Source organism: Hemicordylus capensis, chromosome 3 (genome assembly GCF_027244095.1).
Source record: "Hemicordylus capensis ecotype Gifberg chromosome 3, rHemCap1.1.pri, whole genome shotgun sequence".
Classification (NCBI taxonomy): Eukaryota; Metazoa; Chordata; class Lepidosauria; order Squamata; family Cordylidae; genus Hemicordylus; species Hemicordylus capensis.
In genome coordinates this window covers 199,648,647-199,792,825 of record NC_069659.1, presented here as the reverse complement: position 1 = coordinate 199,792,825, position 144,179 = coordinate 199,648,647, and the positions used below count along the sequence as shown (strand labels likewise).

The 144,179-nt window shown below is 46.2% G+C and overlaps 3 protein-coding genes across 5 annotated transcripts; all 3 read left to right on the top strand.

The window, feature by feature from the left end:
- Nucleotides 1-46,064: 46,064 nt before the first annotated feature.
- Nucleotides 46,065-54,063, top strand: LOC128350541 (dual specificity protein phosphatase 26-like). The gene is made up of 4 exons (XM_053308950.1): nt 46,065-46,075; nt 46,695-46,766; nt 50,090-50,307; nt 53,225-54,063. Exons 1-4 carry the CDS (start codon nt 46,065-46,067, stop codon nt 53,434-53,436), a joined length of 513 nt encoding a protein of 170 aa, XP_053164925.1. The 3' UTR covers nt 53,437-54,063.
- Nucleotides 54,064-71,392: 17,329 nt separating this feature from the next.
- Nucleotides 71,393-82,671, top strand: LOC128352302 (dual specificity protein phosphatase 13-like). Its single transcript, XM_053312764.1, has 4 exons — nt 71,393-71,506; nt 74,917-75,122; nt 75,250-75,470; nt 80,366-82,671. The coding sequence occupies exons 2-4, from the start codon at nt 74,965-74,967 to the stop codon at nt 80,575-80,577; spliced, it is 591 nt and encodes a 196-aa protein (XP_053168739.1). The 5' UTR covers nt 71,393-71,506; nt 74,917-74,964; the 3' UTR covers nt 80,578-82,671.
- Nucleotides 82,672-88,030: 5,359 nt separating this feature from the next.
- On the top strand, nt 88,031-143,911 carry LOC128352301 (dual specificity protein phosphatase 13-like). 3 transcript variants are annotated; one of them, XM_053312762.1, is made up of 5 exons: nt 88,033-88,206; nt 119,667-119,744; nt 135,197-135,388; nt 138,998-139,218; nt 143,575-143,911. In XM_053312762.1, the coding sequence occupies exons 1-5, from the start codon at nt 88,091-88,093 to the stop codon at nt 143,793-143,795; spliced, it is 828 nt and encodes a 275-aa protein (XP_053168737.1). In that variant the 5' UTR covers nt 88,033-88,090; the 3' UTR covers nt 143,796-143,911. The 3 variants fall into 3 exon arrangements, with proteins under 3 accessions (XP_053168738.1, XP_053168737.1, XP_053168736.1); XM_053312761.1 differs by lacking the exon at nt 88,033-88,206 and adding an exon at nt 88,863-89,222; XM_053312763.1 differs by lacking the exon at nt 119,667-119,744 and having other exon boundaries at nt 88,031-88,206.
- The last annotated feature ends 268 nt before the right edge of the window (nt 143,912-144,179 follow it).

Sequence of the window (144,179 nt, the reverse complement as noted above, 5' to 3'; positions counted from 1 at the left end):
GAATCTACTCTGAGAAGAACAGCTCTGATACAACAAACCCCCGTGCCCCATGGGTTTTGGGTTAAGGGGTGGTTGGAACCCTATGTGCACTACACCACCACTCGCTCGGAGCAACCCTGGTGCCCCCCAAGTGGAGTTATGGGGCTGCTGAAATTCCCCATCATTCCCAATGGGGGGAGAGCTTAAAGATGCACAAACTTCAGAAATTCTTTTAAAAATCACCCCTTTCACCAATTTCTTTGAAATCTGGGTGGTAGCAGGCACCCACTGGGACACTACCACCTGACCCACTCTTCTGCCCCCTCTGACACTGTCAAGAGTCAGCGCCCACCTCCCACGGGTTCTTCCCCATCTCCTCTGATCTAGTTTCTGATTCATCCATGACTGGGGCTTGGGAGGGCACACAGCTCCGGAGACTGGCTCGGAACGTGTCTGCCCCCCCGCCCCCACCGCCCTAATCTGTTAGGAATTTTTCCCATACATTACCTGCCCGGCTTCCATGGCTTGGAGGATTCTTGTTGGGAAGCTCCTGAGCCCGCACCATCCTTCAGGCCAGTTGTTTTCAGTGCCCTGTAGCGAGAAGGTTGACCACAGGGCAATGAGTGCCCCATTCAAACCTGCATTACCTCATTTTGTAACAACTTCTACAAGAAATCCAAGGTCCTGATCTTCTTGCCAGAATCTTGCTCCGCTGCATGAGGCAGTGTTCTTCCGCGGCAGGCCCCATCCGTTCTAGGTGCCTTTGAAGCCCTAGCCCCGTGTGCAGCTTCAGCCCAAGCCAAATACCGGGCACCGTCCGGCAGGTGCCATGTGGGGATGACCATTCCCAAGGTGCAGTGCTGCCATCTGGGCAGGCCCGGGGGCGGGAGCATCTTAAGGTCAACGGAGCACTCTTGAGCCCTGCATCATCACCTTGGAAGGCCTGCCGAGAGTGCTGGGCAGTGCAACCCTTCCCAGAGAGCTCTCCAGAGAGGGCTCCATTTCTCTGAAAGGGCCGTCCCGGCACTGAGGAGAGCGCAGGACTGTGCAGAGGTCGGCACAGTGGGGAATGGCTCTCGCGCTGAAGGGTTACTGTCAAAAGGGCCCCCGCTTGGGAAAGTGTCAAGATCACTGCTCTGAGGTCTCGATCCCTTCTCGGACTCTGGAGGCATTTCCTCCGACTTGGGTCATATGCTGTGCTGGGTGGCCGGACCCTGTCAGTGTCTGTCCCCACCTCCCACAGGTTCCTTTCCCTCTTCTCTGATCTAGTTTCTGATCCATACATGACTGGGGCTTGGGAGGGCTCACAGATCCAGAGAGGGACTGGGAGCTTGTCCCACCCAGCTGATGGCCAAGAGAGCAGCTAGCGTGCCCTCTGTTGAAGCTCTGCTGGTCCTTCCCCCTCTTCTGTAAGCAGTAGGATGGGTTTCTCAAACAATACCTGAATGTCTTCTGTGACTGGCAGCGACCCAGGATCACAGTTGCGATCAGATGTCCCCAGTCCCTTCATGCTCCAAGGCTCTTGGTTTGGCTGCAGAAAGATTCAGCACAGGCTTGGTATCCAGAGGGCTGGGAATGCATTTTCTCTGGTGGTGGCTGACATCCAGAGCAGCAGCAGAGCGCTGCTGGAAGGATGCAGCACACGTGTGAAAATATGGCACTAGCCAGAAACCCTAACTAGCCAGCCAGAGACCTAAGGCTGCAGAGGTCTTGTCAACATTGCTTAAGCAACAACTAACCTGCTCTGGTGTCCCCTCCCAGTTCAACTGTCCCTGTCCGGGGCTATCCAAGGTCCTGATCTTCTTGTCAAAATTTTCTTCCCCCTTAGAGCTGCCTGCGACAGTGTTCTTCAGTGCCCCATCAACCCTATGCACCTTTAAAGCCCTAAGCCTGTCAAATTGTGGATTGGGCCTGTGTGCAGCTTCAGCCCAAGCCAAATACCTTGCACAGTCCCCCTTGAACCATGTTGGGATGACCATTCCCAAGATGCAGTGTTGCCATCTGTGCACTTTGAGGGTGGGGGCTCCCTTCAGGCAGAAGGTGCCCTCCTGAGCCAAAGCACCACCTCGGAAGGCCTGCAGAGAGTGCTGGGAAGTGCAATTCCTCCCAGAGAGCTCTCCAGAGAGGGCTCCATCCCTCTGAAAGGGCCCTCCCAGCACTGAGAAAAGAGTAAAACTATGCAGAGGTCAGCACAGGTGGAAACGGCTCTCATGCCATTTCGGCCCAATAGACCCCCATTGGAAAAGAATCAAGATTATGGCTCCTCTGAGGTCTGGATCCCTTCTGGAACCTGGAAGTCTTTCCCTCCTACTTGGGTAATCTGCTGGGTAGGAGGACACGGTCTGAGTTGGCACACGCCTCCCATGGGTTCCTCTCCCTCTTCTCTGATCTAGTTTTTGATTTATTCAGGACTGGGGCTTGGGAGGGCGCACCGCTCCGGAGACTGGCTGGCAGCTTGTCCTACCCAGTCAATGGCCATGAGAACAGCTCTTTAGTGTGCTGTCTGGTGAAGCTCTGCTGGTCCTCCCTATCTTCTGTTAATAAATACTAGCATTTTCCAGACATCACCTACATGGCTTCCATCACCTTCATGGTTTCCATAATTCTCTTATGGAAGTTTCCTGGCCCATAGAATCTTGCCATAGGGTTTTTTGCAAGGAATTCCTATGGCAAGAAGGTTAACAACGTGCCCATTAGTGGCCCACTCAAACCTTCATTTCCTACCTTCATGTCCACTTCTAAAAGCAAGCCAGAAAAGAACACAGACCTACTTCTCCTACTTGGGTTATTTGCTGGGTAGACCATATGCTGGGTAGGATGAGCTCAGACTGAGGAGTAGCTCAGCCTGAAATGTCTAAAGGTCTCCGTCTTTCAGTGTCTGCACCTGCCTCCCACACAGGGGCGTGATTACCATTAGGCAAGGGGAGACAGTCTTCTCAGGGCCACACTGCCATTGAGGGGACCCCCAGAGGCACATCACATGACTCCCTGCCCGCCCGTGTTGCACCCCCTATGAATTAGGTTGATTCTCTTGGATATCGGCAGTAGCAGAGAGTAAAAAAACCTAGATTCAAAGTGAACTAGATCTTCACCGTATTCATAATGGGGATGTGAGTGTGAGTGCACTATATCTTGTGAAGTGTGTTTGTGTGTGTATATCAGCAAAGGACCCATTTTGAAATTTTGTCTCTGGGCCCACTCCAACCTTGCTATGCCCCTGTTCCCACGGATTCCTTTCCCTCTGCATTGATGGAGTTTTTGATCCAACATTACCTGTGTGGCTTCCAGCGCTTCAAGGATCCTACAGGCCGAACTGCGGAGCTCCCTTAGACCCTCCGTGGCCACAAACTGTCTCCACTTTTAAAAGGAATCTAGAAAACAACACAGACCCAACTCTGAAATCTCAGCTACATCCCCAGAATACTGCCCTGATGGTCCCTATCACTGGCCAAAGAGTGAGGAGTACCTCAACCAGAACAGGATTCCACGGAGGGGGAATATTTGGACCACCTGAAGCTAGAGGGACCCTGCCAGATGCAGCAGTGACTCTCTCTGTAGCATCCTTCTGCTGCTCTTCTTTCCGTGTCCTGGAAGAGTCGTGATGCCCAGCAGTGGGAGGAGGAAGAGGGGCAGGGGAAGCAGAGATCACTACCCAGGAACTGTCTGACTCCCAGCTAGGAAGTCCCCTCAGCTCAGACGGACCCACTTCACCCGAACCCCATGCACAAGTGGATCCAGCACTCCCTCCATGGACCAAGGATGCAGCACACCCCGTGGGCTCCTACCCCCCGTTTCTCCTCCATAGGGAGCGTAAGACATACCTGGACAGATTCTGGCCGACACGTCCATTCTCGGCGAGGTTCTGGGGTGCGCCGAGGCTCTTGAACCTGCAACAGAAAAGTTCAGGTCAGGTTTTGTACCCAGAGGGCTGAAGATGCATTTCCTCAGAGGACAGCTGACATCCAGAGCAGCAGCAGAACACTGTTGGAAGGATTCTGCATCCGCGCAAAACTGTTGCACTAGCCAGCCACTCTAATTGGTCAGCAAATGATCCAAGCCTGCAGTGGGCTTATCAACATTGCTGAGGCAACATCTACCTTGCTCCGGGCTCTCCCTCCACTTCAATTGTCCCTGCCTGGTGTTGTCCATGGTCCTGATCCTCCTGCAAGAATCTTGCTCACCCTCCAAGCTGCCTGAGGCAATGTCCTCACAGCTTAGACCCAGATAGCCCCACTTGACAGAAACCCCGGCACAAGTGGAATGGGTGGCAGATCTCTCACCCCCTCCTTAGTCCGAGGATGCAGGCCCTCCCTGGGGTCCCGACCCCCCTTCCTCTTACGTAGGGAATGTACAGGAATGACTTGCGTCATACATACGGGTTTTGGTCTCAGCCTGTGATGGGGAGGTTTTCGAATAAAACCTCCCATTCCTGGAGGAAGCTGAGGCTCTGGGACCTGCAACAGAAAGGTTGAGCAAAGGGTCAGTACCCGGAGGTCCAAAAATGCATTTCTTTAGATGGTGGCTGAAATCCAGAGTGGCAGGAGAGCGCTGCTGGAAGGAGGCTGCCCAAGTGCAAAACCGTTGCACTAGACAGCCACCTCAGACGGAGACGGCTCCACTTCACTGGAACCCTTTACACAAGTGGGATGGGAGAAAAATCTAGCACTCCCTCCATGTCCCAAGGATGGAGCCCCCATCTCGGGTTCCTGCCCCCATTCTTAGTCCATAGGGAACATAAGGCTTGCATTAAACTTACGTGGACAGGTCCTGGCTGCTCGCTCTGAATCTCACATTCAATGTGAAACATCACAGCTGCTCGTATGAAGCACGGTTTTCTGAACTGCAACAAAAAGGATCAGCAGAGGCTCAGTCCCAGAAGGGCCAGAAACACGTTTGCTCAGAGGGTGGTGGCTTCCATCCAGAGCAGCAGCAGTGCGCTGGTGGAAGGAGGTTGCAGAAGTCCAAAACGGAGGCACTAGCCAGCCACCCTAACTAGCCAGCCAAAGATCCAATCCTGCACTGGGCTTGTCAACATTGCTGAAGCAACATCTACCCTGCTCTGGTCTCCCCCACCAGCTCAAGGGTCCCTGTCTGGAGCTTTACAAGGTCCTGAATTTCCTGCCAGAATCTCTCTCCCACTCCGAGTAGTGTTCTTCAGCGGCAGGCCCATTTAGCCTAAGTGACTGTCCAGTCCTGACTGTGACAACTTGTTCATTGGGCCTGTGTGCAGCTTCGGACAAAGCGGAATACTCTACACAGTCCTCTTGGCTGCATCTGGGGATGAACTTCCTGACGGTACAGTGCTGGCATCTGGACCGGGCTGGGGGTGGGTGGGGATGCTCCCTGAAGGGAAAAAGGACCCCTTTGTTCCCTGCACCATCTTGTTAGGCCTGCAGAGAGTACTGGGAAGTGCAGCCCTCCACAGAGAGCTCTTCAGAGAGGGCTCCATCTCTCGGAAAGGGCCCTCCCAACACTGAGGAAAGAGTAAAACTGTGCAGAGGTCAGAACCGTGGGAAATGGCGCTCAGGCTGAAGGGTTTCTGCCCAAATGCCCCCAACTTGGAAATGTGTCGAGGTCACTGCTCTGAGGTCTGGGTTCCTCCTTGCACTCTTGCCTGCACCCTGACCCCTGAGACTGCTGCAACTCCACCCTGGCCAACGACCCAGCAGGGAAGAGGATCCTCTTGGAACCTTTCCCCCACCCCCTTGCTTTAACTATGCCAGTGGCCTCCCCATTGGCCACAACTGCCTTTTCCAAAATTGCACCAGCAATACAACTCAACTGCAGTTGCTTTCTGCTCATGCATGGATGAGACCAAGCCGACGAGTATTCCGTGTTGTGTCTTGACCAAACCCCACGGAAAAGGGTGCTCAAAGAAGGGCAACCTTGTTTTCCAAACCCCTTTGCTTAAGGGGTTGGGTGGTCTTCCACTCTAGGCTGGACGATGCCATACAAGATGCTCCTCACCTCCTTCCGAGCAAGCTCCCCCAGATGCTCCAGCTGCCACAGGGGGTCTGGCTTCATACGCTCCTATGGACCAAGGAAAGAAAGACAGCTCTTATTTCCTGGCACCTCAGCCTCGACCATCCCAGTTCCCCTTGGGCCCCTACTCCATGGGAGAAGCGCTGCTGAGCGTGCAGAAGGCCCCAGGTTCCTAGGAGCTCTATTGCACCAATCCCCACCACTAGCATCCCCACAGCCTTGACTGACAGCAGCACTTCTCTCTGGTCGAGTGCTGTAGACCTGCTGCCAGCCCACCACTCCGCTCAAGCCTCACTTCCAGCCCTTGGAATCAGATGGAAAGGAGAGCGAGAGCTGGGGACACAGCGACATAGCCAGCTGCCTTCTACCGAGTCTGACCAGTGGTGCATCTAGCTCCGTATTGCCGACACAGTCTGGCAGTGGCCGCTCTCCAAGCTTCTTTCCCAGCCATAGCCGGAGATGACAGGGATGGAACCTGGGAGCTTCTGCATGCAAAGTAGATGCTCCAGCACTGAACTACGGCCCCATCCCCTTGGGGTCCTCGGCATGGTGATGGCATCACACCCAGCTCCCTGGATGGCAGCCAGAGGCCACACCTCAGCATCCTCTGCACAGCTTGAACACCCTGGGAAATATCCTATGGATGCCACCTGCTGAGTGGTCAGAGAGAAATCTCTCTCCCTCTCTCCCAGGACTAGAACCAGAGGTTCTCCCATGAAACGGACTGCCAGGAAATTTAGGACCGACCCAAGGAAGGACCTTTTCACACAGTGCCTCTCAACACCAGTTGCAGGGGAGCAACAGCAGGAGGGGGGCAGCTTCCCAAGACATCTGGTGGGCCTCTGTGGGAAACAGGGTGCTGAACCGGATGGGCCTTGGGCCTGATCCAGCAAGGTTCTTGGATCCCCTAAGCCCATCTCAGATTCCCTCTCACACTGTCTCTTGCAGCAAAGCCAGTAGACCGGCTTCTTTTCCCTTGGACCTGGCCCATTTAGCATTAGCCCCTTCCACTCTTTGCCCATACTCCTTTTCCAAGACCCTGAGGACTTCTCTTCGAGATCAATCCACTTGGCATCCAAAGGAGGAAATGCTGTCCTCATGGCTGACTCTCTTCCCCCTCACTAGGTAGATGCATGTCTGGGTCAGGACAACCATCCCTATGAAACCCCCCATTCTTAAAGATCTGTCACTGTTTGGGAAACAGGATGCTGGGCTTGCTAGACCTTGCTAGAAAGAGAGGCAGAAGTCACACAGCTCCTCCCTGGGGGCAGCCAGAAAGATGAGGAGAGAGCCTGCAAGCAAGATGGAGAGGAGGGGTGAGGCTGCTAAAGCACACCTTTGCTCGGTGGCCACTCCCTGACTGTCCTTTAGCTCCCGCCCTCCCTTCATCCGCAGGGCCCACTTGGCACCAGGTGAGCCTTCCTACCTTCCTCAGCAGGGAACCCCAAATAGGTTTGCAGACATAGGCCACAACCAAGAAGATGGGCCTTTCAATGGCCACAGCCAGTGCCTTGAGGCAGAAGGCCATCTCAGCGTCTGGTCAGTAAGGCTGAAGTTGGCCAACTGTCCTCTGGAGCATCTTTTGCCATGGACGCCGGAACTTCCAGCTCTGTTCTATTAGGGGGATGGGCACCGGCCAGGTAGAGACAGCTGGGAGGGGGGAGACGCTGACTGGGGGAGCAGAGACTGTGGACTGGGGTGCTGGAACTGGGGTAGGAAAGCTACTCTGGGAGCCTTGGGGTGCCTGAAGAAGAGGCATCGTGAGGAAGAAAGAGAGACCACTCCATCTCTCATGGGTGTGTGTATGTGTGTGTGTTTGCATTTGAAACAGTTGTGGAGCCTGAGGGCTGAGCCCCATCCTTTTTCACCTTTCGGCAACCTGTCACAGTTTTCAGGCACTTCATATGCTTGCACTGAAATCAGACTAAGGAAATGCATGGCATGGACTGGCTTTGTGTGATCGATATGGGTGCCGAATGCAGCTTGTCTTGGCACAGAGTTGGGTGAAATTAACAAAGAGTGTCCCACCTTTGGGGAAGCCCAGAGGACCCACAGGCCTACCAGTTGCCCTCCGGGCAAACCACTGCCAGTCAGGGTGGCCAACTGCTTTTCTCAGCCACGCTCCTGTGTCTTTAAGAGCAGCCCTGACACACCATAAATTCAGAATGGTGATGCTTTCCCAGTTTAGGGGACAGGCCGCCACCAAGGAGGTTTCTGCTAAAACGTCTTGAGAGCTAATGATGACCACACACACAAAAAACGCCACAGTTGGTGCAATTTAATGAGGAGCTGGAAATGGAAAACTGACCCAGGTTAGGGTAGCTGTCACTGGAGGCAGGGGCTTCCCTGGGGGTGGCGGCGCTGGTCCTGGGAGGGGTGGCAGCTGCTGACCTGGCGTCCGCTGCAAACCCTGGATTAAAGTGGAGGAAGAGAGGCGTGAGGAGGGCTCCTCTTGTGCTCTGGAAGGTGAAAGGAAGACATGGGGGGCCCAACCCCTGCCCCACTGATCTACCTGCTGACCCCAATAGGTACAGGTGAAACTCGGAAAATTAGAATATCGTGCCAAAGTCCATTAATTTCAGTAATGCAAATTAAAAGGTGAAACTGATATATGAGACAGACGCATTACATGCAAAGCCAGATAAGTCAAGCCTTAATTTGTTATAATTGTGATGATCATGGCATACAGCTCATGAAAACCCCAAATCCACAATCTCAGAAAATTAGAATATTACATGGAACCAAGAAGACAAGGATTGAAGAATAGAACAATATCGGACCTCTGAAAAGTATACAGTGTACTGTGCTTGATTGGCCAGAAAACTCGCCTGACCTGACCCCATAGAGAATCTATGGGGCATTGCCAAGAGAAGGATGAGAGACATGAGACCAAACAATGCAAAAGAGCTGAAGGCCATTAATGAAGCATCCTGGTCTTCCATAACACCTCAGCAGTGCCACAGGCTGATAGCATCCATGCCACGCCGCATTGAGGCAGTAATTGCTGCAAAAGGGGCCCAAACCAAGTACTGAATACATAAGCATGCTTATACTTTTCAGAGGTCCGATATTGTTCTATTCTACAATCCATGTCTTCTTGGTTCCATGTAATATTCTAATTTTCTGGGACTGTGGATTTGGGGTTTTCATGAGCTGTACGCCATGATCATCACCATTATAACAAATTAAGGCTTGACTTATCTCGCTTTGCATGTAATGCGTCTGTCTCATATATCAGTTTCACCTTTTAATTTGCATTACTGAAATTAATGGACTTTTGCACGATATTCTAATTTTCCGAGTTTCACCTGTATATACCTCTTTTCAACAAAAGGTGTCTAAGTGGATTGCACAGAGAATTATAAAAAATAAAGAAGGATCCCAGTGCCCAAAGGGCTCACAATCCAAAAAGAAACAGGAGGTAGACACCAGCAGCCGCCACTGGAGGGATGCTGTGCGGGGGATGGATACGGCCAGTTGCTCTCTGCTGGGATATGCGACCGCTGCGGCCCAACTCACTGTGCATCGCTTGCATCATGCAATTGCTCTGCAGCCAGAGGGGACAGTGTAGTTTCCTCTGGGCTGGTGGGGCTAGCTAGGAGTTTCTCTTCTCCTTCCTGTTCCTGGGCTCTGTTTCCTGTGTGTGAGTCGGTCGGTTCTATTCTGATCTCCCCAAGTGCCTCTTTGGTTGTTCTCCCAAGGAAAGTGAGCTTAAGCCTTTCTCTGGGGCTTGTTCTGGAAACCAGGCAGACAGCTCACTTTCTTGCTGCTGCAACACTCTACCCCTGCTCAGGAAGGAGAACCACCCATTGGGAAAGGCCCCTCCCTCTTTCCCATCCTGGTAAAAAGCCGAGGGGGGTGGGGGGAGATGGCCCGTCTCCTGCAGTCAGGTTTCCCCCACTCGCCTTCCTGCGGTCTCCCTGGGGATGACCGTGGCACCGATCCTGCTCGCCATGCAGCTGCCTGCTCTTCTGCAGCATGTGGGTGGCACTCCCAGGCCTGGAGTGGCATCCTACATTTCGTGGCTGTCAGTTTCAGGGGAGGCCCCCCGGGTTCGAGTATGGTAAGAGAGGGAGGGAAATGTCTCTCCGTCCGCTCCTTCCACACCATGCATGGAGGATTGAAATGAATGGGCTGAAGAGAGGGATGAGTAACTTGTCTCTCTGCTTCCAGTGATGCTCAGTGGTGAACCTCATGATGTCATAATGTAGCCTGTCGCCTGTCTGGTGTCACAGTGGAGGGTGGGATTTGTAGGCAAAGCTCATCCCTGGCAACTCCCTTGTGGCGGTAGCTGGAATTCCACCATGATGATAGAAAACCTAGCAATCTGGAGATTAGGTTTCCCCATTTCTCACCTTCCCTGAAAGACTGATGTGTTATTGGTCAATGCAGTTTTGATCCTCCAGTTACAGATCAGACGTTGAAGCTTTCAGGCGTGGAAATGAGAGAAGTGGCCAAGCCTGGACCCAAGGGCTCACCGGCCACAACGTAGGAAAGAGGGCCCATTCAAAATCTTGGCCAGCTTCAGGAAGCTGGTGAGTAAATCAGAAGCACACCCCACTGAGAACCAAGAGAACTGGGATAACTTTTCCCTGCGCTCAGACTCATTGCTGAGGCCTGTGGGCTGTCTCATGCATGCCCAGGGGGTCTTGGCCTGCGTGCTGTTGGAATTGGGGGTGGGCAGGTGGACATTGGACCCTCCCCTTTACTGCTACGTGGCCACCCCCATCTCCCACCGGGGCCAGGAAAACCCATGGCTCCGTCACGGATGGTGTGTCTTCTCTGCAGAAGGGGCCAGCGTCCTTCCCGGGCATTGTCCGTGAAAGGGTTTCAGGAAGCAGGCCCCAGAAGGACTTGGCTTGGCCTGAGAGCCACTGCCAGACAGAGCAGTCAGTGCTGTGCTTGCGGAACCAATGGCCAGCAGAAAGATCACCCATGCCTTGGGAGAGGCACTTCTGGGAGTGAACTCAGACAGGTGTTCATATCCCAGAGGAGGAAGTGGTCTTCTTATGGGGCTTGTCCAAGCAGTGGTCAACTTCAGGATCTAGAGAGGAACCTAGGAAGCTGCCTCATCCCGATTCATCCGTCAAGCTGCTCGGACGGGCAGTGGCTCTCGAAGGTTGCAGGCAGGAGTCTCTCCGAACCCTGGGTGGAGGAGATGCTGCCGCCATTTATTTTCTATAGATATTATTTTGTTTTTAAAAAATTGCTTTAAACCACCATGAATACCTCCCCACCCTTTTCCAGACTGTTCTAGTATTATGAATCAAAAGGAGTCATTTTGGTGCTATTTATTTATGTATGTATTTATTTATCTATTATATTTCTATACTGCCTGATATGTACATCTCTAGGTGGTGTAAAAAATTCAACACAATATTTAAAAATCAGCACAGGTGAAAATACACAAAACAATCAAAGCAGTAGCATAAAACAGAAATAAAAGCAGTAGCATAAAACAAATTATTAAAAGAATTGTATGTACATTTCATGTACTTCTCTCCAAATGTGCATGGTGACCCTGAAATCCTTAATCCCTACTACCAGTTCCCAGTACCTATTCTGGGAAGCAGAGTTTCAGGGAGGTCCCAGGTTCGATCCCTGGAAATGGGCAGAATCCTGTCCAGTCTTGCTCAGGGATCCAAGAGGGCGTATGTGCCATTTGGAAGGCAGGACAGAGTTGCATGAGGGGGCATCAGAAGAGGAGGGGGCAGCTTCCAATCCGAAGATGAGGGCAGAGGCGTCTCTTCAGGCAGTTAAGAGGGATCTTGACCCACCCCCACATTTTCCCTTCACACAGCCCTGGACTCAATGGGACACAGCAGGAGCCAGCAATAAGGAAAGAAAGAAGTGTGTGTGTGTGGGGGGGGTTGTCTAAAGCAGAGCCCAGGGGGCCTTGGCCTGGGGGTTGTTGGAATTGGGGGTGGGCAGGCACAGATTGGTGTCCCCCCGTCTGTCCTCTCCCAGTACCAGCTGCAAAGCACCATGTCTACCTCGTGAGCAGCCCCTGCCCCCACTGTCTCTGCCCCTCGCCATCATTGCAGCCTCCCCCTGCACTACCAATGATGTGGCAAGCACTTCCGCTCCAGTAATGGTGAGCCTCGACTAGCAGCAGCGACTCCTTTCCCCATGGGGCCATCCCCAAGCATCCGATGGACACCAGGCTGGAAACTGAGGCTGCTGCTTAGCGTCGTCTCCCACCCACTCTCTTCGTCAACCCATGTGGGCCCTCGAAGGTAGACCTCAGAAGGGCCTTGGCGCTCGTGAAAGTGGGGAGGGGTTGGCGGCCCCCCCCCCGTTGTTCTGGAGTCCAGAGCACAGAAGGAGCCCTCGGCATGCCTGTCTTCTTCTTCTTTAATCCAGGGGACTCTGCAGAGGCCAGTTCTGCCGCCGCCACCCAGACTGGGACCAGCAGGACCAGCCCACTACAGCCTCTGCCTCCAGTGACAGCTCCAGCCCCGCCCGGCACAGTGGCCGCACCCATTAGCACCTACGATGTGGTAAGCACCCAACCTCCAGCGCTGTTTCACCTAGACTGGAAGTAGAGCCTCATCTCCCCCCTGCCCCGTCCCGCAAAGGACCCTTGCAGGCTTTGAATGTGGCCTATGGGGCGGGGAAAGAGAACGCTCCACCCCTTGTGCTACTTGCAGGCTTCACAAGGAGGGTGGGCAGAGAAACCCTTCTGCAGAAGCAGTTGCGGAGGCTCAAAGGTATTGAAATCCAGCCTAGAAAAGCCCATTGCTAGAGGCAGCAACGCAGGCAAGATACTGATGTGTTTTAGAAAACCAAAGTAACTCCATTTTACTTAGAATACCTCACTCTAACTTCAAGTAACCCCAGCCCAGCTCAGGCCAGCCCAAGGACACGGCCTCACATGATTATCTCTCTCCACTTAATTGTATCTAAAGAAACTTGGTTCTCACCGTTCTTTGCTGACAGTTAAAGAAAACAGGATGTAACCAAATAAGGGGTGATCACCAGATGAACAATGAATCTTTCGCATGCGTACTAGATACTTAGTCCACCATTTTGTTGCCAAGTATACTATGTCTAGGGTGTCAACATCATTCAGATTGTCTGCATAAATGTAAGATGCACCTATAACCAATTTGTATTTCAATGCAGAGCAATAGCCATTGATTTACCTTGCTGGCTGCAGCAGCAAATAAAATGGCCTTTAATTGATCCCCACTGAGTCTGTTTGATTGGCTAAAAGGCGGACCCAGGGACGAATCGGTATTCACATCAATTTGGTGCCGTGACAGTCGGATGTGACTCTGGGTGGACAGTCTGACCCGTCACGGGACAGTGAGATCCAGCGCGCCCCACAGCTTTTGTCTGTGGAGGATTCTCATGGGCCCGGGATGCACCAGTCGTCACAACGCGCCACATCTGGGAATCGAGGCAAGAGTGAATGAAAGTGTGAACAGAGAGAGTGAGTGAGTAAGAGAGTGAAATCCAAAGACGTCTTTTGGTTCTCCTCAGCCCAAGAGGGGCAAAGGGGGGGGGAAGCCCAGGGAGGGGCAATTTTCAGCCCGAAAAAAGGGGGGAAATCCTACAGCCGAAGAAGGGCTGCCCACGCAGGGGCAAATTAAGCCAAAATCCTGAGGGGGGGGGGCAATTTAAGCCAAAAAGTCCAAGCAGGGGCGGTTTAATCTTTCAGCTCGAGAAGGGGGAAAGAGAGAGAGAGAGAGAAGAAAAACAAACAAACAAAAAACAACAACCCCACAGCCGAAGTAGGGCTGCCTGGGAAGGAAATAAACAGCCTAAGCCGGAGCAATTCAAAGGGGGGGGGGCTATGGGTAGCAGAAATAGCAAGTACACAAAATCTGAACGGATTTCATGTACACCTTTGGAGTGTGTGTTGAAAAATTGGGTGATTATCATGGGAGCAAAGAGTGCTCTTAGAAAACATGTTTTGAAATGCCTTTGTATGAAAGTTTGGCCACTATGAACTCGAGTCAGAGGCCTCCTGACTCCGAAAATAACACCCTTTTGCACTTGCCTCTGTTTTAGAAGTGTTAAGGAAGGAAGAATGATTGTCTTTTGCAAAAATCATTTCTCTCTCTGTGTTCTGTTTCCAAGTTGCTTCCAAGCTTTGCCCGTGTGTTGCAAACAGTCTGCAAACAGTCTCTGCCACTGTCCTGTTGTAACCAAGCCAAAAGATAACACTGTTCTAGCTGCAAAAGTTTCTCTGAACAAAAGGCTGCTTTTGTTCTCTTTTTCTTCTTTTCTATCTCTCTTCAACTACTTCAGTTGGAAAAGAGGAAAGAAAATGGAATTTTGAAGGAATGCATATGGGAATTGCAGACAAAAGAAGAAAAAAAACCTAGAAGGAAATACGTAAAAGGATTTTGGTTGGAGGTTGTTAACAACAACAAAAAGAAAAATGCTTGAAAAGCACCAGTAAGTTATAAGATTGTGATGTGGAAAGGTAATATAGAATTACAGGTTGTTTTTATGGATGGCTGTGATAAGTTTGTTCTATTTAAGATACTTTCTTAACTGAGTTTATGGCTAACAGATTGAAAATGTTATAAAATTCCTTGTGACTCATATGGAGTTTTCTTTGTTTAGTCCTTTGTTCTGTGAAATACACAAGACAATCCTGTGTGTGTGTGTGTGTGTGTGTGTGTGTGTGTGTGTGTGCGTGTTTCTGAGAGGGACCCCAAAGCTCTGGTTCTGTATAGGAATTCAACCCACATCAATTTTATAGCTCATTTCTGTGAAGATGAGGTTTCTGTTGTATTTATTCTGTTTATTCTGTTGTATTTGTGAATGTATTTATACTAGTGACATGTTTGTGTTTTTTTCCTTTCTGTAAACTGTTCCAGACCAAACTTGCTCTGACATTGAATTCCAAAATTCACAGTTATTATATTAATTGAACATAAAATTGGTCATGGCCTGAGCAACACAGGGAACTTTCAGCGGTCAGCTGGCCAACTGAGGGCTGAATCTTCCCACCTCTGCAAAAGTGCTGCTTATGGCTAAATGCATTAGGCATGAGAGCAAGCTCTATTTCATTCATTCTTATATCAAGTTAATTGTGATATTTCTGCCACTACCGAGTCTCATAAGCCTGTATATGTTATGTTTACTGATTTCCTTGAGATGGTCTCTTACCATTTTCCGTGAGCTCAAAACTCTAAACCGGAAGTTTCCCTTTCAAATTCTTGCTCACAACTGAGCTGATCCCTGATGAACAAGGATAACTCCGCCCATTTCCAGATGGGAGGGGGAAAGAGGTTCTCTGTAAAGCAGTTTGTGTTCCAGCCAGATTAATTGTGGGTGAGAAGGAAAAATGGATTTTAAGATAAATGAGCCTAATTGTATTACTGTCATGTTTTTGCAAAATCTATGCAATATTTCTGCTAGCTGAATTTGATGTAAACTGAGAACTAATGATCAAATGGTCTAAGGTTCAAAAAATTTTTTTTAATTTGTCTCACCACCAGCCCTGCTTTGCCTTCACAGCAGCTGAATCTTAAAATCCCAGACATGAGATTTGATGAAAGGAATTTTGTTTTGCCAATCCTGCAAGTGGCAAGGAGTTCCAAAGCACCGGTTTGCAATTCAGCTTGGAAATTTCCCAGCTAAAAGGGATTAGTCTGGGGCAGTAGATGGCTGACTCCCTCACACATGACCGAATATCATGTGACTTTGGTGGGGAATTCTGGGGTTTCCATGGCTATTCTTAATCCAGCTACTTTACTTCCTTTTGAGACTACAGAAGACCAAGAACATGATTGCTTGCAAGCTGTGGACTGCATCTATGCCAAGCCGTCCTGATCTTAAAGATCAACCTCTCCAAAATGCAGACATTGATTTGTACACAGATGGAGGCAGCTTCATGTAAGATGGACAACGGAAGCTGGCGATGGAGAAGTGACTGACCATGCTCTTTCTCCAGGTATCTCAGTCAGCACAGCTTGCAGAGCTCATCACCTTCAAGGTAATTTTTACACAACTCATGGGGCCACTTGGAAAGAAAGAAGATTTTTAACAGTGGGAAACAAGGAAGTAAAATATGGGACACAGATATCAGAACTCTAGAATGCTGTTACACTACTAGAAGAGGTTGCAGTCATCCATAGCAGAGGTCACCAGAGGGAAATGACCCAGTGACAAAGGGTAATTGGATGGCAGATGCTGCAGTTAAAACCGCTGCTCCTTCCATTCCTGTTTCCAAGCAACTTTGATTCCTGTGCTAACTATCTTGGCACAACCCACCCCCCCCACATATTCAGGAAAAGGACATTGACTTTGCACCACAGCAGGGGGCGCATTTAGAAGAGGATGGCTGGTAAAGAACAGCAGATGGATGTGGAATTCTTGCAGAACCAATCCTTTGGTTTTTCCTAGTCAATACAAAGACACTTTTGTGCCTCTTGGATGTACCCTTTTGCAGAACATGTGGCAACAGCCTGTGTAATTTGTGTAGTAAACAATCCTACTTTAGCAAGGTATAGTAGTATCTCACTGGACATACCAAGTCAGGTAATGCCCAAGCTGTGGGTAAACAGAGGGCAGGGATTGACTGTGGGCTATCTTTTTCCTTGTCTCGAGAGGTTGTTTTCACTTTACAGAAATGGCAAACCCAAACTTGAATCCATCAGTGACTGGTTAATTATGAGGCTAAAGATGGAGAACGGGGACACCACAACTATCTACACGTTACTGACGATGAAGTCAGTTATACTGGATGGAGATTGATTGCCCTGACAAAGGACTGTAAGTATGATTGTCAGCCAGCGTGGTGCAGTGGTTAGAGTGCTGGAACAGGACCGGGAAAACCCGAGTCCAAATCCTCATTCAGCCAAGACACTTGCTGGGCGACACAGAGCCTACAACTCAAATGATTTGGCCTGCCTCACAGGGTTGTTGTAAAGAGGAAGAACAGGATGCAGAAGAGAATGTGAGATGCCACATGGAAACTGGACTTTGTTAGCAGTGACTGTGATTGACCTGAAAGGCTTGAATGCCTCCTCTAAACCCCAAACTCACAAGGGAGGTGAAAGATGTGAATGCCTTTTTCTTTTTGACTTTATTGCCTTGCTTTTGCCCAGGATTGCTGTTTTGTTCTCGTGATCAGAAACCAGCCTACAACACAAGCCAGCCAGCCTCCAAGAAGCACCGGCTCCCACACACAGCCTCACGCCTGGCCACCAAGCCTCAAATGAAGACATCATCCCCTGTTCTGATCTTCAGGGAAAGGGGGGCCCAAGGCAAACAGGGAAACAAAAATATAAATTGGGGGGGGGGGGGGGAATTGCCAAAAGACCAAATTGAATTAGCCTCAGGTTTTGTCCATCCTTTGTATTATTTGCCTTGAAAACTTGACTATTCCTTTTGTGCTAATGGTTGGCACCCAGAGACTTAGTCTCAGGATGCTGTCCCTACATGGGGGGGAGGGAATTGGCAACTCACTTGCCTGTCTTTCTCTCAAGTAAACAGCTTTGCAACCAACAGTGCCTTGAATTGTCTTTCCAAGAAGGATTGGTCCTCCCCAGATGGAAGGAATACCTGGATCCATCGCCAGAATGTGATCCCAAGGGAGTCTCCATCAACAGTGACCCAGGAAAACTAACCAGCAGCAGCAGCAGCTACCCGGGGGCAGTCCCTATCTGCATTTCCAATCCAACCCAATGGTGACAGAACGTCCATCTACTACCCTGTCCTGTGTTCGAGGAAGAAGGCCTAATGCACAGTTCATCTTCCTGCTCCTAAGTGCTGTAGGAGAGGAATAGACAACAAAGCAAGCCAATTTGTTCACTTTTCTCTGGAGTCAGACATGCAACAGCACTTCCCCAAGCTGTAAAGCCCTGGAACCATCCTACCTGGGTAAGATACCTTGTCAAAGACACTATTTCAAATTCTGCCAAAGACACAATTTCAGGTTGCCCACAAGGGGAGGGAGTCAAGGCTCCCAAACACATGAACATTTGAGCTTGTCTGTGGACACTAGCCAAACAAGCCAAAACAACTCGGATCAGGATAGCCAAAATCCTGCAACGTTTTACAAGAGCATTTGGTTTTCAACTGAAGGACTAAAATATATTTTTCCTTACCAAGGACTTTTAGATTTTGAATTCTAAAGCTCTCCATGGCTTCCTTTTTGGCCATGACAGACTTTAGAGGACACTAAGGGGGGTGGGAGTTGATGATTTGCACCACTTTCTTATATTACTTTCTTGTAGTGACTATGTGCTATCATTATGTTGAAAACCTTGCTATCTCCTGTGCTGTAAGATCATGGACCTCACATGCTTGCTCTCCAGTCATTTCCTTATTTGTTTCACTTATATATTGTGCCAATCATCTCATTGTTTCAACCAGAGCATTTACCTGCAAGTCTGCACCTATCCCCAAGTTACTGATCCCTTTGTGATCTAAGACATTAAGCTGGCCCAAGCTTTACCTGCAATTTTATAGGCACTTGTATTAATCAGTGTGATTATACATGACTTGTCATCGCTATCGCTTTCCACAAACTGATAATCCATTAATCACCAGAAGCACCTGGTTCCACAATGCAAGACTGTTATTGATACTTTATTTGGGATAAAGATGGTTTAAAATCATGTTGCTTGCTCTAAGTTGTATAATCTTTATTTGTACACTTTGCTGCTATGTGTAAAACTTTTTATCTATATCAAATCATGCCAGATATGGGTCGTTAAGGATGTGTGTGTGATGTATAGAATTATATAATTATGTTTGTAGCTCTAGAATATTGTATGCAATGTGCCTGCCATAGCACATACCATTTCTGTAAAAACTATGCTTAATGCATCACAAATGTTTAAGGCATCCCAAAACCACATGTGTCCCAAACCCTTTAGCCACACGAAACACAGAGTTCCATCTAAGAGTTTGTGTTAAAAAGGAGCTATTATTAATATTTCCAAACAGTTAGAACTTTCATCTAACTAATATGGAGAGCCTATGGATTTATAGGCACAGAAGATAATTCTAGTTATAGCATGTGTTTTCTTTGTATTGATAATCAACATGTTGCTGCTTATAATGCATTCCAGCTTTAATCCAAATGTTGATGAGAACCTTTAAACCTTGCCACAATGTAAGACCCATACATATAGCTGTACCTTTACAAACCTTATTTAAGGCATCCTGAAGATTCAGGATGATGCAGTGTTTAAGGGGGGAATTGATGTGTTTTAGAAAACCAAAGTAACTCCATTTTACTTAGAATACCTCACTCTAACTTCAAGTAACCCCAGCCCAGCTCAGGCCAGCTCAAGGACACGGCCTCACATGATTATCTCTCTCCACTAAATTGTATCTAAAGAAACTTGGTTCTCACCGTTTTTTGCTGACAGTTAAAGAAAACAGGATGTAACCAAATAAGGGGTGATCACCAGATGAACAATGAATCTTTTGCATGCGTACTAGATACTTAGTCCACCATTTTGTTGCCAAGTATACTATGTCTAGGGTGTCAACATCATTCAGATTGTCTGTATAAATGTAAGATGCACGTATAACCAATTTGTATTTCAATGCAGAGCAATAGCCATTGATTTACCTTGCTGGCTGCAGCAGCAAATAAAATGGCCTCTAATTGATCCCCACTGAGTCTGTTTGATTGGCTAAAAGGCGGACCCAGGGACGAATCGGTATTCACATCAATACCATGAGGGCAACCACCGCAGATTCCAGTTCAGGATTCTCCATAACAAGCAAATCGACAATCAAATCAAGCTCTCTGGACCTACTGCTGCTTTAAATACTGTGACCAGATTGCAGCAGAAGGTATTTTTCACAGCGCTTAGGTCAAACGCATCTCCGTTATAGCAACAGCATATCAACACAAGTAGGAATAGACGTAAACAAACATAACAGTCGGTTTGCACAAGTAAAGACTTGGATATATAAGAAGAAGAACTATATGTAACAATATATCCCAGGCATGAGCATGTCTTGAGAAATGAAGAAGGTTTCACATCAATCCTAGACTTGGGACAAACTCAGTTTCTCACTCTTTTTGCTTCACAGCCACAAAGACCACCTCGGAGGGCATTGATCGACCACCTCCTCAGGCTGATCCTTTCTGTGCAAGTAAAGCAGGTTTCATTCTGGAAAGACTTGTGTGCTTGCCCAGGCTCAAAGGTATTGAAATCCAGCCCAGAATACCTGTTGCCACTGGTAGAAACACAGACAAGTTACCATTACGGCAACCACCACCGATTACAGTTCAGGATTCTCCGTCATAACCAAACAGACCATCCAATACTGCAACAACTCTGTATCAGCTGAACAAAGTGCATTTCTGCCCTAGTCAACCTTGATTAAGAAGCAGAAGGGAAAACCCTCCTGCAGAAGCACATCCTCTCTGGACCTTCTGCTGCTTGAGATCTTGGGAGCAGATCACAGCTGGAGGAGTTTCCACAATGCTTAGTCCAAATGCAGTTGCACTGTAGCAACAGAGCAATACAAGTAGGAATAGAAAATAACAAACAAATCAAGCAAATAACTGCGGCCAACTTCTCCTCAGTCTGACCCTGCAAAGGAGAGAGGAGGAAAGGAATAATTCCCTGCAGCTGGATCAATCTTCACGGCCTTCCTACCACACCCTCACTCCCGAGGAAGCTTTTTTGTTTGGTGTTGTAAGCACTGCCACTGCAGGTCATGGAGCAATTCATACACTCTGAGTAAGACAGGTCTCTCTTTTCAAGACATTACAGAAATAGCTTGGGAAAGAACATGACTGATAGGTTGATCGAATATTCACCCATGCATTTAATAGATGGGATAAGATCATTCTCCAGAATGTTCTCTTCAGCTCTAATCAATGCATTGGTCAGTATTCTTTTCTAAGTCGGAACTTGTGATCCTTTCAGGGCAGCCTTTCAAAATCGTGATCAAATGGGTCGGCTAGTGGGGTAGTGTATGCAGGCACCGTGAGTAAAGGGTGCACCTTGAAGTATAGCTCAGCCCCCAGATGCTGCTGCAGGCCTGTGTTAAGGGCCCTATTCAAGAAGCCAACACTTGTGTGCGCCTTGTGAAGTTTCAATGGATAACACACCACAGAGCTGTCCTCATGGCTATTAATTGGTGGGACAAGCTCCCAGCCTCTTTCAGGAGCTCTGCACCCTCCCAAGCGCCAATCACATACCAGTCAAAAACCTCATCAGAGAAGAGGGAAAGGAATGCATGGGAGGCGTGTGCAGACTCTGACAGTGTCATCCTACTTTCCCAGAGCATAGGAGCAAAGTTGGAGGAAATGCCTTCAGAGTATCAGGAGGAATCCAGACCTCAGAGCAGTGACCTTGACTCTGTTCCAAGCAGGGGCCATTGGGGCAGAAACCCTTCAGCCTGAGAACCATTCCCCACTGTGCTGACCTCGGCATGGCCCGGCTCTTTTCTCAGTGCCGGCAGGGCCCTTTCAGAGAGAAGGAGCCCTCTTAGAAGAGCTCTCTGGGAAGGCTGAAGTTCCAGCATGCCTGCCAACATAGAACAGGGGCTCAAGGGGGTTCCTTTTTCCTTAGGGGAGCACACACACATATAAACACTGCGGCCTGTGCAGATGGCAGCACTGCACAGTGGGTATGGTCATCCACACATATGGGTCCAGGGCGACTGTGCAGAGTTTTTGGCTTGGGCTGAAGCTGCGCACAGGCCCAGCAAATAATTTGTCAGGGTTAGGGCTAGACAATCACATAAGGTGAAGGAGGCCTGCTGCTGAAGAACACTGCTTCAGGCAGCTCTGAGGGGAGCAAGATTCGGGCAGGAAGATCAGGACCTTGGATAGCTCCAGACAGGAACAGTCCAACTGGTGGGGGACACCAGAGCAGGGTAGACGTTGCTTCAGAAATGTCGAGAAGCCCACTGCCGGCTTCCATCTCTTGCTGGCTAGTTAGAGTGGCCGGCTAGCACAACAGTTGTGCCCTTTTGCCGCATCTTTCCACCAGTGCTCTCCTGCTGCTCGGAATGTCAGCCACCATCTGAGGAAATGCATTTCCAGCCCTCTGGGTATCAAGCCTGTGCCGAAACTGTCTCTTGCAGGTGGAAGAGCCCTGGCTTACTGAGTGTCTGTCACAGGGTGACTATTAATTTAAATGTGCACAATGGCGAAAAGAAAAACCTGCCCATCACATGAGGAGACCTCTCAGCGTACGTTCTAATAAATCTTATCTTCCTAACAGAAGATGAAGGGGGGCCGGAACCCGAGGGAGGGACAGTGCATCTGGCACTGTCCATCTAGCATCAGTTGGTTCGCATGTCTTCCCGCCCTGGAAGCCTTTCCAGTCTGAGGTGATCCTCTGCCTTAGGCCAGATCTAGGGAAGGTCAGTGCAGTAGTCCCATGATCATTCCTGTGATGTAGCTGAGATTTCAGAAGTGGGTCTGTGTCCTTTTCTTGATTTCTTTTAGAAGTTGAGAAAAAGTCAAGATGGCACAGGGGCTCAAGGGGATTCCTTATCCCTTAAAAGAGCACACACACACCCCGGTCCTGCACAGAGAGCAGCACTGTGAGACCAGACCAGACGGAGAGACCAGAGCAGGGTAGAGGTTGCCTCAGCAATGTGGACGAGCCCACTGCAGGCTTAGATGTCTTGCTGGCTAGTTAGGGTGGCTGTCTAGCAGAACAGTTTTGCGTTTGTGCAGCATCTTTCCAGCAGCGCTCTGCTGCTGCTCCGGATGGCAGCCACAGTCTGAGATCATGCTTCTTCATACCTCCGGGCACCGAGCCTGTGCTGAACCTTTCTGTTGCAGGTCCAAGAGCCTTGGCTCGCTCCAGGACTGGGTGGAATTCTCCCTGAGCGTGAGCGCTGGCTACAAGAATTTCCCTGTGGCATGATGAGACCTATGCTCATACGTACACAACAGTTTTGCCATATACTGAGTGGCAGTATACCATTAGTCCACCTAGCTCAGTATGGTCTACACAGAGTGGCAGCGGCTTCTCCAAAGTTGATTGCTCAGCATCATTCTTATAGCACTCTGTGGTTCGGGATGTCAGCCACCATCTGCGGAAATGCATTTTTGGTCCTCGGGGTAGTGAGCCTGTGCTGAACCTTTCTGCCTCAGATCCAAGAGCCTCAGCTCACCCCAAGACTGCGTAGATCTTGCCATGGGAGTGAGCATCACCTAAGGAATCTGAACATCTCATGCCAACACCTATCCATATGCATTTTATGCAAGGCTTAAGTCTCCTATAGAAGAGGAATGGGGGTTGGAACCGAGGGGTGGACTGCATTCTCGGGCCATGTAGGGAGTGCTAGATCTTTCCCCATTGCACTTGTGCAAGGGGGTTCTGGTAGAGTTTCTGTGAAGGTTCAATAGACAACACACTACAGAGCTGTACTCATCATGGCCATTAGCTTGGTAGGACAAGCTCCCAGCCAGTCTCAGGAGCTGTGCGCCCTCCCACTATGGAGTCACGTATGCATCAAAAATTAGATCTGAGAAGAGGGAAATGAACCCGGGGGAGGTGGGCACAGACTCTGGCAGGGCCATGCTACCCAGCACACTCAGCCAGCAAATAACCCAGATCAGAGGAAATGCCTTTAAAGCCTGTGTCCGCCTCCCACGGGACCCTCCCCTCCAACGACCCAGCCCTCAACTCACACACTAGTTGGGGAACACCAAAAACATGCACAACCCCACAAGGAGAACAGGATTCCTGTACCATTCAGTCTCTGATTTGGACTGTGAAAACAGCAGTCCTGAGAGAACGTTGAGTATTCCCATGATGGAGCTGAGATTTCAGAAGTGGGTCTGTGTCCTTTTCTTGATGTCTTTGACCCAAAGTGCAGAAAGGCAGGATTGCATAGGCCACTACTTGACCTGTTGTCATTAACCTTCTCACCATGGGTATTTGCAAAAAACTCCACCGAAGAATGGGGCAGACAAAACAGCTCATCCCACAGAATACTGCAAGCCATAGAGGTAGTGTTTGGGAAATGATGCCGAAATGATGCCGATCGCGGAGCTGGGGAGGACCAGCTGAGCTTCAAGAGAGCTGTTCTCATGGCCATCAACTGGGTCGGACAAGATCTCAGCCAGTCCCAAGCCCCAGTCACGTAGGAATCATCAGAGAAGAGGGGGAGACACCCGTGGGAGGCAGGCACAGACTCCGCAAGTTTCACCCTACTCAGCCAAACTTCACTAACAGCTTGCATATAAGATCCAAGAAGTGCTCGGCATTTGAGTTATTAATCTCTCAAATTCTGCCAAATCTCTGAGAATACAATCTTGCTTTTGTATTTCCTTCTGTGCTATGCTCTTGATTGGTGAATCTTGAAACCAGCCTCCACTGCAAACTCCAGCCCTTTCCACAACCAAGGCTGAACGGACCCGACCCTACTTTGTGGTAAGCACCCTCCCTTTCCAGGGAATCCTGGGCTCTCTACTCCTGTGGGATGGCGCTTGGAATTCACCCCCCCATATCCCCCTATTTCTCCAGCAGAAACCCTGTTTCCGGGTTTCAAGGGTTGTTGCAGTGGTGGTGGTGGTGGTGGTGGTGGTGGTGAGAACAACAACGATGAATTAGATGTGTAAACCTGACTCTGACTTGGCTGGCAAATGGCTCTTTTGTTCCACCAGGAGACAGACCCTAACCACCCCAATCTGTCCTGTGGGCCAAACCAGAGAGCAGTGCTCTTGCAGCAGGTGGGCCGAGAAAAAGTCCTGAGGCGCTTGCGCAAGCTGGCACAAACACACCACCTCCACCCTGTGGGAAGAACTGCCCCTCCAGCACGGGTGAGCCTAGACTGGGTAGAGTAGTAGCAACTTCTCTTTTACAAGCCAACGTGTCCATCCTCATGTTCCACCATGGCCTGGGAAGCTCACGGCTCCCTGGTAGATCCCAGTAGACCCTCTTCACACCTTTCTTCCTGCCCTTGTATCCATCCAGGAGAATGTATCTCCAGTTTGTATATTAGACCCAAGAAGTGCTCAGCACTTGAGTTATGAATCTTTCAAATTCTGCCAAATCTCTGAGAATATCACCTTGCTTTTGTTTTTCCTTCTGTACTGTGCTCTTGATTGGTGAATCTTGAAACCAGCCTCCACTGCAAAGTGTCACTTTTGTGTGTTCCACCAGGGTCCCAAAACCCAACATGTCTGCCTTACCTGTGGCCTTGACCCCACAACTGCATTCCCTAAAAAGGAAGGAAGGTTTGAGACATTGGAACGCTTTCGGAAGCGGAATTAGGTGAGGAAATCAGAATCGCGCGGGCCCCAAACGGAGTACTAAGTTCTCTGGGAAAAACTTTTCCCTGCGCTCTGCCTCTTTGCTGAAGCGTGTGGGTATCTAAGGCAGGCCCCAGTAGGGACTTGGCACTCTGGATAGTGGGGAGGAGGTGAGAGCTGGTCTGGTGGGCGCCTCAGGGACATCTTGCCCCCTTGGAAGAGGACAGCAGTTCCTTCCAAGCAGAAGTGCAGATTACTCCATTTTCAAAGTCTGCATGCCTTGGTGAAGACCAGGGAGTAATTGTGGAGGAAGCGCCTCTTGGGAAGTGTCGCCTCGGTGTGCAGCAGCTGTGAAAAAGACAATTTCCATGCAAAGGATCACCAGGAAGGGGACTGAGAACAGAGCTGCTAATATCATCACCCCTTGAGACATCCACATTTGGAGTCATACTCTGTACAGTTCTGGTCACCATATCTCTCAGAGGACATTCCGGAGGTATGAAAGGTGCAGAAGAGGAAACCGAGAGGATCAGAGGGCTGGAGCACCTCCCGTTTGGACACAGTGTATCATGAATCTAGGGAATTCTCTGCCACGGGATGCGGTGCTGGCCACCAGCTTGGAGGGCTTTAAAGGGGACTCTGGCCATTTCACAGAGGACAGGCCTATCCATGGCCACTAGTCTGGACAGCTGTAGGCCACCTCCAGGCTCAGAGGCATGATGCCCCTGAGTAGCAGTTGCAGGGGAGCCATGGCAGGGGAGGGGGCAGGCCTTCACCTCTGGCCTGGGGGCTTCCCAGAGGCAGCAGATGGCCAGTGTGGGAAACATGAGGCAAGACAGGATAGCATGTCTTTCCTGAAGGATCTCCTCTGAAAAAGGGCAGGGTCAGGGAAGACCTCCTCCTTGTGCAGCCATTAAAACTTATCTTCACTCATGAATCCTTTGTCTGGGATGACATCCTCATGTCGCTCTCTTTTCTACCTTTAGAAGAAGAGCAGGAAGAGGAAAAGGCCATATGATCCAGGAGAAGGCCCAAGGTAACTTTGTTTGAAGCGCAGGAGAGGCCGGGTACGTTCCAAGGAGATCAGGGGAGAGTCCTCCGAGAAGTGTGTTGTGTGCTGCCTTCAGCTCTTCCGCCACACTCACCTCCTCTGGAAGCAACTCTTTGGATCAGTGGACCGTGGCTGTGCTTCCCATGAGAGCTTTCCTGATGTGTAAATCTCCACCTTGAAAGGAAGACTGGGGTGGGGTGGGGGATCTGAAGCACAGCCGGAGCTTTGGTCCTCCCAGACCAGGACTGGCATCAACGACTAGCAGCAGCTCTGCAGGGTCACAGGCAGAAAAATTAACTTGGCCCGGGGCAGAAATCTCTTGTGGGGTCCTCCGCGATGCATCAAGATGGTTCATGCCCTCCGGCATCCGGATGAGTCTCCCTTTCTGGCCTAGGGTTCTGGCGTGGCTTCTCCCTGATCCACCTTTTGTCCACAAGGGGGAAACGTTCTCAGATGGGGGAGCATTTGTTCACCTGAGCAGAGCCCACCCTGCGCCATGGGAAGGGGTACAGGTTGGTCAGCTCCATGGAGATGTGGGAACTAGGCCTGAGGCCGGGCCTGAAAGCCATGGGGCTGGGATCGGTGCTTTCCTGGATCTGAACGGGCGGAAGCCTGCAGAGCAAACCCTGGCCAGCCGCAGGGCCTGATTCCTTTCCTCCTCTCTCTTTTGCACGATCAAACGGAGGAGAAGCTGGCCATAGTGACACTTGTACTTCACTTAACTATTTTCATTATATTATTTAGTATTATTTGCTTAATTTATGATTGCATAGGAATGAGATATATATAAACTTGTGCGAACCTACTCTTTGTGTATGTATTTGTGTTCTTACTTGTATTGATTTGCTGCTGCTAAAATGCAAATGCATTTGACCACCTCAGCCCTGTGGAAACACCTCCTGCTGGGGTCTCTTCCCCATATTTAAGGCACCTGTAGGTCCAGAGCAATTGCTCCTGTGGAAGGCTTTTTCCTTGTATTTCTTCATCCTAGTTGGCCATCAGTCTCTTTTAGAATCTCTTTAGCGTTTCCCTCAGAGGTTGACAAGCTGCCTTGATGACGATCTTCTTTGATGCCCCTTATCGCGGGCTTGTCTGTTGGAAAACTGAAGAGCAGATCTGAGTCGTGCAGAAATGGACTTGGCCCTGCTGATACAGAACTGTTGCCTGGGATATGTTATTACATCTATTTCTTCTTCGTATATAGCCAAGTCTTAACTGGTACAAACCTACTGTTTGTTCCTTTGTTTACATCTACTCCTACTTGTATCGATATGCTGTTGCTATAATGGAACTGCATCTGACCTGACCACTATTCATTATTGTTGTTGTTGATGTTCTTGAATACAATCCATGACTAAAAAAACATTTCCTTCCAGTATCTGTCTCATAGGAACATAGGAAGCTGCCATATACTGAGTCAGACCATTGGTCCATCTAGCTCAGGATTGTCTACACAGACTGGCAGCGGCTTCTCCAAGGTTGCAGGCAGAAATCTCTCTCAGCCCTATCTTGGAGAAGCCAGGGAGGGAACTTGATACCTTCTGCTCTTCCCAGAGCGGCTCCATCCCCTGAGGGGAATCTCTTGCAGTGCTCACACTTCTAGTCTCCCTTTCATATGCATTCAGGGCGGACCCTGCTTAGCTTAGGGGACAAGTCATGCTTGCTACCACAAGACCAGCTTTCCTCTCCTCTCTCCTTTGAGGCTGATTGTACAATATGTCACCAAGGCCATAAAAAACATTCTTCCAGGGGACTGACACCATGCAGCCCTTCTGGTTTGGAGTTGGGGGGAGCTTTCTTCCACCCTGGCTACTGTTTGAAAATGCCAAACAGCTTTTTAGCACTTCGCCCCTTGCACGCCCACACTGGAGCACTTTGGCATCAGATGCTTTTCTTCCCCTCTTCTCTTTTCAGGGCCAAAACAAAGACCCCCAAATCTCAGCACCCAGTCTTTGGCAGAGTCAGGCTCAGGTGCATTATCTCCTTCAGAAAAGGTCCCAACTGTCACATTGAGAAGCCCTGAAAAGCAGTGCAGAGGAGGCAGGCAGGGCTGTCCCTGGCTGGGCTGTGGGGCTGTAGGGCTGTGGGGCTGTAGGAGCGAGTGGGACCTGGCTGGGCTGTGGGGCTGTAGGCTGTGGGGCTGTAGGAGCGATTGGGACCTTCTTCTCTAGCTTTGCTAGGCCCCGGAGAAAGGCAGTTTTCAGAAGCCCCTATGAGGAAGCAAGATTCGACGCTTTAAAAATTCATGCCAGCCAATCTTAACAATGCATAGACAACCCACTACTCTGTTGCCCTGCTAAAAAGCAGGATTTCCACCTCCTTGTTCTCCTGCAGCCAATACTGAGAGCCCGAGCGGTGGCATAGTGAGAGTTCTGGGGGAGACCAGGGGAGACCTGGGTTCAAATCCTCCTCTACTCAGCCCTAATGCTCACCGGGTGATCTTTGGCCAGATAGTCAGTCTCTCTCATCCTAACCTACCTCACAGGATTGTTGCCAGAATAGAAGTGGGGAGGCAGAACCGTGCACACCATCCTGACGGAAGGGCAGGATATCAGTGGCATGACAAAATACATGCCTGTGGACATCCCAGATACCTATTTATGTTCAGTATTAGCCACATTGCGACCTCCAATGGAAGTATCGCTTGGGTGGTCAGTGCCAAAACAGAAGGTAAAGTCACCTACTTGCAATCAATTTAGGCGAAATACAGTATATGTCCCCCAATTGGGATTTCAAACTAGACAGCAGATTGGCAGACACACCAACATTCCGTCTCGCCCAGCACCGCCCAGCTCTGACTGGCAGCAGTTTCTCTTTCTGAAAGCACTGACTCTTGGTTCTTTTCCCTAGTTCCCTTTTCTTGATCTAAAATTGCTTCTCGAGCTTCGATGAGCCCTGTGGGGCATAGAAATATCGTTTCAGCAGCAGCAGTATTACATATCTGTTTCGGAAAGAGAGGCAATGCTCCTCATGGAGGCACAACTGGGACACCTGTGGGCAAGGTGGATTCAAGATAACCAGCAGATACGTCTAACCAAACTATGAAGGAAAAGAAGCCAGATGGGGGCTACTCCTCCAAACTGCCCCAATGTAACTCGCTGGAGCGGAATGTTCATGGACTCTAGGCAATTGACAGGCAACTAGCTGGGCAGAGCTCATGGGGCTCAGTGGCAAAGAGGGGAACAGTGGGCTGTAACTGAAAGAGCAGGCAATGTCTCGGCTTGCAGAATACTCCCTCACAGCACTCACAACCCCTTCTGCTTCTGAGGGGAAAGGGGGTCTCAAACTTCCTCCTTGCACAGCCTCAAGGCATACCAGGGATATGCTGCAACCTTTTTTTGCGGACCTATACTTACAAGAATCGATTCGGCATAACAAGTGCTTCCAGAAACCGGGGCCCATCCATGCTTGCTGTGTGAGATGGGTGTGGCACAATATTGACCCGGAAGGAGGAAGGGGCGGAGCTCAGGGGAAGATTACCGCTTGGGTCGGCTGGAAAAGACTCCTGCCTGAAATCTTGGAGAGCTGCTGCCAGTCAGGATGGAAAAGACTGAGCTGGAAGGACCACTGGTCTGATAGGGCCACTTCCTAGGGATGAGTAGACAGGTCCAAGCCTGGAGAAACCCTGTTTGCTGAGAAGGGTGAAGGAGTTGTTGTCTAGACTGAGGGAGAGAAACACAATGCCTCCTCTACACCCATCTGCCCAGTGTCATCACTCCTACCCAACCTGCATTTCAAGTTGAAGAGAGTTCCAGGAATCACCACCACCAGGTGGCTATTTCACCACCTGCTGGAATAGCCAGACAGATGTTCCCAATGGCATCCCATTGAAAGGTGGTAGATAAGTGTTTGTAGTCATAGCACTGTCGAATTAAGGCTTTGGTGCTTCCAGAGGAGGGCCACGTAGAGGCTTTGAATCCCTGCAGTCACGGCTGGGTCTATTCCAAGTGTCTCACGTGCTCACTGCATACAGTCTGGGAATCTAGCATGCATTGGGCTTTCTGCATCTCAGCAGAAAGAATGAAACGTGAAGGTCCAAAGCTACCTTTGTCGCTTGAGACCCTTAAGCAGTTCAAGCTGATTTTCCAGTTCCTGTCCCAAAACTGCACCCAGATGGTAATTAAGAGCCACTTACAGTTCCTTTCCCAGAGGCGGTTCCTGGACCATCCAAATCTGCGTATCCTGCCACCTGAAGAAAAGTGTAATTACTACATTATATTTATGTAAATCAATAAAATTTATTTTTAGTGAGTTAATGAACTTAATTTATACCTATGTCAACCGCTTTGGGAACTTGAGAGGCGGTATATAAAGATTCATCAGCTTTGTAGAATTACTACACGCAAAAGAGAAGCCCTTATTAAAAGCTATGGGGGGGGGGAGAGAGAGAAGAGAAGAAAGCTGGAAAATGGCCCATTATGGCTAGGAAGAGACCGTTTCCTCTACCTATGGAGTCTGGCAAGATCTTCCAGTCAGAACCACTATCAACCCAATGAATCACTGAAGTTTTGGAAAGCATGACTTGCTTTCTTTCTCAAAGGTTCTCCAACTGGGTCCCCATATGCTCTTGGACTACAACTCCCATCATCACCCCTGAAGGCCACTGTGGCAGGGGATGGTGGAAGTTGAATTCAAATGACCTCTGGCAACCCAGGCTGGAGAACTCCTGCTCTAAGACAAGCAAAGCCAACTGGATTCCCACGCTGAAGCTCCCTAGGCTGATGGGTTCTGCAGGAGACCAGCATGGACAGAGCTGGATGTGCTAAGCCCTGTTTTAATGGGCTCCATGTTTTGAGACTTCACATGCTTTTTAGTCTAAATAGAAGGTTTGAAGTAACGGCCAAAGAAGAGTTCCCTTGGAACCTTCAGACTTGCAGGAGGGAGCAACCAGGATTTCCAGACAGAATAGAAGGTCACGGCATTGCTGACCGACAACACGATGGGAGAGATCAACTCTTTGGTACCCAAGCTGTCACTCTTCTAGAGAGGCAACCCATCATTTTCCAGGCAAGGACACACACAGTTCTAGACTGGATGGCACAGCAGCAGATAGGCCACATCATGCCACAACAATCAGGTCTGCAGCGAGGTTGCAAAGCTGGCAACCAGAAAAGACTAAAAAGACTAAACAGGCATGTGTCTCGATGGGATGGGTGGGAAAGTGATGTCCTTTCCCTGCAGCGCCCCCATGTCCTGGGATCCTGGAATAGACACGTGGCCAATCTGCCCAAGTCAGTCCATGAACCCCACCCCTAGAGCTTACTGTGCAGGGAGGGAGAGGAACGTCACCCCCCATTTACGCTCGTGGGTTTCAGACGCTCCGGACTCATTCCAATTACTGAATGCCATGACCAGGGGCAAGATGTACTCTGAGTCTGCCGAGGATCTTGCCTCACATACTCAGCAGTTTCTCTTTTCAAGCGATTGCAGCCGCAAGGGGTGTGTAGTGGGCTGTCCTTAGGTTCAGCTTGTCAAATCCCTGCAAAACCCAAAGCAAACCAAAATCAACACCAATCTTGCAACCACCATGAAACAGATTCTCTTCAACAATGACACCGACCCATTAGACAAGGACTCCAAAAACCAACCAGCCAATAAGCAAATCCAAAAGTGCTCCTGCGCTTGGTTGCAGGCCTGGGCCAATTGCTTGGGGCCAGAACTACCACAGACCTCTCATCCCAGATCTCCCTCTCTCTCGGCAAGGTTTTGTTTCATGAAAGCTTGCCAGATCAAGCTTTTGAAAACGATGCACGAGTTACAAGTTGCTCGGTCCCTTCTGAGAGCTCAGTGGGGCTGGCAGTTTCTGCTCTCAGCTAACGGCAGCAACATCTCCCCGAGAGAAGAGAAGAGCAGACTTGCTAGATCAGACCCAAGACCTCTCGAGTCCAGCCTCCCGTTCCCCACAGTACCGCACCAGTGGAGCCCTCTGGGAAGCTCACCACCAGGAGATGACAGCATGCCTCCTCTCCTGCTGTTGCTCCCCTGGAGCTCTGAAAAGAACCCTTTTCACCCCAGAGGGAACGAGTTTCAAAGTTGTTTATCGCCAGCACAATTAAATACATACATCAAAGCTCGTTTCAATGGAACTTTGAAAACTATTTCTAATTGGAAGATTTGGGTTTCTTTTTGTAAAATGGTGCGCAGCTAGAATGCAGTACATTTCATCGTGACCATTCCTAGGAAGAGATGAGTTGCACTTCTCTTCCCCTTGAGAAGCAGAGGCCACTGCCATGTGTCCAGCTGAGCCCCTCTGGATTCGGGCTTGAGAAGGAATTCTTTCGAGTCCTACAGTGTCCTGGGGGAAATGGAAAAGATGGAGGATTCACGAGGATTGGCTAGAGAAAGGACGCCAGCAGCTGCTCTTGCAGGAATCCACTTGGCTCAGAACAAGCTGCCTCTCCCAAGCAAAACTGCAAAGATGCTGCCTGACCAATTCTTCACGGATGCTTTCCAGGGCCGTTCTGGGGACCATCGTTCTGAGCCAATTCAGGGGTTCTGCAGCAGCCCACCAAGTGAAACAGCACACGATGCTCCTTCTTTCCCTTCACTGGAGGCTTCCCTAACTTGGGTCTCCCAAGTTGTCATGGACTCCCATCATACAAATCCTGGGCTGCCCCGGCTGGGAATCCCCACTCAGCTCATCAGGAAAACGGGCAGTCACAGCATGCTGTCCTGCAGGGGTCCGAGGACTGGGAGGGCTGCCAGGGGGTCCTCTTGCCCCGAGGTTGCCCCTCCCCAGGCTGCAGCCAGCTGGGTGCTGAAGCTCTGCATCCCCTTCTTCTCCTTCTCCCCAGCCTCGCACCCAGCACTCCCCTTGACATGGACCGGACAAGACTTCCATGAGACGGCTTCTTGGCAACTTGGGAGGGGACAGAAATAGCCACGAGCCACTGACTGGAGTCGCCCCCACCGCACCCCCTGTTGTGTTTTTAGGAGAGCACGCACACACTCTTAGAAGGTGACAGTTGTGCGATGGGCTCCTCCAATCCTTGACTTGCATCCAGATTCAGTTCCTCATCATCTGTCTCATTGAAATGGGACATTTAAACCTGGCCCATTAATTTCAATGAGAGTACTCATGAGTAAAGTCTGGATATCAGTCAGTGACTGGCGTCTCCTGTCTCATAACTGCCACATTTACGATCCACACACACACACTCAGTTGCTGCTATGGGGTACCTGAGCTGAAGGTTTGCCATGGGATGGGTACACTTCTTGTACAGGGTTGGGACCCCTGCTTGATAGAACTGTACAGAACATGATTCGGCGCATGGTGGCGCAGTGATAAAACTGCCGCCCTGTAACCAGAAGGTTACAAGTTCGATCCTGACCAGGGGCTCAAGGTTGACTCAGCCTTCCATCCTTCCGAGGTCGGTAAAATGAGTACCCAGAATGTTGGGGGCAATATGCTAAATCATTGTAAACCGCTTAGAGAGCTTTGGCTATAGAGCGGTATATAAATGTAAGTGCTATTGCTATTGCTATTGCTATGTCACTGAATGCTCACTCTTGTTTGGGCAGGAGGAAGGGAAGTGGGGTCTGTCTATCGCAATTAGAATTGCCTTGAGATCATTCACCTTACCGAGGATAATTTGTTCAGTGCTGTGTTGTGCCCCCAATGCCTCCTCCTTATGGTTAGGATCTGGTTTCACCTCAATTGCCGCTCCTGCTTGGCTGCATCTCTTGAGTTTTGGCTTCAATTGATCTTTCCCCCAATTGGTTTGGCAGCAGAAACACTGTCTGGGAGACTCATTTCCAACCTGCCGGGAAAATGATCCATCTCTGGGTGTCCCTCTCAATACTCGTTATCTCTGGGATACCAGAAAGCCAAGATGAATATATGGGACAGTGACCTGCAAAGAGACCTGAGCTTGGCCCCAATGCTTTGGAATTCTTTGGAGAATTCTGCCCCCAGCAGCTTTACTCCTGTCCTGCTAGAGATTTTGCGCATCTCACTGCCTTGCCTCATCGGAGAGCCTTCTTCAGGCTGGCCTGCTACAAGAATGGGCAACCCTGGAGGGAAGATTGCGGGACATCCCTGACCCTGTGCACACATCTGTGTGTCTCCGGGATTCAGCTATGAGCTCTGGCACTGTAAACACTCTCCTTATCCCACCGATTATAACCAATTATTATCATCCGGGTGGACCAGGTGAGTTTGACTTTACCTGTTGTGATCATCCTCATCAGACTGCGGGGCTCCTCCTTCCCCTGCTCTTCTGCTAGGGACAGAAAGAATCGTGGGCAGCTGCTCATCTCAGTGACCAGCACAAGAGGAGGAAGTGGGTCCCCTCTGCAGCCCCCCCCCCACCAGGGGATGGATGAGGCCTCTCCTGAGGTCTGTGGCGCCCGGTATCCTGAGTCCTTTCCCTGCCGGTCTCTGCCCTGCCCTCCAGGCTCTCCACTCAGGCAAGGACCCAACAGGCAGCAGCAGCCCCACAGCCGGGCTCGGCTGAACGGAGGGAGCGGGAGGGCGACGGTGCACAGACCGAGGAGGGTTCGCAGCCCCAGAGCACGTGGGGGAGGCCGCCAGTGGGGCACCCATCATGGGCTGCAGAGCTCTTTTCCTGCTGGCTTTGGCTGCTGCTTGCTGCTGAGCCCCCCTCCTCCAGGCAGCTGTCCGGCAGGTGGGGCGGGGCGAGCAGGGAGGCTGAAGCGGGATCGCTCCGTCCTCCTCCCTCCGCCCAGCTTCTTTGCTGCTGCTGCCGCTGCTCACCTCGCAGGGGGGTGGCCGAGTGGGCTGGGCTGGGCGTCGAGGAGGGAGGGAGCCCGGAACAGCCAGCCCCGCCTTCTCCCCACTGCCCCGCCCTCTCTTGGCTGCTCCTCCGCCCCACCTGGCAGAGGGGGAAGAAAAAGAGCAGCCTCCGCACCGGCCCTCCCCAGAGAGAGGCGGGCCGAGCGGGAGTCTCCCTGGGGTCTCCCCAGGGGCGTAAGTAGGTTGGAGTGGGCCCTGAGACAAGATTCTTAAATGGCCCCCCCCCGCCGAGAAATTTAATAATAATAATAATAATAATAATAATAATAATAATAATAATAATAATAATTTGATTTCTATACCTCCCTTCCAAAAATGGCTCAGGGCGGTTTACAAAGAGAAAAAGGTGCCTCTTTGCCCAGTAAGCAGGGGGCTTTTATTCTCACATTTCTGTCCTCATTCCAAACATACAAAAAACAGATGTACAAAATTGAGCAAATGAGAAGAGAAGAATTATATGGGAGTAAAACCTTTTTTAAAAGGAGTCAGGAAGCGCATCTTTGGAGGCTCAAATGGATACCTTTCAGGCACAACTATTTCCAAGTCAAAAATTCCTTTTTCATATGGTGTATTTGCAAAACCAAGGATTTGAGCTTGAAGTTCATCTAAGCGACTTCCAGTCTGCCAGCAAGTAATACCCGGTGGTGGCTCTGTGGACAGCAGATGCAGCTCCCTTTTCAATCGTGAAGCTCTCTGCATTGTGCTCCCTTTTCGAAGTAGAACTCTAAGAGCGGAGCCGAATGTGCTCAGGGGCGTAGCAAGGTTGGAGTGGGCCCTGAGAAGAGATTTTAAAATGCCCCCCCCCCCCCAGTCCAGGGCCTCCACACACCCCAGGCTTCCAAGGATTTAAGTCTGATATTTCAAAATAAGTATGCTGCCAAGAAATACATTTCACTGAATACACACACACTTCACAATATATAGTGATAGACATTGAATACTATATATTTGTGCTACTTTTAATGCCTAGAACACACTAGAAACACTAATGATTAAAATGGGCCCCTTGCTGCAGATTAGCAAAGGAGACTTTCAACCATGCAGGGTGAGCCTATGTCTGTTTTCTCAGAATTCGGAACCAATTCAGTCAAGTTTGATTCCAGGAGGTTTTTCACAAGAGGCTTTTAAAGCCCTTTAACACACATCTCCTCTGGAATGGAGGTGCTGCATTCCCATGTTGGCCAGATTGACCCTAAGGGGGGAAAACATAAAAGCACAACACATGCGTCACAGTTCTCACTCATGTCTCAGTTCTCACTCAGACCTGGGTTGCAAAACAACTTGGACATAAGTGTATTTATGAATGAATGAATTAATGAATGAATGAATACATACATAAATTTGTTCCAGAAGTTTTTGTAATTTCCTGCCATGAAACAAGCCACTTATCGGGCTTTTTAGAGGGTTTTTTGAAGCCAGCACATTTCCCAATCAGTTTTCAATGAAATATCCAGAGACTTCTCCGTCTCCCCACCCCCCATCCAAGCCCCATGGCAAGCAGATCCCTCCCTGGAGGGGGTGGGGGGAACCACAGAAAGGAATTCATCTTCTACCTGGCCAAGGCTGAGCTGTCTGGCCTGGGAAGAGGGTCTGCTGCAGAAAACTGGGGTGGCCCCTCTGACGGCCAGCCTTCTTCCTGGGGCTGGCCAGCCTACTCGAATCCAGGCTTCACGGAGGCCTACACGGAGGCCTCCCTGCAAGCCCCGCCCACCCGCCCATCCGCTGAGAGGCGCCCGGGAGAAAAGCAGCTTGCCTGCTGCTTGGATGGCCGAGCAGGAGGACCAGCAGGAGAGGGGGCCAAGAGGGCAAGGGGCTGAAGGGTCTGGGGGCTGGGCAGGGGGCCATGGGGAGTCAGGTGAGGGGTCTCTGGGGGGCCCCTCCAGGCAGTGGGGCCCCCAGACGACTGCCTCCCCCTGCCTCATGGTAGTGACGCCCCTGCATCAGGCATGTCTACTTGTGCAAATTGTTGAGAAATCAGGATAATTAAAGCTGTCTGCAAAAAGAGCATTTTGTGTTCTGCAGAAGCAAAAGTATATACTCTATCAAATGTGCCTGAGTTATACCCTGATCTATCTCCCATTCTGTCAGATTTATTATATCCCTGGCAACACATTGGCAGACTCAAGAATTCCTCCCCCCACACCGCCCCATATCTATTTTCTTTCATATATATTGCACAAATTATTATCTTATCCACTAAGGCCAGGAATGGTAGGGCCAGTTTGTACTAGGGGAAGCCAGAGTATGGTGAGGGGGACATTTTGTGAGCATTTTCTGTCCCTGCCCCCACAAGCCATGCTCTCTTTTTAGTAATCTTCTGGAGGGCTCCCTCCAGTTAATTTATATTATTTTATTCAAAGTCCTTTTCAAGTGTTCTAAACCCTAGATGACAAATGTAAGTGGACCAGCTAGCTACACATCCCGGCATCAATATGCTCTGTGGTCACATCGGCCTGTGTTCTTAATTATAGCATTTGTTTGAGGAGAGCAATATTGAACTCAGGGCACTTCCTCCACATGATTTGGAACCCTGGGTGTTCCAGGGTTTTAAATGGCATGGTGGAAGTGACCCCCTCCCCCACATACAATCTTCACTGCCCTCCTCAAACACTGAACCTGGGGATGTTGGGAGTGTGCCTATGGAGTGCCTTGGTATTGGGAACAGGTCTAATTGGTGCACTTCCATTACCTCTACAATTTACCGAGATGTTGAACAACTGCACAGGGCTCATGTCTGACTCCCTGGGGCTTCACACCTATAAACACTTAATAGAAACTAAGTTTAGTTGTTACCACAATTTCCAGGCGTTTGCTCCACACACTCATAATGGCAAGCATTTTTAATATCCACACTGCCTCACAATGATGGTTTGTCCTGTAGTGATGTGCACGGAACCGTGGAGGTGCCTCTTTAAGGGTGGGGGAGGGTGCACTTACCCCTCCTGCCACTTTCCCCCCGCTAGCGCTCTGTTTTTAGTGAAATCCATGGGGCGGTAGCGTACCTCCCTGCTGCCCCTTCCCCCGTTCTTGGCTGGAAGTGGCCAGAAGTATCACCTGTGCGTGTGCCTGAGGTACACTGCCGCCCCATGGATTTCACTAAAAATGGAGCGCCGGTAGGGGGAAAGAGGTGGGGGGGGAAGTGCACCCTCCCCTGCCTTTAAAGAGGCACCCCCGCCAGCGTCTAACCTTCGAGCCAACGCCGCCTTCGAACCGGTTAGGAGGCCTTTAGAATGGCCTCCGGACCGGTTCGTGCACATGCCTATTTTCCTGGCATGTATGGGTAATGATGAATGAGTTGCAATCCTCCCCATCTCTGACTATTTTTTAAAAAATCTCAAGACCCATCTCTTCACCCAAGCTTTTTAGCTTTTTAAATTTGTAGGTTTTAATTTTATACTGATTTTAAATTGTTATTTTGTTTTAACCTTTTATATGTATTTGAATTGTTCATATCATTGTTAATCGCTCAGAGACGAAAGTTTGGGTGGTCTATAAATTTGATAGATAGATAGATAGATAGATAGATAGATAGATAGATAGATAGATAGACAGATAGTGTTCAGCTTGCTAAATAAATCATTTCAGCTCCTCTGATATCTGCTGCCACTGCCTATTCTCTGAACAAAGAGTTATATCCTCAAGTTGAACCTTTTTATTTATGTGCCAGTGGACTATTAAATTAATGTGAGTATTTAAAAGGATTGATAGCTATCGGGGAAATCACGTCAGTCAAATCTTGAACAATGCCAATAGGAACAAATAACTTCCTATATCTGATGAAATAGGCTCTTCTCTATGACAGCTCCTGCCGCAATATATTTGTTAGCCTTAAGGTGTTTTCTTACAGGGTATTTTCTAGTTTACGCACTGTAACAGTTTCGTTACACGTTCACTAAATGCCCCTCCATTTTGCCCATGTTACGACATCAATGTCAATACGTTGTCAGCAGGTTACCGTTCATATTTCCCATGCTCTGTTTCAGATTTAATTGTTTTGTAATTACCCTTTAACATGGCAAAAATGTTGCAGGACAGGATTAGAAATGAGCACGAAAGTAGCTGGTTTTTTTCCGTTGTAGGGAGGCTTGTCACATTATTTATGATTGCAGCGTGTTGCAGTGTGGACAGTTATTTTCATAATATATTTATTTATTTATTTATTTATTATTATTTTATTTTGGGGTGGGGGAAGGGAGGGGGTGGGCACAGGTGGTGGGGGTAGTGGGCAAGAGGCTCCCTTCCACCCAGGGGCATAGCAAGGTTGGAGTGGGCCCAGAGACAAGATTTTAAAATGCCCCCCCCAAAAGCTCAGCTCATGAAGTAAAGAAATCTTAAATGAGGCTGAATAGTGGTAACAAAAAGCATAGTAAAATTTATCTAGACCTAGATCTATCTACATACATACATACACACAACACCTATGTGCTACAATAGAACACCATCCTAAATTATTTTTTAAAAGGTTTTGTAAACTGGACAATGCACGTCATTTAATGGTACTAGAGAAAGACATGCTGTTCTGGTAGCTCCAGGTCTCCAGGAAAGGGGCGGAAGAGAGGTATCCTGCTGCCCCAATTACTAATGAGAATACGCGCACCAGAGGGGGGAAAGTGGCGGGAGGGGTAAGTAAACCTTCCCCCACCCTTAAAGGAACCCCCAACCCAATCCATCTGAACCCCGAACTGCCCATGTCCAGACCAGTCCGGAGGCCTGTAGAATGGCCTCCGGACTGGTCCGGGCACGTCACTACACGACTGCCAGTCCCAGAGGAGCCACTGCTCTTGCCCGTGTGGGGTGGGGGACACAGAGACCGGACCCGCTCCCGGGAAGCCTGTTCCCCCCGCTCCGCATCTTCAGATTGCCCGCTCCATGTGAAGACCCCGCTCCGCTCCACGTCTGAAGACCCCGCTCCGTGTCTTCAGATTGCTTGCCCTCACTGGAGGAGCACTCACTTCCCCTCCACATCCTCCCTCTCCACCACTGAATTTTTTTTTTTTTTAAGCTATCTTTGCGTTCCTTGTGCAAGCCTGCAGTGTTTTGAAACAGCACTTCCCCCTGCTGGTGAATTTGCACAAGTGCACTGAGAAAATAAATAAATAAACAAACAAACAAACAAATAAATAAGAAATAAAATAAAGAAATAAAATAAAATAATTTCACTCACTTCAGTGATCCCCCTCTCTCTCTGCAACTCCACTGGCCCAGAATGGAGGAGGAGGATGCATTCCAGAGGTGGAACATGGAAGCTCCCTGCCTGGAAAAACTTCTGCAGAGACCGGCAATATAGACCGGCAAAACCTTGTCACATTGCATATAATACTGCCTGAGAATCGCTGCACTCGCGGTTTCAAACTGCTGCCTCATTCCATTACACTTTGCAACACTTTAAGCGTTGCAAATCTCATAGTCAGGAAAACACCCAGGACTCTTGATTGTGTTTGCTACATAAAACAAGATCTCCTTTTAGAAATAAGTAATTTATCTATCCACTGTGTGAAACAAGATGCTGAACTAGATAGGCCTTGGGCCTGATCCAGCAGCTGTTCTTACTTCTTAACCCAAAGCCAATTTAGATCAATGGAATCTCTCCAGTTTTCCAATAGGCATTAGGTCAGATCTTTCTTGAGTAAACTTATTCCAGCATCGAGACTGTACCATATGCTTCAGGAACCACTGGAATGCTTAGAAGTGTAGTATTTATACAGCATGTTCCCTGGAAATGTTTTCTGAGTCAATGACAATGGAGGCTTCTTTGCTTCTAAATGAAACAACAAATACCAATTATTCAGGGAGTTCTTCAAGATTTTAATGAAGTCCCTGGGCTTTCAGTTAATTATCAGAAGTCAGAATTGATCTGTATTAATATAAGCCCAAAAGCTAAAGAAAAGATTAAGTGTATGTTGGGCTTATTTAAATTATCTCCAACAATTAATTATTTGGGTGTTAAAATTTCTAAGAAATTATCTGATTTAAACAAACTGAATTATATTCTGGTTGTTAAATATATTGAAGGTAAGATCTGTAAATGGGATAATGGTCATCTATCCTGGTTAGGTCGTGTTGCCATAACCAAGACATTCCTTTTACCAAAATTGTTTTACTTGTTCCAAGTTCTTCCTACTTATCTATCATAGTCTACAATTAATAGGTGGCAGAAAATATTTTTAACGTTTGTAAATGGCAATAATAGATCTAGACTTTTAAATAATGTTTTATATATTAAAACTAAAGAGTGGGTATTGGGTGTTCCTAATATTAGGATTTATTATGAGGTATCTCAAATGAGAAATGTTGTAGGACTCACGGTTAATTCAGAACCTAAATCATGGTATGATCTTGAATTTGTAAGAAATAATTAAATTCAATGCTATTTCTTCATAGCAACATTTTTAATATGTTAAGAATGGTTAAGAATATTACTAATCCTTTTTAAAAGGTTACTTTGATTATTTGGAAGAAATGGCAATCCTGCTTATCGTATCTTAATTCCCATCCTACACCAATGGCATCCCATCCCAAATTTATAGAAACTAGCAGGGTAGGCGCAGAGCATCTGTGCATCTGGCCAGCCCACCCACCGCCGCTGTCCCCGCACCCCCCTCCTGCCGGCGTGCCCGGCTTTCTGGCTGACTGGCCACTTACCCCGCCTGCTTCTGCCCTCACCCCTGTGCTTTCTGGTGAGCCGGTCAGCTCACTTCCTTTCCCTGCCACCCCACGCTTTCTGGCTTGCAGGCTGGCCGGAAAGCCAGCCCACCACCTCCTCATGCCTCCTCCTCCCGGTGGCTAGGCCTGCTCCTGGCAGCTGGGCCGGCCCGCTGCCTCCATCATCTCCTCATCTCTGGTGGCCAGCCTGGCCTGCCGCTGCTGCTATTGTCTCCCTGTCCCCGTTGCTATCTCCCAGGCAGCTGTTCTCATGAGAGCTGCCACACATGGGATTAGCGATGGGTACACCTAGGATAAATAAATATATAGATACCATATGAGTAAACTTAAGACACTTGATCAAATGAAACAACTAGTTGTTGAGTTAAGTTGTTTGTGGTTTCAGTTACAACTGAAATTTTTTCTTTTTTCATGCCAGTGGTACCCATGGCCAGTAGAGACATGACCGAATTTGCGACGTTGGTGCTAGAAAGTTATTATGAAGTAAAAGGCAGCTAGTTCTGGCTCCCTCGCGGATTACTGGCTCCATCACGGAACAAGTTAGGGCAGTGGGGATCGGGGGCATCCCAGCCTCCAGAAGTCCCAGAATGCCCCATGCAAGTGTGCAGGGCATTCTGGGGAGCACCCTGATGCCAGGAGGCTTGTTGTTGCCTCCTTGTTGTGGGTCTCTATTTGAGTCGGCACGGCAAGCAGCCAACTCCCTTAGCCCGGTTTCTGTGGGTTGTGAGAATAGCCTCACAATCAGGTAAATAGGGTTAGCGGAGTGTAACCTCATTTAAGAGGGGCAATTATGCGGGTTTGCTGCCGGGAGACATGCAGACCCATTGCAGCACATGACCCACAGAAACCAGGCTGGGCTCTCTTAGCCCAGGTTCTGTGGGTTGTGAGAATAGCCTCATAATCTAATTGTTGGAATAATAATTGTAAGGAGAAGGGGACATATTACCATTTATGATGGACATGCCCAAGAGTTAGGATTTTCTAGGAAACTGTCTTTTTAGAGATGGCAAAAATCACCACCCAGGAGATTCGGCCAGATTCTTTTTTGGCCTTGTTAGATATTTTTACAGGAGAACAAGAGTTATTGAAATCTAAATATTTATTATCTTATATGTTAATAGCAGCCAGATTGATTATAGCTAAAAATCGGAAAGAGTGTTATCTTTGAAGGGCTGGGATAATAAACTTTGGTGTATATACAGCAACAGCTGAAAAACTAACCTACTCTTTAAATATTCAAAAAGGTATAATTCCATTTGTATCTTTTTTCATGATTTGGCATGATTTATTATGATTCTTGAATTATAACAAGCTGCTCTATTAAGTTGTTCTACTTTCCTTTCACTATCCCTACAACTGGACTAAATTTGGTCCAAATGGGTTAGGCGGTTCACAAGTTAGCTCACTTGCACCTCAAATGTTCACGTGACTGCCATCTTGAATCATGGTGGATGACATCATTACAAATTATGCCCTTTAACTGTCCCCGTGTGTCCCTAAAGCTATTGAAAATTTGGTTCAAAACAGTTAGGCGGATCACCAGTTAGTCCAATTTCGCATCAAATGTTCAGGTGAGAATCATGAATTGGGGTGGATGAAATCATCACAGACCATGCAACTGAGGTGTCCCTGTGTGTCACTCACTACAACTGTACCAGATTTGATACAAATAGGTTAGACGGTCCACAAATTAGCCCACTTGCCCTTCAAATGGTTATTCGTCCATCATCTTGAATCAGGGTGGGTGACATCATCACAAACTATCCCATTGAGGTGTCTCTATGTGTCCCTACAGCTGTAGCAAATTTGGTTCAAATCAATTACGCGGTTCACAAGTTAGCCCACTGGAGCCTCAAACATTTATGCGTCCACCTTCTTGAATAGAGGGGCGGATGACATCATCACAAACCATTCATTCATTCATTCATTCATTCATTTGCTTTATATACCGCCCTTCCAAAATGGCTCAGGGCAGTTTACAACAGAATAAAAACAAAACAATTAAAATCAAAACTATAAAAACAAAATAAAACCAGTTAAACATTCAAACAGCTAAAAACCCTGGAAAACCAGGGCAACCATTTAAAACAATTTAAAACAGTTTACAGCAGTTTAAAAACCATGGAAGGCCAGGCCAAACAGATAGGTTTTAAGGGCACTCCTGAAAGACAGTAATGAACGCAAATTATGGATTTCTGCTGGGAGTACATTCCATAGCCCAGGAGCAGCTGCAGAGAAGGCCTGCCTCTGAGTTGCCACAAGACGAACCAGTGGTAACTGGAGACAGACCTCCTCAGTTGACCTTAATGGTGGGGATCATACAGAAGGAGGCGCTCTCTAAGATAACTTGGACCTAAACCATTCAGGGCTTTAAAGGTAAGCACTTTGTATTTTGCCGAGAAACATATCTGCAGCCAGTGTAACTGTTTCAAGACAGGCATAATATGGTCTCCCCGGGTTGCCCCAGAGACCAATCTGGCTGCCGCATTCTGAACTAACTGAAGTTTCCAGACTACGTACAAAGGCAGCCCCACGTAGAGCCCATTGCAATAGTCAAACCGGGAGGTTACCAGCTGATGCACCACTGTTTTGAGGTCATCCTCTTCAAGGAATGGGCGCAGCTGTTGAATCAGCTGGAGCTGATAGAAAGCACTCCTGGCCATGGCCTCCACCTGAGATACCAGGGTGAGGCCTGGGTCCAGGAGTACTCCCAAGCTGCACACCTGCTCCTTCTCTTGGCGTGTAACCCCATCCAGCACAGGAAGATCTAACTCACCCCTCAGATTCTGAGCCCCCACAATGAGCACCTCCATCTTGCTTGGATTCAGCTTCAATTTGTTATCCCTCATCCAGCCCATTACTGCCTGTAGGCAGGCATTTAGAGAATGAGTGCTATTTCCTGAAGATGAAAAGGAGAAGTAGAGAAGTAGAAGAACTATGCCACTGAGGTACCCCTATGTGCTCCTACAACTGTACCCAATTTGGTTCATATCGGTCCAGGTATGGCGAAGTTGATGGGATACACACACACACGGATGGATACACACACGGACACACACATGGAATGCCGGGTGATCTCATAAGCTACTGGAGCTTTCCCATACTGCAGGCTTTGCCGTTGGTTTAATGAGAAGCTTTACTATGGGTTCGAAGTTGCCCCTCAAAACCAACAAAAAAGTGGATTTTTTAACCTGATATAAATTGGGCTACACTCTAATACACAATTTAAAAAACCACAAATTGTGTGTGAAGTGCTCTCCAATAGCTCACAGGGACTTTGGGGTAAATTTGGCTGATATGTGAATGCACCCCCTCCATTTCAGAGAAGATGTGAACTAAAATCCAGGTGTGAAAAATGCCCTGGAGAGTAGGATAAGAATTATGGAAGTAAGGGATCAATTCAGTTTACTCAAGTTTGGAGAGATGTATTTGTTTAAGAATGATTTCGATGTTGTAGATGGTCAGTTATCAAATGCTCTGCTTTTATTTCTTTGGATGCCCTTCCCCCACATTCTTCTTTGAATTGTAATATTGCATTGTATGTGTTTTTAATTTTTAATTTAATAATTTAAAATTTAAAATTTATTTTAAAATATAACTTTATTTGAAGTTAAAAACAAACAAATTTAAACCGCAGTTTTATTACTGCAACTTGTTTTTATCCCACAGACACAGAAGATGTGGTGTAAAATCAGCTTGTTACAAAGAGGCCCTATTTCAGAATTTCAAAGGAAGGGGTGGTGACTATCCCTGTGATGTGTGTGCATGCACAGCCCTTCACATCCCAACAAAATGATTATTAAATCTGTATGCAAACATTATCCAGCAGCCTTCTGCTCAGAATTTGAAAGCAGTGCCAAGCAAAGCTAAAGCAGCAGTTCACAACAGGACACAAATAATGTCCTGTGCTAATGATGCCACATGGTGAAATTCAAGTCAGCTGAACTGATTCTCCATACTGGAGCTTAACCAAGAGCTTATCCAGATAATCTGTTCAAAGTGTGCCCCCTATTGCATTAGCCTTTCAGGAAAGTCCTGCAAATCCTTATTCAAAGGCAATAGTATAATATAATATCCAAAAGGCACAGATTTGTCAGAATCCCACTTATATTTTTTAAAAAGTCACTAAGGCTGTTCACACGTGCACCCTAACACAGGTTAGGGAAGCCCAGCCTGGGTTAGGTTGTGCATGAGAACCACCAGGATCAATCCCAATCCCGGCAGGGCAGCGCCATCTAACCCAGCTTTTAAACCCAGCTCTTAACCAGGGTTAAGAGCACGAGTGAGCTCTTCACCCAGGCTCTGGGGTCGTGTGGTTGCTAGGGCTACAGCAGACACGGAGATGGGCACCTAGAGTGCCCTTCTCCTGGGGTAATCCCCTAAATCATAGTGCATGTCGCATGGTGTACTGTGGGATATCCAGAGGATGGGACGCATTGTCCTGGCCTCCAGAGCTCTGCACTGTGCCACGAAGTATGGATAGTCTGTGAGTGCAGTCCATGCTCCCAGCAACAGTCAAGTGCTTGTTGAGGGTTAAGATTAGGGGTGTGCACGAAACCGCGGAGCTGCGGTCCGGCACTGGGGTGGGGGGTTCCATTAAGGGCGGGGGGGCTTTACTTACCCCTCCCGCGCTTTCCACACTCTGCCGCCGTATTTACTGTAAAAATTGCTCCTCCGATGGCTCCTCCTCCGATGGCTGCTCCATTTAAAAAAAATGGCTGCCCCCTTGAAGCCCCGGCCCCCTGCTGCTGCTGTCCGCTTGAAGCCCCCTCCCGCCTCCTTAAATCTCGCCCGGGCCCCGAGATGACTCTTCAGAAGCGGGCGGCGGGGAGATGTCCTCCCGCCCCCTTCCCTGCCGGGCTCAGGCTGCAAAAGTCTTTAGGAAGGCTTCTGCGCATGCGCGCGCAGAAGCCTTCCTAAAGTCTTTTGCAGCCTGAGCCCGGCAGGGAAGGGGGCGGGAGGACATCTCCCCGCCGCCCGCTTCTGAAGAGTCATCTCGGGGCCCGGGCGAGATTTAAGGAGGCGGGAGGGGGCTTCAAGAGGGCAGCAGCAGCAGGGGGGCGGGGCTTCAAGGGGGCAGCCATTTTTTTTAAACGGAGCAGCCGTCGGAGGAGGAGCCATCGGAGGAGCAATTTTTACAGTAAATACGGCGGCAGAGTGTGGAAAGCGCGGGAGGGGTAAGTAAAGCCCCCCCGCCCTTAATGGAACCCCTCAAACTACCCTTCCGAACCAAAACCACCCCGTGACCGGACCGGTCTGGAGGCCTTTAGAATGGCCTCCGAACCGGTCTGTGCACATTCCTAGTTAAGATGAGTTCACCCAGTCTGTCCCTCCCCCATCCGCCTGCCTGCTGCCCCGCCCACCCAGTCGTGTGAACAACCACATTATTTTCTAATAGTAGAGCAATATAGCATGACAATTGTTCTAGTAGTGAAAGAACCCTTAATAATGGTGGGCTTATACAGCTTTATTTGCTGAATAATGTGGGCTAATGGCACCAGATCTTTTTGAGCTGGTATGGCAGTGTTTTAGGGATTCATATCTGTTGTGTAAATATGTATGGGAAGTATAAGATAAAATGGCTTCTACTTTTATGGTTACTGATGCTGGTTGGCCATCCTGTGTTAGACCGACAGCTTGCTAATATCCAAAGGACTGGCTGATATTTCAGCAATTAGAGCTAATGTCCAGAGATATTCTCCTGACAGCTGAGAATCCCAAACCAACTTGCTTCGGCCCTTCAGCTAATGGGAGGGATCAGAGAAAACAATCTGGGATCAGTTTGCTATTTTAATCTGGAGAAAAGGGAGCTGTGCATTTAGCTGGAGTTAACTAAATAAAGGTGCAGCTTTGGGACCGCAATTGCTGTTCTCAGGAAGCCAATGCTGGATTCGTCCCTTAGCAAACAAAGGGTGCAGCCTGACTGCTGGAATTTGAATGAGTAGGCAAGATGGGGCCAGCAGAGAGAGGGGGTGGAACTTCCTCTCACTAATCGATAAAACCTCCTTTCTCTGCCAGCACAAGAGAGATATTGTCATAGCTCCTACCAGATCCAGAGCGGGGAGGGGGGAGTTCACTGGGGCGAATCCTTTACTGCAGGAGATTCACAGTAGGCTCACTGTGAGATTCACTTTATTTTAAATGTGGGACAAACCACTCTTTCCACATAAGATTCCGGGGTGGTGGTGGTGGTGGTTAAAGTGGCAAAATCCTCCATAGAAGGGCTGAGCAGTCCTAGGCCTCCAAAGGCGTGTGACTAAGGCAGACCCAAAATGAAGAGTAGCACACTTCACCAAAAAAGGTTTATTATTAGATTAAAAGAAAAACAAATATGCAATAAGAACAACTGACTCTTCATAAAACAGACTGTAAGAGAGAAGTTTCATTAACCTGGCAATGCAGATTCAAGCAATACAATAAAGGAAAATAACTCCCCTTACGCGTCTAACTGAACTGGTTGCTATCTTATTACTCACAGGCAGGGATCTTCCTGCTTTCTCCAGCCTCCCTGGCTATGGCCTTCCATTTCCCCAGCAGCTTCTCAGCCAGCTGCTTCCTCAGGGCACTTCTGGGTGCTTTCCTGACTGCAGGAGAAGGTGGTGTAAAATCCCACAGCCTAATGATTTGAAGCTGTCGTTGGATTTAACACTACTTCCTCCCAGAGAAAGAGAGATTGAGGAGAGGAGGGGGTGGGAGACTGACAGCTTTCCCTCACCTCCTCTCCTGTGGTGAATTTGTACATGGCCAACTTTCTTGCTTCTCTCTTCCCTTGACTAATGGGCTCGCTGTCCACCATGCCTCCCCACTGCAGCTGGGCATGGGTGGGGAGGTGCCCCCTCACCTTGGTCTTCCTACAGTCACGTCACTGGGTGGACCCCTCTGAAACCTGCCCCCCCCACACACATTTGTGTAGGATTCAGCACCACAATTTGTGTAAGAGCACTGGGTTAGGGTAAAAAAAAATGGTGAAAAATAGTCTGCCTCTGTACAATCCTATGCACTCTTACTTGTGAGGAAGCCCATTCAACTTAATGGTTTACTTCTGAGTAAACCCAGGAAGCCCAAATATTGTTTTCAAAACTTAAAAAAACAGCTACTTTTTTGTAACAGGCATACGATGTTTTAAACCTGAAATGTCAAGATAAGATCTGAATACAGGCTGTGGCTGTGCAAACAGCACCTTGCTGTTCCCGTATGCAAGACACTGTCAAAACCCAGATCATACAAACACACACCAAACCTATATGTTGTGAAGCTATTTTAAGTCACCATCTGGAACAAACCAACAGAAAAAGCTTTTTCTTCTCCTGCTGGTGTGTATATGCAGTTCCCTCAGAACTGGTCCTTTTGTTTTGATTTTCCCGGGCTTTCCCCCTTATTAGTAAAGGCCCACAACCCCAGAAGTGGTTCTGAGGCCTAGTCCTCCCTCAAATCCTTCCCATCACTACAGATATAGAGATTGCACTTGTAATAGGAAAGGTGAAGGCCTAGTGGGCAGAGAAAAGCCTCAGCGAAGGCTTAGACTCCCAGCTGCCCTGTTTTCTTTTTTTGAAGGCGAGAGAGGTTAAGAGAGGTGAGCTGAAACCAGCACCTGCCTTTCAAGCTCTGAAGTTATGCTTTCTGTCTTGTGAACCTCTCATTCATGCTCTCTAAAGCAGCAGAGGACACGCACTGCTGCTAAACCAAGGTCCTTATGACTGCCAGTGGGGCCCCACAGTGTCCAGCCCCTCAGTTCCATTGAGGGGGATTCTGATCTTGGCCGCCTCTGCTTCATGCGGTGTGCCATTGGCATGTAACTAATATGTTAACAAAATAAATATTATAAAAGCACTATCAGACTCCATCCAGTGTAGTCTCAACCAAACGAAACTAAACTCTGTAGCAGGCAGGGATGCCAACTGTCCTACATTGCGCGGGCTGTCCCTATTTCCCGGGGAGAAATGCTCGTCCCGTTCAGGACTCAATTTCTCCCACTTTTTGGCTTTCTCTTCTTCTTTTACTTAAACAAAAAACAACTTTGAATGCATATGCCTGAAATAGGCTTGGCCTGCCTCATTTGGGAGGTAGGCAGGCCGAGTGAGGGGCTCTTTCACCATCTCTCCCGCCTGCCTCCAGCACACCCACCCCACCCTGACTTCGACTGTCATAGTTTGGGAGGCAGGCAGAGCTCCCCACACCGCCACCACTGCGCAGTGACAGCCACCACCAGTAAGCACGCCCACCCAGCAGCTGGCTCCAGAGGACCTGGCTGCACCCTTTCCACCTAGCACCAAGTCCCGCCCCAGGTGGCCCTGCCCCCAAGACTCCCCCCGACTCCCCCCGTGTCCCGAGTTCGGGTAACGTAATGTTGGCAACCCTATTAGCAGGGCCCCTGGGACGTCTCACTGCTTGGGAAAGGAGGGGATGTTCATTTACTTACGCCCCATTAAGATAGCCGTGAAATTCGGTTACACTGCACTCTTTCACTGACCTACCCACTTTCATTTCTCTTTCCTGTTAGTGTGGTTGCACACAACAAGGAAGAACTGAGGAAATGTGGCATCACCCATGTACTGAATGCAGCACATGCTGCCTGGGGAAGCAAAGGAAGCCAAGACTTCTATGGCAAGGAAATCCATTACTACGGAATAGCAGCAGAAGACTCCACAGACTTTGACCTTAGCATACATTTTCATCCTGCTTCAAAATATATCCATGAAGTACTAAGTGCACCAAATGGTGAGTGCTTGTCCAGATGGAAACACTGCACGGAAGACACAGTTTCACTCATTCATCTATGGGGAGAGGTGCTTGCAGACATGACAGCCTGACAATTCTGCCCTGAGTCTCTGAAAAGCTGTTGTCTGTGCAGAGCTTCAACCTTATCACTCAAACCCTTGACCAGTAGACCTCAATGATAGGACAAAATTAATCATAACCTGAAACAACCTATGGAGCAGAGCTCCCAAATAAGCAGCCTGCAGTGGTGATGCGATCTGGGAGTTTCCAAACGTAAAGGCCCACCAATTCTGGCCCTGGCCCCCTTTGAAATTCCAGAGGGCAAGTCAGGATTCTCTCGACACCAGACAGGAAAGCAGCAACCATTGTCACAGGAGGAAGAAGACTTAATATATTGGTAGCCTAGTAGCATTAGAAGCTAGGAAAAGAGCAGAACTTGATGGGATGGAGAGGAGGCGTAAAGGGGGCATAAAGATGTGTGTATGTGCTTGCATGCCTGGGAAAGAAAAGGGCAATACGTGGGTCAGATATGCATACAGGCCCTTAGTTATAGTTCAGCATGGGGGATTGGATCTGTGACCATTGTCTGAGCTGCCAACACTTGTGAATTTCCCAACTTGAAATTCTAACTTTGCGTGCATACAGACATACCTGAAAATGGGAGTTGCTGCATTTTCCTCCACATCGTTATGCCACCAGCCCCTGCTTTCATAATGTAATTAATACATGGCTTCAGCTACTTGAATACTGATACTGTACATCAGGTGGGCTTTCTGGCATTTCCCTCCTTTTAAAGGCGCAGCGTGAATGATCATACAGTTGAATTTTGGTTCTTTGTCTTGTGCTTTTTAAAAACCAACTTTTTAAAGTTGCTGGAGGATGAGGGTGGGGTGGGAATTGACCGTGTGAGATCCCTGTGCCAGCTAGCCAGGGATCCCTGTGCCAGCTAGGACCAAACAAGAAGAACCAGTCCCCTGCACCAAATTCAGTCCTAAAGGTAAGATTGTTTATTATTTATTTATTTATTTATTCAATTCTTATACTGCCCTTCCAAAAATGGCTCAGGGCGTATAGTTTGGTTGTACAAAATGCAGTGAACACCATGGCTGGCTCAAGGCTAACCCTAATCCACCCGGGTTCCCCCCCACTGCCATTGCCTGCCCGCCCTCCTGGCTGCAACCTCCGCCACAGTGGAATGTTGTGGAGGTGGTGGGCAGGCAGCAAGGAGCACATGGCTCCCCTTCTCATCACTGCCACCTCCACCTGCTGCTTTGCAGTGGCGAGTAGGATGGGTGAGAGAGCAGGTATTCCCCATTGCCCACCTGCCCGCCATGCTGCTGCAAAAGCATGGGCAGGGGTAGAGGTTGTGGGGAAGGGTCAATGGGTGGCCAATGCTGGGTTTCACATGACCCAGGCTGTCATCCCTGCCTACTTTGTGCCCTAAGCGGGCGCTGAGCTCCCTTAGCAGGTGGGCTGGCCAGCCCTGGTGAACACACTTCCTCAATGGACCCACTGCTCAAATTAATATATACGTTGATATGTATCCTTTGCTTCTTCTCTAGCCAGTTCACTATTCCTAGTTTCTTGTTACCAAGGAACAACCAGAGTTGCCATCTCATTGCCCAGAGATGATGATGTTCTAAAGATGAGCACCAATAGCTGAAAAGAGATAATGAAATTCATTGTCTTGGCAAATGTGTCCAGAATCCAGCCCCTTGGAATGCTTTTCTTTTCTTACACATCACTCGGGGGGGGGGGGTAGAGCCCCCTTTTAGCAGAAAAAAATGTCAGTACAATCAATTTCTACAAAATAAGCACATCTGCATAAATACTAAGCTGTATAATTTTCTTTGGGAAACAGACATGCGACAAAATGGCAGATGCGGTTCAACGTTAACAAGTATAAAGTGATGCATATTGGGGCAAAAAGTCCCAACTTCTCATATACTTTGATGGGGTCTGAGCTGTCAGTGACTGACCAGGAGAGAAATATTGTGGGGGGTGGGGCAGGCGGGGTGGACAGCTCACTGTATATGTCGACTCAGTGTGTGGCAGCTGTAGAAATGGCAAATTCCATGCTAGGGATCATTAGGAAGGGGATTGAAAATAAAAATGCTAATATTATAATACCCTTATACAAATCTATGGTGTGGCCACATTTGGAGTACTGCGTACAGTTCTGGGCACCATATCTTAAGATGGACACTGTAGAACTGGGAAAAGTGCAAAAGAGGGCAACCAAGATGATCAAGGGGCTGGAGCATCTTCCTTATGAGGCAAGGCTACAGCATCTGTGGCTCTTTAGTTTGGAAAAGAGGCAACTATGGGCAGACATGATAGAAGAGTATAAAATTATGCATGGAGCAGAGATTGGGGACAGAGATAATTTTTTCTCCCTCTCTCAAGCACTAGAACCAGGGGTAATCCCATGAAACTGAATGCCAGGAAATTTAGGACCAACAAAAGAAAGTACTGTACTTTTTCACCCAGCACATTATTAATCTATGGAGTTCTCTGCTGCAAGGTGTGATGACAGTCACCAGATGGCTTTAGAGCAGCTTAGACAAATTCATGGAGGACAGGTCTATCAAAGGCTATGAGCTTGAGGGTTATAGGCCACCTCCAACCTCAGAGGTAGAATGCCTCTGAATACCAATTGCAGAAGAGCAACAGCAAGAGAGAGGGCCCACCTCTTGCCTGTGGGCTTCTCAGAGGCATCTGGTGAGCCACTATGTGAAACAGGACGCTGGACTAGATAGGCCTTGGGCCTGATCCTGCAGGGCTGATCTTATGTTCTGATGACCTTTTTTGCAGGGCTGTTCTTATGGTCTTAACACCCAAATGCCCCATTGCAACTTTCTTTGACAGGTTGGAATGGCTCAATGTTCATACTATATTTTATATCATTTTTATTTAGGAAAGATCCTGGTTCACTGCATTCTAGGGAAAAGCAGATCAGCCACCCTGGTCCTAGCATACCTCATGATCTGCCATAACTTCTCATTGGCTGATGCAATTGAAAGGGTCCTCCAGCATCGGGCCATCTCTCCAAACAGAGGATTCCTGAAACAGCTGCAAGACCTAGATCTGGAGCTACGATACAAGATCAACCTGTGTCAACTTCTGTAATGTCAAGAAAGTCAAGTTGGTCTAGTAAAAATTAATCTGCCTATTTACCTTTCACTTTCTCTACACTGGACTGAATTTCGTTCAAATCAAGGTCCACAAGTTAGGTCTCTTGTACCTCAAATGTTCACATGTCCACCATCTTGGATCGGGGTAGATGACATCATTACAAACTACACCATTGAGGTGTCCCTGTGTGTCACTCACTACAACTGTACCAAATTTGGTTCAAATAAGTTAGACAGTCCTCAAGTTAGTGCACTTGCACCTCAAGAGTTCACATGTCTGCCATCTTGAATTGAGATGGATGACATCACAAACTATGTAGTTGAGGTATCCCTGTGTGTCCCTATAGCTGTAGCAAATTTGGTTCAAATCGGTTAAGCGGTTCACAAGTTAGTCCACTTATTTTTATTGAAACAGGATGCTGCACTAGATGGGCCTTGAGACTGATCCAGCAGGGCTGTTCTTATGTTCTTATTTATTTATTTATTTAACATATTTGTATACCACCCAAAATGCAAGTCTCTGGGCAGTTTACAACAATACAATAAAACAACAAATTAAAAGGTTAAACCATTACAACAATTTAAATTTTTTTTTAAGTGTTAAAACTATTAAAAACCATTAAACTATTAAAACAGTATTAAAAGCCTGGGTGAACAAATGTGTCTTGACTGCCTTTTTAAAAGTTGTAAGAGATGGGGAAGCTCTTGTTTCAGCAGGGAGCATGTTCTAAAGTTTTGGGGCAGCAATGGAGAAGGCCCGTCCCCGTGTAGCCACCAGACGAGCCGGTGGCAACTGCACATGAACTTCTCTTGATGATCTCAATGGGTGGTGTGGTTCATAGCGAAGAAGACGTTCTCTTTAATACCCAGGGCCCAAGCTGTTTCGGGCTTTATAGACTACAACCAAGACCCTGTATTTTGCCCAGAAACCTATCGGCAACCAGTGTAGATCTTTTAAGATAGGAGTGGTATGGTCTCTCCGAGATGACCCAGAGACCAACCTGGCTGCTGCATTCTGGACCAACTGCAGTTTCTAGACTACATACAAAGGCAGCCCCACATACAGCGCATTGCACAAGTCACATCTGGAGGTGACCAGCAGATGTTCTACTGTTCTGAGATCATTTATCTCAAGAAATGGATGCAGCTGGAATATCAGCCAAAGCTGATAAAAGGCACCTCTGGCCACTACCTCAACCAGGGACACCAGGGAGAAGTTTGTGTCAAGAAGCACCCCCAGACTGTGTACCTGTTCCTTCTGGGGAAGTGTGACCACATCCAGAACTGGCAGATCAAAATCATCTCCTGAGTTCCAACCCCACACAATTAGTAGCTCCATCGTATCTGGATTCAGTCTCAGCTTGTTATCTTTCATCCAGCCCATCACTGCCTCCAGGCAGGCATCTAGAGAGGTTATGCAAACCATGACACAATATCCTTAATTTCACATGCTAGCAAAATAATGCTTAGGCTCATCCAACGCAGATTAGAGCCCTACATGGAAAGGGAAATGCTGGATGTTCAAGCCGGTTTCAGAAAAGACCGAGGAACAAGAGACATCATTGCTGCTGCACATTGGATAATTGAGAAAGCCAAAGAATACCAAAAAGAAGTCAATATGTCCTTTATTGACTACAGAAAAGCTTTTTATTGTGTCAACCATGTCAAGCTGTGGAATATACTTAGGAAAATGGGCATCCCAGAACATTGCATTGTTCTCATGAGAAACCTATACACAGGACAGAACATGGTGAAATAGACTGGTTCCAGATCGGCAAAGGAGCAAGACAAGGCTGTATACTTTCTCCCTCTTTATTCAATTTATATGCTGAACATATACTGAGAGAATCTGGATTGGAAGAAAATGAGTGTGGTTTTAAAGTTGGAGGAAGAAACATCTGTAACCTGTGCTACGCTGATGACACCACTCTGATATCTGAGAATGTGGATGATCTGCAAGCTCTAGTAATGAAAGTCAAGGAGCACAGTGAAAAAATGGGACGACAACTAAATGTAAAGAAGACTAAACTAATGACAACGGGTACAGCAACCAGCCTCAGAATTGACAATAAAGGCACTGAAGTGGTGGATAGCTTCTGCCTTTTAGGATTGACCGTCAACAGTAAAGGATCCAGCAGTCAAGAAATATGCTGCAGACTAGCACTTGGTAGGGTTGCAATGAAGGCCTTGGAATGGATATTTAGATGCCATGACATGTCTATACCTACAATGATTAGAATCATTTGGACAATGATTTTTCCCATGACACTCTATGGATGTGCAAGCTGGACTCTGAAGAAGCAAGATAGAAAAAGCACTGACACTTTTGAACTTTGGTGCTGGAGAAGACTTTTGAGGATACCATGGACAGCCAGGAAAACAAACAAATGGATCGTAGAACAAATCAATCTAGAATTTTCACTTGAAGCAAAAATGACCAGGCTCAAACTATCATACTTCGGACACATTATGTGAAGATCCAGCTCGCTTGAGAAGTCCATAATGCTGGGAAAAGTTGAAGAAAAGAGAAGAAGAGGATGACCAGCAGCAAGGTGGATGGGCTAGAGAGTATTACAGCAATGAATGCACCACTGAGAGACCTTAAAGGACAAGTTAAAGACCAATCATCCTGGAGAGAATCTATCTATGTGGTCACTAAGAATCGCCACCGACTTGATGGCACTTAAGCAAGCAATCAATCAATCAAAAATATCTTCTCCTGATGATGATGGCATGGAGAAAAAGATGCGTGTGTCATCAGCATACTGATAACACCCTGCACCAAATCTCCTGATGATCTCTCCCAGCAGTTTCATTTAGATGTTAAACAACATCGGAGACAATATGTAGCCCTGAGGGACATCATACCGAAGTTCAGATTTTGAAGTCCCGAGGGACACCATCTTGAATCTGCCTGTGAGGTAGGAGTGGGACCACTGCAAAGCAGTGTCTCTCACCCCCAACCCCCTCAGATGTTCCAGTTGAATACTATCATCAATAGAATCGAAAGCTGCCAAGAGGTCCAAAAGGACCAACAGAGTCACACTTCCCCTGTCAATTCTCAATTGGAGATCATTCATCAGGCTGACCAAGGCAGTCTCCACCCCATAGTCCACCTGAAAGCCAGTCTGAAACAGGTCTAGACAATCAGTTTCATCCAAGACTGCCTGGAGTTGGGAGGCCACCACCCTCTCAGTTACCTTGCCCAATCACGGAAGGTTGGAGACAGGCCTATAGTTGCTTAACTCTGAGGGATCCAATGCAGGCTTCTTCAAAAGAGGTCTAATAATTGCCTCCTTAAGGCAAGGAGGCATCCTGCCCTCCCTCAGAGAAGCATTTATGATCTCTACTAGGCCTTCTACAACAACTTCCCTGCCAGATAGCATAATCCATGTCAGGCAAGGTTCAAGAGAATGGGTGGTAGGCCACACTGCTCCAATCTCCACTTGCACCTCAAAAGTTTACGTATCTGCCATCTTGAATCAGGGTGGGCATCTTCACAAACTACACGAATGAGGTATCCCTGTGTGTTACTCACTACAAATGCACTTAATTTGGTTCAACTCAGTTAGACAGTCCACAAGTTAGCCCACTTGCACCTCAAACAGTCACTCGTCTACCATCTTGAACTGGAGAGGATGACATAATCACAAACTATACTGTTGAGGTGTCTCTGTGTGTCCCTACAACTGTACCTGGTTTGGTTCATATTGGTCCAGGTATTGTGAAGTTGAGGTGGGGGCAACACACATGGGCACACACAATGCAGGGTGATCTAATAAGCCTATTGGAAAGTAGGCTAAAAAATGACCAACTGGCGACAGCTGCTAGAGGGAGAGTTTAATCGTGCTGCAGTCCCAGCATCACTATTAAGACTGAGACTAAGCTTTTTCTCAATGGGAATTTCAAAGGCTTCTTTTAGAAACTACATGAAAAGTCCTTGAAAATCTAGAATGTTGGAGAGGTCGAGATTTGTGAACAATCTGTTGTATTGAGAGATTTGTGAATTTTCTGTATTTCTTTTAGGCTGATTGAGTTGGTTAATTATAAGATTTAACAACAATAAGAATGTATTTTAATAGCACTTTAGGAGTGCTCAGAAAGCTGTATGTATAACAGTACAGTAATCCTTACTACAATCTTGTAAGATAAGTTATTGTTATTGATGATCTCTAAATGGATGTAAAATTTAAGATCACATTTGCAAAAACATTTGTCATTAACTGTCACCTTGCATTTCATTTGCCAGAGTTTGTATTCCCTTCTGTTATCTTCATTTGGACAGGCCTTCCAATTTCAAAAAGAAGTCTTCTTCCCTTTTATAGCTTCCTTGACATTACCTGATATCCATCCTGGCATCATCCTGGACTTAGTGGTACCTTATCTCCTTTTGGGTATACAATCTAACTGGGCAGAATAATCAATAAGTAAAAACAGAATCATCCAGTAATATAAAAGAGCCAGCGTGGTGTAGTGGTTAGAGTGCTGGACTAGGATCGGGGAGATCCGAGTTCAAATCCCCATTCAACCATGAAACTAGCTGGGTGACTCTGGGCCAGTCACTTCTCTCTCAGCCTAACCTACTTCACAGAGTTGTTGTGAAAAAGAAACTCAAGTATGTAGTACTCTGGGCTCCTTGGAGGAAGAGTGGGATATAAATGTAAAATAACAATAATAATAATAATACCCCCAGTGAGGGGGGTGGCATGGTTGTGGGGCTTGTGTGCTCTGAGGAAGGTGAGAGCTATGCCAGAGGTCCAACCATACTGGACAGGTCTCACCAGAGGAGCCAGACAAAGAGTGCCTCTCCCATCAACAATATGGTGAGACGTAACTTTAATAAATCTATACCGGAACGGTCGTCGCCTGGGTCAACAAGGACCGCGCCAGGTGCTATAGTCCCTGGACATCTGGTGGCAAGTGGGCAACAGGACTCAGGATCTTCAGTTGAGCAACCAGGGCTGAAGACAGCAAAGTTACTGGAAGAAACGTCGCTTAACCGAAAAAAATATACGAAAAATGCCAACAAGGAAATAATGATCTGCTATTACAAGTCTAGTCCAACTAGAAGAGGTTATTTAAAAAGAATGTACCAAATTTGGAAAGAGAAGCATCCAGATACAGAAATAACAGAACAAAGGCTAGCAGACCAGAGAAGATACATACTAAGAAATAAAGTATTCACAGGAGTTGAGCTGGAAGAACTGCAAAGAGCAACACAGGCTCAAGCTATGGAAGAAGATTTACCACCAATTGAAGAAGTTGCTCAGGCGCAGGTGGAGGAGGTGTTGGAAATTGAGGATGCCACTGTTACTGAACTGTTTCAAAATCAAAACCAGGCAACCACCCCTTTGCCTTCACCTCAAAAACCCAAATGCCATTTAACAGAAAAGCAACAAGAACTAAAGCAAAAAATAACTGAGCACATGAACCAAACAACCACCAGGATTCGACTTCCAGCTCTAAAAACAGTTGCCAAAAAACAACTAGCTCAGGCATTAAAAGATGTCAGTCCTGCACTTGCAGAGATAACAACCAAGAATTTGCAAGAAACAAACCAACTAATGTACAGTGCAGCAACAATAACAACACAAGAGCTCGGATATAAGATCAGTGGACCTGTAAAAAAAGAAAGCAGTACATCACCTAAATGGAAGATTAGATTAGAAAATAAAATCTCTAGGCTTAGATCAGATGCTAGTAAATTGAAAGATATGAAAGACAAGAAGCTGAAGAATGAAAACACCAAACAGTATCTGATCCAAAAATACCACCTAGATTCAAGGAAAATCAGAGAAGTCCTAGAAATAATAAAGCAGCATATAACAGCAGTGTCAAAGAAGATTAGCAGATACGAAGCCAGAATTACACAACACAGGCAGAATCTCCAATTCCAGTTGAATCAGAGACGTTTCTACCAAAGCATAGAAGGAGAAACTGCAAGAAACCTAGAAACACCAAATAAAGAAGAAACAGTGCAATTCTGGGGAAAATTATGGGACAATCCAATAGATTATAATAAAAATGCAGGCTGGATGAAAGAGGTCAAAAAATGTAACCAAGAAATGCAAGATCTAATAATAACACCAGAATTAATAAGTGAAAGAGCAAAGAAAATTAAAAATTGGACTGCGCCAGGCAACGATGAACTGCATGGCTTTTGGCTTAAACACCTAACAAGCCTTCATAAACAACTATCAAAACAGTTCAATCACATTTTGCAAGGAGGTGATATTGAACAATGGCTAACAACTGGGAAAACTCATCTTTTCACCCAGCAAAAGGTGCAGTTCCAAGTAATTATAGATGTTATTATTATAATTATTATAACCTGCCTGCCAACCATGTTCAAATTACTAACTGGAATAATAGCAGATGAAGTCATGCAACACTTATTAACTAACAAACAGCTTCCAGTTGAACAGAAAGGAAATTGCCTGAACACCAGAGGCACAACAGACCAGCTGCTGATTGACAAAATGATTTTAGAAAATTGCAAGAGAAGAAAAACCAATCTAAGTGTTGCATGGATTGACAACAAGAAAGCCTTTGATTCATTGCCTCACACATGGATACTAAAATGTTTAGAAACAACTGGTGTCAGCAAAAACATTCAGATATTTATTTAAAAAGCAATGAGCATGTGGAGTACACAGTTAACAATCAATGGTGAGACACTTGGACAGGTTAGTATTAGAAGAGGCATTTTCCAAGGGGATTCACTATCCCCTCTGTTATTTGTAATCGCCATGACCCCACTTTCACAAATACTAAACAAAACAGGCCTCGGATACCAAACATCTAAAACATCAAGTCAAAGCAACCATCTGCTGTACATGGACGATCTGAAGTTGTATGGAAAGTCCCAGTCAGAAATCGAATCACTGCTAAGCACTGTCCGTATATTCAGTAGCGATATAGCAATGGAGTTTGGACTAGACAAGTGTGCTGCATTAACAATGAACAGAGGAAAAACAAGAAAAACAGAAGGAATAGAACTGCCCAATGGAAGCCACATCAAGAACCTGGAAGAGAAAGAACATTACAAATACTTGGGCATTCTCCAGGCTGATAACTTCGCACACACTGAAGTTAAAAGAAAAATTGGAAGTGAATACATCAGGAGAGTTAGAAAAATCCTAAAGTCCAAACTCAATGACGGGAACACCATACAAGCCATAAACACCTGGGCTATACCTGTTATCAGATACACTGCAGGAATAATAGACTTGACCCAGGCAGAGCTAGAGACACTGGATCGTAAGACCAGGAAAATCATGACCATCAATCATGCTCTGCACCCCCACAGTGATGTCGATAGGCTATACCTCCCTCGCAGCTCAGGTGGAAGAGGAATGCTGCAAGTCCATCAAACAGTAGAGGAGGAGAAAAGAGGCCTTGAAGAATATATCAAGGACAGTGAAGAAGATGCACTTCAAATGGTCAATAACGCGAAACTATTCAACACCAATGAAAGAAAGCAGGCCTACAAGAAAGTCAAGAACCGAGCAGAAAAATGGAGAAATAAGCCCCTGCATGGTCAATATTTGCACAATATAAGTGGAAAATCAGACATCACCAAGACCTGGCAATGGCTTAAGAATGGCAACTTGAAGAAAGAAACAGAGGCTTTAATACTGGCTGCGCAAGAACAGGCACTAAGAACAAATACAATAAGAGCAAAAGTAGAAAAGTCAACCACAAACAGCAAGTGCCGCCTTTGTAAAGAAGCAGATGAAACAGTGGACCACCTAATCAGCTGTTGTAAAAAGATCGCACAGACTGACTACAAACAAAGGCATGACAAGGTAGCAGGGATGATACACTGGAACATCTGCAAAAAAGACAAGCTACCTGTAGCCAAAAATTGGTGGGACCATAAAATTGAAAAAGTGGTAGAAAATGAAGATGTAAAAATATTATGGGACTTCCGACAACAAACAGACAAACATCTGCCACACAATACACCAGATATCACTGTAGTCGAGAAGAAAGAAAAACAAGTCAAAATAATCGACATAGCAATACCAGGGGATAGCAGTATAGAAGAAAAAGAAATAGAAAAAATCACAAAATACAAAGATCTACAAATTGAAATTGAAAGGCTGTGGCAGAAAAAGACCAAAATAACCCCAGTGGTAATTGGCGCCCTGGCTGCAGTTCCAAAAGACCTTGAAGAGCACCTCAACACCATAGGGGCCACAGAAATCACCATCAGCCAATTACAAAAAGCAGCTTTACTGGGAACAGCCTATATTCTGCGACGATATCTATAACAATTGACAATAAAATTCAGCCATCCCAGGTCCTTGGGAAGGACTCGATGTCTGGATAAAACAAACCAGTCAATAACACCTGTCTGACTGTGTAAACAAGAAATAATAATAATAAACATTGTGTGATGGGGTTTGCTGCTGCTGCATTTTGCATCTTGTCCAAAGCAAATGGTCCACAGAACACAAAGGTCTTCACAGCAAAATGGCCAACCAGAATGGCAAAGGCCAGTTGGTCACAATGCAACTACTTCAAGCATCTGTGTTGTCTGTGCTTGACTAGCCTGTTCTTACTAGAAAAGCCTGATTCCTTACCCATTTTGAAATCCCTACACCTTCACCCACCCCTATTCTTTCTTGAAGAATTTGTCAATATATTCATCCAAAACCTGGCTCATATTTTTAAAAACTGATCTGCTTGGGTAAATTAGGTTTGGTTTGGAGATCAAAAGGCATTTTTAGTCATTCTGAATTAAGTATGTTTTACTCCTAACCTGCCAAACATACATTAGAAAGGGCAAAAAATAACTTGTTTGTCACATCAATGTGTAACCCTCCTTTCTTTGGATCACACACAGCAATAAATTCTTGTCTGGAGGGCTTCCCTCTTGATAGTTGTCTAGGGTGATTCACATATTCTCATTCAGCAAATATTAGTCGTTGTTGTTTTAACAAACAACTGATAAAAGGCAACGATTCCCCTTTGACGAGGATAAGAGAGGGTGTCAGGCTGGCTGCAATCAAACATCATGATGGTTAGAGTACACCTTAGGTACGGTCTGAGTAATGCTCAAGGCAGAGAACAGGAGTTTACCGATGTCTGACGCACATCAGTGCCAGCTTTAAGGATGGCTTGAAATGGATCTACAACAAACCCCTTGCTTTTCTCTCTCTCCCCTGTAATCAGTTTTTAAGCTACAGCGGATGACTTTAAAAAGCATGATCAGACGGATGAACTACTTATACACCTAGGCTATAAACTGGATTATTTGTGTCATCCATCGTACAGAAGATTTGCTTTATAAACTAATCAGAAATTAATTATGTATGGCGATTCTGCTAGCAGCTCTCTTAAGAAAAATGAACTCTTAGACAGATCTGTTGGTTTCTAGGACCAGGGCAGGGTCTGAATTGTATACTCTCTCCCCTCGCTCAGCAGAAGGGAGAGTTGCAAATGGGTGTGAACCTTTAAGTTCTCACTGCTCAGAGAGACTACTCCTGCTCCAAGGCAGCCAAACATATTTTATTGTATTAGGTTGAAGGCACAGGCCAGCATCAGCACCAGGTTGCAGGAGCCCCTGGGGCAAAGCCCTGTACTGGGCCCTTCAGATTTGCTAGGAGGGACCCCTTACCCCACCCACCCAACCCCCAGAGAACAGGGAGGGAAGACTAGGAAGATTAGCTGGCAGCATTGCAGTCATCTACAGCATCTTCCCCTCTCACCATCAGAGAGTAGGAAGAGCAGGAGCTGCCACTATGTCCTTTCCCCCTCCCCATTTGCTGATGGGGACTGGGGAAGGTAGGAAAAGGAAGAACTGCCAAGAGATTCACACCATAGCTCCTCCCATCCTCCCCATCAACCAATGGGAGTTAACCTAGAAGCCTGCAGTGATGCATGAGACCTTGAGAAATGCTTTGATTTGCTGATTGTGGGTGCAACACACAAGGCTGCAGTGGTGCCAAACTGTCATTGACTCATGTCACTGCTGCCACCAGATACTGAGGCTATTCCCATGATCACTGGAAAGCAGGCTAAGGGACCTTAGCCCACTTACCAGGGATCGTGGGAACCACCGGGCTCGCAGGCGAGCCCGGTGCTCTCAAGGCAGCTAGCCCGCCTAATTCCCCTTCTCCTTAAATGAGGTTAACAGAGCAAGTGCTCCATTAACCTCATTGTTTTGCTCATGTGTTGCCATGGTGCATGGCGACACAGAAGTAGACCCTCAACTGGGAGGCTGCAGCCAGCCTCCCTGGCTCGGGGGGTATCTCCAGGATGCCCCACACTTTCACGTGGGGCATCCTGGGACTTCTGGGGGCCACATGGTCCCTGATCCCTGCAGCCCCCACCAGCTCCGTGACGGAGCCAGCAGTTGTGTGGGCAGCCTCTCCAGCCACCCAGGACTGCACTCTGATCATCTGCGGGGAGAGGGGGCTTAGCCCGCTCTCCCCGCAGACCCGACAGAAGCTCTTCTCATGGATCATGAGAAGAGCTTCATTGAGATACATGCTGGAAGTTCAGGGGTCAGCCAGATGAGTCCTCTGATGCCCTTGGTTGGTGCCCAACCTGGCTGACCTCTGGCATGCCTCTTTACAGGGTCAACCAGAAATTAGAATTGTGCTACTATGTATGGCCCACTGTCTCACTAAAGCTCTGAACAAGTGTATATCAAATTGAATCATGTATCTTTTGAAGACACAGCCAATTATTCGTGTGTGTGTGTGTGTGTGTGTGTGTGTGTAATAATGCAACATTATTTAATAGCAGTCAGGGATACGCACAAAACGGGAACACCCGGTTCAGCTCAAATCAAATCAGACTCGAGCTGAACCAGGCATGGTGCGTCTTTGTGCACACTCGAATTGGGCTCCGCTCAGTTTGAACCGAGCCCAGTTCGGATAGGCTCGAAGCTCTGCTGGTAAAAGGGGAATCCACCAGGACTGCAGTGGCGGCCTCAGGGGTGGTGGTAGGGGCCCTCCCCACTCCTGCCAGAGCAGGGCCATTTGGGGCCTCTGTGCGTGTGTGGAGGTCAATAAAACGGCCTCCATGCATGCACAGTGGCAACACAAATGTCCCCCAAGGCTGCCACAGCCGCCGCTGGTGGCACCTTTAAGGTAAAAAATCCCTTCCCGCCGCAACTCGCTTTAGCTAAGCCCCTTGTCCTTGCCCCGTACTGGTAAAGGGGAATCCTTACCAGAGTCCCCTTTACCAGTCAATTTCAAGCCGGCTCGAGTCAAACCACTTTGAGCCAAGCAGCTCAAAGGCGAGCTGGCTTGAATCCCCCTCTTCAGAGAGGCATTTTAAAATACGGGTTTAATTGGTTTCCTACTTTAACCAATTGTAGCCTGTCTTATAGCTCTTAATTTTGCTGCTGCCTGGTTGTTATATTTGTGGTTATTTTTTATCATGTTTTATTGTTGTTTCTTTTATTGTAAGCCACCCAGAGCAGCAGTGTGCTGGAGGGGTGGAATAGAAATGTTTTAAATAAATCAATATGCACAGTCTGTATTTATAGATGTCAGAAGCACTGGCCCATTCATATGTTCAGTTAGCATGTCAGCAGTCAATGACCCAGGCAATGACCAGTGGTATGCTAACAGGAGTCATAATAAGGTCAGCAGCACTCATAATAAGTGCTTTTGACTAGCTGACCAGGTGCATGTGGAAAGATTACAGAGGCATGGACTTTCCTCATGGCCCATATCCTGCCCAGTCTGGTGGGCGGGGGGCACACCATGTAAAGATTGTGGATGGAAGATTGCTGCTTTTAACAGCAACTGTCCTGTGATCAGCATCATATCTAGCTGTGCTCGGATTTTCCAGCTATGAATCCTAGAAGTGGAGCACTGAGAGACACCACCCAAGATGTACTGTGGAGTGTGCCAGTTGCTTCTGGAACATATCCCAGGGGAAAATGGCTAGTGTGTGAACACACCCTCATTTGCTATCTTTCTGGTCTGTTAAGGGGCGATGACCTCTGTGTCAGGATAAGGGAGCATGTGATGGGCATCACGGATATCTAGGGAGGGCAACAGGGACTTCTGACTTGGGGAAGGGAGGAGCTTAATGGATGCAATATGGTGGGAACCAAGTTCTCCTGTGCAAACCCCACTAAAATGCATAAGAGGAGCTCTTGCACAGCTCCCATTCATTTCAACGGGGCTTGCATGGAAGAACTTTTCACTGGGCTGCTGGGCTCTACATTTGCATTTTTGGAATGTTCAGATATTGGCAGGCATTGCCTCTGTTACACAGTATCATCCGCTGCAAGCCAATGCTAGTGATGGCATTATAAACATCTCTGCTCTCCATTACCATGTCACAGAGTAGATGAAAAGTTTCAAGACCACTACAGAATAAGTGCTCTGGTGTGCTTTTTACTGCCTCTGTAATCAGCCATTGCCTAGAGGGAAATTATCCTCTTTATTCTTAAGACTATAGAATCCTTTAACATTCATCAAAACCAAAGCGTGTCCTTGATAATGTGTTGAGAAGATGCTTATCTGCTGCAGCCGTCTTCCTGAGTGCATTATTTCAGGCTAGAAAACTCAGCTCATAATTTACTTCTTGTGCCTATTATTGTTCTCACCAGCAGGACTTTTCCATTATGGGGAGGGTTGGGCTTATCTCCTGAAAGATTCCTCTCCAAATGCCTCTTTGAAAAGTCCTCATTAGTCCGAGCTAGTGGCCAGGAGCCATAGGCAGCTATGCATGAACAGGTCCCAGAAGAACTGGGATTGAATGGAGTGCTGAGGCAATCTACAGAAAGGTCAATTGATTATAGGCAGCATTGATTATTGGGTGGCCAAGACATCCGTGCAAAGAGAGGCAGCTGGAACAAGGATACAGACAAAATTACAAACAGGCAGGCAGAGGAGCAGACAGGCTGATACACTGTAAAACCTGAAAAAGGCCAAATCCCACCCACCCCCACCCCCATAACAGTCTCCACTACTTTTAAAAAATGCCACAAGAAGTTGAATTTGGAGTGCAGGCATGTTAAGTGGAGGGCATGCTCAATCTCTCCCCCCCCCCGTCATTGTATTCAATAATTGCCCCCCACATCAGTGTTCCCTCTAACAGGGATTCCCAGATGTTGTTGACTACAACTCCCATAATCCCCAGCCAAAGGCCATTGTAGCTGGGAGTTGTAGTCAACAACATCTGGGAATCCCTGTTAGAGGGAATACTGCCCCAGATGCTTTTTCCCCTATCCATGGAGGTGGGGGGGACAGGTACCCACCTTTTTCCCCTTGAGGGCAGAGAAATTTAGTTGGTGGGGGGGAGACGACTTTAAGCAGAAAAGTGCCCCAAGGGAAAAGGATTAAGTAGCCCATCTTCCTTTTCCCCACTGGAGCCAACCCAGCTCCCACCTCACAAGTTGGGTGGTGTCATAACCCAGCCATGCCTGGACCCCAGGGAGGAGGTGGTTCTGTTTCCTCCAGGAGTCTCTAGCACCAACTAAGATCCAGCAGTAAATGCAGCCTTTGAAGGACAGCTGGAGTTTGCCTCTCTCCTGGATGTTCCTCTTGAGGAGCCTTGGATCTCACGGGAGCCTTGGATCTCAGGGGATCTCAAGTCATCCAAGACACAACTCATCTGGACCCCTGGACCTGCTCCAGACTGTTCTTCATCACCTGAGGACCCAAGAACACCAGCACCAGATCAGGGCTAACGTCCAGAGAGGATGGTCCATCTGGCTGCCACGGTGTTCCTTCCCATGAGCCTACTCAGGAGGAGGGTAAAGGAAACACTGACACAGGCCCTGGATTGGGACACCGCTAAGTCCAGGAAGAGGTCCTGGACCTCATAAGGTCCTCAGGTTCATAAGGTCTTCATAAGGTCCTCAGGTTCAGCAAAGCAGGTGGAGCAACTCTGCACTGAGAACTCTTCCATAGCCTGCTCCCAGGTCTCTGCCTCAATTTCCTGCATTTGCTTCCCTCTCCATTGCTCTGCTCCTGCCTACGTTCTTGCTTTCAAGTCCCAGCCTGCCATTCTGCATCATTCCTACCTCCTGTCCTCGCTCTCCAAACCAGTTCCACATCTTGAACTGTGCACAACCCACTTTGCATCCTTTGACCTGTAGGTCTTGTCAGGGTCCCACCATATTATCATCATCATCACCACTGTCAAACAACATAATGAAACATGGAAATTTATCAAGTCCCCCCCCCCCATCATTTACCTGCTTGCAAATATATGCTCGATTTCTGTGCATTAAGGGCTCAGAGGAAGAGTAAATTTTTTAAAAGGTCACAATCCAAACCCAGCTCAGATAGTGTCGTGTTTGCTAATGCAACCGGATAAAAGGTCAGTGGTGAACTGCAGACCCCCATGAGACACAAATGTGAAGGTCCCTCACATTTTTAAGCAATCCATCCTCCACTGTAGCTGCACAAGTGAGCAGATGTATTAAAAAAAATGTTCTAGATAAATGTTTGCTAGCCAGTATAGATATGAAGACTCCCATGTTCAGTGTGGTCAAAAATATCCTTCCCACTTGGTGGTGCTTCAGCTGGCTGCTGTAACATTTAAAAGGTTCTTACATGGTGAGCCCAGTTTGTAAAGGCAAAAGGTTTTTACAGCCTGAAAAGAAATCTGAGTGCATCACGCCAATTAGAAGAATATATTAAAATGCCTATCTGAACATTTTAAAAGGAATGGTTATAATTTTCAAAGGTCTGCTTATGTTACCTACATATGATAACAGGGAGTGGGGGAGGGGCATGATAATGTACACTGTACTATTGATGTTTGATGTTAACAATTTGTGAAAAGTCTGATTATGTAATCATGACCTTCCTGAGGATTAACAATAGACCTAGTTTCTCTGTCTTCTTATTTCCTATGTGGTCACACAGCAACACCTAGTGGTTGAAATAGGAAATTTCAGTAGTTGCCCTGTAAAGTAAAATAAGGTACTTTCAGACAGTAGTTTGTGTGTTTGAGGGGGAGGGATTTTACAGGGTGAACATACAAACAGCCCTGCTGGATCAGGCCCAAGGCCTATCTAATCCAGCATCCTGTTTCACACAGTGGCCCACCAGATGCCTCTGGGAAGCCCACAGGCAAGCAGTGAGGGCATACCCTCTTTCCTGCTGTTGCATCACCACAACCAGTGGCAAAGAATTCCATAGATTAGGTATACACTGTGTGAAAAAGTACTTCCTTTTGTTGTTCCTAAATTTCCCAGCCTTCAGTTTCATGGGATGACCCATGAAATGTTCTAGTGGTGTGTGTGTGTGTGTGTGTGTGTGTGTGTGTGTGTGTGTGTGAGAGAGAGAGAGAGAGAGAGAGAGAGAGAGAGAGAGAGAGAGAGAGATCTGTCTACTCTCTCTACTGCATGCATAATTTTATATACTTCTATTATGTCTCACTGTAGTTTCATTTTTTCCAAATGAAAAAGCTCCAGATGTTGTAGACTTGCCTCATAAGGAAGGTTCTCCAGCCCCCTGACCATCTTGGTTACCCTCTTCTGCACCTTTTCCAGTCCTACAATGTCCTTCCTAAGATACGGTGACCAGAACTGTACTCAGTATGAGTACTCCAGTTGTGGATGCACCATAGATTTGTAGAAGGGCATTGCAATAGTAGCATTTTTATTTTCAATCCCCTTCCTAATGATCCCTAGCATGGAACTGGCCTTTTTTGCAGCTGCCGCACACTGAGATGACACTTTCAATGAGCTGTCCACCATGACCCCAAGATCCCTCTCCTGGTCAGTCACCGACAGCTCGGATCCCATCAGCATATACTTGAAGTTGGGGTGGTGTTTTTTTTTTGCCTCAATACACTTGCTTAAATATGACCATATGACTTTGCCCACTTCCCATGTGGTACTTGCATTATTCCTGCACGCTTGTTGGTTCTTGTGGTTGGTTTTGCTAACATATTCAGGTACGAAAACACTAATGGAACAACTTGCATGATAAAGAAAAGTGTAGACAGACAAGTTACAGTGTAACTTGCCTGGGAGCAGTTTTCTTCATAGGTGATACCGGTTGGGAGGACTGGCTTCCAAAGCGCCCCCCACCCCAATATTTCTGCATCTGAGCTCACATGCCACTTTACTTCCAGTTATTGCCCTGTTCACATAGTTCTGCTCCTCCTTGTATTTTGTTTTTAAACACATTGCTCACCTTTTAAAATAGTCCTACCGAATAGGGCTGTGTGACTACCGACTAGGCCTGCTTTGTTTCAGCAATTTGAAGTGTGGGTTGTCTACAACAAGTGTGGGTTTTTGAAGTGTGGGTTGTCTACAAAACTCAAAGAGGGGGCTGGGAAACATCAAACTTTGAAGGGTCTTTGCACAGAAATTCCTGGGCCTATTTATCTGCAATTTGGCAAGCTTCATGCACCCAGAAGGGGCTCCCCACTTCTCAATTTTTATCTGATTCTGTCAAGAAATAAAAAATGTATTGGCATCTTAGTGAGTTATAGTGATCATTATAGTCTAGAGCAGGGGTGATCAGACTGAAGGCTTTCTGAAGCTGCTTTCCCCCCCTTTTTGCCCTGGGAGTCACCACATGAAGTAGCAGCTTGGAGAGATGGAGTCAGTCAGAAAATGGTGGCTTGTACAAAACGTGCATTAACAGAAAAGGGGATGTTAACATAAAACCTGCTGAATTCCAGGATAATGTTGCTGCAGGACCAGAGAACAGCAAGAGAGGCTGATTTGTGGGGGAAGAAAATTTAATTTGGGGGGGAAGATAAATTAATGGGAGAGAAAGTAAAAGCAGTCCTGCACCCCTGAAGAGAGAGAGATTTAAAATGGCATGCCCATGCTCCCACTCAGCTAGCCAATCGGATATGCAGTATTGACTGGAAGGGAAGAGAGGGAGAAGAAAGCCCCTGTGTCTGGACAGCGACTTCAGAGAAGTCTTGGAGCTTCCAGTTGCCCCTGAACTTAATGCCCACTACTGGTCCAAATAATCATTTTGCACTATATCAGTTTATCTCCACCCCCTCTCCACTGGTGATCACTTCAATTAAACATAAAATTTGAAAAAGGAGGAAATGATGGTGATCAGAAATGTGGGACTGGCAAAAGGAAGTGCTCTTCTAGAGATTAGACATACCACCCTGCCCACCCATTCTGTGGTCGTACATACAACATCCCGGCCACCGCTCTGGAGCACTGCAGGGAAGGCAGGCGCTCACCTGCCTTCGTGGCAGTTGAGCGGCGGCCCTTCTTGCCTGCCCACACAAGTGGCAGCATGAAGGAGGCCAGAGCTGGGAGTGGGAAGACTCCCTACCCTACCTGGCATCCCAAGAACTGTCCCAGGTACACAGAGACCACGGGGGCATAGGATGTGATTTGCTCTTTGACTACTGAAATATTCACATGAGCTGGACACAATCCCACATTTCAAGTCTGAACCTTCCCTCACCCGTCCCACCACACCTGTTTTCAAGTGTGCCAGGAAAAGTATACCACACCAACCAATGTGACATCTATATTTAATATCTCCAGCATTTTTAATATCAGCGGAGATGAAAGAATGTTGGCAAGAGCTGTTTTTCAACCCTCTGAAGCACTGTGTCATGACAAGACGCTTGCTGAAGTAGCTTCACCTACACCGAGATCCACAAGCCCTAATGTTGAACGGCTGGTCAATCCTGCTCTGGCTATAAATCTCTAGCACTGGGGAATGCCTGCATTTAAAGCCTTCTCCTAGGCTGAATTTGTCATAATCTGTAGTTGTCTGGAGCTGTGGTCAGACTGAAACTCCTGCAGCTCTCTGGAAGGTGTTCTTATGCTCTCTCCTCCCCCGCCCTCCCCACTAATTACAGGATGGAGAACAGCCCACACTGCTAGTAGCAAAGCTTAGAAAACCACAAGCACTTCAAATAACTGAGTATCAGCAACTTAATCCACAAGCTCACAGAGGAGACATGCTGTTTATCCAAAGCCAACAGTGGGTTGAATATCAGTGACTAAGAAAAGAAACCAAGGAAAAGGCAACTGGGGACAGGCTCCGTTACCCAGAACTGAGACAGGGAAGCAGAACAGAGACTACAAGGACCTTACAGAAGACAGAATATTACATACCCAAAAGGTACCAGGTGCAAAGGTAAAAACTCTTTCCCCCTGTAATAACAGCAATTTGAAAAGCAAAGTAAACCCTTGTTTGCTCTTGCCGGCTTTCATTCCCTTCAAGCAGGCCTATACAAGCTGTGATTCACCAAGTTTTGTGTAGTTCACCAGTCCTGCTTTGTGGCCTTTTGTCAGGTTTTTGACAGCCCCTTTGCTCTATCCCCCTCCCCGCCTTTTTGCGCACACCCAGGCAGGCAGCAAAACAGGAAGTGTATGTGTACCAATATTTTGTTCCCACATGCAGATTGAAGGGGACAGTTTAGACTGGGGAAATGACCCAGGAGGAGGTTTAAACAGCTACTCTGATCAAATTCTGAACCTCTACCTGCCCGCCCTGCTATGTTTTGATTTATTTTTTTAAGTGGCTGGAGATCTAATTACAGATCTCCCTCTTTACATATGGCTGGCACTAAGTATCATGTAATATTTTCATCCCCATCCAAATTTGTCCACCCTCCTCCTGCAGACTTGTTTCATTTAGGCATGTAGCAAATATGTGGTTTGCTGTTCCTGAAGTTTATTGTTCCAGGGATTTGCTCTGTGGATATCTGACCTGAAAAGGCAGTAGGCCTAGAAACACCACCTATCCCCGTCAGCAGATGTTTTCCTGATTGCAGCCTCTGCTCTTTGTTTCACAGAAATAAACTGAGAGGAGGACTCTGTTGATTGCTAGATAACAAATGAAGAGACTGCAAACTTGAAAACTCTTTCAGAACAGTTTTCCCCTGCTCCAGGCCCTTCAATTAACAGTATCTAGAATGGGGGCAGGCAACTATGTTCCTCACAAGTTTCACCACCACCACCTTGTTGCAGCACCATTTCCTGCTTGGAGACTGCAAAAATAAAATTGCTTAACTGATCCCAAGAGGAAGTGTCCTAAATATTACATATACTGTAATATTATGTTTGGTGCCTATATTTAGTGGAATAATGTGGAAACTTATTCATGCCCCTCCAATATTAAAATCCAAACCAAATACATTCCCAAAAGATGCATTCCCACTCTGGAAGGCTAGCATGAGAATTTCATGACTTTACAGAGGTCTGATTTCATCAGTGATCTTTTTAATGACATTTCCTGGAAAACTCAGGAAACTGCTGTCTTCTCAGCAGACTTTCTAAGAAATTATCCCCCAATATCAGCTCCGAGAAAACCATGTAGGAAGGGGTGGAGCCACCAGTGGGAAAATGGGTTCAAAGAACCCAATGATGAGGGGTAGGGATGTACGTGATCCGGTTCAGAGGCATTTACCCAGTCCCTGCCAGCACGCGAGTACTTAACAACCCGTCGAGGCAGCAGTGTAACTTCCTGCTGCCCCGTGCTGCCATTTATGGGATGTAGCTGGAAGTATGAAGTGCGATTGTGTGCATCGCATGTATGTGTGCAATGTGCATGCATGTGAGTGACACACACAGTTGTACTTCCTACTTCCGGCTACATCCGGTAAATGGCGGCACGGGGCAGCAGAGAGGTACGCTGCTGCCCCAATGGGCTTTTAAGGACTTGTGCGGCAGGGAGGGGAAGTGCCCCCCCCTCATCCCTTAAAGCCACACACACACACCCGCCGTTGAACTGGTCCCTGCTGGTTCCGTGCACATCCCTGATGAGGGGCTGCTTCTGAGTATGGGAGCCAGGAATTCCGCAGGAGAGGAAACCAGCTAAATGCAGCAAGCCAGGAGGAAGATTCAGGTGGATTCAGGCGACAAACTTACCTCCTCCTCCTGCTGTTCCTGAGGCTGACCTTTTCTGTGCCTACCCAGGCATTATGGGGTGCAAGAAGGGCCAGGAGCTTACCTCGTCCCCTGGCAGCCTGACAAACGCTTTTAATTACTTAAGCCCAAGTGTACCAGCTGTGCTTCTGCCAACTGTAGTATGGCTTGTGTTGATTTACAGTAAAGGGAAACAAACTCTCTGTCAAGACAACCCATCCCTCAATTAGAATTCCATATTATTTCCCCACCTTAGGATGGGCATCTTAACTCATTGCTTGTGAGCCAATCCTAAATGCCCCCCAAACCTCTTTCATCTAAGCAGCTCAAAAGGTAAGGAGGAAATCATGTTGCTTTAGAAAGCCTTCATGTTGCTAAAATCAACCTCCCAACCAGATGATCAGAAATTAGCCAGAACGTTAGCAATTTTCTTTAAAAGGTTCTTGTTTTATAGCTGCTTCCCTCACAGACACAAAGTAATCTTATGTAGATTTAACTAAGAGTTTATTCAGAAACAACTCCATTTTCTCCTTTCCCTTCCTTTTCCTTTCTGACTCCACTCACTCACCCACGCTCTCTACAGGATCCCCACTGGGACAAACTTCTAAACAAAACATAAAAGATTACTGGATATAATAATACAATCGTCCTCAAGGAGCAAGGTAGCAAGAACATTACTGGCCCATAAACCTAAATTCTGTTGCTGGAAATTAATGGAGAACATTATAAAAGCTAGACTTCTTAAATATGGGGGCGCGGGGGGAAAGCCTTGCTGAGGAAGTATTGATATGACTTCTACAAAGTTTTACCTCACAAACCTTTTAAAATTCATGGGGATTATCGATCCAGGTAACCCAGAAGACATTGAGGCTATTCTCATGATCAGCTAAAACTGGGCTAGGGGAGCCTAGCCTGATTTTAGCAGACCATGAGGAACACTGGACTGGCAGACGGGTTACCCACTTAGGAAGCCCTCCCCTTAGCCCAGGTTAGTGGAGCAAGTGCTCCGCTAACCTGGGCTATGCGGTCGTGTGTTGCTGTGGCTTGGCTCCATGCCACGGCAACGCACGAGGAGACCCCCAACCAGGAGGCTAAAAAGCAGCCTCCCGGCTTGGAGGTCTTTTCAGCATGCTCTGCGCGCTTGCGCAGAGCATGCTGGAACTCCCGGAAGCCACATGGCCCCCGAGCTCTCAAGCCCCTGCCGGCTCTGCGACGGAGCAGGCAGTCGTGTGGGTGGCCAATCTGGCCGCCCAGGGAAAGGCTAATGATTGTCTGCAGGGAGAGACATGGTGTCCTGCAAACCGTCTGGAGGCGGGTCTCACCAATTGGTGAGACCCAATCGGTGAGCCCGCCTCATTATATACTCGGACTTCCAAAAAGCTTTCAGTGAAGTCCCTCACCAAAGGCTCAAAAGTAAACTTAGCAGTCATGGGATAAAAGCATAGGCCCACTTCAGGAGGCAAACAGTAGGAATAAACCAGAGGTGGGTGCAAGGGTGCAGTTGCAACCCTTGTGAGTTTGTGTTGAGTGTCATTGAGATTGGCAGTAGCAGAGAGCTAAAAACAGGTTAACCTTTCTCCTGCCATCTCCCAGCCTTATTGGTTCTCCTGGAGTCTTGTGCTTTAATTATGTTCACTTTTTATATACAAAAAGTCTCTCTCTCTCTCTCATTTCCAGAAAAGCCATTTTCAATACACCTAAAGTGCATGAAAGCAACAGACAGGAATGTCCCATGCTGGGGGTTTTTGCTCCAAGAACAACCCAGAAAGCAAAAAGCCTTATGAGACACCAGCACTCTCTGAGCTGCAGAGGCTGGTATGGAACAGAGGAGGTTCTGACAATCATGTGGACCAAGTGTGGCCAAACCTCTACCTTGGAGATGCGTAAGGAAATGTGTGGTGGGGGTTACTTTCTGCCTTTTCTGGGATCCACCATGTCTCCCAAGAGGCCTGCCAAAGAGATCCATTTTAATGTGTAGTGGCAGCAGTAACCTTCATTCTCTTTTGACAGATGGGCTGCTAGAAGGAAAACGATTCTTCAGAGCCTTGGCATTACTCACATCCTCAATGCGGCAGATGGGCCATACAACATCAATACAGGAGCTCGATATTACAGAGACCAGCCAATTCAGTACTATGGGGTGCAAGCATTTGATGACACCTCCTTTGATATAAGCATCTTTTTTAATGAGGCTGCTGATGTCATACACAAAGCCTTAAACACTGGTGGAGGTAAGAGTCTGGGTAGAAGGTGGAACTACATTGGAAACGGGAATAGCATTCAGTTGCCTGCTGTGTGTGCCTAAAGCCGCTATTCAAATTCTGATGCAGCAAAGCATTTAAGTTACACTTTAATCTCGCCATATTTAGCAATGGGCTTAAAGCTCAGTAAAGGTGCTTTGCTTAGTTGGTCCTTCTTGCCCAAGGCTGAGGTTTCCCTGTCGCACTTCCCCAGCAAAGAGGAGGCAGGGGAAGCATATAGCATTGTCACCACCCTTTACTAGTCCAGCTCCTTTAAAAGCAGCTTAATATGCAAAAATCAAAGAGGTGGAGCTTTCCCTGGCAAGCAGGTAAGTGGTGTGAAAAGTGTCACCTACTTAATTTCTCAGTGTCTGGCTGCTATTAAAGTCACAGGTGCCGGGTAGGGGCATAGCAAGGTTGGATTGGGCCCTGAGACAAAAAGGGAAGATGGCCAGTGCCCCAGCTCCCACCTTCTTCTTCAGAGAGGCAGGAGGGAGAGAGTAAAGAGCAAGCTGTTGCTCAACTGACAGGCCCTCTCTCCCTCAGGGACCCAGGAAAACTTGTCTCCAGTTATAGCTGTGCCCCCTGGTGCAGGGCCAGTGAAAATGCTGCATATTACGGGAAGGAATAGGAAAGGGAGATGTGGGAGGAAATTAGAAGCATGGAAACCGAGGAAGGATGGAAAGGGCAAACTTTCTTGTGCTTGGGCTGGCGCCTGCAATTTTGGCAGAGAAGAGAAGAGGTGCTCTTTAGGACCCCGCAAGAGAGTGTGGCTTCAAGATAGAAAAGCTCAAGATAATGCAGCCAAGCCCCTACATCAGTCTTGTACTAAGACAAAAAATGTTAACTAGCCTGCTAGTGGTTAGAGTGCAGGACTAGGACTGGGGAGACCCGAATTCAAATCCCCATTCAGCCATGAAACTAGCTGGGTGACTCTGGGCCAGTCACTTCGCTCTCAGCCTAACCTACTTCACAGGGTTGTTGTGAGGAGAAACCGAAGTATGTAGTACACCATTCTGGGCTCCTTGGAGGAAGAGCGGGATAGAAAATGTAAATAATAATAATTAATTAATTAATAATTTGCTTGCTTGCTTCAAAATGTCCAAGGAGTTTTGAGCGGGGAGGCTCACTCTTGTTGGTTGTGTGTGTGTGGGGTGGGGGGTGATTTCCCCACTCATCCTTTAACTTTTTAAACTGTACCTCTGCAGGCAAAGGCAGTTTCAGCGGCACTTGTACCACTGATAACATTCCTGGCAGCCAGCTTCTGCCAGTTCTCTCCCCCCCCCACCCCCCCACCCCACCCCCACTCTGGAATGCACCAGGAAAATGACCTGACACCACCAATTAAAGTTTCCTGCCTTTGGTTGCTTAATCATGAATACATGTGAACCCTTCTGCACCTTAAGAGGGTTCTGAGTGAGGCCTGTGTAACAGTCACAGGTGGCTCAGTTGGCTAGGCCCCAGGGTCAGACCATGAGGTTTGGGGTTCAAATCCTCCATCCCTTGAGACAAAACCATGATGAGCAATACTATATAATAGCAACAATACATGATACCATACCACACAAAAGTGACACTATCCCAGGTTGAAGGGTTCACTGTCCAGTAAGATACAGAACAGAAAGGAAGGAAGACAAACAAAAATGTAGTTGAGGAAGCCAGAAGCGCTCACATGTCCTAAGAAATAACTGGCACTCCTTCCATGAACTTTATAGCTGAGATGCTTTTATTGGGTTGTTTTATAGAAGTTACATTTGCTGTTGCCTATATGTTACAAAAGAAGGAAATCCTAATATAGTGAAGTGAATGACATTGCTTGGTGCTTGATTTCTGCCATCAGTTCCCAAAGGCTACATTCATGGAGGAGTAACTACAATGGGTTTTCCTTGTTCGTGGGAACTATGTTGATGTCATATTAACTGATACATTCCTTAATGTGGATACTATGGAGAAAGTATGGATAATAAAAATAGCATATTAACTATTAACCAGATATGAGGGACTTTGTCCATGGGTTTGAATATGGATTCTAATGAATTGCCTCTGACTCCATTAACCAAGGTTAAAATTCCATATAGCTCCACAGATGTCCTAGTCTCTTTCCTGATAACCTAAGGCATTGGGCAGATTTAGACATCATGTGGAATCATGGTTTAATTTAACTAAGGTTTATTTAACAAACCTGGATTGGCCCACAATCACCAATTCTTGGTTTGTTTCACTGTATCATGGTTTGGTTGGGTCCCATCCCTTCTCCTTAGTTCCCATGATCTAAGCTTGCCTCTTGCTATGCAAGAGCCCTCTGAGTAGGGGTGTGCATGAACCAGAAATCGTGGTTTTAAGTTCAGTCAAACAGACCAGCTGGTCCGGTCCAGTCCATTTGACTGAACCAGTTTGGCGGTTTAGGCAGGGAATCTGGTGAGGATTCTCCTTTACAAGTAAAGAGGTGAGTGTCCATGAAATGCATTTGCGGCAGCCAGCAAATGTGAGGGGAATTAGCTGCCTTTTTAAAAGTTGAGAGATGGGGAAGCTCAAGCAAGTGGGATTGCACAGAAGTAAATGATTTAGTTCAATGGCCTTCCTCTTCAGTAAAAAGTACACGGGAAAGGCTTGGATCTGCTCAGCTGCACTAGTATGAGTCTCTGGCCAAAGTAGCAAATTAAAAGGGGAATGCACAAAAGAACCCTGATGGAACAACAACAACAATAATAATAAACCCCTTCAATCTCCTCCCCCCGCTCCCCCTCCTGTGCTGAGAAGCTCCAGTTATGTTGGGAGCAAGCGGAGGAGGAGGGAGGTGTGGGGTGCCGAGATTTCTCCTTGCCTGTTTCTCTCCCTGACGTGAGAGGGTGCAAAGAACTGTCCAGGCTGCAAAATACTACAATGAATAAAATGCAGGGCAAGGCTCCCTACAATGGAAAAATACAGCTACTTTCCTGCAGCGCATTTACAACACTGTAGAGCAAAAACACATCATTAACATTCGAATCAATGCATGGGAAATGTGAGCACACCCTACTTAACAACGCAGCAACACCGATGTGGAAACACAGGCAATATGGAGGGGCACTTCGAGGATACAGTGTGAGTATGTTCCAGTGTGTAATCTGGAAAACACCCTGGAGCTGGATCTCCAACATGTCTTTCCCTATACTCTGGAGTAGAGGGAACCAAGGACATAAGATGATATTTCTAAACTGTTCACACAGGCTTGTTATCATATCTTTTACCAGGAAAGGGGGTGAGGGGAATTAGCTGTGAGCCCTTCTTCTTGCATTAAAAACTTGCATTTAATATGCAATTACCACTGATTCAGTGTGAATCCTATAGCATTAGAGACATTTATTATTTATATAGCATGTTTCAACCATTCAAAAAGGTTTGCACACATTATTTCAGCAATCCACACAATAGCTCTGTAAATTAGACCAGTATTATAATCCCTTTATTGCAGGTTGAGGCATTGTTAGACAAGGAGAACAGGCGCTTGCCAGAGGCCACCTAGTAAGTTCCTGACTGAGGTTAGATTTGAAAGGGGATTCCCAGCCCACTGTCTTAGCCACTATATTCTAATTTCCAGCAACTAGGTTAGCATTAAATCTACATCTAACATTCCATGCAAATGCAATCAGAAGTTACCGTGCAGTATGTGCTAGGGATGTGAAAAATATTTCGACATGGAAACAGACCGTTTCAAGTGTCTCATGCTCAAAACAAAACATTATTTAAATAAAGGGCCTGTTTCGAACTCAGAACAAAAGAGTCCCGTTTCAGATCAAAACATTTAGATGTTTTGAGCGGCATTTTGGAGGCCTGTTTTTCTCTTGCTTGTTGATTTTCTGGCACTGGCTTACAATTGGCTTGTGATCTCCTTGCTTCTTGGTTGGCTTGTTATCATACAAAATAAGTGTTATCAGGGGCAACTTTGCTCCCATTGGCTGGGGAAGAGTGTGGGGAGCCAAAATGAGGAAGTTGCTCTAGTTTATGTCTATGCATGCTGTGGCAGCTGTTACAATACTAGGAAATAAGGAGTCATCATTGTGTGTGTGTGAGCAACTTATGCCAATGATGTTACTGCAGCACAGGCACTCTGACTGGCAGTGGATTCTGGGTTAGTGATTCTTTTTTGACCTTTTTGGACTGTTCTAAATGTGTGTTTTATGTTGGGAGGGACAGATTCCCTTTTACGGTGTACTTCTGCAGTGTACTTCAAGGCAGGGTTGCAAAATACATTGCAAATTTCAAAGCAAAGCTTGTGTGCACTCTACGAGTGCAGCTTGTTCCATCCATAAGGAACAATGGGGAAACTTGAAACACCCCATTGTTCCCCATGGGTAGCTCCTAGGGACACCAAAGTGGGTTGTGTGGTAGGATATGATGAGTGCTACTAGCTACTTCCCTATGGCTGAAACACTCGAAATGTTTTGAGTTTTGGTTCATCAAAACAACTAGTTCAACTGCTGTTTTGATTAAACATTTCGGCCAACTGTTTTGTTTCGAGCTCGAAACAAAACACAAAATCTGTTTTGTGCACATTCCTACTGTGTGCTTATAGCACTTAAAGAAATAACATAAAGCATATGGTTATTTATAAAAGCAGAATGGCTAATTTGGTGCGCTCTCCATCAGAATTCTCTCTCATTTTTTTCATCTGTATGCGGAATGAGTTTTCTTCTGGGCAGCAGTATCAAGGCAGTATGTGCACATGTGCTTTCAGAATGGGGCCTTCCCGATTCAACCTGAGCAGTATCTAAAATTAACTGAGTGGATATGAAAAAACGTATGAGCACGTGCATGTGCGCACACCATAGAGGGAACACTGCTCTCCATGTCCTTTCAGTGCTGCTCTCATGTTATTTCTCTGCTCTCTTCTTATTTCTCTGCAGGCAAGATGTTTGTCCACTGTGCTATGGGATTAAGCCGCTCAGCCACCTTAGTTCTGGCTTATTTGATGATCTATGAAAACTTGACACTTGTGGAGGCCTTAAAAACAGTGGATTCACACCGAGGCATCTGCCCAAACACAGGGTTCCTCAGCCAGCTCCGTGTCCTGGACATCAAATTAAATAGTGAAAGAAAAGCTGCCCCAGACCTCTGAGAAAGAGGTTGTGAAACAACATTGCAAAGACAGGATTGCTCTAGCACCATTTCATCGATATGAAATAATAATTTAAACAGCAAAACCAGAACTTCTGCATCTGGACTATCCCATATGGCTGCTGCTGCTGCTGTGCCTGTGCTCAGCTTGGTGACTGGCAGATAAGCTTTGTGGTGGTTGTTGGTTCCTGTCTGCCTCCTGATGTCTTGGAGACATTGAAGCAGCTCTTTAGGACCGCTTTAAGTTCTTGATGATGTCTTTTGGAATTTATTTATTTATTTACTTACACAGCCAGACAGGTGTTATTGACTGGTTTGTTTTATCCAGACATTGAGTCCTTCCCAAGGACCTGGGATGGCTGAATTTTATTGTCAATTGTTATAGATATCGTCGCAGAATATAGGCTGTTCCCAGTAAAGTTGCTCTTTGTAATTGGCTGATGGTGATTTCTGTGGCCCCTATGGTGTTGAGGTGCTCTTAGCAATAGCAATAGCACTTACATTTATATACCGCTCTATAGCCGGAGCTCTCTAAGCAGTTTACAATGATTTAGCATATTGCCCCCAACATTCTGGGTACTCATTTTACCGACCTCGGAAGGATGGAAGGCTGAGTCAACCTTGAGCCCCTGGTCAGGATCGAACTTGTAACCTTCTGGTTACAGGGCGGCAGTTTTACCACTGCACCACCAGGGGCTCCTCTTCAAGGTCTTTTGGAACTGCACCCAGGGCACCAATTACCACTGGGATTATTTTAGTCTTTTTCTGCCACAGCCTTTCAATTTCAATTTGTAGATCTTTGTATTTTGTTGTTGTTATTAATTTGATTTCTATACCACTCTTTCAAAAATGGCTCAGGGCGGTTTACACAGAGAAATAATAAATAAATAAGATGGCTCCCTGTCCCCAAAGGGCTCACAATCTAAAAAGAAACATAAGATCGACACCAGCAACAGTCACTGGAGGTACTGTGCTGGGGTAGATAGGGCTAGTTATTCTCCCCCTGCAAATAAAGAGAATCACCACATTAAAAGGTGCCTCTTTGCCAAGTTAGCAGGGGTTAACAATTTAGTTCTTTGTAGTTTAATTATTTGTTTAATACAAATAATTAGTCGACAAAGCTATTGAAATACCAATTCTATTTGCAGCATCCTACTTGTGTGAATCAGAGTTTTCAGCAGTTACTACTATAAAGAGCAAATATTGAATTGATAAAGAATAAACTTGCAACCTGAAATTAGAACAACAGTCTCAAACATAAAGCCCAGTTTTCAAAAAACAAAGTAGGGGAGAGCAAGCTCATCCTTCTAATTGAAAAGAAAATTGTGCTTTATCTCTATCTAATCAAATCAGTTAATCGCGGCAGGGGGGCATGCAACCTTATATATTATTTTAGAAGGCCACAGTATCAAATTGTTTGAGAACCCCTGCCATAAAGAATTCAGATGATGGGACTGAACTACAACTTCCTTAGCTGATTAGGTAAAGTTCCATATCAAACAAAAAGTAATAGTTTTACATAGTATAAATTAGGGTTGCGCATTTTGTATTTTTTTCTGTTTTGTTTTTGGCCCGAATCCAAAACACCTCCATTTTGTTCTTTGTTCGAAATCAGCCAATCCGAAACACCCCAATTTTGTTTTTTATTCGAAATTGCAAAATCCAAATCTGAAACATTTTGGATTTTAAAAAATGGCCTCGGGGGAAAACTAGTGGGTGGGGGTGGTAGTGCCCGATTGGTGGAAACTACCACCCAAGTTTCAGAGGAATTGGGCAAAGGGCTGATTTTGGGTGAATTTTTGAAGTATAGGATTTTTCCCATAGGGAAGAATGGAGGTTTCAGCAAAAGTACAGCTTCATGTTGGGGGGAAAGGGGTGGCCCAGAGCAGAGTAGGGTGGGTGGTAGTGTCCAGTGGGGGCAAGGAAGCTGCCAGAAGTATTTCAAAGGAATTGGGCAGAGGGCTGATTTTTAAAGATGTAATGGAGTTTGCGCGTCCGTAAAGGTCTTCCCCATAGGGAATGATGGACCTCCATAATTCCTGCCCCATAACTGCACTTGAGGGGGCACCAGGGTGGCCCAGAGCGAGTGGTCGTATAGCGCACATAGGGTGCCAACCACCCACATGGGTTACTAACCCATGGGGTACTGGGTTCTGTTGTTTCTGAGATGTTTTGAGTGTAGATTCAGATTCTCTGGTAGCATATGAGAGTGGATTCATGGTTTGTCGTTGAAAATCTCATATGCTACCAGATAATCTACACTCAGAACACCTCAGAAACAACAGAACCCAGCACCCCATGGGTTAGCAACCCATGGGGTTGGTTGGCACCCTATGTGTACTACACCACCACTTGCTCCCAGCCACCCCAGTACCCCCCAGGTGGAGTTATGGGACTGCTGAAACCTCCATTATTCCGGGGGGGGGGACCTTAAAGAAGCGTAAACTTCAATAATTCCTAAGAAATCAGCTCTTTGCCCTGTTCCTTTGGAATCTGGGTTGTGGCAGGCACCCCTTGGGGCACTGCCACCCAACCCACTGTTTTGCCCCTCAGGCCCCCTTTCTACCCCGAATCTTCCCCAAAGACATGTCAACTTCAAAAATTCTTTTAAAATAAGCCCTTACCCCAATTCCTTTGGAATCTGGGTGGCAGCAGGCACCCATTGGGGCACTACCACCTGAACCACTCTTCTGCCCCCAAAGCCTCCTTTCTGCCCCAAATCCACCCCAAATAACATCAACATCACACATCAACAACAGCCGAGCTTTGGAAGAAAATCAGGCAGATTTCCAAAGGTCATGCACATCCACATACACACAACAGTGTGAAACAACAACAATAAAATGCACACTGCCCCACTGGCCAATGAGGGTAAATGCACACTGCCCCACTAGCCAGTGAGGGTAAAATTTACCCTTAAATTTGCTTAAAAGGAATAAGGAGGCAATTGCCAGCAGATCAGCTAATGCTTTCGCTGGCCAATCTGCGGGCTGGAAGGGCTGGAAATTCAAACAGATGTCAAAACTCAAAATGGAGACTAAAGGAGAAAGACTTTTTGCAATTGCAAAATGGAATTCCAAAACAGCCGAAACAACAAAATGTTTTGTATCCGAAACAGGGACGTTTCGTTTTGGCTACAAAATTTTCTGTTTTGAGCATTGGGTGTTTTGTTTTGGCTACAAAACAGCCGAAATGGCCTGTTTTGTGCACAAAACGTTTTGTATCCGAAACGAAACGCACATCCCTAGTATAAATTTGATTTTTGGGTAAAAATAGCCAGAAACCTGAACTGAAACCAAAAGCTTGTTCACATGACCTTTGAGAGTGTTGGGGAGGGTGGGAGGGGGAAGGCAAGACAACATATACCTTCTCCCAGACGATCTGGCATGATTCCAGACCATGCGGCTCACACACCCACACTGCCAGTGCTTTTGCCCTTTTACTCTGGTAAACGGTCTAGTAAAAATCCCGGGCAGTAGTGGGATCAGCCTTGATCCTGGCGCTTCTTACAAGCAGCCCTACCCAGGTCAAGCCTGCCCAAGCCTGTGTAGAGCTCTTTGTATGAACAGCCTCAAAATGTTCTCTTTGCTTAATTATGGATACAGAATTCATAACTGGATTAGAAATGATTTCATTCTGCAAAGAATTTTCATTGTATTTGTGGCCACAGTTTTCAACTGATTTTTTTCTGTGTTTGGTTTGACATCAAAATAAAATGAAGTGAAATGAACTGAGGAGACAGAAAGCCTTTTATTGTCAGAGACTGGCATGGAATTTTGTCTGTTTTATAGTGTTTTAATAGTAACTAGCTGGGCTGGGCACAGAGCATCTGCACCTCTGGCCAGCCCACGCACTACCGCTGCCTGTCCCCACCCCACCCCCCACGCCAACACGTCCAACTTTCTGGCTGGCCGGCCTGCTTCTTCTCCCCCCCCCCCACCGCCCAATTCTCCCCACCCCTGTACTTTCTGGATGGCAGGCCGGCCAGTCTGCTTCTTCTCCCTCCCTCCCCCTGGCACTTTCTGGATGGCGGGCCAGCCAGAAAGCCAGCCTGCCACCTCCGCCTGCTCCAGGCAGCAGCAGACGCCTCCTCTTGGCCGCCAGGCTGGCCCACTGCCACCACCCCTTCCTCCTCTTGGCCGGGCTGGCCCACAGCCGGGTTGGCCCGCCTCTGCCTCCTGCTCCTGGCGGCCACACTGGGCCAGCCCGTCTCCACTGCAGCCGCCGCCTCCTCTTCCTCCTGATTTTAACCCGCAATATGTAAAACAGCAGAGCACTAAGGAATGAGCACACACTCCAGTTACAGAGTAGGTAGCAGAGGGTGGTTGGGATATTGCAGCTATTTAGAGAAAACACATGGAGATCCTTGTGTGACTAAACACTAAACATTTATTGGTTAAATACACTTAGACAGGAAAGACCTATCTCTAATCTAAAGCACTACATAATGGATAGGTAAGGAGAGAGAGAGAGAGAGATGTTTCCATCTGCTCTCTAGGAGGAAAGGAAGGATTGTGACTCAGCACAGGAAGTGCTGCAGAGTCATTTCAGGGGTCATGGAGTAGGGACAGATAGGGAGACCCTGACTCACTGTCTCTACTCCCAATGCCCCTAGTGGTCATTAGGACAGTTGGTGCAAAAGGTCGATGCACTGGAAGTTCATCTCCAACAGGCTGGCCCACTGCCACCACCCCTTCCTCCTCTTGGCCGGGCTGGCCCACAACCGGGTTGGCCCACCTCTGCCTCCTGCTCCTGGCGGCCATGCTGGGTCAGCCCGTCTCCACCGCAGCCGCCTCCTCCTCTTCCTCCTGCTCCCGGCGGCCAGGCTGGCCTGCTGCCACCACTGCCTCTTCCTCCTGACAGCCGGCCTGGCCCACCACCGCCTCCTGCTCCCCACCATTTTCTCCCCTGTCCCATCCCCGTTGCTATCCAGGCAGCTGCTTGCAAACTCTCTTGAGAGCTGCCACACATGGGATTAGTGATGGGTATGTTTAAGAGAATTAAATATATAGAAGATAATACTCAGCATCTTTATTGTGCCTGAGTGTTCAAAGCACTTCACATATATTATCTTAGTGTCATCCTTACAATGAGGATGATACTGACTGATCAGCATTATTATCTCCCTATTAGAAGTGGGAAGAGTCTAATGCTGAGGGAGAAATCTTGCCTATAGATTCAACCTCAGTACATGGAAGAGATGAAATTCAGACCAGCAACTTCTTGATTTAGATCTCACAAAGCAATCCTATGCATGTTTACTCATAGGTAAGTTCCCCTTTGCTCAGTGGGGTTTTCTCTGAGGTATGTGTGCACAGGATTACGGTCTCTGTCTCTTGCCCATTGCTCTGCACTAGCTCAAGTCCATTCCCTCTCTCTCTCTCTCACACTTATAGGTCACATTTGTTTCAATGGGAGAGTTAAGCAGAGTGGTGAAAGACATCAATACAAAGATTTGCCCTTTTAAAATGTTTAGTTTGCTTTTCTAAGTATCTTAAGGCACATTCTGGTGAGGCCCTATTCACACATTATGTTAAATTCTCATACAGTCTGTGTACAGTGTACACAGGTACAGTTGTCACATGTTATGCTGAACATTGGTGCCAGATACCAGGCAAGGTGTCCAAGATGCCTCTGGATCCTTGGATTTGTCTAATCCAATCCCAGGGTTGAGACAGGCTTGCCGATTGCACAGCTCTCGTCTTCCCTGTGCAGTCCTTGACATCCCTGTTCTGCTTGGCTGCCTTCCCTCCTCCCTGCTGGGGCGATCCCCAGATCAGACAAGTCACAACCTGGCTGAGCAGCAGGTGGCAGGGAAGGGATAAAGGTGCTGGCCACTCAGATGCCTCCCCCACTTCCCTGGGCAGGCCAAGCACTTCCAAAGCACTCTGGAAGGCACCCAAGAGTGCTCGGAGCTGTGCATTTGGGGCCAATGGGATTGGAGGTGGTGATATCATGAGTCATGCCCAACTGAGGGTAGGGCAGGGGATGCTGGGAAAGGAGGACTAGGTGGGTTGGAGTGGCATTGGCAGCGGCCACACACAGCTGCCACCTGGCCTTGGGAGGCAGTCATGTGTGTGGAGTGGTGGCAGGCCCCAACAGGATGGGGATCATCTGCTCTGCCTTGCACCCTGTCTTGGCTGGAATCCTCCTGCCCTCCCAACAATCATGCAAATAGGGCTTTTCTCATATACACACACCCAACTGAAAGGAATGGAACCTGCACAAGAGCAATACTGTGCACTTGACAGCTCCCATTCATTCCAGCAGATCTTGCAGCAGGAGAATGCCCTACTGGAATGTGTGCTTAGTGTCTATCTTCATCATTTAAGAGTTACAAATGTGCCTACACAAACAAAAATAAACAGATACCATGCTGTATGCTCACCTTCTAAAAACGTTGCTGCTTTAACAGTGCAATGTTTCAAAACACTTACCGTACCCCCATCCTAAAACCATAAGCAAACAAGTGGGTTAGCAATAAATAGAATACAAATGAGGTTGTTTTTAAATATTTAATTTGTAATACAATTTAAAATTAATTCACAACTCTTAAGCAAGCATTTGGTGAATGCCTTCCTTCTCACACTAGAAATAAGGTGGTTTTAAACGTACAAATATTTTTCCCTTCTCCTTGAAGAGCTTCTTCACCCTGGAAATTAGAGTCTTATTTTGAACAATCACTTGTCTAGCGCACTCCACTAGAAATACTCTAAATAGAATCAATCATGAATAGATCTCCTGTGGTGAGAATGATGAGAAAACAAGGTGTTTATTGTTCCCTCCACCAGCAGATGTCACTATAATCTCAAGGCTCAAGGATGGAAGTAAATATGATGCAAAGATCTCATTCGGCATATACTGACTATGGGTATTTTGATTTCTTTCTAGGTGCTCCTTCATTGGCTGGCTGGGAACAGGGCTAGACTAAAGTCACATCCTACATTATGAAATGAGAGAGCTGCCATAAATCCCTTCTACATCTCCCAAACACTTACAGTGTATTCCAGTTTGGATGGTTATCCTCTTTGAGGTAATATTGTGCATTAGCTGTCTGCATCTGCCTTTTTCATAAATTTGTGAGGCCATATCCTCATCATAAAATGTGGCAACCCACAGCACTCTCAGAGAAAGTTCAGACAAACATCCAGCGTCCAAATCTGTCTTCTCTCTGTGTGAAGCACTTATCAATTTGTTTCAAATGAAATACAGGACAGCAGTAAGGTAATCTCTTTTTACCAGCCCAGTTTCTCGTGGCATAATACATCCTCTGCCTTTTTATTTGTCTTTTCCCACACCTTTATCTGGGGCAATAGGGGCAGGCTCGCTAATGGTGTAAGCCATGATGACTATATTAGTGCTAATTCATGCTAGCTGAGAATCCTTTTAGATCTGGGCTCCTCTCCGTTGCTGCCCCAGCTGCCTCTCACTCTGACATGTTTGGAAGTCCACTAAGAGAGCGCAGATCATGGTTTATAATTAACACAATCAAAAATAGCATTTGAATATACTGAATGCAGCAAGCGAGGCAGGGAAGCTGTTGTGTAACTACCAGCCTAGGAGGAAGCACCAGAGGAGTGTCATTACCTAGAACGGCCAAGTCCAGCCAAAGGAGCTGCCCCCTCAAAAGGCAAGTACTTTTAAGCTTGTTTACAAACGGATACCTACTGAATTTAGCGCATGCATTGGGTAGTGCAATTTTGATCTCGCCAGCAATTGAACTGCAGCTGCAGCCATGCTGTGGTCATTGTTGTTGTTGTTGTTGTTGTTGTTGTTAGGGAAAGAGCCAACTGAGAATTGCCAGCTCTTCCCAGTTTGGTTCACACAACATGTGCTAGTCTGAGAATGTGGCTACCTATCCGTTTAGTGGAAGTGCAACACAGGCTGCTCTGAAACTGGTCTTTAAATGCACACAGAGTGGGGAAAGAATGTAGCTGAGTTGAAATTTATTTGTGTGAGACATATCTGTCAATCTGGAATAAGAATTTGAGTGAGAATTTTGCACTCACAAACTCCAATTCTCTGATTTGAGTACTGGTTAGATAAGGAGTACACCTGGTGGATCACAGGAAAACTCATTAATATATTGTTTCCATTTGATATCAGGAAGAAAGGTTCAGTCAGTGAGTTTTCTACCATGTTTAAGGGCAGAACACTCAGGGATTTTGTGTTAGTTATACTGAACAGAAAAGTCTTGGGCAGTCATTGGCTGACCTGCCCTAATGTCAAAGAGAGGCAGGGCATGTAGAAGGTCTCTGGCAGTCATTGGTTGGACAGCTCAGATCTTGGAGAGGGGAAGGAAAACGGACAAGCAGAAGAGCCTAGGAAAGGAGGGTGTTGTGGCTTATGAAGGCAGCAGGGAGCTGGGCAAAGGTAGTTAGAGCAGAATATGGTCCAGACAGGGCTGGCCTGCCCACTAGGCAGAGCTAGGGGGGTGCCTAGGGCACCAGTTCTTGGGGGGCACTGCAGCTCCCTGGGTGGAAGTCGAATGGGCAGGGCCCGCCTCCTAGCTGGGTTCTGGCTTGCTTTCCTCCTCCTCTCCCCTCAGCGCGCCCTGTCCCTGCACTCTCCTAGCCTCACTCTGGCCTGTTACTGCTGCGGCTGCTCAGGCAGGAGCCTCCATCCTGGTTTCTCAAGAAACAGGAAGTAAGTGGTGCGCGCGACAGTTGGCTTGGCTGTGGTCAGGCTTGGTTGGTTTTGGAGGGAAGCTCCTCACAGCACCATTAAAAGCTGCATCTCAGAGAGACAGAGAGTTTGTCTGGCCCTGAGGAATGCGGGGCCTGCACGGCAGAGGTGAGGGAGGCAGTGGCAATAGAGGAAGAGTGGGTATTGGACTGAGTTCGTCAACTCTTTCCCCTCTCCCACTGTATCCCCAAACCAGTGTGAGCTAGGTCATTTGCTGATGATCTGCACAAGCTGGTCATTTTGACGCAGCAAATTAGCAGCCTGTGCAGGTCAAGTTAAAGCTGGGGCACCACCCTTCTTGGCTGCAGGGGACAGCAAAGTCAAACTTTGCCTAGGGCACCAAAAACCCTAGGGCCAGCCCTGGTCCAGAGGAAAGAGGGCACCAGGAGAAGGCTAAAGGGAAGAGTCAGATAGGAGAGAGAACAGAGAGAACAAATGGGCAAAAAAGAGATATATCTAATCCTCCAGAGATATGGAAGGCTGAAGTTCACATGTTGATTGGAAACATGCCAGATGTTTGGTTGCAATCTTTTAATGTAGTTTAATTTTCAGAAACAATGATTTTGGTTTAAATGAAAGCTTTGCATTTGAGAATTTAAAGCCACATCTCCAAATCTCTCAATGTGTTTGAAACTATCACCTTTGTAAATCTAACTTTTAATGTCCAGCTTTGAGATTTTTAAAGACAGATTTCTTGCATGTAAAGCTGATATTTGAGAATTCACACAAGAAACTCCTGCACAGATTTGCTTCATCGCCAGATTTGTGTGTGTGTGTGTGTGCGCGCGCACACACGTGCATGTGATACTCTCAGGAGTTAAGTCCCAGTGAATATTCAGGCAGGACATGAAAATTTCTTCATGAAAGAACTCTTAGTGGTGGACTCTCTATAAGCTTACAAAGGCAGGAGTGGTTTTTAGGTATAATATAATGCACACAGACAAAAAACACGAATCGATGCTTAAACTAATTTCTGGTAATTATATAGCAGCATGCAATTTTTCTTATGTATATGTTTGTGCAACCAACTCATTTATACTCTGAATACCTGATACTCCTTGACTTATGAAAATGCTAGTTTGTGTTTCATACTATCCCAAGCAATTAAAGGTTTTGGGGGTAATCTTGACAGTCAGTTTCCTTGTGAGGAGAGAATACTGCTGACTTATGTTGCCTTTCTTAATATACTGTTTATTTTCAAATACACACTGAGCAGCAGATAGCAGACAGACACCCAGAGAGACAGCACTGGGCTTTAAAGCAGCACCCATCACCCCAAAACAATAACCTACACCCCATTGCATAGCTACATCTTCCCGGCAAGCTTCACAGACTCAAACTTCATTTCCCTGGTTACAAACTGCAAAATGTGTTTCCTTCAGACCCCACCCAAGTGGGTAGGGTGTCTCAAATTGCAGTGGTTAGTAGCTGCCTGCCAGGAAAGGCCATTAAGCGAGCACTTTCAGCCAGGAAACTATACAGGATGCTTGGGAGAAAATAATCTTTCATATCCAGAAAGCAAAGCTTTTTTTAAAATGAAGTCAAAAAGTTATTGGATCTCATAGGCAGGGGTGTCAACATTCAGAGCCATGACTTAAAAATTGGGTCTGGTGATAGGCACCCATGTTGCTGAAGAGGTCCAAACCTCTTTCACTTTTAGAGCTGAGCTCTGGAAGATGGATTGGCTTCAGATCCGATGGTGGGCAAACTCAAGAGCCATGGAAGGAGAACAAAATATAAACATCAAGACCCACACTTAGAGCCTGGTCTCACGATCAGTGAGACCCGGTTCGTAAGAGTGAGCGGGGAGAGCGGGCTAAGTGATCATGATCAGGATCGGCCACCCACACAATTGCTGGCTATGACAGAGCCGGAGGGGGCTGGGGAGCTCGGTCGCCATGCGGCCCCCGGAAGCTCCAGTATGCCCTGTGCGAGCGCTTTTTGCCTCCCCTCTGGGGGTCTACTCGTGAGTAACCATGACACGGAGCTGCGCTGTGGCTACTCACGATCTTTAAAACCAGGTTTGCGGAGCACTCGCTCCACAAACCTGGTTTTAGGGCAGGGGTAGTTAGAGGGGTTACCCGCTTAGGAACCACCAGGCTCGCAGCCGAGTCCGGTGGTTCACACAATGGGGCGAAGTCGGGCTAGCGGAGGCGATTTTGCCCCATTCTGTGAATAGCCTCTCAGTCAGCCACAGCAGCAGAGCAACAACAAAGTTAGTAAGGTGGACAAGATATAGAGCATATGCATAGCAGGTGAGGAACAGCTACAAGCTCATCTTCTCTACTGTTCCCAGCTTAAAATGACACCTCTTTATAGTCCCACCTGCTTCTGTAGATCAGGAATAATTCATGTGTAAATTATACATTCTCAATAGCTCATGTGTATGTTATACATGCCTTTCTTACATAAACAATGAGTATGCACAGTAGGCTTAGGAAAAGCCATTCACTGTGCATGCACACCTGGCTATATGATCAGCCCAGGATTAACTTTTGTACTCAGAGGTCTGCAGAAGAGAGGAGAGCTGGTCTTGTGGTAGCAAGCATGAATTGTCCCCTTTGCTAAGTAGGGTCTGCCCTGGTTGCATTTGAATGGGAGACTATATGTGAGCACTGCAAGAAATTCCCTTTAGGGGATGGGGCTGCTTTGGGAAGAGTACCTGCATGCTTGCATGCAAAAGGTTCCAAGTTCCCTCCCTGGTATCTCCAAGATAGGGCTGAAAGAGACTCTTGCCTACAACCTTGGAGAAGCCGCTGCCAGTCTGTGTAGACAATACTGAGCTAGATGAACCAATGGTCTGACTCAGTATATGACAGCTGCCTATGTTCCTAAGAAGGCCCAAATCCAGACTCTGGGACAAAATGAAAGACTTGGCAGCTCTCTGTGGGAGTAGTAAGAAGATTGGCTGTAAGCAAGTGCAAAGTGTATTTTACTCACCATTGAGTAGTCACAGCTAGCAGTCATTCATTGGAGGACAAGCACAAGGCTCTGACTTTTAGACAGGTGTGAATCCTGGCACCTCTCAATTAAGCCCTGTATGAGAGTGCTTGACAAGGAGTGGGGAGTGAGAAAGCACACACAAATAAAAGTAGGATCCCACCTTTCACTAGTCTGACTGACTTCTGTGTTCGGCAAAACACTGGCACTCCTACTTGTGAATTTGGCTTTAATTTACCTGCTAATATTTTAATAACTGGAGTCATGCAATGCAGAAATTCAGTGCATAACCCACAGGGCTCCTGGTTCAACCCCCATGGCATCTGACACTTGGAAACAAAAAAATTACCACAATAGAAATTGCTCAGTTCACATAAGAACCCAAGAACCATATGTATGGTTATGGCAATGAGCTGAGGATAAGTGGAAGAAGTTTGAGAGTCCTCATTTCTAGCAGCAAGTGGAAGAATCAAGGTCCTCAGCTCCTGCCTGTAGGCGTCCCATAGGGATGTGCATGGAATCAGTTCGGAGACCCTTTATGGGCCTCTGAAGAACTAGTTCAAAGAACTGGCGGTTCTGCCGATTGGCAGGAGGCGGGGGAGAAGCTTTAAGAGCGAAGGAGGGTGAACTTACGCCTCCCGCTGCTTTCCCCCCGCTGACGTCCTTTGTTAAGAAAGCTGATCAGGGTGGCAGCGTACCTCCCTGCTGTTGGGAATTCTCTCTGGTAGGAGAAACCCTTTTTCATTATAGCAGAGTGCACAGAGGCACAACACAGCGGAATTTGGTTAGGCATCCGTGTATGCTGAGAATAAAGTAACTTGGAGCCAGTTCATAGTTTCAAATCAATATATATGGCATTTATTAAAGAACTCCATTCTAGATAGGAAAGTGAGGTGTTAGGATCTCTAATCTAGCTAGCTAGCTGGATGCATCTCTGCATCTCTGCACACATGGTGCAGGGAGAGGAGCTTGCATGTTGCAAGGCAGAAGGAACAGGAAGAGAAGGGAGAAAGGAAGTGCAAAGCAGGAACGAAAGAAGTTAGTCCCAGCAATCTACATTCCAAAGGGATAGTGTCAGAGCAGTAGAGATGGGATGACCAATGTCTTGACCCTCTAGCTCTCTGACTCACTAGTCTGTCCTCCACTGTCATTGAGACAAGAGACAGCGTATAGTCCTTCACTTCCAACACCTGCCGCCCTGTTGCCCCCATTGGCCGGATATGGCTGGACCCCTGCTAACTTGGCAAAGAGGCACCTTTTAACGTGGTGATTCTCTTTATTTAGCAGGGGGAGAGTAACTGGTCCTACCCATCCCCAGCACAGTACTTCCAGAGACTGTTGCTGGTGTCTATCTTATGTTTCTTTTTAGATTATGAGCCCTTTGGGGACAGGGAGCCATCTTATTTATTTATTATTTCTCTGTGTAAACCGCCCTGAGCCATTCTTGGAAGAGCGGAATAAAAATCAAGTAAATAAATAAGTCCCCGACGCGCCGGCACACAAAGGCATGTCAAGGATTTCCAGCCATATCCGGCCAACGGGGGCAATGGGGTGGCAGGGAGGTATGCTGCTGCCCCGATCAGCTTTCTTAACAAAGGATGCCAGCAGGGGGGAAAGCGGTGGGAGGGGCAGGAGTGCACCCTCCCCCACTCTTAAAGTGGCTCCCCCGCTGCCTTCAAACCACCCCACCGCGGTTCTGTGCACATCCCTAGCTTCCCAGCAGCATCTGGTGGGCCAATGTGTGAAACAGGATGCTGGACTAGATGGGCCTTGGGCCTGATCCAGCAGGGCTCTTCTTATGTTCTTAAAGTAAAAAAAATGGGGAAGGTGAGAAAATGGGGAAACAGTAAATCCTAAAGTCCACAGAGAAGGAATGAAAAACAAGTCTGAGCCAAACGGGAAGTGTGTTTTGTGAACAATGTTTAGTAGCTGTGAAAAGCTCTCCGCTTTCAATGGGTTTGGGGGTGTCACTGCAAAAAGGGGAGCAAAACTATTTCACTATGCAGCTGCTTTAGAGTGAGGGCAAACTGAATGGCTAAGAGATCACCCATGTGATCTTAGCATTACCCTCCTTCTCAAATGGTGTTGCTTTCAGTGATGTCACCATGCAGACAAATGTTATTGGCTAATGTTGTGAGGGGGGTTTCTAGCATGCACTTATTTGAATGTATTTTATGATTGTTATGCCTCTAAGCATTCCGTTATTTCACTGTCACTATTTAAAGTCTCTGTATGACTATACAAGATTCACAGGAGTTAAGTGTGTAATGGTCTTCTGTTGAGGTATTGTGTTGTTGTCAGCATGGGGGTGCAGACTGTTACAGATTCTTTAAAAATGAATATAATAGAAGTTTATTGATTGCAAATTCTGGAGTTGGTTTGTTTCTCCACTTAGAAAGTAGGGTAATTTACTTGCTGAGTTACAGGACTGTTTGTTATGGAAACCTTTAATACACTTCAGGCATATACAACTTTCATAAGACTCATGCTTTTTAAGCTGTTTCTCTTCACATCTCACACACACAGCTGATCCTCTTTAACATATGTTACACAGGAAATTACTTTGTTCTTTTTCTCCCAGTCTTTTCACTAGGCTGTACATCAGACTCTGTTACATAGTGAACCTTCAGTTACAACTGCTCACTTTAGCAACTGAAATCTAACTGCACATTTTTAAACTCCCCCCCCCTCCACTAGGGGTTTCCAAAACCTGACAGCTCTGCAGGGCTTTTCCCTGCTGGATTTTATTAGTATGGGCTTTAACCCTTTCTTGCCTAGATAACATTCCAAACACAGAGAACCATATAGCATTAAATATACTTAAAACCTCATCTCATCTCAGCTACATAGCACCATGATGTCATTGTATTCGCTATATGGAACAGGCAGTTAACATGTGTGGGGGAAAATATGTGTTTAGGGAGGCAGGAATAATTTACCAACACTATGCTGGCAAATTACCCTCAGCATTAAGCATAGGGATTTCTTCATGGTTGTAGGCAAAACAAAACATGGAGCTATGCTTTAACAATAGATCTGCAGCCCTTTACTTTGTTTAGCTAGCTGCAGAAATCTCCTTCTCATTTTAGCTATCCTTAGTTGCCTCATGATATGGAGGAGGGGCTGCAACCCAGTGGTAAAGTGCATGTCTTCCATGCAGAAAGTTCCAGATTCAATCCCTCGCCTTTCCAGGCCGGGCTGGCGCAGACCCATCTGAAACCCTGGAGAGTTGCTGCCAGTCAGTGCAGACAAAGTTAAGCTGGATGGACTGATGGTCTGACTCCATCTAAGACACATCTCCATTTAGCTCTGCCACTTTCATTTCTGTATTTACCACCACCATCACCACCTTGGTCCTGCTCTTGGTTTTACTTTTTCCCTGCTGCCTGTGATGCAGGAAACAGAAGTTGCAAGTCCCAGGGCTGCCTTTGAGACACAGGTAATTATGATGTGCATCTGTTATTACGATCTTGGCTTCAGTAGGTGGAAGGCATGCTGCAATTGCTGTGATAAATCTGCAGCCCAGTTTTCCTGATTTCTCTTTCCCTTGAGACCAAGTATTCACTGCTTCTAATTTAAAAAAAAAATATCACACAGTCTTAATCACTGCCACACAAAACCTCCTAGTAAGTACATCTCATTGGATTGAATTATTATGGATCCGAGCAATGATTCAGAGGAAGCAAATACAAGTGGTGAGGAAGGAATCAAACAGTGGTGCTCCCCCCGCCGCTCCCCATGAGTCTACAGAGACAGACTGCCTGTGCTTTGCAGATTTATAGCAGAGAAATGCTTGACCACAATGATGGAAACCAAAACAAGGATAATGATACAGCACAGGAGTCTCTCATGTTACACCAGTTTCCCATACTTCAGGTTTGCACAATTCCCATTAGTGTTGTGGGCAACTATGTCCTTCCTAGGTTAGGATGTTGTCTAACTAAGAATGCTGTGTCAGGTTAGTCACTGCTCTCGCCTTTGCTTAAGATGGCTGCCAAGAGGATTCATCTGACTTCCTGTGGTTTCCAGTCCTGGTGGAAAGGGAGTCTGACTGTGTGAATTTGGCTCAGTCCATATGATATCCCCAACTTCCAGAGCTTTCCAGTGCTTTCCTGTGATTTACCTTGTGCCCCACATAAAAAAGTTATACCTTAATGAAAGTCACAAACCATCTGTTGTTCCTGCTAAGAGTATTCAGGCTGATTCAATCATCCTTCGTCCAGATATATAGTGAAAACTGAAAGAGGAAGGGGAAACAACTGAAAACCTAGGCCATAGAGCAGAGTGGGTTCACCCTGGGCTGAGGTACTCCACATTGAAATAGATGGATACATTAAATAAAATTATGTGCTCAGGCAATCCAAATTCTGTAATAAAAATGCTGTGAACTCTGTATATAATCAGATTGGCATCAACTCAATTTGGCATAATTTATTCTTGTTCTGTTAATCCTGGGAACAGGTAAGGAGCCCCTTCCCCAACCACTGGCAATCTAAGCTCTCTGGCTTTTGGGATTCCAGCAGGCATATTCCACACACACCATTTCAAGCATATCTTCACAAATATAAGAGTTAGAAAGTACGTTTTCTTTTGAAAATGGAAGTAGTGGTTCTCAGAGGTCTGAATTGTAAGGGTGTGAATGGGGGAATGAAAATGTGAGGGGCTTCATGGCAGAAGAAATGTAAATATAACAAATGGATGATAAAATGAATGGAGGATTAAGCAATGAAAACAAATGGCATACCAAACAAACAAAAATGTTCTGTATACTCCTACCACACACTCGGTTTAATTCAGTGCCTAGTACAACAAGCTTCACTTTCCTACACCCCCACAGAATACATACATACAGTCCTGTGTGGAGAGATTTGGGATTCAGCTTCCTTTCATAGGCTGTGTAGAGGCAGCACATTTTCAGAGCAATGGGAGCAGTGCAATGGCACCATTGACTGGATAATAAGAATAAGAAATGGCTGGATTCAAAATTTGAAATCATATTTTTAAAGTAATATTTTAAACTCAGCATTTGGAATTTGAATGCTCTAAACTGGTTAGCATCTCTTGAGCCCTATTCAGACTATGGGCTGGTTCAAACAATACTGGTCTCATCCCAGCCCATGTGAATAAAGAGGGGGTGCTCTGGGAGTGTGCCCATCAGGACATTCTCTAGGGATAGCCCAACACCCTCCCGGTGCATCTCTTATCATGGGTGGGGGTGGGGAGCTGTTCATATGGATGGCCCCTAAACATGTGCTACAAATATTTATTTAACCAAGTATTCATAGCAGATCTTTAGGGGCCATTCAGATGAACAGCCCCCATATGCAATCAAGAGACATGCTGGGAGGGTGTTGGGACATCCATGGAGGACATCCTGATAGGAGGGCTCTTGGCACACACACCCTTTCTTCACATGGTATTGCTTAAACCAGCAGTATGAGCATACAGATGTCAATTGTTAAGTTGTATGAGCATACAGATGCTCATATATGTGTTTGTGTGAATGACAGTATGTATTTTCATTATAAAAGTGAACCTGGATGCAAGTCCTTCCACACACGATGCAGACAGGAAGTGTACTGCTGTGCCTATACAGATCTGGATTCTGCACCTGTATTCTGTACAAACTGTACCTATGTACACTATACACTCGTTGGATATAATGTGTGAATAGGGCTTTGATCATTTTAATATTGACATGATTCAAACAGGAAATCTCATCAACTGTTAAATGACAAATGCTAATTACCATGCATGTTATCAATCAATTGCTGTCAACTATTTTTTAAAGTGAATTTCAATTATCAGATACAAATATTAAATATTATTGCATGCCAATTATTACAGTATATACAGTCAAATGTAATAGACAAACTGGTTTTTAAATCCTGAGTTCTCTGGCAGCTTATTGAAAATTTGTAAATATCACTAGTGGTGAACACATTCCCCTGAAAGACCGCTTATCCACTTACTGGTCATTGCAGAGGGAAAGCAGTAGTTGGTTGAGCTGTCAGCCATAGAGGCATATCAAGGGCTCACTCTCAGTTCACTCTGGGCAATGATGAAATTCAAAAGTACTTTGCGGGTGTGAAATAGAATCATCTGCAAAGATATGATGGGCTCCTTTGGCAGACATGTTGATGTGGAAAGTGGTCCCTAAAGGCAGAAAGTTTGGAAGCCACTGTACCGTACCATTGCGTATCAGCTCTCAGTACTGTCAAATACCAAATACTGGCGGGGGATATAATCAGCTCTCATATACAGATATCAAACACCCAGAGAATATTTGCGTTCAGATAATATTGTGACATAAAACTTGCAAAGCAGAATTTGATGAAGAAATGCATTATTTTTTATTTATTACTTACTTACTTACTTACTTACTTACTTACTTACAGTCAGACAGGTATTATTGACTGGTTTGTTTTATCCAGACATCGAGTCCTTCCCAAGGACCTGGGATGGCTGAATTTTATTATCGTTGCTGTTATTATAGATATCGTCACAGAAAATAAGCTGTTCTATTAATAATAATAATAATAATAATAATAATAATAATAATAATAATAATTAGATTTCTATACCGCCCTTCCAAAAATGGCTCAGGGTGGTTTACACAGAGAAATAATAAATTAATAAGATGGAAACCTGTCCCAAAAGGGCTCACAATCTGAGTTTTAGAACCAAATTATCCTCCCAGTTTGCATGTCTAGGTTGTCAATATCCACTCCCTCTGAATATTTCAGCCAATTATGTACTGCTACAGGATCACCACAATTTATTCTAGCCCATATAGCACCCTCCACCTTCTCACACTTCCTTGGAGAGCATCAGATACTCCTCTTTCCCAAAATATTGCTCGGAAAAAAGTCTCATATGGTCCCATTGTCTCTCTCACATCTCAGGCTTAATAATGAATTATGATCATGGGAAGAAGCAGGGTGAGATTTCATCTGTTTCACTGCATCATTTAGCTTGCACTGCAAGGATGAACTAGCAGATCCCCATTCCCTCTGTGCTGGCTTGACCTTTGTGCTAATTTGATTGATTATTTTTAGTGCATTATACTATACTCAGCCTTCTTGACTCTAGCAGGCCTGTATGCTAATGATTTATGAGAGACATCTGGGATTCCACAGGGTAACATACGCATTGTGTCATTGCTATCCGAGAAGCCTCCATTGATCCATCTCAATATCCAGCAAAGAAACCAAGTGTCAAATTCCAATCAACTTCAGTTCACATACCCTAATTCAACAGGTGGCTGTGACCGTTCTGGAGTGGACTCTATCCCGTATTGTGGGAACAAAATCTGAAACAGCTGAGATGCTTTTGTCCTTCTCTCACACCAAGAGGGACTGTCCACACTCTGATCCTAACAACAGGCAGGGGAGATGATAATCTGTTCCAACTGCCTGAAGTGAGAAATGCCTGTCAATGGATTTTAAGGCAAGCCGTTTGGTCCTCTCTTTGCCATGAAATATTTGTCCAAGCCCCATGTGGCTGATGAGGAGGAGGGTCATTTCAGATTTCAGTAGAGAGGGCAAAGGGATCCTTTATCAGAACTCTCTAAAGCACCACAATTTTTAATGGGCTATATAAAAGTGTGCTAGTGTGGTGCAGTGGCTCAAAAGTTGAACCAGCATCATGTAGTTGTTATTAAAGTGATGAACTAGGACCTGGGAGTCTCAGGTTTGAATCCTCACTCAGCCACAGAATTCACTGGGATGACTTTGGGACTGTCACTATTAGGGATGTGCAAACTGGTTCGAATTCAAACTGGTTCGGTTCGACCAAACAGGGACCAAACAGACCATTGCGTTGGCAATGCCAGTCCGAGTTTGAACTAATCGAGCCAGGTTCGGTTCGAGCCAGTTCGAAGGTTCTAGAGGCCATTTTAGATGTTGCCCTCATGTGACTTGTGTTACTTGATTTCATTGGCTGAGCTCTTGCTTCCCTAATTGGCCAGAAGAGTCTGGCTCTCTGGTAGGCTCTGCACTGTGCCAGTCCTTGAGAACTGGCACCCTATTGGCCAGGGGAGAGGGCAAAGGTGGGGGCTCCCAAAGGAGGGAGTTTCAAATCCTATTTAAAGCCAAGCCTCTGGCCTAGCAAAATAACTCTGGCTGCAGTGATCCTTGGCTTCCTTCTGGCCTGCTGCAGCTACTGCTGGTGTGGTGAGAGTCTGCTTAGCAGACTGCTGTGTTTTTGTTCCCAGTCCTCTCCCCTGCCTGTTTCTCTGCCCCTCCCCCTTCTCTCCCCTGTTTTAAACCCTTCCCCCCCAGGTGTGACTGTGTGTGGGTTTGTTCTGCTGCTTCCCCCCCCCCCGTGAGTGAGTGAGTGTCTGTCTCTCTCTGCTCTGTGCCAGGGGGGCCCAGGCCCTATGGCCTGAAGCCTCTCTCTGGCCCCCTTCCTCCCTGCTGCCCCTGCCCCTGTCATTAGCAGGAAATGGCGGAAGTAGCCGCTGTGCATGTGCCCACCGCTGCGCACGTCCGCTGCCATGTGTGTCCATCACCACCGCGCGTGCGTCTGCCACTCACGTTGCATGTTGCCTGAGCGACGTGCGCAGCGGACATGTGCGCGGTGGCAGGCACTTGTGTGGCAGCTACTTCGGCCATTTTCTGCTAACGATGGAGGCACAGGCAGCAGGGAAGAATGCTGCCACCCCCCAAAACTTTGTTGAAAAATGGAGCACCAGAGGGGGGAAGTGGCGGGAGGGGTAAGTGCAACCCCCCACCCTTAAAGGAAGACCCCCCCCCCCCGCGGTGCCAAACCACGCTTCCGCAGTTCCATGCTCATCCCTAGTGGCGGCTGCTTTTAAATCTGTTGTCTGAGTTGAGACACACACAGAGAGAGTCCTCCTCAGCTCAGCAGCCACTGCCAGTTGTTTTTATTTTATTCTGGGTTCTTTGGGGTGCCCCCCCATTTTCTGTGGAGCAGGTGCTTTTCTCTGTTAATCCTCTTCTTGTTGTGCTTAGCAAACCACCTGCTCCAGAGTCCAGCACCTCTGTCCTCCTCTTCCCTTCCCCATCCCCATCCCTACAGCCTTTTTCCCCACCACCCCTTTTATTTATTTACTCAGTGTTTTTACTTTGTTGGGGGGGGGCGGGTGAGATAGCTGGAAAGCTTTTCATTCTGCTCTACTCCCGCCCCGGCTGTGCCTGCCCGCCCACGCTGTGCCAGCCTGCCACTGGTCTGGAATTCCTTCTTTTTTTCTCCTGACCAGTGTGTGGGGCAGAAGATCTCCAGGACAATGAGGGGATAAGTTATTACTGTTTGTTGTCTCCTTTCCCCCCTTTAGTGTTCCTTAAATGGGGCCTCCTTTCGTGTTTGTGTGTGGGGAGGTATATTTTATGTGTTTTTTTCTTTACAGGTTGTTTCTTGTTTTCACAGGTTCCCCCTTAGTTGCCCCCCCCTTGTGTATTCTATTGCATTTTTTTTATTGTATTGCATTGTTGTGGGTGGGTAGGCTTGTTTTTAAAAGAGTTTTCTTTAAATAGGGTTTGTTTTAAAAAAAAAGCCCCCCCAAATAGGTTTAAAAAAATGTTCCCCCAATAGGCTTTTTTTAAAAAGGTCCCCCCATATGGTGTTTTTTAAAAAATTGCCCCTCCATTTAAAAAAAAAACATTTTCCCATTATTATTTTTTTAGAAAAGCCCCCAGGGTCTCGGGAATGTCTGAGCGCTGTGTGGCGAGCAAAGCTCGCAGCATGGTGGCAGGCAGAGGTGGGAGGAGTCCCCAAGCTGGTGTGGGAGGCCAGGGTGGCGGACAGAGAAGATGCCATCCTGGGACCCCACAGGTCCCCATCGGTGAATTCTTTGGCCCAGGTGAGGTGGTGGCATGAAAGCTGTCCTATCCAGAGGAGCCTGCTGCTGCTGAGCCATGTCCTGGACCAGTAGCAGGTCCATTGCATGGTGAACCACCTGGTGCAGATCCTGGCAGTGTGTGGGGCTCTCCTGCCAGAGAAGCTTCTTCCGTGGAGGGCAGGGGCTTGACACCTGGCTGTGCAACCAGATTCCCCCCCCCTCCTTGCAGCCCCTCCAACACTCCTCTTGCCACTCAGTGGGCCCCCCCCCTGATGATGCCCAGGTCATGGCGGAGTCCAGTGTTGGGTCCTCCCAGTCTGGCTCTGAGCGGGGAGGGTCTGTTGCTGAGGTGGAGGGGGTGGTCCCTCCTTCAGTGAAGCTGGGCCCTTCTTCTTCCATGCAGGGTGGGATAGGTGATGGTGGTGGGTGAGCACCAGCAGCTCCCCTAGGTCTGCCATCACCCAAGAGGCCCAAGTTGGCATCTAGGGTGTTGGAGGCCACCCAGAGCAGTGATGTCTGGCAGCATTTTGAGTTCCTTCAAGATGCCCCAACTGCTGCTTGCTGTGTCCACTGCAGGGCACAGATCAGTTGGGGCAAGGATGCTAAGAATCTGGGGACAACCTCCATGTGGTGAGACATGTGATGGCGTCACCCAGATCTCCTTGACTCTGCAGGCAGCACTAGTGGGCCTGGTGTGCTGTAACTAGCGCTGACAATGGTGGTTTGCCAGCTTCCATGAAGCAGGGCACGTTGCCAGTCAAGAAGTGGATGCAGTCGTTGGGCAGGAAGCACCCTGGTCACGTGGACTAGGGGTGTGCAATTTGGATTTTTGGTGATTCGGTTTGGGACCTGAACCGAATCACCCCTGTTCTGTTTTGTGCCCGAATATAGGCCACCCGAATCACCCTTGATTCATTTCGGATTCGGATTTAATCCGAATCTGAATCCAAATCGATTTGGGGGGGAAAGGGCCCAGGGGCAAAATTTTGGGTTGGGGTGGTAGTGCCCAATGGGTGGAAGCTACCACCCCAATTTCAGGGGGATTGGGCAAAGGGCTGATTTTTGAGGAATGTTTGAAGTTTTAGTGACTTTGGGGCAGTTAGGGGGCATAGCATGGGATCTGGGCAAAAAGAGTGGTGTGGGGTGGTAGTGCCTAATGGGTGCAGGCTACCACCCCAATTTCAGGGGGATTGGGCAAAGGGCTGATTTTTGGGGAATTTCTGAAGTTTTCATGTCTTTGGGGCAGATTGGGGCAGAAATTGGGGCCTGGGGCAGAATAGTGGGGTGGTAGTTCCCAATGGGTGGAGGCTACCACCCCAATTTAAGGGGGATTGGACAAAGGGCTGATTTTTTGGGAATTTTTGAAGTTTTGGTGTCTTTGGGGCAGATTGGGGGCAGAAAGTGTATCTGCCCAAAAGGGTGGGGTGGGGTGGTAGTACCTAATGGGTTGAGGCTACCACCCCAATTTCAGGGGGATTGGGCAGAGGGCTGATTTTTTGGGAATTTTTGAAGTTTTGGTGTCTTTGGGGCAGATTGGGGGCAAAAAGTGGATCTGCCCCAAAAGAGTGGGGTGGGCTGGTAGATAGTGTCTAATGGGTGGAGGCTACCACCCATCCCCAATTTCAGAGTGATTGGGCAGAGGGTTGGATTTTGGTGAATTTCTGAGGTTTTTCTTAAGGTGCAGTGTGCTAGATTGATATTCATAGTAAATGAGAGTGTGAAAAAGTGAAAGTGGGGTCATGAGAGTACTTTAATTGAAAAAAAATCTCATTTGGTATCATTGAATGAGAATTCACACCTCAGAGGTTTTTCTGAAGGGATGTTATTCCCTTATTTTCTGAGGTGTGAATTCTCATTCAATGATAGCAAATGAGATTTTTTTCAATTAAAGAACTCTCATGACCCCACTTTCACTTTTTCACACTCTCATTTACTATGAATATCAATCTAGCACACTGCACCTTATGAAGAAAAACCTCAGAAATTCACCAAAATCCAGCCCTCTGCCCAATCACTCTGAAATTGGGGACGGGTGGTAGCCTCCACCCGTTAGACACTATCTACCAGTCCACCCCACTCTTTTGGGGCAGATCCACTTTCTGCCCCCAATCTGCCCCAAAGACACCAAAACTTCAAAAATTCCCAAAAAATCAGCCCTCCGCCCAATCCCCCTGAAATTGGGGTGGTAGCCTCCACCCATTAGGCACTACCACCCCACCCCACCCTTTTGGGGCAGATACACTTTCTGCCCACAAACTGCCCCAAAGACACAAAAACTTCAAAAATTCCCAAAAAATCAGCCCTTTTTCCAATCCCCCTGAAATTGGGGTGGTAGCCTCCACCCATTAGGAACTACCACCCCACCCCACTATTCTTCCCCAGGCCCCACTTTCTGCCCCAATCTGCCCCAAAGACACACAAACTTCAGAAATTTCCCAAAAATCAGCCCTTTGCCCTATCCCCCTGAAATTGGGGTGGTAGCCTGCACCAATTAGGCACTACCACCCCACCCCACTCTTTTTGCCCAGATCCCATTCTATGCCCCCGAACTGCCCCAAAGTCACCAAAACTTCAAAAAAAAAACCCCAAAATCGGTCATGAGCCGAATCACCCGAATTTTTCAGCCCCGAAATTCGGGTGATTCGGCTCGGCCCCGAAAAATATCAGGAGACATCGAGGGTGATTCGGTTCATCCCCAAATCACCCGAAATTGCTCATTTCGGGCACAGATCGATCTGTGCCCGAAATATTTTGCACATCCCTAACATGGACCCATGTCTCCTCACCTGCCTCATAGGGGAGATGATGGCCACTGATGACCAGCCTTTTCAGGTGGTTGAGAACTCTGGCTTTCGCCAGATACTCCAGCTGCTAGTGCCCGACTACACCATCCCCTCAAGGACCAAGTTCAGCTGGAACCAAGCCGGTTTTGTGCACATCCCTAAGTCACTATCCCTCAGACTAAGCCACCTCATAGGGCTGGTATGAGGATAAAATGGGGTGAGAGAAAACCATGTATACTGCCTGATCTTCTTGGAAGAAGAATGGGATTAAAATACAAGCAGTAGCAGTTAGCTCCAAAGGGCCACACTTGGATATATTCAAGATTAAATTATTTAAAAAACCTCCAAACACCCCCAATGTACTTCAACAGCATTCTATGTGCTAACTTGATTATACTTTAGCATCATTTAAAATGATGCACAATCCAATTCCACGAGTGTTTACTCAGAAATAAGTCTCACTGTGTTTAATGTGACTTGCTCCCAGGCAAACATGCATAGGATTGTAGTTTAAACATATACTTCAGAATAACTCCCTTGTGCTGCTGATCTTCACTTTAAAGCCCTAGGGCAGATGGGAGAACTCCAAGATGGCACACACAGACAAGAGAGATGGGGCTGGCCTTGCTGGGTCTTCCTTGCCCATACACACCAGAGGAAAAGAGAGTGAGAGAGAAAACCATCTAGCTACTGAAGCTAGACGCTCCTTTCTTGCTGCTAGTCTTCAATTTAAAACCTTGCTGCCTAGAAGGTAGGACAGCCAGGAGGGTAAAGGGATAAGGAGATGAGCCCACCTCCTAATCCTGGCATGGATGTCAAGGGGCTGGGCTATCATCAGGGGACATGGCCATGCTGGTGCTTCAGCCTGGTCTTGGTGGTGATTAAGTGACTTTGTGGGGGCCGGCACAGGGAAGAGGAAGTCCTTATAGGGCAATTTGCTGAGAATCCCCTGAAACCTGGAGCTGCCCCTGTATCCCACCAAGTAGCATCCATGGAGTATATTCCACAATGATGTGAATTAGGTTGGATTTGAAACACGAAGACTTAGGCTGACATTCTAACTAAATTACTCAATATCACTACTCATGAGTTACGTTAAACAACTACAGGATGTTCTTTAGTAAATTTAGTCAGGATGTAAGCCATCATTTATTATTATCTTCCTTTTGGGGAGGGGCTGTGGCTCACTGGCAGAGCATTTGCTTTGCATACAGAAGGGCCCAGGTTCAGTCCCTGGTGGCATCTCCAGAGAGGGCTGGGAAAGGTTTCCTGCCTGAAACCTTGGAAAGCCACAGCCAGTCAGTGTAGACAATAGTGAGCTGGATGGACCAGTGATCGAAGGCAGCTTCTTATGTTCCTATGTACAGTATCTATCATTTTCCTTCCTCCATCAGCACTTTCGAAAGGCTGTAAGACAGTGATCGGTTAGGTCCCCCAATGAGCTTCACAGCTGAGTGGGAACGTGAATCCAGGTTTCCTCAGATCAAGTCTGTCTAATGTCCGATGGACCTGGCCCGGCCTGGCATCCTGCCCTTTTGGCCGGAGGCCGCTGCCGCGCTGGCTCCCGACAAGACCGGCTTGCTCCCCCAGCCTGCCACCAATCCTCAGCAGGCCCCCCGATAGCCACATGGCTTGGAGGGATCAAGCAGCGAGCGAGCTCCTTCCTCCAAGCTGGCCAAGATGCAAAAAGGCAGAGGAAGCAAGGGAGCCGCTCCAACAGCGCGTGGTCCTCACCCTCTGCCCAGCCCAGACCAATCAGGCACTCCTCAGGACTGTGCTGGGTGGTGGGACAAAGGCCCATCCCCCAGCACAAGGCTGCAGGTTGGGAGCATTCTTGATATGTCAAGCTGTGAGCTTTGCAGAGGCTTAGTCAGGTAGTTTCAGATGTATGTGCTATGGCTCTCCAACAGACCAGCTCAAGCTGTCCTGGGCTGCTCTCCAAAGATGCATGAACTGAAGAAGGCATTTATCCATTGCTCCCACTGTTATCTCACTACAATTTTGTCTAACCTGAGCCATTGTCAGGCCAGCCAGCAGGCACTGTGGTTAATCAGGCAATAAAAAGAATGGTATGCTTGGGAAGAAAGCATGCCATAGAGGATTCACCTCATTAGTCACTGAAGCAACAGACGAGGTCAACACAGCTCAGCCTGCTGTGGAATTCTAAAAGGTATATCTAAAGCACATTTGTGTGGAGAGTTGGTTTGCCACAGGAGCTGGCTTTCATCCTGACAGGATAGACAGAAAGTCCCTTAAAAACAGGATCCACAGGGATCCATAAACAGCCCAGCCCGAATGCCTTATTTAATAGGGTGGCTTTGCTGGCAGCTCCAGTGTGCGGGGGAGCCTGGAACAAGCCCCTGTGATCACAAGGATCACAAGGAGCCTGGTGGAGAAGAGAACGTAAGTACATATTCCTCCCTCATTTCCCTCATATTCTTGGGAAAGGCTGTTTGGACAGTTAAATAGCTGACCATTACAGCTGAGACCTATCCTTCTAATAAACAGATAATAAACAGACAGTAAGCTCCCTAAATACTGTAAACAGCCAACAAAAACAGTATGAAGATAGAAAGTCAGCAGGGGAAGGGGCACTTCCCAGTGTATTGCACAGAGTGCCACATGTATGACTATTTGCCCCATGGGCAGAAGTCATGGGTGTGTGCTTGGTGCAAGGAGCTCCTGGCTCTCAGGGAACAAATCCGTTCCCTTGAGACCAAGGTGGCGGATCTGGAGAAGCTCAGAGAGACAGAGAGGCATGTGGACGAGACCTTCAGGGATGTGATAGAGCCATCCCACTCCAGGGCTGGTAGCTCCTCTGCTGTCAGGGAGAATAAAGGTCTTGGGCAAGGAGGACATCGGTCTGAGAAAGAGGGAAATGCTCCTTTAGAAGGGACCCCTTCCGTGGATGATGAGCCCTTATCCTCTCGCACAGGGGATACTCCTCTGGGGGGTGGGGGCCTCCTTGTCGTTGGTGATTCGATCATTAGAGGGATAGAGAGATGGGTTTGTGACCCGCGTGTTGACCACATGGTGACTTGCCTGCCTGTACTGGGACCGGTGCTTTTTAATTTATTCATAAATGATCTAGAAGCAGGGCTAAGCAGCGATGTGGCCAAATTTGCAGATACCAAACTCTTCCGGGTAGTGAAATCCAAAATTGATTGTGAGGAGCTCCAAAAGGATCTCTCCAAAATGGGGGAGTGGGCGACAAAATGGCAAATGCGATTCAATGTTAGCAAGTGTAAAGTGATGCACATTGGGACGAAAAACCCCAACTTCAAGTATATGCTGATGAGATCCGAGCTGTCGGTGACGGACCAGGAGAGGGATCTTGGCGTTGTGGTGGACAGCTCGTTGGAAGTGTCGACTCAATGTGCGGCAGCTGTGAAAAAGGCAAATTCCATGCTAGGGATCATTAGAAAGAGAATTGAAAATAAAATGCTAACATTAAAATGCCCTTATACAAAACTATGGTGTGACCACACTTGGAGTACTGCGTACAATTCTGGTCACCACATCTTAAAAAGGACATTGTTGAACTGGAGAAGGTACAGAAGAGGGCAACCAAGATGATCGGGGCCTAGAGCACCTTTCTTATGAGGCAAGACTACAACACCTGGGGCTTTTTAGTTTAGAAAAAAACAACTGCAGGGAGACATGATAGAGGTCTATAAAATCATGCATGGTGTGGAGAAAGTGGAGAGAGAGAAATTCTTTTCCCTCTCACACAACACTAGAACCAGGGGTCACTCCATGAAATTGATTGCCAGGGGGTCTAGGACCAACAAACGGAAGTATTTTTTCACACAACGTGTGATCCACTTGTGGAACTCTCTGCCACAGGATGTCTGGTGACAGCCAACTACCTGGATGGCTTTAAGAGGGGTTTGGATGACTTAATGGAGGAGAGGTCTATCAATGGCTACTAGTCGGAGGGCTGCGGGCCACCTCCAGCCTCAAAGGCAGGATGCCTCTGAGTACCAGTTGCAGGGGAGTAATGGCAGGTGAGAGGGCATGGCCTCAACTCCTGTCTGTGGCTTCCAGCAGCATCTGGTGGGCCACTGTGCGAAATAGGATGCTGGACTAGATGGGCCTTGGGCCTGATCCAGCAGGGCTGTTCTTATGTTTCTTATGTTTCTACCTACATCAATGGCTACTAGTCTGGTGGCTATAGGCCATCTCCAGCCTCAGAGGCAGGATGCATCTAAATGCCAGTTGCAGGGGAGCAACAGCAAGAGAGAGGACATGCCCTCACCTCTTGCCTGTGGGTTTCTCAGAGGCATCTATCTGAAGGGCCATTGTGTGAAACAGGATGTTGGACTAGATAGGCCTTGGGCCTGATCCAGAAGGGCTGTTCTTATGTTCTTATTCTCAGCCCAACTACAGTCATATCATGTCCCTCAGGGCCAAACATGAATTGGGTTGACATGGCAGTTTACAAACATATGTAAAAATCCATGTGGAGAACAGGGTTGCCATAAGACATGGCTCCAGTTTGATGAAATGGAATAAAGACATTTTGTCCAGTATCAGTGATAAACAATGAGTAATTGTCTTCTTTGTCATGATGTCTTCTTCGTCATGAACCCCACCACCCACTGAGATAATCTGGAGAGGTCCGCCTGCATTTGCCACTGGCTCGTCTGGTGGCCACTCAGAGACGGGCCTTCTCTGCTGCTGCCCCGAGGCTTTGGAATGTGCTCCATGTTGAAATAAGATCCCATCTCTGACAGCTTTTAAATAGTCTTTAAAGACGCATCTGTTCACCAAGGCTTTTAATTAATATTGTTTTAATAGTTTTAACGCTGTTTTAAAATATTGTTTTAAAACTTTTAAATTGTTGTAATGTTTTAAAACTTTTTGTTTTTGTTTTAACTAATGTTTTACTTTCTGTTTTTATTTTGTTGTAAACCACCCAGAGATGTAAGTTTTGGGTGGTATTAAAATATGTTAAATAAATAAATAAATACATAATTTAAAAACATATATTTTGATGAATTCACTTGTGCAAATGAGCAACATTTTCTTATAATTGATCTATAATTGAGCTAAGGTATGCAATGAATACAGGTTGCCACTCTGGGGAGCTGCAACCATATTTCTGACTTTAATCGTAATTTCATCATAGGGATCAAGAAGAAATTCAAAAATATTAATAACTCCTGAATAGCTGGGCAGAAAGCTCTAAATTTCACATGGTGTTCCTACATGATTATAGCATTAAATGTATGGACATTCAAGGAGATCAATACACCCATTGATTTTTGATGATTTTTTAAAAAATTAAAAACTGTTAAAATCCATTAAAAATCTCCTCACTGTGGACTGATCTCCTTGAATGTCCGCACATTTAATGCTGCCATCATGTGCTGCTCCCATGTGAATTTTGGGAACTTTCTGCTCAGATGTTTTGGAGTTATAACATGGGATGCAAAATAGGAGTACCCTTCCTTTTACATGAAGGAAAGGGGCCGTTTCCTCCAAATGAGGCCTTTAATTTAACACCCGTGTGAAATTTCAGAGCTTTCTGCACAGTCATTTAGAAGTTATTAATCTTCTTGAGTTTCCCATTGCTCCCTGTGGGGAAATCTGAATGGCCCATGTTCAATTCTTGCACACAGGCCCCGTCAAAGCTTGTTATACTACTACTACACAAGGTGCCATGCTGGGGGTGGTGGTGTATCACCATTGCACTCCCCTGAAGTAAAATATACAATTATTGCAGGTTCCATGGCCTGGAAAGGTTGGGGGGCATTCAATGTAACCAATGAAAATACTTGGGAGTAAGATGTCCTACTTGTGGATAAAATGTCATGATTCAGGATGAGGGTTAATCTGTGGTATAGAAAAGCTCAGAAGAATTTGTACTCAACAACATATCAGTTAAAAAGGCAAAGGAGGGTACAGCAGGTTTTCCCCTGACTGTCAGAAAAGTGACCTTCCTTAATCTTCTCATTGGTTGTGGCTGGTTCTGCTCTTTTCTTCACTACTCTTCTTGAGTTTGATCTTGTGCAATTATCTGTGTTTGACAGATTTCTATATTATCCATCAGATGGATAAGGATTTCCTTCTTTAGCCTTCTGAAGTATTTCAATACTTCCTTCTTTTGCAATTAGGAATCTTCTCCCACTTGTCCAAACATCATGACAAGGAACAATCCATTCTGAATGGCAAAAACAATTCATTGCATGCAATACTGCTGCATAAGAGTTGGGGGGGGGGGGCTTCCTTCCTTCACACATGCCTTGTTCTGTTATTTCTGGATGAAACAAAGCAATGAAATTGCTTGTGTTGCCAATATTACTACTAATACCACCTTTCTTTCTTTCTTTCTTTCTTTCTTTCTTTCTTTCTTTCTTTCTTTCTTTCTTATTAAACACATTTTTATATTGCCCAAAATGCAAGTTCTCTGGGTTTACAAGACAATAAAAACAACCAATAAAAAGATTAACACTTTTCAACAATTAAAATTTAAAACATTAAAACTATTAAAACACAATTAAAACAATATCTAATTAAAAGCCTGGGTGAACAAATGCATCTTGATTGCCCTTTTAAAAGTTGTAAGAGATAGGGAAGCTCTTATTTCAGCAGGAAGTGTGTTCCAAAGCCTCGGGGCAGCAATGGAGAAGGCTCGTCCCCGTGTAGCCACCAGATGAGCCAGTGGCAACTGCAGACGAACCAACTTCTCCAGATGATCTCAATGCGCGGTGTGGTTCATAGCAAAGAAGATGTTCTCTTAAATACCCAGGGCTCAAGCTTTATAGGTTATAACCAGCACTTTGTACTTTGCCAGGAAACTTATCAGCAGCCAGTGTAGCTCTTTTAAGATAGGATTTATATGGTCTCTCCAAGATGACCCAGAGACCAACCTGGCTGCCTTATTCTGGACTAACTGCAGTTTCCGGACCATATACAAAGGCAGCCCCACATAGAGCGCATTGCAGTAGTCAAGTGTGGAGGTGACCAGCAGATGTACTACTGTTCTGAGGTCATTTATCTCAAATGGACACAGCTGGTGTATAAGCCAAAGCTGATAAAAGCCACTGCCTCAACCTGGGACACCAGGGAGAGTTTTGTGTCCAGAAGCACTCCCAGAATGTGTACCTGTTCCTTCTGGGGAAGTGTGACCCCATCCAGAACTGGCAGATCAAAATCATCTCAAGAGTTCCGACTCCGCACAGTAAGTACCTCCGTCTTAACTGGATTCAGCCTCAGCCTGTTATCTCTCATCCAGCCCATCACTGCCTCCAGGTAGGCATTTTGGGAGGTTATGCCTTCTCCTGATGATATTGACATGGAGAAAATGATTTGGGTGTCATCAGCATACTGATAACACCCTGCACCAAATCTCCTGCTGATCTCTCCCAGTGGTTTCATGTAGATGTTAAACAACATCGGAGACAATATGGAGCAATGAGGGACACCATATTGAAGTTCAGTTTTTGAAGAACAACAGTCCCCAAGGGACACCATCTGGAATCTGCCCGAGAGGTAAGAGTGGAACCACTGCAAAGCAGTTCCTCCCACCTCCAACCCCCTCAGACACTTCAGAAAGATACTATGGTCAATAGTATCAAAAGCCACCAAGAGGTCCAAAAGGACCAACTGAGACACACTTCCTCTGTCAATTCCCAATTGGAGCTCATCCATCAGGCTGACCAAGGCAGTTTCAACCCCATAGCCCACCTGAAAGCCAGTCTTAAATGGGTCTAGATAATCACTTTCATCCAAGACTGCCTGGAATTGGGAGGCCACCAACCTCTCAATTACCTTGCCCAGCCACGGAAGGTTGGAGACAGGCCTATAGTTGCTCAACTCTGAGGAATCCAAGGCAGGCTTCTTCAGAAGTGGTCTAATAATTGCCTCCTTAAGGCAAGGAGGCATCCTGCCCTCCCTCAGAGAAGCATTTATGATCTCTACTATGCCATCTACAACAATTTCCCTGCCAGATAGTATAAGCCATGTTGGGCAAAGGTCAAGAATACAGGTGGTAGGCCACATCACTCCAAGCAGCTTGTCCACATCCTCACGAGCCACAAAGTAAAACTGATCCAGCCTAACCACATAAGAGGAGTCACTGGACACTTCCGATTCAGACACTGCAGTAATTGTGGGGTGTAAATCCAAGTCAGCCCGAAAACGAGAGATTTTATCCACACAAAAATCATTAAATACATCACAGCGGGTAATCAATGGTTCCAAATTCTGATTCAAGGGAGTAGGGGCACTCACTAGCCCTCTCACAGCCCTGAACAGCTATGCCATGCGTGAACCTGCGGACGCATACAGTAGATCTTCAAATGTGCTCTATGTTGTAATCTGTCAGATTTGAGTTGAGTCTTTCTCCACTTGCACTCCAGTAGTCTACCTTGCCACTTCAGGCCCCGTAGTTCTTCCGTACACCAAGCGTCCAATTTTGAAGTGGGTCAGAGAGGACGCTTAGATGCGATCATGTCCACTGCCCTGAGGAGCTTGCTGTTTCAGTTCTCCACCAGGGCATCAACAGGATCACCAGCAGAGCCGACACTAAATCCCTCCTAGGCTTCTTGGAACCCTATTGGATCCAATAACTTTCTCAGGCAGACCATTCTAATGGGCCCCTCACCCTTGTGAATGTGGGGTGTGACTGTGAGTCCTACCTTAACCAGATAGTGGTCTGTTCATGACAATGGGGAAATCACAGGAGTCCCCACCCATGGAACAGCACCCTGATCAGAGTGAAAGATCAGATCAAGCATGTGACCTGCAATGTGTGTCAGACCCGAGACACTTTGGGATAGGCCCATAGTTGTCATGGCCGCTATGAACTCCTGAGCCACCCTAGACAAATTGACCCCCAAAGTGGACATTGAAGTCTCCCAGCACCACAAGCCTGGGAGACTCCAACACCAAACTTAAGACCAAGTCCATCAGCTCAGTTAGGGACTCCATCGGGCAGCAGGGCATTCGGTACACCAACAGAAGTCCCAGTCTATCCCTGGTCCCCAAACATAGGTACACACATTCAATATGGTCAGACGCTTCCACAGGGATCCTGGTCAAGGATTGTTTATTCTTATAGACCACAGCCACTCCACCTCACCACCCACATCTCTGCACCTCAATGGAATATCCTGGAGGGAGAAGCTGGGACCAGAATGGGCCACCAGCCTCCCCCAACCAAGTCTATGTAATACATACCAGGCCTGCCCCTTCGTCCAGAATCAGATCATGGATGGTTTCCAAATTATTCTGGACAGACCTGGCATTACAGAGGAGCAAGGTGAGAGTCTGTGGGAGGTTGGCACTGCTCCCCAAAGTCAAATTGCTGGCAGGGCAGCTGGAAGGGGAAACAGCGAATAGATTTCTGACTTCCCTTCCCCTGTAACAATGCACTGACCTGCCAACTTTACTTCCTCTATTCCCCACCACCACCGGAATAGCCACCCACAGTCAGTGGACACACCCCCTGTCTCCCCATTCCCAGACAAACCAAGACATGTCTGAAACACCCCAGATCCAAAAACCAGAGAAGGCAAAAAAAATCACCAGGCCCTCGCCCTTGTTGCTCCTCCAAAGGGGCAACCCCTTTGGAGTTGCCCCTTCGGTGGCAGGCCCGCCACCACAGGGCAGTAGCTCTTTTATAAGTCCAGAAAAATGGCTAATCTGGGCAGCTGACCCTCAGGAACTGAGACTCACTCCCTCTGGCCCCAATCCCGCACAGACTCACCTGCAGGGCAGCAACCACAGCCCCACACGTTAGAGGGCACACAGGCTGGCAAGCTGACAACAGCAGACAGCAACCACACTGGGCAGCTGCTAAAGCCTCCTCCTCCCTACAAGGCTTCTGGCAACTGAGGCCATCACCGACTACTACAACAAATATTTATATACTGTTCTTCAACCAGAGTTCTCAGAGCTGTTTACACAGAAAAATAAATACATAAATAAGATGGTCCTCTGTCCCCAAAGGGCTCCCAATATAAAAAGAAACATAATGCAGATTCCAGCAACAGCCACTGAAGGAATGCTGTGCTGGGGCTGGATAGGGCCAGTTACTCTCCTCCTGCTAAATATAAGAGAATCACCGCTTTAAAATGTGCCTCTTTGCTCAGTTAGCAGGGGTTGATAAAGTGGTGAAAAACCAACTGCTTGGTTTTGTAAGAAAGATGGATTGGTTTTATAGCTCATACAATACAAGCGTTTGCCCTTTAAGGGTTTTGTTTTGTTTTTGTTTTTGAAATATTGGATGTTATTCTTGTTTTGTACACTACCCTGAGTCTGTGGATTGGGTGGTATATTAAATCTCTTAATAAAAATGTTTTAAACATTGTATTTTCCTTTTAAGCAGTTTATCCGTTGAAGAGTAACCACTTACAGTGATTATGTAAGGTGGAGGCAGTGGCCAGGGGTGCCTTTGCACAGCTTCGTCTAGTGCGCCAGCTGAGTCCCTTTCTCAAGAAGGCAGATCTGGCCACGGTTATCCATGCCTTAGTCATGTCGTGGTTAGATTATTGCAATGCACTTTGCGTGGGGCTGCCCTTGAAGAATATTCAGAAACTTTTGGTGCAGAATGCAGCTGCCAGGGTTCTCTCTAGAACTGCTCACTTGGAGCATATTACACCTATTTTGAAAGAGTTACACTGGCTGCCAATTTATTTCTGGATCCAACTCAAGGTGCTCGTTATTACCTTTAAAACCCTAAATGGTTTGGGCCCTGGATACCTGAAGGTCTGTCTGCTTCCAAGGGTTTTTGCTTGTCCAGCAAGGTCATCAGAGGGGCCTTTGCTCCATGTGTCAACGTTGAGAGAAGCTAAATTGTCATGCACATGGGACAGGCTGTGTTCCCTCTAACAGGGATTCCCAGATGTTGTTGACTACAACTCCCAGAATCCCCAAGCAAAGGCTATTGCAGCTGGGGAGGCTGGGAGTTGTAGTCAACAACATCTGGGAATCCTTGTTAGAGGGAACACTGGGGATAGGGTTTACTCTGTTCTTGCCCCCAGGCTCCAGAATGCTCTCCCAGTGAATGTCCATTCTTTGACATCTGTGGCTGCTTTCAAAAAACAACTAAATAACTTTTTATTTGTTCAGGCATTTACCCTGTAGGGGCTGCCAGGTCTCTCAGCTCTCCTGCTTCTGTTTGTCTTTTTTATGGTTAGTTGGTTTTGTGTGGTGGTGGTGGTGGGTGTCTGTGTGTGTTATGGTTTTTACTGTTTAATTGATTTTAAGGTTTTAAATGTGATTTTTATGGAGTTTTATTGTATTTTAACTTTTGTAAACCCCCTCGGGATGCCTTATGAAGAAAGGAAAGGAAAGATTTGCCAATGAGTCCGTGTTGGTTGCTCCTGGCAACCACACAGCTTGGTAGAATACAGGAGTTTACTCAGTTTACTTGGCAGAATACAGGAGTGGTTTACCATTGCCTCCTCCCGTGCAGTATGAGATGATGTCTTTCAGTACCTTCCTATATCGCTGCTGCCTGATATAGGAGTTTTCCATATTCTGGGAAACACAGAATATATTCTGGGAACACATATTCTGGGAAACACACCAGTGGGGATTCGAACCAACAGTCTCCTGCTCTCTAGGCAGGTTGCTCCCCTGCTGCACCATTAGGTGGCAGGTGCCTTATGAAAGGTGGTATAAAAATTGAGCAACACTGAACATTTGAATACTGAACATTTTCAAGCCAAGCAATTTCTTCCAAATAAAGATTGTCCCCCTCCAGTTCTCCGTACAATTTTGTACATTTGCAAGATAAAGGTGACCTTTTCACTTACTTGGAGAAGTATCTCTTTCTCTTGAGAGAATGGATAGATTGCAATTCCTTGTAAATTGTCTTTCAATCTGCAAAATAGTAATCAAATTGATTGGTTCAATGTTTAACCCTGATAGATGTCTTCAGTAATAGGTCTGACAAGGCCAGTGGGCTAGAAATTGAACCAAGCAGTTCAATTAGCAATAAAAGTCATACCTTTTAAGGATCTATTTCCACATCTATGTTTCATGTGTCCTTGTCAGGGCCCCACCCTAATGCCCTTCTCAATACTAAGGAGATGATTTGTTTTTATTGTTCTATGACAGTTTAGTCTCCAGGTTCTGGGAATTCATTCAGTTTTTACTTTCCCTTGCTGCCACCATATAAATTCTTGTTACCCTGCTCTCAGTACTCAACACCTTTGGCTGCATAGCCTTGCGAGTGCATAATAGGTGCATATATTCAGGATATAAAATGAAAGAAAACTTGAGGTATAAAATGAAAACAAGAATAAGTTTTTTATTTACTGATTAGAATAAAGATCTCTGCAAAGCAAGACACACAAGCTTCTCTACCAAGTTACTAGGTACATCAGCTGTTCTGGATAGAATGTAACATATAGAGAGGTGAGATAACTAGGACAGAGGTAATTAAACTTGGGTTTGTAAACTTAGTGAATTCCTCCAGACCTTCTTGTCTGTTACTAGGAGCTGTCCAGAACACTGCTGGTTCTCCAGCCTCCACATATTCACCCTTCAAATTCCACACAACCCCCTGAACAATCTCTCCTGTTCAGAACACACACCCCTAACTCTTAACCCCCAGCTCAAAACCACCTTCTATTCCCACACAACTAAATCCAACTCTCCTTCCCCTTTCTGTCTCCACTGCCTTTCATAAATCCCCCCCCCCCTCTGAACCTTCTGTGTAGGCTTGTGCATTTCAATTCGGGTACAAAATGTTTTGTGCCCGAAAATGGCAATTTCGGAGGTTTTGTAACCAAAACAAAATCAAGAATTAAAAAACAGAGATTTTTGTTTACAAATCGAAATGACTGTGTTTCGGACAGAATGCTTTGTTCTTCAGAAAAGCATTGCATTCAAATTGACTTCTCTGACTCTCTCCACTCCAGCTGAGGCACTGAGTGATTAGCAGAACATAAGATATGCAAAAAGATGTTGAGCATGTGTTAAGTATGTGTTGTATTCAGTGTGATTGAACTGCAAGCTGACCTTGCAAAGGGATTTGGAAGGCAACATTTTGAGACAGAAATACTCAAATATCTTTGGGAGCTCAATGCAATTCCAAAGCTCTTGCTAAAAGCCACGGTATAAATTGTGTGGAGAAGCTTTTCGAGAAGCTGGTTAGGAAAGTTTTGAAATTACACAGGTTTTTCTTTCCAAAGGTTTAGAAAGAATCTCTTGACTTGTTCAGGGGTCTTTTGAAGAGCTATTTTGTTTTTCTTCTGATTTTTATGAGTTATAGTGGTGTCTATGTTTTGTTGCCCAAATTGAGCAGTCTAATGTAATTTAGGCTACAATGTAATTTGGAGGGACATGTTGTCTAAGCCATTTTATATCCCGCTCTTCCTCCAAGAAGCCCAGAGCAGTGTACTACATACTTAGGTTTCTCCTCACAACCACCCTGTGAAGTAGGTTAGGCTGAGAGAAGTGACTGGCCCAGAGTCACCCAGCTAGCATCATGGCTGAATGGGGATTTGAACTCGGGTCTCCCCAGTCCTAGTCCAGCACTCTAACCACTACACCACACTGGCTCATTGGTCTATCTTGCTATCTCAAATGACCTGTGGTCACTGTTCCATGGGGAGGGAGTGTTTTTATTGAAAGATTGCTTGAATCCATAAATGGGTTGTGCTGCTGTGCTAGTGCCACAGGGACAGGCTCACACCCGCTGCAAAATTCTCAAATAACTGTGCCAAAAAATTAAGTGTCATTGTTCATCATTCTCTTCACTCTTTCAACTTGTTTATGTGGGGCTTCCGGGGCAAAACAGTGGGTTGGGTGGCAGTACCCCAAGGGTGGTGCACCCAGATTCCAAATAGGGCAAAGGGCTGATTTCTTAGGAATTTTTGAGGTTTACACGTCTTTAAGATTTCTTCCCCATAGGGAATAATGGAGGTTTCAGCAGCCCCATAACTCCACCTGGGGGGCACTGGGATGACCTGAAGCGAGTGGTGGTGTAGTGCACAGAGGGTGCCAACCACCCCCCTGGATTGCTAACCCATTGGGGTACTGGGCTTTGTTGTTTCTGAGGTGTTGAGTTTATCTTCTCTAGTAGCAAATGAGATTTTTAATGAAAAACCATGAATCCACTCTCATATGCTACTAGAGAATCTACCCTCAGAACACCTCTAGAACAACAAAACCCTGTACTTCATGGGTTGGCAACCCATGTGGGTGGATGGCACCCTATGTGCACTACACCGCCACTTGCTCTGGGCCACCCCAGTGCCCCTCAAGTGGAGTTATGGGACTGCAGAAACCTCCATTATACCCTACGAGGAAAATCTGAAAGACACGTAACTTCATTAATTCTTTAAAAATCAGCCCTTTGCCAAATTCCTCTGAAAAATTTATGGTAGCTTCCTTGCACCAACTGGGCACTACCACCAACCACACTCCACTCTGGGGCCCCCCTTCCCCCGCCCCCCCAGCGTGAAGCTATACTTTTCCTGAAACCTCCATCATGCCCTATGGGGAAAATCTGAAGGACACACAAACTTCAAAAATTCACCAAAAATCAGAGGTTTGCCCAATTCCTTTGAAATTTTTGTGGTAGCTTCCACTCATTGGGCACTACAACCCCCACCACTCTTTTGACCATGTGACCCATTTTTAAATCTGAATTAATTTTGATTCAGATTCAGATTAATTCAGATACAAAACAAAACTGGAGTGATTCGGAAGGCTTAATTTCAGACAAAATACAAAATGGGGTTGATTCAGATTTGGTACAAATTGAAACAGAAAAAATACATAACGCACAACCCTACTTCTGTGCCTGGTTACTAGGGTAACCCTCAATCATTCACTCCCTCCTATACACGTCTCATCACAGTCCTGAAGCAAAGCAACAATTTTGATTCTGTTCCCATTTTGATTACTGTTCTGCAGATTGAAAGGCAACTTTCCAGTTTACAAGCAACTGCAATCTCTCTGTTCTCTCACAAGAAAAAGAGATACTTTCCCAAGGTAAGTAAAAATACACCTTTGTCTTGCATGGGAGCAGACTTGTGCAGAGAACACAATCGTTGTTGCTAATCCCTGTTTGCTAAATTCCCCAGTAGTTAGAGAGAGTAGGCTTCAAACTGAACAGGAATGTGGTTCAGCAGGGATGTGACCCCTCCCACCAGGTGTGACTCACTGCCACGCAGACGGAACACACTCGGCAACACTTAGCACTTCCCCTTCTGGCTGTTTTTGTTTTCAAAATTGTGCTTTCTCTCACTCACACTCTCTCTCTCTGTATTATATCATATGTACCTTTTCTCCCATGGATGAAATTAATTAGCTTTCTAGCTAAGGAAGCTAATTACAAAAAGCAAGAGCTGGCCAGCAGGGGACATAGCATAAATCATGCTACGAGCCTTCATCCCATGTGTTCCCCCCGTCAGATCCTGGGAAGAAAGACAGTGGCAACCTGTGAGACTGCTTGGATTTTTTAGAAGTGCTCACCTAAAGTTAATTTGCAAGCTCTGCTCTTAGCATGTTTGACTACAATCTAGAAAACATAACGGAAGCGATTGTCCAGCTGCGCCAGCCACCCTTACTGTCTAGGGCAGGGCCGGGTGGCCATCCAAAGCTGTGGGAGAGGATGACGAACTGAAGGAGGACAGCATGCTGATGGGCCCTGCCGGCCGACCTCTCCACTGAACGGCACTCCCAGCAGGGAAGAGAGGCTGTGGGAGAGCTTCAAGAGAGATGCACGGGAATGATGTCATCAGCATGCCTCTCGAAGGGAGGGGGCTCAGGTGGAGGAGGGAGGAACAGGAGGAGGGAGTATGCAGCTGCCAGAGATAAGGGGCTAATAAAGAAGGGGGATGGCCCTCTAATTGGAGATGAGAGGTGCACAGCCTGTGAGGGGGCATTTAAAGAGCCAGCCGGGGATGAGTGGATGGCAAACAGTGAGTGCTGGGTCTTCTGGAGACAGGCCAGTACAAAGAATGAAAAGCTTGGGATGGAGGAGATCTAGGGTGGCAATGAACCCCTCCCCATCCATACTCTGAGGCCGGCCCTGGGTGCCCAAGCAGGCTGGGTGGTGGAGTTCTCACTGTGTGGCTGGACAGTGATGTTTTGTCATCTTTAATAGATTTGTACAGGAGAAAGAGGTCTTGTGAATGGATTAACCTACACTGAGGTGGTAGCCCAATGCATTGTCATGACTGTGTTGGAACATTCACTAGCTGGACATGTGGAAATTCACACACACAAAAATCACATCTTGTTAATCATCATGCTAAAAACAATATTCACAAGAATTATTCCTTAGACAAGCAATGACAACAATAGCGAGTGGGGCAAAGACTTCAGGCCAAACCTGATTCTACATGCATATAACAGTCTCCCAACAATTTATGGGGAGGGGGGATGAAAAGCAACTGCAGGAGACCACACATTTGACTTAAGGAAAGGGGGAGGCTTGCTTAACCCTCCCTTCTGTTTTTTTTTCTGCTCAGAACTGCCCCTCCAATTTCTTTCATCCGTGGGAGAAATGGTACACATGATATAATACACAGAGAGCGCGAGTGAGAGAGAGCACAATTTTGAAAGCAAAAACCGCCAGAAGGGGAAGTGCTAAGTGTTGCAGAGTGTATTCTGTCTGCGTGGATTACAGAGCAAACACCAGTGAAAGGTTTTTAAGATAATTTTACTTGGGTGACAAAGATACTAAGAAGTCAGTACTGAGCTTGCTGACTCATACTCGAAGAAACAGGAATGAACAGGAAGAAGAATAGAAGCCAGTGCCCCTCTGGCTTTGTAGTAGATTACATGCAAACTATACAGCAAGCTAAGCTGCAGTTGTTGCATTTCCAGTTTCCAACACTAGGTACCTCTTTCTCCTTCCTTTCCTTCTTTTTCTCCAATCAGAGTGGCAGCTTTCTGCAGCTGTTTTTCTTTAAACAAAACTAAGCTAAACAAACCATAAATTGACTGTTCCTTGGACCTCCCTTGTATTGTCTTTTTCGGCCTTTCATAGAAAGCTAACCCAGAAATGATTACTGCATGTAACAGCAGTTGATGAAGCATCAATTTTGTATTCCATAGTGGCTCAAGTTGGTATCCCAAAGCTGAAGCTTCAAAGCACCTGTAGAGTGTATCTATACTACAAATGTACATTGTTTTATAGCATGTTAATTTTAATAACTTCCCTCAAAGAATCCTTGGAATTGTTAGAGTGAAGTTCTCAGAATGGTTTTAAATTCCTAGCTCTCCTCACAGAAGTACAATCACAAGGGTTTCCTGGGAAAGAGGACTGTTAAACCAGTTTACAGCTGTAGTACAGATAGATATGCCACCAGAGCAGCCAAGTATGAATTTTAAAATGACCTTTAGGCACACAGATGTAATTTCTCCAGCATTTATGTTTATTTTGGCCTTGCAGTTCAGTTGATTTTGGATCCAAATTATGCCAAAGCAAACTGCAGCAGAAGGTTAGCCAAAAATACCTTGTTTGACTGGAACTCAGGTAGAAGCAGGGGTGTTTTCACAAATGGGATCCAAACTAGTTAAAATGCATTTATGAACCTTTGCCCAGCTGTTTGGGGCTTTTCCACGAAGTTACTTCATCCAGTTTTTAACCACAGCAGTTATAGCAGTTTTGTTTTATTATTTATTTATTTATTTATTTATTTATTTATTTATTTATTTTTTAAACTTTTCTACCGCCCTTCCAAAAGGCTCAGGGCGGTTTACGTTTTGATTGATAGAATGAAAGACAGATAATAACTTATAATTGTATTGTTTTAGTATCTACTTAGATTTATCTGCCCTGTCCCCTGCAAAACACAATACAAGTCAATTAAGACATAATTAGGAGCTTTTCACCTTCTGCCAACTTAACCTGAGAACTCTAAAAGCCAGACTAAATTGGGACTTGCAACATTTCCAAGTGGTGCTCAGGTTTGGACTTTGGTAACTTTCTAGGGGAAGAGAGCTTTATAACCAGGAAAGCAGAATAGTGCAGTTAAAAAGTGTTGAGACTAGACTTGAGCCCGAAATGTTTCGGAGGCCATTATAGAGGCCTCCAAAACGTTTTGGCCAGTGGGGCCTTTTCAGAGGCAGCAGAGGTATTCCCTTAAGGGCAGGGGAGAGTGCACTTACACCTTCCGCTGCATTTCCCCCGTTGGCACTCGGTTGTAGCAAAGCCCCTTTGGGCAGCAGCATACCTCCCTGCTGCCCCATTGTCGTCCTCGGCCGGAAGTGGCCAGAAGTACTGGGCGTGTGTGCGCCTGTCGCGTGTGTGCACATGCATGGCAGATGAGCGCACATGCATGCTACGGTACTTCCGGCCACTTCCAGCCGGTACTTCCAACCACTTCCAGCCGAGGACGACAACGGGCCAGCAGGGAAGTACGCTGCTGCCCGGAGGAGATTTGCTACAACAGAGCACTGGTAGGGGAAATGTGTAATTGCACCCTCCGCCACCCTTAAGGGAACACCCCCGCCACCTCCGGAACAGTTCAGAGCACATCCCTAGTTGAGACTCCTGGTGTATTGCCAGGCAGTATTTAGGGTCTCAGATCCCAACGATGGGGATGGAGAAATGTACAGTGAAAACACTCCTTCTCCCAGTCTATTACTACTACTACGAATATTTATATGCTGCTCTCCAACCAGCGTTCTCAAAGTGGTTTACATAGGGGGGGAAATACATAAATAAGATGGTTCCCTGTTCCCAAAGGGCTCACAGTCTAAAAAGAAACATAAGGTAGATACAGCAACAGCCACTGAATGGATACTGTGTTGGGGTTGGATAGAGACAGTTGTTCTCCCCCTGCTAAATATAAGAGAATCACCACTTTAATAGGTGTCTCTTTGCTCAGTTAGCATGGAACCATCTCTCTAGCATCATAGACAGTAGCAGGCATTAATAGCTACTGACTTTGACTCTCAAGCTTTTTCCAAGTATGCCAACAATAATGCTGCACACATAAAGAATTCAGCATATATCTCCAGATGCATTTTATGCTGGGTTTCAAATTCTAGTGCTCCTCTAATATCTCAAGATGTTGGTGACCACTGTGGGAGCTCATGAGCATTCATTGGACCTCTCTTGAATGGTCCAATTCATCTTAGCTTGGTAGTTCAAGAGTATTTTGATGAGTGATTGCTCATCTTCTCCCTGGTATCTCCTATATAAAATCCTGAATCTTGTCACCATTTCTCTTCAATATGAATGTCAAATATGAAATAGTCAAAAAAAAGTGTCTCAAAGAAATCTTAATCAGACTTTAGGAAGGCTCGCTGCTTTTGATGATTTTTTTTTTTTGAGAAATCATTGGGAAAGGCTGTGAAAGCGTTTGTTCTGTGGTCTCTGATCATTTGTGATCTTCAGTTGGTTAGGATCTGCAGTTTGTCCTATACAGGAAGCGCTGACTCACCCTATATGGGCTTTATTTGCTCTTAATAACATCAGCAAATAACCAAATGTGGTTAGCTACATAGAGTCATGGTGTCTTCACACACAGTATATGATCCCTGGCTGGCTGGGATCGCTTGAAGAGGAATAGAACAGAGAAGAACATCTTAGACAAGGCCCTCTCCCTGGTAACCATCCACCATCCAGATGGGATACCCAGAGCAGAGCATCAGCTGGCAATCTCAGTGAATGGGCAGTTCATACAGGAGTAGGCAGCCCTCGCCTCAAACCATTTAGGGCTTTTTTAGGCTGAAACCAGCACTTTGAATAGCAACTATAAACAAACTCCAAAAAAGTGGAGACCTTTCAACACCAGCAAAATGTGATCAACATGGCAGGTCCCAGTTAATAACTTGGCCAGCTCAGTATGCTCTGAATTAATTGTGATGAATCACATTCTAATCACTTTTCATACAGAGTTCCACATACCTGTATGAAATGCATAAGAGGAATCTAATTTGGGCATGGATAATTCTGGCAAAATTATATATTTTTAGGGAAAACTGTAGGTGGCATATCAGCAAAAGTGGGCAGAAGGCTCTCCAAGCCATGGAACCACTTAGACATCAATTAGCAAGGCTAGATATAATAGCACCTCCCAAACAGAAACCTGCTCTTAAAGGGGAGTGCAACCCCATCCCAAACTGGCAAACTACCTTCTTTCTGGCCAGCTCTAACATGTACCAACAGTACCTCCATCTTGTTTATTTGCTTTGCTTTAGTTTATAAGTCCTCATCTATCCCATTACTGACAAGAAACACCTGTTAAGGGTGTTGACTGCCACATCTGCAGTGCATCAGATTAAAATGAGCCATAGAACTGGACATGATGCATATGATTGACACTTCATATCACATCTCTGGAGAACCCACCAATTTAATGTAGAAGTTAACTAGGATGGAGGACAAGATGGAGCCATTTGTAGGTTGTTTTTCACTTCCTGTTGCAGAAATGTAATTAGGGTGAGGAGACAACAGGCACCTATTGCTGGAAGCTATCTAGAGATAGACACAAAATGGGCAACAACTCATTTTGATTGTTCATGTAACAGATTGAAATTTATTACACTAGCAATACATAATGTATTAATCTCAATATGAAATAATTAGGCATATGTTTTCAAGATGGTAGAGTAACTTGTTTAGTGGCCTAGTAGGGGCAGCCAGAACAGCACCACTACAGATTCTCATTGGGCCTGCAACTCAACACAATAAAACAATTCAGACCCTGAATATTGCTGGTTAGGGAGGAAAGAGGATTTCTATAGCAGTGCCCTTAAAATCCACAAACATTCTTAACTGCACTCCAGATTTCACCAATCACACTCCCCACAATCAGTCCAGACGTAAAGCACCTTGTAAAGTGGTGGATCTCTTATATTAAGCAGGGGGAGAACAACTGTTCCTATCCAATCCCAGCACAGCATCATTCCAGTGGCTGCTGTTGGTGTCTACCTTGTGTTTCTTTTTAGGTTGTGAGCCTTTGGGGAGAGGGAACCCTCTTTACTTATTTATTTTATTTATTTATTCTACTTATTTATTTTTCTATGTAAACCACTTGGGGAACTTTTGTTGAAAAGCGGTATATAAGTAGTAATAGTAGTAGTAGTAATTCCATTTTTTATACAGTACTTAACGTGTTTACCTATTATATGTGATCTCTAGTGAGTTGTACAGAGTTGGGGGCCGGGAGCACCCAGAACTGGGACTTGTTATGGCACAGTAACATGATCACTCAAGTTCTTTGCCTTCGGTGCCCCACAGTCTAATGCTAGAACTGTGACCAGGAGTGTCTTTCATCACGGCTACAACCCTTCTGGGTTGACTGTACAACCTATTGACTGTGACTATCATTCCTACCTTTGTAATACCGAGGCTGGAGAGCTGCCCTTGATGACAATACGAATGCTTGAGTTGATACAGAATGTGTAGCAGCCAGGAGAGCACATTTCACCACTGCTCTGGCATCTGCACATCAAAGTATTCATAACATCCAGTCTCTTCTCAGGGCAGGCCCAGTCAATGAATTCATGGCCGTCTCTCTGTGTATATATAGATATGTTTTGTGACATCACAAAAGCTACCCAAGCAGCCATGTAGAAGCGTCATCTGGGTTTGTATTCTGTGATGACATTGTAGCCCATGGCAACACCATAGCAATAGCACTTACATTTATATACCGCTCTATAGCTGGAAGCTCTCTAAGCGGTTTACAATGATTTAGCATATTGCCCCCCAACATTCTGGGTACTCATTTTACCGACCTCGGAAGGATGGAAGGCTGAGTCAACCTTGAGCCCCTGGTCAGGATCGAACTTGTAACCTTCTGGTTACAGGGCAGCAGTTTTTTACCACTGCGCCACCAGGGGCTCATTTACTCTTTAGTGACAATCACATGGTGAACCAAGCAGAAGAGAGGACCAATAAACATCCCCCAAGAGCAATAAATACACCGAAAACAAAGGACCATTGTGTTTATAGTATTTCAGGATGTTTGAAAGCTCCCTAAGAAATGTCACTCAACAACCTCTTCTGCTGCTGCTTCCCTTGAAAGTCCCCAGACATGTTGCCTGAGGTGGAATTTCCATCTTCAATTCTAGTTTCATTTCAGGGGAATTTTTCACTGGTAATTCTATATATGCTCTACATGCTCATGTAACATCTATGTTAAATTACTGCAACTTCTATATGGGACTGCTATAACATTAGCTGGTTCAGAATGTGGCAACCCAATTATTATTTGGGACACACCAGTCTGATCAGCTTTCACCTGTATTAAGAACTTCATCAGTTCCCAGTATGTTTCCAGGTACAATTTAAAGGTGTTGGTTTCACCTTTAAAAACCCAAACTGCTTGGGACTGCTTTCTCTCAAACGAACCCCCCTGAAATGCAAGAAGCACTTTGGAGGTTGTCCTTTAGGTGCCCCTTGCCTTCAGAGGCTAGATAGGTGGAGAATGGGGAGGTGCCCCAATTATGGACTATCCTCCCCAGGTGGGTTTAGCAGGCCCCAATCCTGTTATTTTGACAACATGTTAAGACCTTTTTCTTCTACGGGGCTCTTAATGGAAAATTGGTGGCGGCTACTTGTTGTTGGTCTGTCTTCTAATTTCCTTTTATTGTAAACTGCGTCTTGCTACTATCGCTACATAAATTGTTTTATTTTGCTATTGTTTTATCGTGTTTATATTATAAGGATACCTTATTGTAGACCGCTTTGAATATTTTAATAGAAAAGCAGTAAATAAATGTTTCCAATACAATAAATATTATAGTTTGGGGCTAAACTCCTGACAAGTGGGGATGTAGAGTGACACCTCTGAGTCAGTCCTGCCCAGTCTCTTCCAGTGTTCCCTCTAATTCTTTTCATTTGTGTGCAGAATGCATTTTGTTCTGGGTGTCAGTATTGAAGCAGTGTGTGTGCACATGCATTCAGAATGGGGCCTTCCTGATTCAATCTGGGTGGGACCTAAAATTAACTGAGCAGACATTTTTAAAATGTGTGTGTGTGTGTGTGTGTGTGTGTGTGTGTGTGTGCACATGTGCACACCTGAAAGGGAACATTGGTTCCCTTTCTTCCCCAGATCAACTTGTGGGGAAGCCCGCTTGAGTGCTTACATGACACAGACCAGAGCTGTGATTCTTGCAAGTTTGCGGTTCTTCTTCTGTGACCCAGAGAAATCACAACTTGCAGTTTTCCATTTCACAGGCGAAAGGGTGGAATTGCACATAAACTGCTTGCTCTCGTGCTACACTGCTAAGAGGCTGTGACTGTTCATATGAACAGCTATTTGTTGAAGTGAGCGACTTGATCACCAGACCCAACTCACAAGCGCAAACAGTGGTGGGGGGAGTGTGGGGCCATGTCTGATTTTAACAGCAAAAAGAATGAGAGGGGAGTTCCTCTGCCTGCAGCTTAATGCCCTGTAACCTCTTGCCCCGGGTTCTTTGTTCCCTGACAAGATCACACCCATTATCAGAGCCGCACTGAGGGGAAAGTGCTTGGGGAGGGAGGAAGAGTTCTGTGGCCATCACCCCTTCTGCTGTTCCAATCAATCCCCCTCCCAACCCTTCTTCCCAGTTTTTACATGATTGCAGTAGATACGGGTTTGAAGACATGAACCAGCTGCCACCATTCCTAGTTTGCCCCACAGTCTCGGTTCTTTTCCGTTTTACCTCTCGCTTGCAGTGGTTCTGGTTTTCTCCCTTGAAACTTCCCTAAGAACAAAGCTTGCCCCAACTTCCAGCAATCCTGATGAACACCAAACTTTCTGCAGGAATTCAACTGCACTGTCTCAATGGATCGAAGCCAAAATGAAATTCACCAGACAGTTTTGCAGCAGCTTCAGTTACAGGGTCCATCTTGCCGTTATTGCTCTGCCAAATATTTCACACTCTTCAAAGGAAATACAGGCTGAAGGGGGAGACGGGTGGGCTGCAATGACTGGCCGCCAGCTTTCCCTTTCCTTTGCCTGGCCTTGCCTGCCAAGAGCGAAAGCAGGCTCCAGGGATTCCTCTTCCTCCAGATGATGACTTCAGCAACACCTAGAGCCAGCAAAGGACACAACTCCCCGAGCAGGTTTAAATGTTTGTGTTTCCTTGAAAACATTGATGACATCATTGACACTTGAGGCCTTGAACTCCATTCTTGGCATGCAGAAGTCCTGCGGGTGACTTTTTCACCAGGGGTTGCTGCTCTTGATGAATATTTATGTAACAATGACTGTAATTAAAGGGTTGTAAAGTGGGATCTAAAATGTACTGGTAGTAAATTCTTCATAGACAAGGCTTAAGTAAGCAACTGCGACACACACACACACAGAGTAATGTGCAAAGTGTAAACATACTGTCTGGGTCTGTTTAACACATGCATTTAAACAGTTAATATGCATGCTATTAAAATAGCACATAAAATTTGTAACTGGAGAAGAAAAAAATACACACAGCAACAAAATATTTCAGCTGTGCAAGAGGAACAGAAAATCAAGACTCTGTGTTGCTGGATTGCCAAGGTGCCAGTTCAAAACAACTACTAAAAACACCCAATTTTGCTATGTACTACTTAGGACGTTACCTTCTTACGCACAAAAAGGGATGTGTACCACAGAGGCAGGCAAGCACATGGTGGAGACTATGGACAGAAAGTGAATCAAACCACTTTGAATATCTTGCAGGTAAAAAACGCTGTGGATATATTTAGAGAAAAGAGAGAGAAAAAGTTTCTCCCTTTTTCCTGAATACTAAAATTTGTTATAGAAGTCTGATTGCCAGTGGTTTCAAAACTAACACTAGGAAACAGTGTGATGCAGCTGCAAAAGGGGTGAATGCAATATCAGGCTGCATCAGTAGAACCATAATCTGCAAGCCAGAAGTGATAGCTCCTCTTTATCCTGCACTACTCAGCTCACTGGACTTTTAGGATGATGTAGAAAGATAGACAGGTTTAGAAGGCGGCACTGAAAATGGTGAAGGGTCTGGAAAACAAGTCTTATGAGGGAAAGTTGAAATAACTGGGCATATTTAATATGAAGGAGAGAAATCTGAGAGGGGAAGTAGAGTAATGGTGCTTTTTCATGCTGTTACATAGAAGAGGGCAAAGATTTGTTCTCTGCTGCCACAAAGGGCGGGACTAGATGTAACAAGTGGGCTTGTTACAAGAGGGTACATTTTGTTTGGACATTAGGGTCAACTTCTTAATGGTAAGAGCAGTTTGACAATGATACCAGTTACTGGGGGCAAGTGTTGTCCCTTACTGGGGGTCTTCAAGCCGAGACCTCCAGCAAAAGTTCTGGGTAAATTTAAAAAAAAGTCTTCGCCTGGAGTCCAAAAGAACATAATGATGGTGTCAGCTGAGCCTCACTGAAGAGGCTAGTCTATAAATGGAGAGCCACCACCAAAAAGACCCTCACTCTTGTATCCTCCTCACCTAATTTGGTGGGGGCTCTTGAAGCAGGGCCTCTGTAGATCTTAAAGCTGGGTAGGGACATATGGGAAAAGGTGTTCTTGCTAGGGATGTGCACTTAACTGGGTGGGGGAAGTTCAAAGGCAAGGGTTGATTTTAAGGGCGGGGGAGGGTGCACTTATGCCCCCTCCACTTCCCACCCCTGCTGGCACTCCATTGCAAACTGGTCCAGCGGAGTGGTAGCATATCTCCCTGCCGCCCCGTCCTCTCCTCGGACTGGAAGTACGTGGAAGTACCCAGCATGCCTGTGCCTGTTGGGCACGCACACACGTCAGGCATGCACACAATGTGCATGCGCATTTACCCGGCATACATACATGTGTTGGGGACTTCCACTTCCGGTCCAAGGAGCAGATGGGGCGGCAGAGAGGTACGCTGCCACCCTGCAGAACCGGTTTGCACTGGAGCGCCGGCAGGGGGGAGCAGAGGGAGGGGTAAGTGCACACTCCCCTACCCTTATAGTCAACCCGCCCACACACCTTTGAACTGGCGGAACCACCGGTCATTCAAACTGGTTTGGAGGCCCATAATGGGCCTCCAAACCAGTTCCATGCCCATCCCTAGTTCTTACTGGTAACCTGATCCCAAGCCCTTTAGGGCTTTAAAGGTTAAAATCAACACTTTAAATTGGGCCCAGAAATGGACTGAGTTTGACAATGATACCAGTTACTGCAACTGGTAGTGCAACTGACGAAGCACTGGCATAATATGATTAAAACACCCAGTCCCAGTTAACAATCTTGCAGTTTCCAAGCCATTTTTAAGGGCAGCCTTACCCACCACCACACATTAAAGTAATCTAAATGGGAGGTTCCCAGAGCACGAGTATCTCTGGCCAAGCTACCTCCAACCAGATTAGGCTGCAGTCTCACCTGGAAGGAGCTAGCTGAAACGTAGTTCTGTGAAGGGAACTAATGATCTCTTCAAAAAGAATGCTTAGCACCCTCACAGAATTACAGTTCCCAGGATTCTTTGGGAAAAGCCATGACAGTTAAACTCTTACAGAATGACACATTGTAAGTGCAGGTATACCCCATGGGGATTATTTGCAAGTACACATCTCAACACCAAAGACCAGGGGCATTTCCAGATGGGGCTTTTAGCTCACTTCTCCTCTGGAATGGAAGATGTGTGCTCACATATTGGGCAGATTTACTTCAAAGACCCTGCACTCTATTGGGGAGCACTCCAGAAATAATTCAGGTTTTTCATTGTGTGTTAGAGCATAGCGCAGTTTATGTCCAGGGTTAAATAATCCACTTTTTGCGTTGGTTTGGGGGGGAAACCCAAACTCACAGTAAAGTCCCACAGTAAAACCATGGTAAAGCCTGCTGTCTGGAAATGCTCCAGGGCACTGAAATTGATTCTGGCCACACACCCCATTGCATCTGGTCACCTTATACTGCAAATGCAGGTGGAACGAAAGCGGTTGTTCGAAGAGCCCTCTACTAAATTAGGAGAAGTTATTTGGATTCCAGCTGCTGGAGAGATTTTCTTACCAGCAGTTGGCCGCTCAAATGCCTCTGTATCCCAAGAAACCACTAGTGGCTCAGCTTTCAAAGCCAGCCGTTCCCCCTTCAGTCATCACTGTGGGCTGAGTCATTTGGCTTATATCCCCACTGCACTCCCAACAACCAATAAATTATGATTCTAGGGAGACAATCCGCTTAAGCAGTCCATCACCACCCCCAAGAATGGCCGGAGTGTGCACAACTTGTGGAAAGAAGCCATAGAGGAAACAGAAAAATTGCCGCAATATAAGCGGGGGGGGCACACTGCTTCCTAAGACCCCTTTCCTACAAAAGGCCCATGAATCAGGCCTAGTTCTTTACCACGGAGGTGAGTCTTGGATGTAGCACTTCGAGACTGCAGACAGGGGCTCACACAGTTGGATGTTCCCCTATATCAGCCCTGCACAACATAAGGCCCGGGAGCCGGATTCGGCCTGCAAGGGCTATTTTACTGGGCCCCGGGTATCCTGCAGCAACACAGGAGCTGGAAACTGCCTTATAGCACCATACTATGCATGTTTTCTCATAAATATGTCCCATGGTGTTCCCAGCAAGGCTTACTCCCATGTATGCATGCCTAGGATTGCAGCCTGAAAGCAACAAAGAGGACTTGGCATTTGTTTGGGGCTGACGTGCACTCCAGGGACCCCACTGATTGAACAGGGACAGGACCCATTTTCTGGCCATTATCCTTGCTTAAAACTATGGGTCAATTTACAGGGAATAGATCCACAAGTAGCTAATAATATTTTTAATTTTAATGTAATGTGCTAAAATTGACTTTGGCCCCTGCATGCCAAGTTGTGGATGGTTCTGGATCACTAGGGCATTTGAGTTGTGCAGCCCTGCCCTATATGAAACCTAAAGCCATCCTGCTTCTTTTCCTTTATTGTCACTGAATCTGTCCTAACAGGAAATGAAACCAGAAGAAAATGGAATAGTTTCATTCAAATTAGGCCAGGTTCAATGACGTACGTTCAAAGGTCATGGGATGCCCAAATGGTCTGCCTGGAAAAATGCAGGATGGCATCCTACACCCACTCCACTCTACTCCTGGTACAATGCTCCAAGCAGAAAACTAGGTGTTGGTGTGAAGCGTTCTTGCCTAGAAAGGTTCACTTGGTTTTCTATGTCCAGGAAATTATTTTGTATGGTGGAGTGTACAAGCAGAAAATGAGGGCACCAATCCTCCCTTACTGTTTGTCCTCTAGCAGCTGGGGTTTAAATGTATACTGCCTCTGAACATGGAGGTTCAATGTCACGAATATAGCTAACAGTAATTATACAGTACAACTATCCTCTATTAATGTGTTCAATCTCCTTTTAAGACCAGTGGCCATCACCACATCTATCAGCAGAGCATTCTAAAAGATGCAGTACTACTGTAGAAGCCTCGACAAACTGCTATGATTAGGAGTGCCTTTTACCAATCTTATTTACAGACCAAAGCACTTTGAGAAACGTGGAAGCCTAGCACATGTCATTATAACACCTTTAGGTGTAATTAATGCCATGTGCTGCACATGGCATTGTTTAAACTCAAGGAAGCCATAAAAGGGAAGAAGACTTCCTTCCGAAATTGGAAGGTCTTTCCAAATGAAGAGAACAAAAGGAACACAAACTATGGCAAAATAAATGCAGGGTGACAATAAGGGAGACAAAAAGAAAGTTTGAGGAACATTTAGCTAAAAGCATCAAGGGAAATAACAAAAACTTCTTTAAATACATCAGAAGCAGGAGGCCTGCCAGGGAGGTGGTTGGACCATTAGACAATGAGGGAGTGAAAGGGATTATTAAGGAGGATATGGAGGTTGCAGAGAAGCTAAATGAGTTCTTTGTGTTCGTCTTCCCAGCAGAGGATATTGAGCCTATACCTGTTCCTGAACCAGGCTTCTCTGGGATGGAGGCTAAAGAACTGAGTCAGATAGAAGTGACGAGATGATGTTCTAAACTGTCTGGAAAAACTGAAAACTAGCAAATCGCCCGGGTCTGGATGGCATCCATCCAAGAGCCCTCAAAGAACTCAAATGTGAAATTGCCGACCTCCTTGCTAAAATATATAACTTCTCCCTATCATCAGGCTCTGTACCGGAGGGCTGGAAAGTAGCAAATGTAACACCAATTTTCAAAAAGTGATCCAGGGGCGATCTGGGAAATTACAGGCCAGTTAGCTTAACGTCCGTTCCAGGCAAATTGATGGAAAGCATCTCAAGGATAAAATTGTAAAGCACATAGAACAGGCCCTGCTGGGAGAGAACCAGCATGGCTTCTGCAAAGGGAAATCTTGCCTCACGAAACTTTGGAGTTCTTTGAGAGTGTCAACAAGTGTGTGGATCAAGGTGATTCAGTTGACATAGTCTACCTGGACTTCCAAAAAGCTTTTGACAAAGTTCCTCATCAAAGACTCCTGGGAAAACTTAGCTGTCATGGGATAAGGGGACAAGTACATGTGTGGTTTGCTACATGTGTGGATTGAACATGTGTGGACGAAAACTCCCAGTTTCAAGTATACATTGATGGGATCTGAGTTGTCAGTGACTGACCAGGAGAGGGATCTTGGAGTCGTGGTGGACAGCTCATTGAAAGTGTTGACTCAATGTGCTGCAGCTGTGAAAACGTCAATTCCACACTAGGGATCATTAGGAAGGGGATTGAAAATTAAACAGCTAGTATTAGAATGCCCTTATACAAAACTATGGTGTGGCCACACCTGGAGTACTGCATACAATTCTGGACACCGTATCTAAAAAAGAACTGGAAAAGGTGTAGAAGAGGGCAACCAAGATGATCAGGGGCCTAGAGCACCTTTCTTATGAGGCATGGCTACAACACCTGGGGCTATTTAGTTGAGAAAAAAGATGACTGCAGGGAGACATGATAGAGGTCTATAAAATCATGCATGGTGTGGAGAAAGTGGATAGAGATAAATCCTTCTCCCTCTCACATAACACTAGAACCAGGGGTCATCCCATGAAATTGACTGCTAGGAAATTTAGGACCAACAAACGGAAGTACTGCTTTTTCACATGACGCATAATTAACTTGTGGAATTCTCTGCCACAAGATGTGGTGACAGCCAACAACCTGGATGGCTTTAAGAGGGGTTTGGATAACTTGGAGGAGAGGTCTATCAACGGCTACTAGTCGGAGGGCTGTGGGCCACCTCCAGCCTCAAAGGCAGGATGCCTCTGAGTACCAGTTGCAGGGGAGTAACAGCAGGAGAGAGGGCATGGCATCAATTCCTGCCTGTAGGCTTCCAGCGGCATCTGGTGGGCCACTGTGTGAAACGGGATGCTAGACTAGATGGGCCTTGGGCCTGATCCAGCAGGGCTGTTCTTATGAGGCTGACCTTGAAAATGGTCTATAAGCTCCCTGTGCTGTAGAAGGCAGACGCCTCACTGCTGATGGGAGCAGACAAGCTGGGACTCTCAGCTCTTCACCACCCAAACTGGTCTGCCTGCGTTAGTTTCTGGGACCAGTTCAAGTCACTGGTACTGTCCTATAAAACCCAGGCCTTCTCCGTTACCTTTCAGAATGTCTTGGGCTTCACTACATGGCGACGATCTGCTGCGCCCCAGCATACAAAGAGCTTCGGCTCTCATGTCCAGCAGTGAGGGGAGTTATGAGACGCCAGAGATGGGAGAGCTCCAGCGGATACTGTGGACACCCATCCCCTGCCGTGGCAATGTCGACGAAGTCTGGCCTAACCTCTACATTGGAGATTTGTAAGTAGAGGGGGTTACACAGCGTGCAGCAAACATTATTCTTATTATCTATGAAGATGGAAGAAAAGAGGGAAGGAAATGGCAAACTGCAGGTTTATTCTACTGCGCTGCCACTGTTTCCACAACATTTGTATGCTGGTGCCACAGACCCTCACTGGTCCTCAGCCTAGAAACTGGATCCGCATCACAGCTTTTCCTGTTCTTTTTCTTTGGGGCGGGGGTGGGGGGGTGGAATGACGGCCAGGCATTATTAACTGGTAGTTTAATCAAATAAAATTTTACTTAATTAATCAATGGAACAATTTTTAATCAATGAGGAAATGAGACACATTTGGTGGGGGGGGGCTTTCTTGTTTATAGTGTGTTACTGTCACAGGGAACAAAGTGAGTGGTAGTTTTTTTATTATTAAATTGTAATTTTTTTCAGATTTTCCTCAGTATCTCAAAGCGTTTTGCTTACATACAACTTAAATTTAATCAGTGAATGAGTCAGTTAAAGGGGAGATGATTAATCACCTACACATGTTTTGGTCTATTGACAGCCCTAATGTTCTTTCAGGGCTTTTGCACATTATATCTGAAATAACAAATGCATCAAGCCTCTGCTAAGCAGGGTCTACAAGTGATTTAGTATTAATTGATATGGTTTATCCTCCATGCCCCACCCCCCCAAGATTACTTTTTAAAATCACCATATTAAAATCAGGTGATAATGTCAGAACATTTACCTGACCCACAGATTATTGCTGGCTCAGATAATAAAATGACCAAAGCACAGAGACTTGGGGCAGCATCCAGACTAAGTTAGTCATGACTAACCCCAATTGAAATTAGTGGGACTTAAGTCAGTGATGACTAACTTGTCTCATTTATTTCAATAGTGTTTAGCATAGTAATGACTAACTAACCTGGATCCTGCCCTTGAAAAAGCATGATGCTTCAATCCTATATGTGAATGAATGAATAAATCTTTATTTCTGTCATTGACCAGAATAAACATTGAAATTTACCAACAATTAATTTATTACAATTAATTGTACCATTAATTACCAACAACCACTTGATCTAAACGCAAGGAAAACTACTCACATTTTTTAAAACACCCTATACCTACTTAAATACATAAAACTATCATCCACAGAGGTCATCCACACAATCAAAAACTGTGTTCTACCTGGGTTTGGGAGCTATGCATGCTCCCAATTTTCAGTTGTGTGGAAGCAAGGTAAGAGGAAAACCTGGGTAGAAGTGATTGCATGGAAGCAAGGTAGGAGGACATGCTACCCAGTATCCTACCTTTCCTGCACCACTGAACTGCACCTGTCCTGATACCTTTAAACAGGAATCCTCATAAATATTATATATTAGAAAAAGATGATGATGCTCTGTTGAGGAATCCAATAATTCGCACCATAATTTCTCTCTTGATATTAAATCAAACACATTTTTAAAATCTCCAAAGGCAGCATACAATGCCTTTTTTTTTGTTTTGTGTAGTATTTTTCAGCCAAATGCTATAATATTAATGTTTATTCCACCGTAAAATTGTGAGTTCTAAAGTCAGCCTGTTCATCTGCCAAAATATTTTCAGTATCAATTCAAGCTATTAGTTCCTCATATAAATGCTTAAGTATCCATATGATAGTTATGCCTTTCAGTCAAGAACTGTACTGATTTTCAAGGACAACAAAAGGAAGGCCCTCTCACACATCCTGGGGACAGTCTACCCCAACTTAACACTTCATTACATGGACACTGGGGGGGGGGGGAACAAGAGTTAGATTCAGAACCATTTATGGTCCAGATAGGTAAACATCTCCTCATATTGAGTGATGTTTAAGATTAACATTGAGTGATGTTAAGATCAGGCCCTCTGCCCAGGAGAGACTGCAGTACCTGAAGCGGAGAAGATAGGTTGGGGTGAAGTTTGGAGCTCAGGCAGGAGGCCAAGCCAATGCCATCGTTCTTAGGGCTCAAGGCCAGAGAAAGAACTGACCAGGAGACTGGCATGGGAGAAAACAAGGAAGCAATCTGGAAGCATAGAGGGACCACCTCATGGCTTCCTTCAATTCAGGTTGCCTAGACTTCAAGCTCTTTCCCTATCTTTCAGTCCCAGTCCTGTGCTAGGAGGAAGAACTAGGAGATACATAGCTGGTTTTCATAGGGACTGGTTTTCTGGTATCAGCTGGCTTGAACTTCTTGCATTTTCTTCCTCCAAACAGCAGCCCTGGTGGCACAGAGAACAGAAACTGGGTACCTGATCTCTAGGGTTCGTGACTCAAGCCCCACAGCTCTTGACACTTCCCCTGAAAAGTCACTGCCAGGATCACATCAGAAGCTGGTCCCCCTAGCAAAGTGGTTAGCATTGTTGTTATACCTGGAGTGAGAGGACAGTGAGAAACAATTTTAACTGAGCTACCAACCACTGACACTTTTCTCAATCCCAACTGCCACATACACAAAAGGAATTGTCCAACATATATCAATGTAGGATGAGAAAAATAGTAGCAGTACATGACTCAGTATGTGTGCTGGTAAGAGCCTTCTCCCATATATACCCGCCCAGTCCAGTTCTGAAGCCTTGTTGTGGTTTCCATGGCCATCAAAAATGGTCTTTGATTATTTAATACTCAAAAATATCTTTGATTATTAATCTTCAATAGACTCTGTACATGTGGAAGAACTTTTCATTGGCTTGATCAATGGAGACTGACAGTTAACACCTTTGTCTTTAGACAAGCATTTAATTCTGAATTATTTTGGGAAACTCTGGATTATATATCTGATTACTACCGTTGCATTTATGGGATGATTTGATAACACTTCTGTGTTTGCAGCATTTTTATAATTTATTATACTTGGCTTTGAGAATGGTTTGTTGAAAAGCAGTTGATAAATTGGCTTTTCCAAATAAAATTTAGTTTCTTCAAATAAAGACCAGCACCAAGATCAGAAAAATCACAGACATTCAGACACCATGCTGAGTGGCTGCCTAAAGTTTTAGTAGCTTGACATTTGTTCAAGATGGCAGTGACTTCTAAGCATTTGGAAGAGTTTTCAGTCACTGAACAGTACCATCTCTCTTCACCATCCCCACCTCTGTTCCAAATTGTCCCTTCCCAAAGCTGATTTTCTTTTAAATGAAGGGACTGTCAGGGTTATGTTATGCACATTTGCACATTAGCATACAATTGGTCTGATAAGGATATCATTGTTCTGTATTGTGCACATTCAGTTTCTTCATCCTGTTGTCAAAGAAGTTTAGGAGGCGTTGAAAACACTACTTGAAACCTACAGAACATGGGTACAAAGTGGATAGTGGGTGGTTGTGCATGTGCACATCATAGGCAACAATATCTCTTTCATACTACTTTCAGCTCTCTGAAAAAAAGACTCTCACTTAAGCAAGAGTAATGACTCCCTAATGGCAAGCATATTGACATTTGAGCATCGTTGCTCCTGCTTAAACCAACACGGTCCAGTAGATGGCATATTGGAATTGAATGTGGGAAACCTGGCTGAACTTGAGATTCACTGGGTGGCCTTTAAAGATAAGCATGACTATATAATTTAAAAAAATAAAAATACTCCAAGCATCCTTTTTTGCAGATATATAGCCCGGGATATAGAGCAGCTTCGCCGAATGGGCATCACCCACATAGTAAATGCAGCTGCTGGAAGATTCCACATCAACACTGGAGCCAAATTCTACAAAGACCTGCCAGTGGATTACTATGGTGTTGAAGCAGATGATGATCCAAAATTTGATCTCAGCATTTATTTTCATCCAGCTGCTAAATATATAAGGGCAGCACTGAACTCTCCTAGAGGTAAATACGGTGGACAGAACAATTTATATTCTATGAGGTGTCCAGACAGACATTTTATATCCAGTTTACAGGTAGCCATTACCATGTGATGTAGGTGGCTGGATAATTCAATTCAATTCAATTCCTTTATTACAATCACAGACCAGCACAATTTACAAACAGAAACCCATCAACAACAACAACAACAACAACAAAACCTACATGTTTGTGATACAGTAGTTAAGCATATAGTTAAAGATCAATTAACAATGATTCTTAGTGAACTCCTGGCAGATTTTACTAGCTGTTAAACAGAACTTAGCCACATTATAAGATCTCAGATCATTCTGGTCAGTTAAAAGATAATCAAGATAAAAAGAATCTGTACAACCTGGATGGCAGCAAATAAAAGGGGTTATATGTTTATGCTGTATATCTCAGTAAAACTGACAACAAAGGAGCACATGAGCCAGTGTTTCAATATATCCCTATTTGCAGAGACAAGTACGTTCTTTGTAGGGGATTTTTTGATATCTCCCTTCCAGGACTACTGTTTGCAAGGCATTGCAATGTGTCTGTGTCAGAGCTCTGTGATATTTTGGCACAGTTATCTGGTTTAGGTATCTGGCGGGGTTGAAACTCAAAACTTGGTTGCCCAAATGGACACCAACAGGAATAGAGCCCTGATCAATTTGATGCTCCATATCATATATTCTTTGTCTGAGTTTGACCCTGGCATTTTCAAACCCCAGAGTTATCAGTGCAAAAGGGGAGAAACTATAATGATGCAGCCTTTCCTCCAAGGGCGTAACTATAATAGGGCAAGGGGAGACAATTGTCTGGGGGCCCACTGCCTTGAGGGGGCCCCCAGAGGCAAGTCACATGACTGACTCTCCCTGCCACGCACCCGCTCGAGCTTCCTTCAGTTGTAGTTATCCTTCGAAATTGATGTGAGTGTTAAGTCTTGGAGCGACCAGAACAGCATGTCTTTCTCTAGTACCATTAAATGATTTGCATCATCCACAATTTACAAAACCTTTTAAAAAATAATTTAGGATGATGATCTATTGTGGCACATAGGTTTATATATAAAAATTTATATAAATTTTACTGTGCTTTTTGTTACCACTATTCAGCCTCATTTAAGATTTCTTTACTTCATGAGCTGAGCTTCAGTGAGGGGGGGCCCATTTTAAAATCTTGTCTCTGGGCCCACTCCAACCTTGCTACGCCCCTGCTTTCCTCTAGCTCTCTTTTCCTCCAAGAGTGATAGATATCCTTTAACACAAGTGGCGCTAGGCCTGCAGGATGGAAAACCAGCTTCAACCGGAATTCGAAGATATTAATCCATGCTCTGGACTCTACTTTAAGCAGTCCTGCTTCTGGAGAATTGAACTGGGCCTGATAAGAACCATTTTATTTTTTTTAAAGCATCAGTGTTAATTCAGTTGAATGCTCACACCTTATCTTATTATTTCCCCAAACCAAAGTAATACCATTGATTTTTTTTTTAAGTTGAAAAATTGCTTAAGCAAAAGAGCGTGAAGTAGGCTTGTGACATCACAGAGGATCAGCCAATCGGCACTGTGCATTGCCAGCTTTTCACATCTGTTTCCTCTGAATTTGATCCTAACAAGATGATTGTACAGATGAATAAAACACAGTGAGGTTGTTCTCACGAGCAGCCAAGGCCAAACTAGGGTAACTAAGTCCAGACTAAGCCCAGGAACTGGCAGGAGCCAACCGGTTCCCTGCAGCGCCTCAGCAGCAAACCCAGCTAAGAAGCTGGGCTCTTAAATGAGCTTAAGGGTGCAAATGCTCCCTTAACCCCATTTACCTGACTGTGTGTCAGCGCCGGTTGCTTTCAGCTGAAGCACTTACGGGTGCCCGCCTGTCACTGGGGAGATCCTCACAATGCATCACGCACTCACACAGTGCACTGTGGGGTTTCTGGGGGCTGGGGCAACATGCCCATGGCAGCTGCAGACTGTCTGGGCACACGATCTGCACACCCAGATTCCCCACCTGGATCGTCTGCAGGGAAGGCGAGCTACTGCTGCCTTCCCCGCCATCTGCCCTCAAGCCCTCCCACATGATCGTGAGAAAGGGCTCAGTAGCTGGCATCCTCACTAACTGTGTGGAGGTGTTGCATTCAAACTGCATCCACAATAACGACTGTATTTTGTAATTCAGAGTCCCACTCCATGGGCAGGGGGCAATTTTCATCTATTTCTCCTTCCCCTAGAAGTTCTCCAACACCCATAAATTGGTGTCTACCAGAAATCATGCAGTCTACTTATGAAATTATATCATGAGTCATAAATTCATCTTGATCTAGGGACATAATTCTTGGTTTAGGTGAAAGGGATTCTTGGTTCAAATCCCAGACAGATCCAAGTAACATGGTAAAGATTCAGGAGACATGGTTCCTTCCTTCCGAGACAGTGCAGTTCGACCAATGTGAATAATAATAAAAAATGTGTGTGTGTTTATTAAGTTGAAACATTCAAACCAAACTTGAAGCTTTTCAACCTAGAGAAGCCGCTGCCAGTGTGTGTAGACAATACTGAGCTAGATGGACCTATGGTCTGACTCAGTATATAGCTAGGTTCCTAGATGTTTATGATTTCAGAAACTGAATTCCACATTGCTATAAAAGTATCTTGATTCTCTAAGATGCCAAAATCAGTGTATTAATTATATTAACATGCACAATTTCAAATGTTTTGAATACTCAATTACAGCCCCAACTCTGACCTTAAGCTTAGAGGTTTGTCAAGCCTGCTTTGAGTCAGAGCTTATTTCTGCCTAGATGTCTCCATTTGTCCTTTCTTATATAGCTATATTTAGGGATGGGACTCAGGTTTCTCTTCATGCCACTGATGGGAGATGGTACGTAGACCCCAGGGGAATTAATCCTCCTCTGACTCAGCTAACCAGGGACTCATTCTGAGCAGGTGGCCTTGATGTTATTGTTCATCAGATTTGTTGCTGCATCTTTTTGAAGCAGAGGTTGCATTGCAAGAGAGATTAGATAAACAAAATCCAATCACCCAATTCAGTCGGTAGAAACTTATACACGTATGAGTACTATGTGCACACTTCCCTGGGCTAAAAGCCCCCAGGAGCCAGGGCTAGGTGGAGGATAGGGGATGAGGGAGGACAGAGGACCACTTACTGCTACCCTCCCGCCCTCCCAAAAAGGATAATCAGTGGTCATGAGTACAATGCACCTTTTTATTTAGTCCTGGGAAATATGCACACAGCACCCTTTTGGCTACACATTTCTACTTATTAGACTGGAGTGGCTGTTTAGAGTATATGTAGCAGCATACAGAATGGTTGGCAAATGTGCCAACTGCCTCCCACACTGTTCCGCTGCCTGCTCTCTGGCTCAGTAGTCAAAACCACTCCAAGGGTCTTGGGACTGGCTGAGGATTTTAGAGAATACACACAGCCCCAACTATAGCACACACACACACACACACACACACACACACAGTGTGGTGTAGTGGTTAGAGTGCTGGACTAGGACCGGGGAGACCCGAGTTCAAATCCCCATTCAGCCATGAAACTAGCTGGGTGACTCTGGGCCAGTCACTTCTCTCTCAGCCTAACCTACATCACAGGGTTGTTTGAGGAGAAACTTAAGTATGTAGCACACCGCTCTGGGCTCCTTGGAGGAAGAGCAGGATATAAAATGTAGATAATAATAGATAATAATAAATTCTGGACAGTCACATTTTCCAAAGACTTGTCCCAATGGAAACACCACCCTACAATCATCAGTGTTTTCTTCTGGAACATTTCAGCACCAAGCCCAACATGGCTTCTTAAGAAAGCTTTTAACTTTGGCCGATTTGTTGCTGCAGGCTACTGTGCTTATGGGTAGTTTGATGGAAAATATTTATTTATTTACGGCTGGCATCCAGAGCAATGGTGCACTTGCGGAACAAGCAAATTTGAGCTAGTGCAAGAAGTTAGTGTAGCTGTGTTTTTTTGAAAAGAAAACACCAACCCAGGGATCAGTGCAAGAGCATTATTGTGGTATAACACTCTTTCACAAAAGCTCCCATTAAAACAAATGATCTGTGCCACAGTTGTGCAAGGGTTGAGTGACCATAAGAGTAGTGCAACACTCATCTGGAGTGAAAGATCCAGATTTAGTGCAACCATTTTGTGCTAGCAACAAGTGCTCTGATGCTCTGGATGTCCATCTATTGGTTATATGACGTTAGATTGTGTGTGTGTGTGTGTGTGTGTGTGCGCGCGCGCACACACACACTTTTAGCCTTATTGAGCCTTTTAAAGTGAAAAATGGGATACATCTATATAAACATAAATACCTATGTCACCTTTTTATGATTAAATCTGCAGGCAAAGTATTAGTTCATTGTGCCATGGGGATAAGCCGCTCAGCAACCCTTGTGCTTGCCTTCTTGATGATCTGTGAAAACAAGACCCTTGTAGATGCCCTAAAGACTGTACGGGAACACAGAGGGGTCTGTCCAAACTCAGGTTTCCTCAGCCAACTTCGAGATCTCGACATCCGATTATCAAGCGAAAGGGGAAGAGGAAGAAGTGATACCTTGAAGTGATACCTGAACTCTGAGTCTATGCCAAAAGAGGTTTTTGGATGTTGTAATGGAAAATAGAGTGTAATTCTCTGATGTTAGAAACCTATTTAAGATTAAAGGAGTGCCAGAATCTTGAAGTGCATGTTTTTGATGGCTCTATGGATGTGAAGACTTTCACTGAAGGAACAATTACATACACAACAAAAGATGGAGGGGAGGGGTGACAGACTAGGCAATGGGAGTGCCAAGTGGAGTTTAGGGATTGAGGAGGATAACATATGGGCCATAATTCAATAACATTATTCTGTGACACAAAAGGTTCAGGCCATTTTAAACTGGATCACCTTGTTTCTGGGTTTGGGGAAGGAACTCAGTGGGAAGAAAGAACCAAGACCAGGTGGCAGA

Excerpts from the sequence above, each read along its gene's own strand:
- LOC128350541 (XM_053308950.1), top strand. Across the intron at positions 46,767-50,089 it reads GTGTGGAAAGCGCGGGAGGG|TGTGGTTGCACACAACAAGG; the intron begins GTAAGTAAAGCC and ends CTTTCCTGTTAG. Across the intron at positions 50,308-53,224 it reads AGTACTAAGTGCACCAAATG|GAAAGATCCTGGTTCACTGC; the intron begins GTGAGTGCTTGT and ends ATTTTTATTTAG.
- LOC128352302 (XM_053312764.1), top strand. The coding sequence starts at position 74,965 with ATGTCCCATGCTGGGGGTTTTTGCTCCAAGAACAACCCAGAAAGCAAA. Across the intron at positions 75,123-75,249 it reads AACCTCTACCTTGGAGATGC|ATGGGCTGCTAGAAGGAAAA; the intron begins GTAAGGAAATGT and ends CTCTTTTGACAG. Across the intron at positions 75,471-80,365 it reads AGCCTTAAACACTGGTGGAG|GCAAGATGTTTGTCCACTGT; the intron begins GTAAGAGTCTGG and ends ATTTCTCTGCAG.
- LOC128352301 (XM_053312761.1), top strand. The coding sequence starts at position 88,966 with ATGGTCCAGACAGGGCTGGCCTGCCCACTAGGCAGAGCTAGGGGGGTG. Across the intron at positions 135,389-138,997 it reads AACCTCTACATTGGAGATTT|ATATATAGCCCGGGATATAG; the intron begins GTAAGTAGAGGG and ends CCTTTTTTGCAG. Across the intron at positions 139,219-143,574 it reads AGCACTGAACTCTCCTAGAG|GCAAAGTATTAGTTCATTGT; the intron begins GTAAATACGGTG and ends TTAAATCTGCAG.